The 143,182-nt window shown below is 45.8% G+C and overlaps 4 protein-coding genes across 5 annotated transcripts; 2 read left to right on the top strand and 2 right to left on the bottom strand.

Annotated features, from left to right (window-relative positions):
- Window positions 1–27,069: 27,069 nt before the first annotated feature.
- Dctn6 (dynactin subunit 6) lies at window positions 27,070–48,976 on the bottom strand. Of its 2 annotated transcripts, none has more exons than XM_076553525.1 (7): window positions 48,829–48,976; window positions 42,383–42,447; window positions 33,474–33,579; window positions 31,653–31,741; window positions 30,233–30,280; window positions 29,133–29,275; window positions 27,070–27,497 (listed from the first exon to the last, which is right to left on the bottom strand). In XM_076553525.1, exons 1-7 carry the CDS (start codon window positions 48,849–48,851, stop codon window positions 27,399–27,401), a joined length of 573 nt encoding a protein of 190 aa, XP_076409640.1. In that variant the 5' UTR covers window positions 48,852–48,976; the 3' UTR covers window positions 27,070–27,398. The 2 variants fall into 2 exon arrangements, with proteins under 2 accessions (XP_076409640.1, XP_076409639.1); XM_076553524.1 differs by having other exon boundaries at window positions 27,482–27,619; window positions 48,829–48,959.
- Window positions 48,977–52,330: 3,354 nt separating this feature from the next.
- Window positions 52,331–62,563, top strand: Mboat4 (membrane bound ghrelin O-acyltransferase MBOAT4). The gene is made up of 3 exons (XM_006973954.3): window positions 52,331–52,573; window positions 57,312–57,536; window positions 61,600–62,563. The coding sequence occupies exons 1-3, from the start codon at window positions 52,455–52,457 to the stop codon at window positions 62,561–62,563; spliced, it is 1,308 nt and encodes a 435-aa protein (XP_006974016.1). The 5' UTR covers window positions 52,331–52,454.
- Window positions 62,564–76,711: 14,148 nt separating this feature from the next.
- Window positions 76,712–97,457, bottom strand: Leprotl1 (leptin receptor overlapping transcript like 1). Its single transcript, XM_076553523.1, has 6 exons — window positions 97,425–97,457; window positions 92,843–92,980; window positions 91,000–91,390; window positions 81,257–81,332; window positions 78,116–78,302; window positions 76,712–77,027 (listed from the first exon to the last, which is right to left on the bottom strand). Exons 3-6 carry the CDS (start codon window positions 91,013–91,015, stop codon window positions 76,911–76,913), a joined length of 396 nt encoding a protein of 131 aa, XP_076409638.1. The 5' UTR covers window positions 91,016–91,390; window positions 92,843–92,980; window positions 97,425–97,457; the 3' UTR covers window positions 76,712–76,910.
- Window positions 96,880–114,849, top strand: Saraf (store-operated calcium entry associated regulatory factor). Its single transcript, XM_006973955.4, has 6 exons — window positions 96,880–97,187; window positions 105,507–105,685; window positions 108,783–109,191; window positions 111,426–111,546; window positions 112,159–112,310; window positions 114,116–114,849. Exons 1-6 carry the CDS (start codon window positions 97,082–97,084, stop codon window positions 114,139–114,141), a joined length of 993 nt encoding a protein of 330 aa, XP_006974017.1. The 5' UTR covers window positions 96,880–97,081; the 3' UTR covers window positions 114,142–114,849.
- The last annotated feature ends 28,333 nt before the right edge of the window (window positions 114,850–143,182 follow it).

Genomic DNA, 143,182 nt, shown 5'->3' with positions numbered 1-143,182 from the left:
AACATCCTGTCCCCTCCTCTGCAGGCACTGGGCAGATGTGTGGAGCACAGACATACACAGAGGCAGAACTCTCGTACATGCTGCTCACGTTTATGTCATCTTGATACATGCTAAAGTCATCTGAGAGGAGGGAACCCCAATTAAGAAAACGTCTCCATAAGACCGGGTTAAAGGAAAGCCTGCAAGGCATCTTCTTCATTAATGATGGATAGGGAAGGATCTAGTCCATTGTGGGGGGTGCCATCCCTGGGCTGGTGAACCTGGGTTCTATAAGAAAGCAGGCTGAGTGTAGTTTTTTTTTTTTCCCCAACCTTTTGCTCTTTGGGGAGCCTGCCACCCAGCTCCCAAATAATCACACAGAGACTTATTCTTTCTTATGAATGCCCAGCCTCAGCTTGGCTTATTTCTAGCCAATTTTTCTTAACTTAAATTATCTCGTTTACCTTTTGCCTCTGGGCTTTTACCTTTTTCTCTATATCTTTTCTTTTCTTCTTATTCCGTGTCTGGCTGGGTAGCTGGGTGGCTGGCCCCTGGCATCCTCCTCTCCTTGTCCTTTTTCTCGTTCATTCCTCTTCTCTTTTTCTTCTTCTATTTATCCTCTCTGCCTGCCAGCCCCGCCTATCCTTTCTCCTGCCTTGCTATTGGCCGTTCAGTTCTTTATTGGCTCAATCAGGTGTTTTAGACAGGCACAGTAACACAGCTTCACAGAGTTAGACAAATGCAACGTAAAAGAATGCAATACATCTTTGCATCATTAAACAAATGTTCCACAGCATAAACAAATGTAACATATCTTTTTTCAACTAATATTCCACAACATCTGAGCAAGCCATGAGGAGCAAGTCAGTAAGCAGCACCCCTCCGTGGCCTCTACATCAACTTCTGCCTCCAGGTTCCTTCCCTGTTTGAGTTCCTGTCCTGACTTCCCTCAGTGATAGACTATGGTATAGAAGTGTAAACTAAATAAATCCTTTCCTCCTCAACTTGATTTTTGGTCATGGTATTTCATCACAGCAATAGTAACCCTGACTAGGACAGTGGGGCCTGGTTGTTTATTTACTTTATTGATTGACTGACATAGAGACAGGGTTTCAATAGGTAGCTCAGGCTAGACTTAAACTATGTAGCCCAGTACTCAGAAGGCTGAGACAGGAAGATGGTAGGGCTATATAGCTCAAGTCTAGCCTGAGCTATTCAGAAGGGTTCATACCTGGAGACAGAGGGCTTGTGAAAGTCTTGTGGGATTTAACTGATGGTGAATGATGGCAGATGGGCTCCCCCCAATCCAGCCACTGGGGCTTCCTCTCTCTTTGCACACTGAATACCTGGCATTTTCTGTTTCTCTGGCTCTGGCACTTGGAGAAGGAAGCAGAAGGTGTTGTCAACTACCCATGATGTCAGGCTTCTAGGTATGGGAAGCAGTGATGCCCAGAGAGAAGAGGAAGGGGTGTGTATGAGGGAGAGCAGGATGAGGAAGCGTCAAGGTCAGAGCAACTGAACCTATATTCTCAGAGCCCAACACATTGCTAGGATGTGCACCTGCCCTCTTGTAGAGACTGTTATTAGGGAACATGAACATGGACTCCCTATCAGCATAGTTATACAGATGTCAAATATCTTATGAGCATTATAATGACATTGTGGTCACACCATATCCTTGTTCTTAGGAGCCCATGCTGAAGTATTTAGGGATAAAGTGTCTCTTGGTATCTCCAAGTTTCAAGTGGTTCAGTAAAAAGAGACACTGAAAGTGTAAAAGTCTAGGTTGGGGCAGAAGGTGAATAATGGCTACATCTAATCAGGGAGCTACTAGTGTTAATGGAATCATCCTTAAATTCTTCTTTGGGATTAAATGTTTTTAAAAATAAGTTAAGAGGGCTGGAGAGATGACTCAGAGGTTAAGAGCACTGGCTGCTCTTCCAGAGGTCCTGAGTTCAATTCCCAGTAACTACATGGTGGCTCACAACCATCTGTAATGAGATCTGATGCCCTCTTCTGGCATGCAAGCATAGATGCAGGCAGAACACTGAACACATAATAAGTAAATCTTTAAAAAATATGTTAAGAGAAGCAAGCTATTGATGTCTGAGAACATGGATGAATCGTATATAGATTTAAAAAGAAAAAAGACAATAAACAAATGCTGTACGATTTCATTTATTTGAATTCCTAGGACATGTTAAAGCCTGTAGTGGTGTGATATCAGGATAGCCATTGCTTCAGATGTGAATATGTGGATGGAATTGGGAGGTTACTGGGAAGGGCCACAAGGGCACTTTCTATAGTTCCGATGATGGATTTGGATTTCCTTGTTGTAAAGCTTGATTCAAAACTAGACCAATGCATGTGTGTTGGGGAGCTGCTGGAGAGATGGCTCAGTTGTTAAGGGCACTGGCTGCTTTTCCAGAGGACCCCGGTTCAATTCCCAGCACCCACATGGCAGTTCACAACTGTCTGTAACTCCAGTTCCAGAGGATCCAACACCCTCACACAGACATTCATGCAGGCAAAACACCAGTGCACATTAAATAAATAAATAAATGAATGAATAACTAATAAATAAACTAGACCAACGGACTTAAGATTTGTGCATATCGGGGGCTGAAGAGATGGCTCAGAGGTTAAGAGCACTGGTTGTTCTTCCAGAGGTCCCGAGTTCAATTCCCAGCAATCACATGGTAGCTCACAACCATCTGTAATGAGAACTGGTGCACTCATTTGGCCTGCAGGCATACAAGCAGGCAGAACACTGTATACTTAATAAATAAATAAATCTTAAAAAAAAGATTTGTGCATATCACAGCATATAGATCAGACATGGCTAAGGAGTGGAGGTTAGTGCTGAGCTGGGCGGGTCAAGTGTTTGTCAGAGTTTTCTGACCTCTTGGGTCAACTTTTCTAGATCCCCATGAAGCGAGGCTTTCTGAATGCTTCGCTTTCTGGATTTGGCACCAGGGTTTTGGAGGCTCCCAGTCCCTTAGTTTGTTGCCTAGCAGTCAGCCAAGGATCTGATGATAAAGCTCCAATCATGGCTTCACCCTGTCGAGAGATCGGCAGCCAGCTTCCAACATGGTCCCCAGGGATCCTCACCTCCTGCGCGCGCGCGCACGCATGCGTGCGTGCGTGTGTGCGTGTTCCTCTTTCCATACTTAGTATAACCTAACTGTGTGACCAATAGGATCCTGCAGACCAAGTTATGCCATTAAGTCAACCACCATGCTTGTTCTTGGATTGGTTGTTTTGGAGGAAGCCAGTCCCGTGGAGATGCCTTCCTGTGGAGATGCCTAACGTCCGACAGCCAGCATCAGCTGCCAGGCATGTGAGGAAGCCGTCTTGGGAGCAGACCCTCCAGACCCGGTAGCTGCGTCCCACGCAGCCTCCTGAGAGGGCTCAAGTCAGAATCATCTTGTTAACCCACTACCCGTGACTTCCCTACCCGGAGGAACTCGGATCCCTATGAATACTGCAGTGTCAGGCTGTTAAGTCTTGAGTTATACTATTAGATGCAGTTATACTATTAGATACAAGTCATGCAGAAAGTCACCGCTCCGATCTCCTGAAGACACTGAAGAGGTCACCCCGGAGGGGCGGTCTGCCTTTTTATGGTGAACCGCAGACACTTCTCTCCGCCCACAGCTTTACTTCGCATTTACTGAAGTCCAAGGAAAGTCTGAGAAATGGTTCCTCTTGCCATCCAGACTCTAGGGTTGTAATAAAAATCATTAAACTCCTTTAGGACTCTACTCTCTATACCATAAAGGGAGTCTATCCCATGATGCGCTCACCTTCAGAACCTTGTAAACAGCCCCTTAAAAACAGCGGTGCCTTGGACCTGAGAGGTCCCCAGGTCAGTACTAGAAGATCATTCCCTTTTCTTTTTTTCTCTCTCTCTTTTCCTCCCTCCCTCCCTCTCTGCCTCCCTCCTCCCTCCCTCCCTCCTTCCTTCCTCCCTTCCTTCCTCCCTTCCTTCCTTCCCTCCTTCCTTTCTTTTCCCCCCCTTCTAAGACAGGGTTTCACTATGCAGCTCTGGATGTCCTGGAACTCGCTCTATAGACCAGGCTGGCCTCGAACTCACAGAGATCCACCTGCCTCTGCCTCCCGAATGCTGGAATTAAAGGCATGTGCCACTACACTTGGCTCTTTTTCCTTTTCCTTCCTTCCTTCCTTCCTTCCTTCCTTCCTTCCTTCCTTCCTTCCTTCCTTCCTTCCTTCTTTTTCTTTCTTTCTTTCTTTCTTTCTTTTTTTTTTTTTGGTTTTTCGAGTCAGGGTTTCTCTGTGTAGCTTTGCGCCTTTCCTGAAACTCACTCTGTAGCCCAGGCTGGCCTCGAACTCACAGAGATCCACCTGCCTCTGCCTCCCGAGTGCTGGGATTAAAGGTGTGCGCCACCACCGCCAGGCTGAGACAGGGTCTTACTATGGAGCCCTGGCTCCTCCATGTAGACCAGGGTGACCTCAGACTCACAGAGCTCCTCCCTCCTGCCTCTGCTTCCTGAGTACAGGGATTAAGTATGTGCAACACCATGCCCTTCGACAGCTTTTTGTCTAACATCTTGTTCTCCTCATCAGCCTCACTCCTCAGTCCTGAGGGGAATCTCTCCACCCAGGTAGGTTATGTATGTAAGGAGGACCCTCCTTCAAAGGAGATTTTATAGCAATGTGTTTATCATAAAAGAAATACACGCTCACTTCATAAAAATTGAAAAAAAATATACAGCAGTAATTGTTAAAGTTGGGTATTTGTGCGCTTCCAGAGAAAATTAATTACAAATGATTTACAAGTGCATAAAGTGATGAAGTAATTCATCCTGTCACAGCCAAAGTTTGGAAATCAGTGTCTTCTCAACCCAGAGATTTTGTGTGTTAAAGGCATGTCCTGGCGAGTGACAAGTCAGAATTTCTAGAAATAGCATGGACATGGATGAAAGGGAAGGAAGTGATCACTGTGGCCCTCTGTCCAACCAGAAGAAAAGGCCTTCAGGAGGAGGGAGGGCCGAGCAGGACTGACATCCAACACCTGTAGCTGGACCGGCTCTTTGCATAGCACTTCGCCCACACGGTCTCCGTGATTCCCCTGTCACTGACCCTGGCCAGCAGAACTTCATCTTTTTCCTTTTTCCCCTTTTCCTTTTCCCGGAGCTCGGCTTGAACAGGAGTCATCTGAGGCCATGGCCCATTGCATTTAATTTCCCAGGGCTGTTGTAATAAAACATCCCAAGCTGGGTGGCTTAAAACAACAGACACTTCCTAGCTCACAGTTCTGGAGTCTGGATGTGGAAAAATGAACGTGTTGGCAGGTCGGCTCCTTTGTAGGGTTCAGAGGGGGACTCTGTTCCCTGTTCTTTCCTGGCACAGATAGGCTAGCAATCCCTGTTGTCCTGTGGCCTATAGATTTATTGTTCCAGTCTCTGCCTCTACCTTCACTCTGGATTCTGTGCATGTCTCTGTGCCTTTACATGGTGAGAGTCAACTTTCTGTTACTGTAAACAAAATAGAAATAAAACCAAAAAACAGTTGCTGTGGAACAATCTTTGTACACTGTAAATATGTGGTACTCTCATTGGTTAATAAAGAGCTGACTGGCCTATAGCTGAGTAGGAAGAGATTGGGTGGAAGAGCCAGACTAGGAGGATGGTGGGAAGAAGGGCAGAGTCTGAGGAGATGAATGTGCCTTACTGAGATAAGGTACCAAGCCACATGGTAGAACATAAATAAAAATATGAATTAAGTTGTAAGAGCTAATTAGTAACAAGCCTAAGCTATCAGCTGGACATTTATAATTAATATTTAGTCTCTGTGTGGTTATTTGGGAACAGCTGGTAGGGCAGAGCCAACTGGCTGTCCCAACAAAAAACTCAGCTTACAAACAATTCATGATAAACAACTAATTAATGGGAGAAGGTTATTTTGGGTCTTGTTCTAAAAGATTCCATCCTTGGTTAATTGGTCCCTGTTGCTTTTATGTTTGTGCTGAGCACATGATTTGGGTACATAGTATGGCAAAACAATTTGTCTTATGGCTAGGACCCAAAACAGTAAGGGACAAAGTCCCACTGTTCCCTTCAAAATCATGACCCCAGTGACTAGAAAACCCCCTAGAAAGTCCCACCTTGTAAAAGCTTCCCAACAGAACCAAGCCAAGGACTAAACCTTTAAGGCACATGGGCCTTTGGGGGACATTGTAGAATAGCACATGAACTATCACAGTGATATCAGTCACTGGATTTAGGGTCCACCATAATGTAGTCTGATTTCATCTTGCCAAATGACATCCACAGAGACCCTGTTTTGGAAGACCATAGTCCAAGTACTGTACACAAGAATGAGGCTCCTGGGGGATATGTCTGTAGAAGACACAGCTCAACCTACAGCAATGTTGTGGGATGTTCTGTATGTTAAATGTGTTGCTCTGATTGGTTGATAAATAAAACACTGATTGGCCAGTGGCCAGGCAGGCAGTATAGGCGGGACAAGGAGAGAGGAGAATTCTGGGAAGTGGAAGGCTGAGTCAGAGAGATGCTGCCAGCTGCCGCCATGACAAGCAACATGTAAAAGATACCAGTAAGCCATGAGCCATGTGGCAACTTATAGACTAATAAACATGGGTTAATTTAAGACAGAAGAAGTAGATAGCAAGAAGCCTGCTGCGGCCATACAGTTTATAAGTAATATAGGTCTCTGTGTGTTTACTCTGTGTGTTTACTCGGTTGAGTCTGAGCAGCTGTGGGATTGGCAGGTGAGACAGATTTGTCCTGACCGAGGGCCAGGCAGGACTGGAAAACTCTAGCTACACAGCAACATTCAGACATTCCTGGTTTTAGCCAGAGATGCCAGTGTCTAGATTAGGTCAACTGGGTGATACATGTCTCTATCATGAGGAACAAAGGCAAGGGAGGAAAATCTTTTAAACTCAAACTCTCCTGGATTCCATTTGATGAAACAAGTTTTGTGGTGACCCCAGAGATCACGGCTGAAGATTCTGCCGTCTTTCCTGATGCCTGGAGGAGACAGGAGTGTCTCTTTGCAGAAGGAAGCATTCTAAAATGTAGATGATTAGATCAAGACTCTCAGTAATGTAGGCGCGGCTCACAGTTTATTTTGGCAAGAAAAACGGTGCAATAAACAATACTCAACTCATAAAACGGCCTTCAGGAAGAATTTTTAAGAGCGCCAGAAAGGGCATATGTGGTAACATTAGGCAAACAAACAAACAAACAAACAAACAAACAAACAGCCAGAGCTTCAATAGTCCCTGAAAACGAGGCCTGTGACGTGGGGGACGGGAGCAGAGAAGCTGTCGCCTCTGGTTCTGCCTCCTTCTAGATTGCCTACATCCTCCACCCCCTGCCCTGCCCCACTGATAATGTCATGCTTTTAAGAAATAAACCTTAAAATCTGATTTACGGAAAAGCTGCAATGATCTAGAGAGCTCTCCAATCCAATATTCCCTTTGCACGAGTGTTAAATTCTGTGTTCACCACAACTAATGAACCAGGGCCGGTCCATTAGCATTGACGTATGTGCACACTCTCATGGTGGGATTGGAAATATTTACCGGTTGAACTTATATATACACACACACACACACACACACACACACACATCGCTGGGGATGGAGTTCAGGGCCTCATGAACACCAGGCAAACACATCCCAAACCCTTTTTGTTTCTTTGAGACTGGGTCTTAGCGTGTAGCCCAGGCTGGCCTTGGATTTGCGGTCCCGTGTCTGTTTCCTGAGTGCTGGGGTTGCAGGCGTGTGCACACTGCCCTGATTCTTATGAGGACTTTTCAAAACTTCATCCGACTTTCGCCAGTCTTGGGTTTGGCTTTCAGCATTGCACAGCTTGCTTAGTGAGCATGCGCCCTTCTTAGTGAGCAAGCCTGCTAAGGCGTTTTCATGGATTTTCCTGGGTTTTGATGATTTTGATGGTGTGTGTGTGTGTGTGTGTGTGTGTGTGTGTGTGTGTGTGTGTGTGTTGTTGTTGTTGTTGTTGTTGTTGTTGTTGTTTTTCAGGACAGGGTTTCTCTGTGTAGCCCTGGCTGTCCTGGAACTCTCTCTGTAGATCAGGCTGGACTCAGAACTCAGAGATCTTCCTGCTTCCATCCCCCTGAGTTCTGGGATCAAAAAGGCGTGCACCACCACTGCCCCACTGGCTTTGATTAAGGCTGCTTAGATGTTTTGTAGAGTAAGCTTCAATTTAAGTTTGTCTAATTTTTTTTCATAAAGATTGGAACTTTAAATTTTGGGGTGAAATTTACCCTAGGAAAGTTTTTCATCTCATATCAAAGGTTGTATTACTCTGTTTTTTTTATTACTCTTGTAATGAACAAAACACAATGAAATAAATTCTTAAATAAGTACTACACCATCAAACAGTGTTTGTCTCTAGAAAATTAGGAGTGTTTTCTGATAACTTTACCTATAGAGTTCTATGCAAAACAAAATATTTTAAAGCTAGAAAAAGTTTTTAAAAGTGATGAATACGGATGGGGTTGGGGATTTAGCTCAGTGGTAGAGCACTTGCCTAGCAAGCGCAAGGCCCTGGGTTCGGTCCTCAGCTCTAAAATAAAAATAAAAATAAAAGTGAATGAGTTTTAAGAGGAAGCACATTTTTATTTTCTGAAAAGAGAGTCATTACTGGAAAATAGGGGTTCAAGAGATCCATGGTGGGACACCAGAGAGCCCCTGCTTTACCGGTGAGTGGGCCCCGTATCAGCGGACAGACCAGCACACTGGTGTCTCTAGGACACAACGGTCGGGATGGAAAACTTCGCCATCCTGCCTACACTCAGGATCATCATCATCATCATCATCGTCGTGATCGTCATCTTACTGTGAACACCACAAGAAAGGCTGCACCTGGGCGCACCTGGGCAGAGCTGCGAGGACAGGGGAGAGGAAGAGAAGGCATCTCAGCCTCCATCTGGTCTGGCGCAGAAGGGGAAGTGTCAGATTGATGGGGAACACTCCAGGGCCTGCACTCCAGAATCTGGCAGTCAAGATTACGAATGGCAGGGTACTAAGTAACAGCAACAAAAGAGCGCAGGCCCCGGGCTGGGGAGACAGCTCTAATGAGAACGCGGAGATGCATTCCAGGCGGAAAGGGTAACTCAAAAATGTAAGCAAGCCTGGAGCCGAGATTAGCTAACGCCAAATAAGTCATGCGAGGCTCCGAGCGTGCGGGCAGCTGCTAGGAGCCCAGGGCATCTTGGCATTCTCAATCTGGCACCTCAAAGCTTTGTGTAAATACTGACTTTTTTAGGGAAGACACGGAAGGTCTCTTTTTTTCCCCCCACTGGAGGCGGGGATTAAGGAGAGTTTATTGATTTTTTTTTTTAAGCAGGCTATTTATAATCAGGTCTTATTTTAGATCTAATAAGTCTCCAATGTCAGTCTCTGGGTAAAATGTTTCTAGTTGCTTTGGAAGATGTTACATTGAAACTAAGTTCGTAGGCTCCATAAAAATTCAAGGCACTGGTCTAAGAGGGTATTCCAAAGCAAGGGCAGTCTTGGCCAGTGTGTGTCTGTCAGCGCCTCATGTTTTTTGTTGTTCATAAAACAGAGTAAGACAACTTTCAGTGAAAGCAGACTTTTAGTTACCACTGGCTGACTTCTACTCATCCTTCTAGATTGAAGGGTTCAGTGACGTCTTCTCTAAGTCTCTGAAATGTCACATCGCTCCCACTACACCGCCTCCTAGTTCCTTCAGTCATTGTGGCCACTGGATCACCAGGTGATGGTCCTCCCTGGTCAATGAGTCTCCTGGTCATGTTTTCCTATTTCACATTCTTTCTCTGTCACTGTAGCCCCGCCATTTGGAGACCAGCAAGCAGCTTGAGACAAGCCTCCCAAACATCTGGATAGCCAAAGGAGTGAGTGCGGGAGGCCATGAGACCGGAGTGTACACGTGGAACCAGACAGTAGGCACCAGACCAGGGAGCTATGGAATGCAGAAGACTGGCTGGTCCCTATTCCAGATCACCTTTAGTCTGTTTATCTCTGGAAAGGTCTGCGCTCCCCAGAGTGCTCAAAGGGACCATGTGTCTCCCTGGAGACAAAGAGGAACATCGGGGGAAGGGAGGATGGATTGAGGTGGTCCCACAGGAGGAAGAACAGTTAGTTCTGCAAGGAAGGAACCAAAGCAATCCCAGGCACTCTCAAAGACTTCGGAGAGTGCTGTGATCGGGCCACCTGCCAGCTTTGTGTCCTTTGGGAATGGTCTGATCTCTTTGAGCCTTAATCTCATTTGTGAGACTCCAGTGCTCGGCCTCATCTTATTTCAGTTGGCAAGTAGAAATTGTATGTGTCTGTGAACAAAGTGCTATGTTGATTTACATACTTCGTGAAATAATGACGATTAGCACACAAATGAATGAGTTTTTTTTTTTTTAAATTTTCCAGAGCTGAGGACCGAACCCAGGGCCTTGTGCTTGCTAGGCAAGCACTCTACCACTGAACTAAATCCCCAACCCCCCCTTTTTTTAAATGTGTGTGAACACACTTTAATCTACTCTTAGCAATTTTCAAAGTGTAGCTGACAGTTCTTATTAGTGGGTTCCGAATCTATAGATTTGGCCAGCAGTGGATCAAAAATATTTGGGAAATAAATTGTGTCTGTACTTAACTAAGCCAGACACTTCTGTTATTTCCCCCATACAATATAGTAGGACAGTGACTTACAGATTTCCACATTACGTTAGTTATTTGTTATGAGGGACATATGGTAACTGAAGGTGTGCAGGAATATATGAGTAGGTTATATGCAGTTTTTACACAAGGGTCTTGAGCATCTTGGTTTGTAGTCCTGGATGTTCTTTCCTACTTCTAGACCTGTGTGACTTATTAGCTCTGTGACAACATGTATACCACTACCTTGTTGTCGTCTATTTCATGAGCATAAAAATGAACTCCTTTCCTGTTTCTCAGGCTTGGTCAGAGGAACCAGTGTGTCAGTCTTTACAACATGGTTTAGAGATGATGACGTGCCGTGTAAGCGCATATATAGAAATATCTGCAGCCTGACTGCATATATCCTACCATATATTATGTAGCGGCACCATTCAGCATTGCTTAAGGCTGCCAGCTGAGAATTCAGTCCATTTGGATTCGGCAGGGTATGGGGTGTGCACCTGTGCTCCTGACGTCCTCCGTCAAGTTGAGTCGCTGACGTCACCTCCTGCTTCCTCACCTCCTCCAACAATGTGCAGGTGGCTGGACCAGTGCTCAGGCAGGAAGTAATTAACTCTCCTTCCTCAGGGGTTTAGGAAGCCTTGGCCCCCTAACTGGCCCCTGTAATCCCTCCCCATCTTGATCCCAGCTACCAGTTGTAGAGGGTGGAACTAGGAATTCTAGAGCTTGGAGGGAAGCCCAGAACTTCATCATTACACATAAAATGTCTGTGGTTTTTAAATCAACATAACATTATTTTTAAGTTATTATTTTAATTTGGTATGTTTCTAATAGACCCATAGCAATTGCCTATTTTATGGGGGTACACTGGGACTTTTAAATACACAGATACAATGCACACCTACAGCGCGCACTTTTTAATGTTGGAACGGTCCAAATTCTCTGTAGGAGCCACTTTGAAATATTCAGTTAGCTGTTGACCACAGTCTCCAGTAACCCTTGCATCTAGCTGTGTACCTGGTTCAAGTGGTTCTTGCTGCTGCTCATCTTGCTTTCCCTGGTCCTCCCTCCCAAGGAGCTGGATCCTAGACACATCATCTAAGAGCCAGAGGCACACTCTGCCGACCGCGTGTTGCCTGGATTTCCTGTGCTGGTTGGCCGATCAGGTGGGAACTTACTGCCATGTAGAACTTGGACAGCTTTAAGAGCCGACCCTCCTCCTTGCTAGTGAGCGGGCACCTTCCATCTCTTGCTCACACTGGAGCCCAGATGCCTCCTCCTACCTGTCCTGTTTCGTCAGAGTAGCGCCTCTGGCCTATGTCCCGGGGTGGGGTTTGTTTTCTACTCTGTTAGCTGATTGGTTTGATGGAGGTATTTTGTTTTGTTTTCGTAATGCTTGGGATCAAACCCAGGGCCACGAACTTGCTAGGCAGACACTGTAGCACGGACATAGACCCCTGAGTCCCAGTCTACTGCCAACTCCCCACCCCCACCCCCGGACAGGGTTTCTCTGTGTAGCACTCCCGGCACTAGGGAGGCAGAGGCAGGTGGATCTCTGAGTTGAGGTCAGCTTGGTCTACAGAGCGATTTCTGGGACAGTCAGGAATACACAGACAGATCCTGTCTTGAAAAACAAACAAACAAATCTCTACTTACATGTTGAGATTTCTTCCATAACACCTCTTTGAATCCTCAAACCCATCAATATATATATATATATATATATATATATATATATATATATATATATATATATATATATATATATATATTTTGGTTTTTCGAGACAGGGTTTCTCTGTGTAGCTTTGCGCCTTTCCTGGAACTCACTTGGTAGCCCAGGCTGGCCTCGAACTCACAGAGATCCGCCTGCCTCTGCCTCCCGAGTGCTGGGATTAAAGGCGTGCGCCACCACCGCCCGGCTCCATCAATATTTTAATAGCATTCTGCTCTAAGCAAGAATCTTTGCCATCATCTCAAGTCACTGAACAGAACAGTAGCAATAATTACATTAATAAATAGCAATTGCCTAGGCTACATCGTATGCATCCATCTCTCTGCTTCCAGGCATCCTGTGCTGTGGCCTCTCTCGTCCCCGGTGGTTTACTCTGTCCAGCCAACTGGCCCACTCCAAAAGCACACTCAGGCAGCCAGAGGACTTTGGTCATAACCAGCCATGGCAGTGTTGATAGCATTGGTTAATTTTCTTTTTTAACGGAAATAAGTAAACCCTTTCCTCCTCCTTCCCACCCCTGCCTCACCCGGTCATACAGAAAGAATTGCCCCTACAAGCTGACCTTAAGTTTCCAGACATCGTTTCAGTAGATGACCATTGCATTAAATTCTGGTTTATGTAGTGTCTGATGGGGCCATAAAGTGTAATAAAACTGTTGAGCAAATGCTTGTGCCGTTTACACTTTTTTTGTTTTGTGTTTTGAGAAGAAAACCAACAGCCGCGCGGCTCACCCACTTGCTCAATGAGGCACTCTAGGGGGCGCAGTTGGAAGCGGGCTGAGCAAAATAGTCCCCTAGTGCTCCCGGTGGGGTCAAGCCCACCCGCCAGACAGTAGGTGTGCAGGGAGAGCCCTGCCTGGGGCGGGAGGGACCGGCAGCTGTGTCTCCACTGAGTTTTAAAAGGTAAGTGGTGTTGGGCAGGCAGAGTCAAGGGTTTCCAGACTGAGGAGAGGAATAAAAATGGTGGGGATTTGGGAGCGGGGGAGAGGTGCCGGGAAAAGGGCAGTTAGGTGTGCAGGCAGTCTTGCAGGGCCTGGGGAGGGTGTGCTGGGAAAACGGCGGTTAGGTGTGCAGGAAGTCTTGCATTGGGGAAGAGTGAGCCAAGAGGCAGCTAGTGAAGGAGAGCAGGCTGCCCATAATGCCTCGGGGCACCACGCATCAGAATGTGCTTTGCCAACACGTAGCTGGATGTGGTCAGGTGTGTTTAGGCAATGCTACGTTTGTTGTTTTCGAGAAAGGGTTTCTCTGTGTAGCCCTGGCTGTCCTGGATCTCACTCTGTAGACCAGGCTAGCCTCCAACTCGGAGATCCACCTGCCTCTGCCTCCAGTGCTGGGATTAAAGGCGTGTAACACCACACAGCGTTTTGTATCACAAGGGAGGTGGGGGGGGGGTGATTATGTAGATGGCAGGAAATAGAGTGGTTATTTTAGCTGCTTGGTTGTATGGAGAGGGATTGGTTGACTAGTAAAGCACATTTCTAGGTGTTTCGGTGGGGGTATTTCCAGAGAAGTGTGGTTAAGGGGGAGACCTGCCCGGTTCAGGATGGCAACAGCTGACGGGCTGGGGCAAAGATAAGAAGGGGGAGCCCACAGTCACAGGCGTGCTGGCTCTCGGCTTCTCGGCCAGTGTGAGCTGAGCAGCTTTTGCCGTATGTCCCAGCTGCCAGGATATTCCAGTTCATCTCAGGCCCTAAGCAAGGAGTCCAACTCCCCATGGACTGAAGCCAAAACAACACTAAAAGGAGTGATTACCACAGAGGATAATGATGAGGAGAAAGGGGGCATCTTCAAAAGAGATTGTAGATGCAGGGGTGAGCCGGGGAGGGTAGCAGAGGAGAGGAGGGAGTGTGAAAGGAAGATTGGGACTCACACTCTAGACACCCCCCCCCCCCCAAGTCGGGCGTGTCTAGGACATGCAGACCCAACAACAAGCTGTGTGGTACCCTTGTGGGACATCCAGGTCGACTGCTGGGGAGACCGGGAGACTGCCCGAATGTCAGGAGATGGCCAGGGAGGAGATCCGGACTATAAATAATTAGCATGGTGGAGCGTCTGGAGCCCGAGGCAGAGGTAAACATCCCCCAGGACAGCAAGTCAAGGAACACAAGCACTTGGGGAGCCGCTGAGGAGGGGCGGTGGCATCTGAGGTAGGAAGTGAAGACCCTGAGTTGAGCAGAAGCTGAGGAAGGCTGCTGTGTGGTGATTGGTCAGGCTGAGGAAGGCTGCTGTGTGATTGGTCAGGCTGAGGAAGGCTGCTGTGTGATTGGTCAGGCTGAGGAAAACTGCAAGAAAAGCAGGTAAAGCAGTGACTTGAGATCAAAGGGGCAGGTAGGGCAAGAGGGGGTGTGTTAACGTGTTGAGGGGTACTGGGGTGTGTCACACACGGTGTGGTTACATCTGGGGCCATTCTACCTCCGTGTACCAACGTTAAAACATCCAGACTCCATCTGGCTGACTGTAGGTTCATGATTCAAGGCTCTAAGGAGGCCACAGTCTTGACCTCCAGGCTCCTAGGTCTGCAGGTAAATCAAGCAGGATGCTCTAATCCTCTCTCCTCATCCCCGGGATCAGAATTTCTGGACCGATGAGCCAACACCTCTCTTTGCTGCTTTGGGCTGAGGAAAATTTCTGTGTGCAGGTTTTTCTGAGCACCGCTTTGATCTCACACTACAGACATTCCGGGGGATGGGGGTTGGTGGTGGAAGAAATCTTATGAAGAATCTGTTGCTCCTTTGCTGAAAGATTGGGTGCAGGGTTGGTTGATGAAGGTCATGACCTTAGGAGCAAAGCCTGCACGCCCCCCCCATCTTGAGATCAGAAGAATCCAGAATGCTGTCAGCCAGTTATGATCTTGCCGCCCTCTTAGTTGAGCACTTCTAAAAACTACCACGTGCCTGCTGAATATTTGGCTTTATTAAAGAAATAAGCAGTCATGTGGAACAGGGTTAAAATCAAAGGAAAGCCCGCATCGAGCCTACACATGTAACCCTCGTCACTTACTTCTAGTTGCTTGACGTGAGGCAACTTCAAAAATCATCCATGTCCGGAGTACAGAGAACAGCTTTGCCCTGTGGTTGTGACGGCAGCGGCCTAGAAAGTGTGATCAGGCTTGCTCAAAGCACTGGTAACTTCTCAACCTCTGATCCCTTTTTCCAACGCTGCAGTTCAGAAACACCCCTCAAAACCCATCTTGGAGGAGACAAGCTGAAGACATACATGTTCTACCATCTCCACACTTGGGCACCTAGTGGATACATTCTCTTTCGCCATACTTGTTTTCATAATTGCCATACCATGAAGCAGGCAAATCGGACCAGGTCTGGTAGCAGGATTACCAAGGGTTCATTGACCTACAGCGACATTTCTTGCAGAACCATGTCTATTACAGTTCCATCTCACATGAGCACGAACAACCTGTACCACATCTATCCATTTTTATGACTCACTGGTGTTTTTATCTAAATTGTGTATGTGTGCGTGGCCATATTGGTTGATATACAGTGTGTCCCTGGAGGCATCGTCTCTCACTTGCACCCAGAGCTTGATGGTCTGGCTAGCTGGCTTCCTCCTGAGCACTGGATTTACAGGTGAACCACACTGCCCCTAGCGTTCCCATGGGTGCTGGAGAATCTGAACTCTGGTTCTGATGCTTGCCTAGCAAGCACTATATCCATCTCTGCTTTGGATGTCGGAATGTAGGACTGAGGAAGGGGGCTGGAGGATTTAACCTTGATGGCACGGATGTACAAAGAAGTCATTTTCTCACATTTTCTGTTTTTCACAATCACCTCATAACTGTACATCTATTAGTATTAGTTCATTTTTTTTTCTGGTTAAATACACATTCCAGTAGGCATGGGGGAGATTTTAGAGCTGAAAATGAGTTAAGTCAGAAATAAATCTAAGACAGATGCGCTCACTGGGTGGATTAGGACCAAATGCTCATAGGCCCACCCGCTCAGCTGCCTGCCTCCTTCCTTGTTCCACCGTGTGTGTGTGTGTGTGTGTGTGTGTGTGTGTGTGTGTGTGTGTGTCTGTGTGGGGTGTGTGTGTGTGTGTGTGTGTGTGTGTGTGTGGTGTGTGTGTGGTGTGTGTGTGTGGTATGTGTGATGTGTGTGGGGGGTATGTGTGTGTGGTACTGAGGACTGAACTGAACCCAGGGCTGCCTACATGCTAGGTAAGCAGTGTTACCCCGAGCAATAGTCCCAGCCCACTTTTTACTTTTTGTTTGGAGACAGAGTCCAACTAAGTAGCCCAGGCTAAACTTGAGCACATTTACTCTGTAGCCCAGGCCCACCCTGAACACTGCTCTCCTTCCTCAGCCTCCTGAGTACCTGGTATTACAAGACGCCACTAGCTTGTCTGGGAAAACGCTGATTTTTTTTTTCCCAAGAAAAAAGTAAGGAGGCATTTGAGAGTCAACTCTTTTCTCTTTTTTGGGGGGGGGGAATGGAGTGGGGTGGGGTGGGTTTGAGACAGGTTTTCTCTGTGTAACCCTGGTTGTCCTGGAACTAGTAGCTCTGTAGACCAGGCTGGCCTTGAACTCACAGAGATCCATCTGCCTCTGTCTCCCGGGTGCTGGGATTAAAGGCGTGCACTGCCACCACCACCTGGCGTCTTTTTTCCTTTTTAAGTTGATGTGCTCAGGAATTTTGTCACAGCGATTGGACACCGACAAACACAGTGTCATTCCCAGGGAAGTTCTGAAATAAAGCTGCTTTTCTGACCTTCTCAGAAGTCAGCCTTGGAAAGTAGCACCCAAATGTCCTAAACAGTCCTGTTTCTCTCTCTCTCTCTCTCTCTCTCTCTCTCTCTCTCTCTCTCTCTCTCTCTCTCTCTCTCTCTCTCATCTATCTATCTAGCTATCTATGATTTTTCAAGTAAGGGTTTCTCTGGGTAGCCCTTAGCTGTCCTAGAACTCACTTCCTAGACCAGGCTGGCCTCGAACTCACAGAGATCTGTCTGTCTCTGCCTCCCAAGTGCTGGGACTAAAGGCGTGGGCCACCACTGCCCAACTAACAATTAGTGTTTTAATTTGAGTCTTACTGTATCTTCTAACATGCCTGTTGTTCTCATTCTATCTCCCATTTAGATTATGCACTTTTCCTTTTAAATTAATTAATTGGTTTCTTTCTCTGGCTGATATTCTGGTCTGAGTATTTTATTATATGTATTTATTTGTGTGTGTGTGTGTGTGTGTGTGTGTGTGTGTGTGTGTGTGTGTGCTCATGCAGAGGCAGGTGGATCTCTGTGAGTTCAAGGCCAGCCTGGTCCCCATATCGAGTTCCAGGACAGCCAGGGCTACAAAATAGAGAGACCCTGTCTCAAAACAAAACAAAACAAAACAAAAATAACAACAACAACAACAAACAAACAAGATGTATATGTGTGTTTGTCTGTAGGCATTTGCACCCTCAGAAGCTGGAGGTGTGACTCCTTGGGAACGGAGTTTCCCCCAGCTGTGAGCTGTCTTATCTGAACAGGATTCAGGTCCTGGGCAAGTACCTGTTCTTAGCCAGTAAACCATGTCTCCAGCCTCCCGAATTAGAATGTTTGCTTGGCAGTTTCTGTCTTCATTTCCTTAAGAGTTTGTATTTACCTGTTAAGACCTGGGCAGACCGAGTGCTAGGACATGGTAACTGTGGAGTCAGTCTCCTCCCCCGCCCCCGGCCCCCTACTCCTACCCCCCCCCCCACGCCGAGTTTTGCTCTTCAAGGGTTGTTGCCACCTACTTGTTTGTGACCATGCCTAGCTATTCTTCTTATTCTTATTCTTATTCTTATTCTTATTCTTATTCTTATTCTTATTCTTATTCTTATTCCTAGTTGCACACTGTCAACGAAAGTCCTGTTCTGTTGTCCATGTGGCCAGCTATTGTCCTGACAAATACTCCTTTCATGTTTGGCTTCAAAGTGGAAAAAAAACCAATCTATATTTTGTGGCTTTAAATCTTCCTATGGACGTCACCAGAGAAAGCCAGTGAGGCCAAAGAGGCTGAGCCCGTTTTGCTGCAGTCAATCAAACAAATGCACAGCTCAAACCTCGTGTGGATGAGATACGTCTTCCCTGCTCGGGTTCCAGCCACCTGCTTCAAGACTGTGGCCCACTGTTCCCACAGGGGCAGCTGTCTCTTACTTTACAGATCAGCAGCCTCCCCTTCACAAAGCCCCTCCTCCCCTTCACAAAGCTCCTCCCCTTCACAAAGCCCCTCCCTCCCCTTCACAAAGCCCCTCCTCCCCTTCACAAAGCCCCTCCTCCCCTTCACAAAGCCCCTCCCTCCCCTTCACAAAGCCCCTCCCTCCCCTCCACAAAGCCCCTCCTCCCCTTCACAAAGCCCCTCCCTCCCCTTCACAAAGCCCCTCCCTCCCCTTCACAAAGCCCCTCCCTCCCCTTCACAAAGCCCCTCCCTCCCCTTCACAAAGTCCCTTCCTCCCCTTCACAAAGCCCCTCCCTTCCTTCACAAAGCCCCTCCCCCTTCACAAAGCCCCTCCCTCCCCCTTCATAAAGCCCCTCCCTCCCCTTCACAAAGCCCCTCCTCCCCTTCACAAAGCTCCTCCTCCCCTTCACAAAGCCCCTCCTCCCCTCCACAAAACCCCTCCTCCCCTCCACAAAACCCCTCCCCCTTCACAAAGCCCCTCCCTCCCCTTCACAAAGCCCCTCCCTCCCCTCCACAAAGCCCCTCCTCCCCTTCACAAAGCCCCTCCCTCCCCTTCACAAAGCCCCTCCTCCCCTTCACAAAGCCCCTCCCTCCCCTTCACAAAGCCCCTCCCTCCCCTTCACAAAGTCCCTTCCTCCCCTTCACAAAGCCCCTCCCTTCCTTCACAAAGCCCCTCCCCCTTCACAAAGCCCCTCCCTCCCCCTTCATAAAGCCCCTCCCTCCCCTTCACAAAGCCCCTCCTCCCCTTCACAAAGCTCCTCCTCCCCTTCACAAAGCCCCTCCTCCCCTTCACAAAACCCCTCCTCCCCTCCACAAAACCCCTCCCCCTTCACAAAGCCCCTCCCTCCCCTTCATAAGGCCCCACCTACCCTTCACAAAGCCCCTCCCTCCCCTTCACAAAGCCCCTCCCTCCCCTTCACAAAGCCCCTCCCTCCCCTTCACAAAGCTCCTCCCCTTCACAAAGCCCCTCCTCCCCTTCACAAAGCCCCTCCTCCCCTTCACAAAGCAGCCCCTGGTTGTGCTGTGTGCCTCTAGACTCCAGCATCCTGCGGTTTATTCTGGTCCTTTTTCTTTTTTATCCGTTTCGCGGTTGTTTCTCTGGAGGGACCCAGCCTTAGGGCTCCCACCCTTCAGCTGTGCACGCAGCCATCTCCTTTAATCCATCTGAGCTCATTTGTATACAGGGCACGTTGAGTAGACTGCCACGGCTTTTGCTGCCTCTTTGACGGTGACCAGAGGAGGAAACGTTACTTTTCAGAATTCCTCGAGACTGATATAGGTGATGAACTTGAGCTCATAACTGAGTTTAAAGCTGGGACACGAATGCCTGATGACACCTTACCAAGACGGTGCGGATGTGAATCGGCTGCTTTCAGAAGGCAAATCCATCTTTCATACCTAGTCTAGGCCTGAGTCATAGCGTTTCCTAAACCTTTTCTTTTCTCTCTACTTGGCCTTGTGGAGAGAAGATAAATCCAATAAAGACTGCCAAATCTCAAAGCCTCCACCATTTCCTGTTAAACAAAATCTGCTTTCCTCACATATACACGTCTGGTCTATCCTCAGCTCACCACCTCCACAGCAGCTGAAAGGTGTAGGGCAGGGTGCCTTATTAGAGCAGCAAAGCCAGACGGAAAACAGTAAGTTTTGTTATTTTGTAACAGTTAGGACCCAAAACTTTTAAGTAAAGGCGGCCCCTCTCATTCCCGTTTAAACAATGAGAAAATGTGTTATCTATTTTACATACTTGGGCTTTCCGGAGGCCTGAAAGCATCTGTATGTTTTCTATTTTCCCACCATCAACTCACGATGTAGCCCAGGCTGGCCTCAATCTTGGGATCTTCCTGTCTGAGCCTCCGCGTGATGGGGTTACAGACGGACAAGTCTGTAACTAGCAGACTTAACTCCATAACCAGCAGAAGATATTCTTCTGAAGGTACACACGGGCACCAAAGGTCATGGCCAGGCCCGGGCAGTTCACAGCTGCGCTCCCCCATGCTGGCCCAGCTCATGGCACTCAGCTCTGGAAGCCTCACTTCCCTTGGTAGTCAGAATCTGAATTTGGTCAGTCATCTTTTAAAATGGGGATTTATAAAATTATAATATCCCTCATCAACATTTTATTTTTAATGCAAAATCAAAATGTAAGTTACGTCCATTCAGCTCCCGCATCGTTTCATTTCACGTCATGCGTAGCCTTTTCTTTGACTGCAGGCTGCCAGCTGGGACTGTGCAAGTCTGTGTTAGGACAGCATTATCAAGCCCAGGTTTTACCAGCATGAGGACTTAAGACACTTGTGAAGGGTGAGGAAAATCCTTGTAGAATTTGATTTTTTTCCTTCTGCCCAAACCTTCAGGATTGTTTTGTCCACACATAATTCTGCAGTTTTGGTTTGTTGTTTTTTTAGTTAAGTCTATATCAACTCCTAAACATTCAATTTATTTTCATAAAGATTACAACTCTTTTCACACACAGGAGTTGTTTGCCTTGGGTGATAGCGAAATTACATAATCGAAGTACAACTTGTATAAACATGGTTGGGAACAAATATAATTAGCTTTTGGCATGCTCAGGATCCAGGGTTGGATACGATCAGCCCACCACCGACCAGGCAACCCTCTAGTTGTGAAAATACAAAGGGCCTTGAGAGCAAAGGCAGTTCAAAGGTGTAAGCCACACAGGGCGTGAAGAAAAGCCGAGGTGACTTCACAAATGGAAAAATCTAAGCGCAGCCTAGTGGTGCACACCTGCAATCCTTGCACGCCAGAAGTCGGAGGCAGGAGAATTGCAACTTTCAAGCCATTCACAGGGAAATCCTGTCTTGAAACAAATCAAAAGAAAATAAGTAGCAACCAAGAAACAAACAAAAGCAAAAAGGGGAAATCTAACTTCAGGACCTCAGCACCATTCAAACCACACGAAGTTAAGGCATGTCAAAGGCTTCCGAAGGGATGCTAACCATGAGGATCTGGTCAAACCATTTTTGGTCAGGTCTCTGGTGGCACTGATAACACTCCCCCTCGGAGAGTGTGGCTGGTACCTCCTACAGGATGTGTTCAGCAACAGGAGACTGATCTCTGCTAACTCTCTGAAATATTTAAATATATTATCACTTTAGAGGAGCCAGAAAGGAATCTGCTCTTGGTTTATGTTCCATAAAGTCTGAAGTGTCATTGCTACAGGTGACAAAAGTCTCCACAAGGACTCGCCAGCATTTATGGGCATCAGGAAGAGGCTGCACTCCACTGCTGGAATCTCTCAGGATAAAGCAGATGATGCTCTGCGGTAGGGGCCACAACGTTTTCAGAGGGAACTCCAAGCCCTTCAGTTCCTCAATGCTTGGACTGCAGTCTAAGAAAGAGCCCTCAAAATGAGAAGAGGTGGTGTCCGAGGGTGGGCTGAGAAATGAGGAGGGTTTCCCACGGCCCAAATCATCGTAAATGAAATTATATTACTGTGATCAGCAAAACCCAAGGACTAAAAAGCAAAACACCAGCTCCAAGTCCCAGCAGTTATATGATGCTGGCCTCGCTTAGAGTTTTGGGCAGACTGGCAGGGAGCCTCAAGAATGAGGTTCCTGTTTGGTTAATTCTTATCAAATTCAGTAAAAAGACCAAATAGCCTTTTGTTTTTTAAAATCTCCCTGTTTTTATTTTCCTGCAGATGAACTTTATAGACTGAAAAAGTTAAATTCAACCCCCTTTTCTCCCTAGCATCCAGGGAGCTCACTAAATTACAGAATCTGGATTTTAGAAGTCTTAATATGACTTCCAAAGGCAAGAACACAGAGGATGATTCAGATCGCCAGCTGTGGGGCCCAAATGTCACTTACTAGCTAAGGGACCTTGGGCAGTTACCTAACCTCTTTATGCCTCTGTTTCCACATCTGTAAAATACAGGTGCTATTATCTGATTGGAAGAATTGAAGGAGTCATTTTGTCATAAATGAACTGCCATGTGTACAGTAAACTCCATGCAAACAAAGTCGTTTGTTTGTTTTGTTTTTCAAGATACGGTTTCTCTGGCTATCCTGGAACCCAGGCTGGCTACCTCTGCCTCCCCAGTGCTGGAATTAAAGGTGTGTGTGTGCCACCATGCCCAGCAAAGATTATTTTTATTATTTTTAATTATGTGTGTAGTGTAGGCAGGGAGTGAGCCCAGGAGTGCAGGGGCCATTGCAAGCTAGAGGCACCAGATCCTCCTTGAGTTAAAGTTAGAGGTGGTTGGGAGCTTCCTGACATGGGTCCTGGGAACCGAATTCTGGTCCTCTCTAAGGGCACTTCACTTTCTTACCTGATGAACCATTTCTCTGGCTCCTCCATGCAAGTGTAATAAACACGCAATTTTTTAAAGTCAGAGTCGACTAAATGTGTTTATTAGTGTTAGGAATCATTTAGTACTTTCAGCGTTCTCCCACCGAATATTATCCTTCAAGGCTTTGTTAATAATAATTTGTATTAAGCCTAGACAAGTTAAACTGATGCCTAATGAGATTTATGATATATTTAGGGGCATTTCTAAACGGCGAGGCAAAAATATTTGGTCTTTGTCTTGGTTCCTGCTGTTGAGTTCCACAAACTTCTGGAACTTACCATCTCACGGACGCTGAGACCAGGAGCTGAGAATGATGCTTCAGCTCCACCCCACAAACTCCAAGGAGAGCAGGGGAGCCGGAGAGTGGAATGCCACCTCTCGGGTGACATTCACTGAGCTTCCGGTTGACAACACACTGCCACGCAGGGAGAATGATGGCCCAAGGAAATGAAGCCCCATGCATCCCACTCCACCTCTTACCTCGCTCACCTCTTCCACTCTGCTATCCCAAGTTGCATCCTCTACAGTGGGTCTGGAACAGTGAGGCTAACTCTTGTTCTAGTTGCTATGATGAAACGCCGTGACCAAGTAAGTGACTTGGGGAGGAAAGGATTTACTTGGCTTACACTTCCAAATTGATTAACGGGGCAGGAACCTGGAGGTAGGTGCGACGTGGAGGTCATGGAGGGGTGCTGCTTACTGGCTTGCTTAGCCTTCCTTATAGAACCCAGGACCACCAACCAGCACAGGGATGGCATCACCCGACAACGAGTGGGTCCTCCCTCATCGATCACTAATTTAAAAAATGCCTTACAACAGGATCTTATGGAGGCATTTTCTCAATTGAAGTTCCTTCCTTTCAGACAACTCTAGCTTATGCTAAGTTGACATAAAACTAGCCAGTATACCTTTCCTGGGTCCCATGAGTCATTTTTAGATAACTGTTAAACCCAGAGGGGTGGTCGTAGGAACTCCATATTTTTACTTCATTGGGCAACAGTTTTGTCCATTTGCAGCTAACAAACAAGATAGAGATAGTCTTCAGTCTGTAGGGTCTGGGCCAATTCCAGACGGTGTCAGAAGTAAATTGAATCAAGACACATAGTTGGTAGTGGGCGAACACTCTGCATGCTTTCTGTTAGAAAATACCCTCTGATAGGGCTTCAGGATGGTTAAGACATGAGTGTCATGAGTCATGACATTTAATAAGCAGCTGCTTTCCAAACTCATCTTCCCTACAGCATGGAGACCTTCAGAGAGATTCTGGATCAGTTTTAAAGGCAGCCAGTCACTGTGTCATGAGGACACTCGAGTGGTCTTATGTGGTAATGAACTGAGGCTTCCTATTGACGACCATGACCATGGCATCCTGTAGCAGTTCCCAGTTCATCGTCTGATGATCGTAGCTGTGGCTCCTGACAGAAACCAAACCCAGCCTAGACACCCAGATTCTCACTCCTCGGAAACATGGGTGCAGTAACAACACCCATGTTGTTTGAAGCTACTGTTTGGGGCGATTTACCACACAGCACAGGCAACTGGTACAGTGTACATATGATATGCAATGTAAGTATTTTCCAGACTTGACACTTCAACTGGAGAACTCCATCCCTGACTCAAGAGCTAGTACCAACCTCATCAGGATGCAGGTAAAGAAAGTTTCTTTCTTTCCCTGTCTGGTTGCTCCCACAGCCAGGACGTGTTGGTCGGCTTATTCTACCATGGAGCTTACTGTCTAGTACTAAAGTGTGGTGACTCAGGGTCAGTGGGTTCACACCACAGGAAGGCTGGTAGGCTAGCTACAGAGGGAGAGAGCAGCAGAGTGTCTGAACTTTGGTTCCTCATCTTACAGGGTCAGATACTACTTCACCAGAATATTCAGAGACTCGGAAACTCAAAGGCCCAAGTGGGACTCCACAGAAACTGAATTCACACAAGAAAATGTAGAAGCCAGAGAGCTCCTCAGAAGATCTAATGTGTGGACTGGATTCTGCTCCTGGCCAGAGCTCCTTTCCCTGAAATGAAGTTCACAGTTGCGCCTGAAACTAGAAGGTGGTCCAGTTAAGCCTGCAATTAATGCTTTAAAAAAATAAAGTGGCTTCTCTCAAGCCACAGCTGGTCCTGTTGAAATGAGAGAACTCCAGTTGCAGAATGGCTTAGAGCTCCTGGATTCGAGACCTCCCTTCATGGATAGCACTATATTCATAGTAACTTTCAGGTTCTCTAAAATCCATTTTTGGTAGATTGTTTCTGTTCACATTTTCTCATAACTCACAAATGAGTTACTATTCCTTCATAACCTACAGAAGGCTTCAGAAATACCCAGGGTCTTCTCAGCACATTTCCCCCGGGAGCCTGATGGAGCCCAGGGCCTTATGCATGCTAGGCAGTGTTACACCCCAGTCTTTGCTACGCGTGAATCATTAAGCTGAACTCCCTGGCTCCTATTGTCAAGTCCTTAGGCCGCGTCTGTTGCTAACTACGCTCCGAGCAGCCATTCTGCGGCACAGCAGAAATTGCCCAAGAGCCTTTTAGAGCCAGTGTAGGGTTTCCCAGGTAGTACTTTTCACAAGCAGCGGGGTTGGAAACCTGCACTTCACGCCTTAAGCGAGGACCCTACCTCCAAGCTACAGCTTCAGCTCTGGTTTCACTCTCTGAGCCGAGGCCTCGCTAAGGTGGCCAGGTTGGTGAGAACTCCTAAGATCTGTCCTGGCAGACCTTGAACTTTCCATCGTCCCACTCAGCCGCCGGAACAGCTGAGGTTTCAGGCTGCGCCACCAGCCCCGGCTCAGCTCTGTAATTTCTGATGGTCTACTGAATTTCCACGACCAACAGAATTCTGACTTCACCGTCGGGCGTTGAAGTGGGAATGGCAGTTACCAAACACGGAATCAGCGCCATGTTTTCTTGTCCCCACGGCCCCGTTCAGCCTGCTCCAGCTGAGTGCTCCAGCCCGAGTCATGGGTATTCTTACCCAAATCAAATCTCACCAGTATCAGAAATGCAAACACTCAGTTCTAGGTTCTATTCACGTGAAAATGAAGTATCAAAATCTTAGTATTTTATCATCTTAGTATTAATCTTCTTGCTTGTTTGTTTTTTGTTTTTATGAGACAGGGTTTCTCTGTGTAGCTCTGGCTGGCCTCGAACTCATAGAGATCCACTTGCCTCTACCTCCTGAATGCTGGGATTAAAGGTGTGCGCCACCACCACTGCCCGGCATTAATCTTGTAACTTAGTATCCTGGCATTAATGTCATTCACAAGCTGAAAAGTTATGTTCTATTAATTTTATGTATAACTGTATTGGGTTATTAAGATATGAGAGGCTGTAGGTGTGACTCAGGGGTAGAATGTGTGCTGAACACGTATGAGGTCTTTGGTTCAATCCACAGTCCTTAAGTTTTCACCCTCCACATAATTAGATAAGCAAGCTCATGCATACTTACTAGTCTGTGATTAGTACCATTGTCAAAATAACTTAAGCATGTCAAAATATTTTAGTCCTTATCTGTCTACATTTATTTCCTGTGTCTGTGTGTGCACATCTGTGGAGGTCAGAGTGGACAGCTTGTGGGAGTCAGTTCTCTCCTCCTGGGTGAGCTCTGGGGATGGAACTCAGGTCACCAGACTTGGGGCCCAGTGCCTGTAGCTTCTACACACTGAGCCTCTCTCCAGCCCCCAGCCTTAGTTTTACTATCCTCAGAAACTCAGGAACACACTAAGCTAAGTGGTCATGGGCGTGCCCTTTTAATCAGAGACGAATCCTTCCAAATGTTCTTAAGGCTTCCCTTCCTGACTACTTACCAAGAGAAGAAACATACAGATCTAGAGTTGTTTAAAGCACTCAGGTGCTGTTGGAGTCTCACCTGCATCTTCAGTTGTGAGCCTACCCCATGGGAACCATCTCCCAGCCCTCTTGGGTATTACAATTTGATTAGATTTATTCACCTTTTATGTGTGTATTTTGCCTACATGTATGTATGTGCTCCACTTGTATGCCTGGTGTTTTCAGAGATTAGAAGAGGGTATTAGATCCCCTGGAATTGGAGCTACAGATGGTTGTGAGCCACCATGTGGGTGCTGGGAATCAAACCCGGCTCCTCTGGAAGAGCAGCCAGTGCTCTAACCACTGAGCCATTCTGAAGGCCCTCCTACTGTGTATAAGTACACAGGAGGTAAAGGGAAGACTCTTAGCTTGGATGTTTCATAAATATTAATAATAAAAATTGAGACAGTTATTTGGGTAGATTAATGCAAGCAGCCAAACTTTTATTTAGTTATGGTTATTTACATTAGCATATAAACACATAACATGACATGTCATCATGGATGGTCTTTACATAATACATGCATGGCTAATATTTTGTATCACAAAGGAAAGACTGAGTCTATAAATTAGCACAAGGACAGGAAACAATACACTCCACATAAGTTATAAAGGTAGGTAGTTACAGTGGGACCCACCTCTCTCCATAACTCAAGTTTCAAACAGAAAGTCAAGGTGACGTTAAACTCCCGGCCCTTTCAAAAGCCAGCAGAGACGGATCACTACTTCGCCAACTGCTTAATTCTTAACCGGAGTCGAGGCCCCCTTTGTTGTCTTCTTTAGGTGGTGGTAATTGGGCAAGATTTTCATCAAGAAATCCAGCTGCAGTGTCTGGGGCTGAAGAGACAGATGGAAGATGGCAGAAAGCAAGGTCAACACTAGAGGTGGAACTGTTTTGAGTTCATGGAGTTCAACATGATTTCACTGATGTACTTTTCTGCCTGTTTGCTGTCTTAAATCTGCAATGGTAATGTCATAAAGCCAAACAATTTCACATATGAAAACATACAGGGACACTCTTTTGCATTTCTGTTTATAGATTTTTATCTGGCTTCTAAACATTAAGAGTGCTTTTCATACGCCCTGTGATGTCCTAGGCTGAGCTTTACTTCCGTGGGCCAGCACTGGCCATCTCCTGACTGTCAACGCACTTGAGGGACTTGTGAAAAGCAGGGATTCCTCCCTAGACACTGTGTCACAGCGTCCGAGGAACCTGTCTTAATAAGGACCACCGTGTGACCGTCTTGCTTCGGTTGGTGACGTCTGGGAGATGGTTGTACACCTCTGACATTAGACTTCTGACGCTCTTGCTCAAGTTCTTCTGATCGCCTTCCTCCAATTCTGCCTTTATTTTTCTTCCTTTACTCACTTTTGTTATTACACAAAAAGATAATCTAAAAACTTAAATTTCCCCTTTTGCCTGTGGAACACCAGCTCATAATAATAACAATAACGCCAAGACTACAAGAGAAGAGTAAGTGAGGAGGCCGCCTGGTCAGTGGCCTGCGGCTGGCTTAGCCTGGTCAGTGGCCTGCGGCTGGCTTAGCACGCAGGAACCCCTGGGTTTATTCTCAGCACCACACAAAGCAGGCACAGTGTTGGTGCACGCCAGTAACCCAGCCTTAGGGAGCTGGAGTCAGAAGGACAGACGTTCAGGGTCATCCATGGCTGTTAAGTTCCAGACTGGCAGGGGCTATATTAAACTCTGAGAATGGAAAAGTAGAATAATCTAGAAAGAACTGGTTTTAACTTATGATTAAAAATATGGTTAAGAAAGGTCAAGTATCAAATGTCTTGAAAATATTTTCTTTGGGGGGAGGAAAAGGAAGCTCCAGAAATCTATATTGAGCATGCCAAGACATGAGCTTTAAAACTGCAGTCTAAGGGACGGCCAAAGGCCTGGGCCTTTCATCTCCCAGTCTAGCATTAGCCTCGATTTGGGTTAGTAGGAGGGGATGATTTCTTGTAAGCCTGGGAAATAGCTAAACATACTTCCTTTATTCATAAGCTGTGTTTATAATCCAGCCACTGTACTTTCATAAACTAAGTTAGAAGCCCAGTGTGATGTTTGTGGGGTCATTTCCTCATCTTGAAGATTTGTATTTTGGAAGTAAATCAGAATTAATATTTTGGTGTGAGGGTCAATGGTACATCAGAATAACAATTCCAGATCCTCTTTTCTCATACAAACACATACACACATACTCACCCCCCCTCCCCCCGAGATTTTATATATTTGATTTTAATCTAAGGAATCATGAATGAACTGCAAATAAATTCAGATTTGGGGAATGTTTCTCTAATGTTTTGCTCATTTGCCTTTGGGATGGAACCCATCAAGGCCTTGCATGCTAATCACACCACTGAGTCACACCCCCGCCCCTAATTATCTGCTGCCCATTGAGACAATCATATGGACTCAGGAGAGTCAGTGGCCCTAGACGAACTCCTCTTAGAGAGAGGTTCTTGTACCTGCGGCCGCTCCGTCTGCACCCTTCGCAGGCAGTCCGCACTGTAGATCACTGAGTTCTCAGGAATGACTTCAAAAGTGTTTAGGTTGCAGCAAGCCCCGATGATGCAACCGCTGGTCAAGATGACGTTTCTGCCTACATATGCTGCGGTGAGGACAGAGTCACAGCTTAAGACATCGAGTGAGGATTGACATTTCTCACTGTTTCCACTTTCCCTTATGATCTTAGGCATAAAAAGGCAAACAGGCCTTAAGAAGAAACTGAAAGGCAATGCCTAGGTCCAGTGACGGCACAGACATCACAGAAGCAGGCAGTGTGTGAGTGCGGGGGGGATTTATTAGAGTCCCTGCCAGCAGGCCGTGTGGTACTGTAGGTCAGCGTAAGATCTCGGAGCAGGGAGTCCACCTCCTTCTCAGCTCCCTTTAAGGATCGATAGGAAATGAACATACACTGCCGAGCACATTGACTCTCAGAAACAGAGAGAGGCCAACAACGACAGTGACAGTTGGTAACGAAAACTAAAACTATTAAGCAAATTCATGGAAAGTACACTTTGTTATTTCAGACAAGCAGCATTCTCTTTCACGTCAGTCAGGGTCAAGACAAAGCAGTGCTCTCTATGAACCGCAGGACAAGCTGTGGGACCTGGTTCCCAGCAGGGTGGGGACCTCACACAATCCCCTGCCTGGCTCTAATTTTGATAAGCAGATGACATTTGTCTCTGATTGGCTAGGGTAAAGCAGTCCTGAAATTAAAGAAAGTAATTCCTAGAGAAGTGGCCATTTGTCTCTTTCATTCTATAAGAATGCTCATCCAACCGAGCACCGCCAACACAGCCGGAGAAGTCCGTCTCCAGTCTTCAGTGGAGCTTTAATCCAGCCCTACTTAACTGTACACAGCGGGCCTTTCACTTAATGTAGTTAGTTAGCCACCCTATCAGATGACCACATAACCAGGTTAGGTTCTTTTGAGGCAAAGAATGAATCTGGCAATGACTCTGGTCCAATCCACGCATGCCGCCTTGCTTGAACTTCGGTCGTTTCCCAGACATAACAGAGAAAGGAGGCAATTCCTTTGACAATCAAACTGGCCACAGCTTACCTTTTGACTCAATGACATTATTATCTCCTATTTTCATGGCTTGGGACTCTGAAAGCCTGAATTAAGGAAATGCTTTTTCCCACGGATGCAGAATGTCCTCACAGTGTACTGGGAACAGAGCTGTGAGAAGGGCCGCACAGACTCAGCCTTGCTGGAATTCTTTGTTAGAGCCAATCTATAGTAAAGCTTTAATTCTCAGACACAGATATCTCCAGGTATAAACATATGACCCATTAGCCTTTAAGCATTTTATTGCATTGACTTATGTACTACATATATGTGTACATTTGTGCCTGAGCATCCATGTGTGCCAGGTGTATGTGTTTAGATCAGGGGACAAACTGAAGGAGTCAGTTCTCTCCCTGAGCCATATGGGATGGGGACTGAGCTCGGGTGGTCCAGCCTGGAGTTCTCTCCCTGAGCCATATGGGACGGGGACTGAGCTCGGGTGGTCCAGCCTGGAGCTCTCTCCCTGAGCCGTGTGGGATGGGGGACTGAGCTCGGGCGGTCCAGCCTGGAGTTCTCTCCCTGAGCCGTGTGGGACGGGGGACTGAGCTCGGGTGGTCCAGCCTGGAGTTCTCTCCCTGAGCCGTGTGGGACAGGGGACCGAGCTCGGGTGGTCCGGCCTGGTGGCAAGTGCTTTTCCTGGCTGAGCCACTGTGCCCGCTCTTATATCGGACAGGAGCTGGACTTAGCTTCTCAGTGTCTGATGCCCCCCACCACGGTTACCTGTCATCAAGCAGGCCTCGTAAATGACTTTCAAAGTGCTAAGATGTATGCTCGTGTGTGCATAAGTGTGCGAGCGTGCATGTCAGGGTCAGTATTTACCTTACTGAGGGACTTCGTTTCCTGTGGTAATAGGGATCAAACACACGCCAGCTATGTGCTCTGCACACAGCCCAATCCCAGAAAGATACATCTATCTCTTTCACTGTCTCCCTCCCTCGCCCCTTTCCTAGAAAATATTTTTGTTTTTCATTTTTTAATGATTTTTCTTTTATGTGAACTGGTGTTTTGCCTGCATGTGTATCTGTGTGAGGGTGTCAGATCCCCTGGAACTGGAGTTATAAACAGTTGTGAACTACCATGGGGGTGCTGGGAATTGAACCCGGGTCCTCTGAAAGAACAGCCAATGCTCTTAAGCACTGAGCCATCCCTCTAACCCCCGGAAGAGACTTCTTTTTTTTGGAGCTGAGGATCAAACCCAGGGCCTTGCGCTTCCTAGGCAAGCGCTCTACTACTGAGCTAAATCCCCAACCCTTAGAAAAGATTTCTTAACATACTACAAATGGGTCTATTGAAAGTCTTGATGGCCCAGTCTATAGATACTTTAACTATATGTGCCAGATGAGATGTATCAGTTTCTACATGGGGAGGGATCATCTGGGGATGACTTGTAGCAGATTAATGCATAGGATACGACAGCCAACTTCAAACACGTTGTTGGTGCCAATGATCATAGGCTTGGGTTCCGGCTCTTCAGTGTCTGGGATGATATTATCCGGGTGACTGTAAAGAGGACAGACAAGTCAGCAAAGGCCAGTGACAGTCAACAGCTGCCACCCACTGCAGAATGTGGATCAACTGTCTCAATTTGACCTGCATCAAGGTTAAAACCCACAGCTACCTTGCTCCTGAGCCAGGTGAATTTCTTCTTCTCTGTGCTGGGGAAGGGAAGGCTAGGTTCTGAGATGAACAGAACTACAGAAATGTAAGAAGTCACAGATAGAAAAGCAACCTCAGAAGAGGGGCCAACCTCAGCACTTGGAAGGCAGAGGGACGTGGATCTCTGTGAGTTCCAGGACAGCCAGGGCTTTGGGGAAACCCTGTGCTCCTTACCCCCAAATAAAGAGGGTATCCGATCCCCTGGAGCTGGAGTCCCTGCTGGATGTGAGCTGCCCCATGTGACTGATGAGAATCGAACTCAGGTATTCCTCAAGAACAGCAAGGGGTCTTAACTACTGAGCCTTTCTTTCTTTCTTTCTTTCTTTTTTTCTTTCTTTCTTTCTTTCTCTCTCTCTCTCTCTCTCTCTCTCTCTCTCTCTCTCTCTCTCTCTCTCTCTCTCTCTCTCCTTCTTCTTCTTCTTCTTTCTTTTTTTTTTTGGTTTTTCGAGACAGGGTTTCTCTGTGTAGCTTTGCATCTTTCCTGGAACTCGCTTTGGAGACCAGGCTGGCCTCGAACTCACAGAGATCCACCTGCCTCTGCCTCCCGAGGGCTGGGATTAAAGGCGTGCACCACCACCGCCCGGCCCCTTATTTCTTAAATTCTTTGCTAACTATACTTTTCGCCTGCTAAAGCAGAATCAAAATCACGTCTAACTTGAAAATTTCCCACTCATCATCACCATTTAAAACTGTAAACAGATAGCCACATGAAACAATTATTTTGTGAGATGGGGTATTTAGTGAAATGTGTGGAAAATAAACCTCTGCTCTAAGAGGATGGCTTTATCCCTGACAGCTGACCTCTGCAGAAGAGGCTGCTGGGAATGGACTCACACCCAAGCTGCCAAATAGAGAGCATTAATACTGAAAAAGAAAAAAAGAAAAATAGAGCGAGAGAAAAGGCTTCCCGCCATAAGAAACTCCCACATGACCTGTGTTAAGTGTCAGACAAATCACCCTTTTATCAGAGCTAAACATTCTCCCACACACATTCCATACATTGTTGCTACAAATTAGGTAAAAGCGTGAATTTCTTGCCAAAATTTTATCTAGAAAAATTTATACACACTTTTGAAAATATACTGGGTCTTGCAGCCCAGTTCACAGAGATTACACATTGTCTGACATCATATTTTTATCTTTGAAGTTTATGAATCGCTACAAGGATCCCACACTTTGTGAATGTGATTCTGGGTGTGCCATGTGGAACAGGGGAAAACAGTTCAATTCACGCGTGGCCATCAAAAGAAATCCAACCAAAACCGTCTTCAGCATGGTAGCCACAACACAAGGGCACTGGATGGTAGCCGAGATACCATTCCAGGTGATGACTGATGAAAACGTGTCACACCGGACACTACCAGACCCGGGGCTGGGGCTCTGGCTTTCTCACCTTGGGCAGTCTTTTAGTGGTCTGGGTTTTTTTTGTTTTTTCCTGGGCTCCTCATGTGCTTATGCTGGAGAGAGTCTTAACCCCTTCTGTAGCTCTGAAGGAGCGTGCTCTCTCGAGCTAAGCTGGAGAAGGCTCCTGCCCAGCTGACACTGGAAAGTTTCCAAGCACCTGAGTCTTACTCACGCGTTGATGATGAGGGCCTGCTCTTCTATCAGGTTTCCCTCTCCGATGATTATCGGCCCGGCCTCCGCAATGATCCGTGCTTTGGGGTGGATCACCGTCCGAGGGCCTGTGAACGAGAGCAGGTGAGAAGAAGTTATTGGTGTGGTTACGCTTCCAGCAGGAGGGTGAGAGGCGATGGAGGTGGGTGAGGCTGCAGGGAGGAACATTTTCTAAGTCTGTGCCAGGCACCATGCTAGGTACCTTACCAGCACTATCTCTGGCTGTTATCAGCAGCGGTTAGTGCCAAATCCAGAGCCAAAGCAAGTGGAAGGGCACACGCAGCTGACCAGACAGTTCAGCCTCCAGCTCCAGCCTCCTGTGACCTCATCGGGACATGCGGGGGACGGGTGGGGGAGCAGTCCTGCGGGACTGTGGGAAGGGTTAGATGCAGTGACACTGAAGACAGTGGGTGGCACATGGGCAGTGATAAAGCTAATCCCCATCTTCTCTTTCAGACAGGCTGGGCACTCTGCTTACAACACAGACCGGCCATCTTGTACCATGTGATCAAGATTCTGTCCGTGGCCAGGCGGCGGCGGCGGCGGCGGCGGCGGCGGCGGCGGCGGCGGCGCACACCTTTAATCTCAGCAACTCGGGAGGCAGGGGGATCTCTGAGTTTGAGGCCAGCCTGGTCTACAGAGCTAGTTCCAGGACAGCCAGGGCAACACAGAGAAGCCCTGTCTCAACAACAACAACAACAACAACAACAGCAACAATTCTGTCCCCAGGGGACAGCAGTCTGGGAACACAGGGTCCACATCAGCCTTGCTCTGTTGTTATCTGAGCGCAAGCATGCTCACTGGATGCAGGCAAGACATGCCATGGACAGTTCAAGTACTGAAGAGGACGGAGGCAAGGGGAGCTAAAGATGAATGCCAGGCCCCTCAGACTGAGGTTGGGAGACCTGAGACACCTCCAGTCTCAATCTGGACACAGGGAGAGAGGGCACCCTTGGAGAGCACTGACCTGCCTTCAGGCCTAGTATTTTGGTGATAAAGAAACCACTGATAAGAAACCTATCTCCCTTCAGCCTCACACCCACCTGCTCTTATCTCAGCATCTAAGCGACTTTCCTTTCCTGTTTCCTGTTTTGTCTCTTAAGACAGGCTCCACTCTGTCCCTGGCTGGCCTGGCTTCTCCTGAGTGCTGGACTATTCAAGGCTATCTCAATTTTAAACAGCGACAAGAAGTACCTCACTCAGAAAGGAAGGTGGACAGAAGGATCAAGGGGGCAGAGGTGACACGTCCCAGGATTCTGTGGTATAAACTGTTATTTTTTTTTTAGAGTCACTGTTAGCTTATAAAAGGCAAGACATAATGCTGTATGTTACAGGGCAACAAAACATTAACATATGATGGGGGCCAGGGGTGCGGCTCAGCTGGTGAGCACGGAGGTAGTGTGTACCCGGCTCTGGGTGGGTCCCCAGCACCAAGTCCCTTACACACACACACACACACACACACACACACACACACACACACACACACACACGGGTGAGGGGGTGGGAGACAGACAAAGACAGAGAGAGCATACAATCTAATATAAAACAGCACAATCGCCTTGATAATTCCCTGACACCTTTGCTCTTCAGGCTAGAAGATGGGGTTGCTGAGATCCTTGGGAAGAGTCTCAAAAGTGGACCACGTGTGTCTTTTCCTTCGTGTGTGTGTGTGTGTGTGTGTGTGTGTGTGTGTGTGTGTGTGTATCTATACATGTTCATAGGTACACACCTATACAAATAGATGTGCTTATTTATGAAATAAATGCAGACTCATTACTAAAAAACGAAAGTAAAGCAAGCACGAAATGAGGTGGTCTGTTTGTGAGTCCCACTCCTGTCTACAGTGCAGGGGGCAGGTCCTGCAGACTCAACACTGTGCTATACCTGAGACCTGCAAATACCAGAGCATACAAAATCACTAAACGTGGGGGAAAGCATTCAACTGCTTCTTTTTAATGGCTACAAAACACCTCACATTTCATTACGCTACCATTGACTCATTCTTCATAATGGTCACTTAGACATTTACAGGCCCAGGTGCTCAACAATGCTATCACAAACACTGGATTCTACAAATCCTACATCTTGCAGTGGTACAAGCCAATGGAGAGTTGTAGCTTACACAGTACAGATTTCTATTTTGCTTCCAAATATTCAAAATATAGGGCCACAGTCTATTTTAGGGTCTTGGTAACTGGAGCCCCAGCCAGGACCCACCCTTGTCTAGAAAGTCTAGACTCTGGGCTCTATCACTCACAGGCTACGTGCATGCCTGCGCTCTCTCAAGGGCCCATTTTCACATCTATAAAAGGACGAGATCCTTAACAGCCTACCTCACTGGATGGAAATGTGGGCTACAAGAAACAGTGTTTGAAAGGGTTCGCAGGACCTGACCTCCAGTTCTTCAGGTGAGATTCCGGGGCTGACAGGATGGTCCAACAAGTAAAGACTCCCTGCCAAGCCAGGGACCCGATTTCTATCCCACATGCTGGCCCGACTCCTGGGGCTGTCCTCTGGCTCCACACACTTGCATGCATAGAACAAACAGTAAACATTAAAAATGAGAAGTCCACTGTTTGCCACCAAGAGCTAAAAACTTCTGAAAAAGAAGCAAATGGTGAATTTAGGCCTAAGGACAGAGTAGGGCCTGCTTTTCTCCTTTACTCAGGGATCATGGGAAGGGCTGTTAACTACTGGAGAGACTTCCGGTTGGTACAGGGTTGACTGAGTAGGACAGAGCTAGTCAGGGCTCCAGGCTTCCTGCTGACCCTCAAGCTGCAGCTTGGAGAAGCAGAACAACATGGTGAGAGAAGCCACCGAGGATGGGTTATGAAGACCAGGGGCCGACTGGGCCTTGTCTTTCTTTTTTTTTTAACATTCCTCTAATGTAGACCTCTAGAGATAAAAGACATTGTTTTTTTTCGAAAATACTGACGTAGGACTGAGACAGCTCAGTCAGGATGCCTGCAGCTACCTGCTGAGTTCTATAATACAAAAGGTGGGTGCCTGAGCTGGACACCTGAGCTCGTCCTTGGCCTTGACATGCACATGAACCCTGGCATCCAAACACACCCTCCCCTACACTAAATACAGCTTGGAATGGGGGCCCCCTGTAATCCCAACACTCCTGTGGGAGGGAGCAAGAAGAGCTGAAGTTCAAGGTCATCCCAGACTTCACAACCAGTCGGAGGCCAGCCAGGGGACAGCCTCAAAAAACCAAACCAAACAAGCAAAATGAAATACAGTTATTATACAACAAAATCAAATCAGAATGAGTATTTTTTTTTTTTTTTTTTGAGGCAGAGTCTCACTATGTAGCTCTGGCTGGCCTGAAACACTGTATGAAGACCAAGCTGACCTTGAACTCGGAGATCCGCCTGCCTCTGTTTCCAGAGTGCTGAGATTAAGGGGGGTGCACCACCACTGCCCAGCATCTGAGCAGTTTAAGCTGGTGTTTTATTATGGCCATTATTATTTGTTAATCATTAGTTACTAATAGGTAACTGGAAAACACCTTGTTACAAATCTCAGGGACTTTCCCATGGAGCTAAGGCACACGGCGGCTTAGATGAGGCCTTTGGGTTGGACACTACTGCCACCTGCTGGCCTCACGGCCTAACTGCAGGCTGTGTCTGGGCCGGAATAACCCGAGGTGAACCAGTCTGCTTTGAATCCAGAGATGAAAGCAATTTGTCGGGGGCAGCAACAACTGAGCAGTCCGAGAGGGCGCTCGCACGGAGCACAGGTGACAGCTAAGAGCGTGGCTTGGAGACCGGGAAGGAGGCGCGGCTGTGGGCCGGTTCACGCTGGAGGCTGCAGAGCAGAGGGGCTGGCAGTCCTGGCAGCCTTAGGGACAGCATGCTGGCTGGCAGGCAATCTCCTCTGGGTTTTCCTGTGGATCAGGAAAACTTCTACCTAGAACGGGTCTGATTTACAGCCATGTTTAAGGGTCTTGAAGTTAATATGCTTCAAAAAAAAAAAAAAAAATCCATCACGGTTCGGAGTCCCTTTTCCCATTTAACTCTGGCGGGGACCTTCTTGGCCCTCCTCCTGGCAGGGCAGTCTGTGAGTTTCCCTACTGAGTGTGCTGAAAGCCTCTTTGGCTTATCTCCTTGTTTGGACAAATGTGTCTGGAGTTGGAGCTGCCTGAACTGGCAGATGAATTCTTTTTCTAAATGGCTGGCTGGGCTTCCGGAGCATGGCCAGGAAGACATTCCTGCACCGGGTCTCCTTTTCCCTCATTTGGTAAAGGGTGCTCGCCACCTCTGCCACAGACAGCAATCTCTGGGTACGTTTTCATCTGTCAATAAATAATTTTAAAGTAAACCCCAGCTCTTTCTTTTGAAAATTACCTCCCGTGACCACTGCTCTGCTCGAGAAGACTCCAGCAGGAGGGCTCTGGGGCTGAGTGCGCTCGGCTGGGGAGCATGGTTAAGCGGGACAGTTTCCCACTGTGTCCAGTCTGCTCCTCTAAAGCTCACAGCAGGGGTCCGCCGCCCTCACAAGCACAGGGACAGGACTCCACTGGGGCCCTCCTCACATGCCAGTCAGCTCTCAAAGGAGGATTCACAGAAAATGATGTTAGCTGTGAAAAAGAGCAGGATTCTCAGTTCTGAGCGCCCTCCAAGGCGGGGGTGGGGGGTGAGGAGGTGGGGGTGCTTCCCCAGGGCTGTAAGCCAGAGCACTCCGGACAGGGCTAGACCGCGGAGATCCACCCCCTGAACACCCCTCCCTGTCATTTCCAGACAATGTGCTGTAGACAACCTGACACACACACACACACACACACACACACACACACACACACACACACACACACCTGCTTCACACTTCCAATCAGTTTCACTGAGAGAGCAAACAACTGAATTTCTAGAAAACTGCAGATCTGTTTAAGGGGCCAAAAACTTGAAACATGGCAAAAACAACCAACCAACCAAAAACCAAAACAAAACAAAACAACAAAAACCCAAGAACCAAACAACCAAAAAAAAAAAAAAACCCAAAACCCCTGCCCTCTCCAAACTAGCAAAGGTGTAAAAAGATGGACGGCGCGCACGTGGAGCACCCGACGGTGGACCAACAGAGCCCCACTGCTGTTTACCGCCCCCAAGCTCTCTGGTGAGCACTGTGTCCAGAGCCCAAACCGCCACCTCACAGCACAAAGGAAAGGACACACAGCAAGGGCAGCAGAAACCGAGCAAAACAGAACAAAAAGCTTGAAAAGGAAACCCAGGACCTGGCGGGGAGCTGGAACCAGGCAACTCTGCTCCGGTTAAACTTCACAATTGTGTCTCTCAGGAGGGTTTGAATCGGGGGTGTTATCTCAAAAAAGTGAACAGCTGCCACAGCTAATGTAACAGTGACAGAAACGGTATCTAAGCACGAACTCTGGAAACCCCCTACTTATACATAACTAAAGAAACAGAAGCTTGAGTACCGGGTGGGGGAAGATAGGAACTATCCTAACAAATGTGAGGTAAACTGTGGGAGACACAATAAATACCATGTACTACATCACTCTTCGCATCTTTTCCTTGCTTTAAAAACAGAACTGCTTGCTGGGCGGTGTTGGCGCACGCCTTTAATCCCAGCACTCAGGAGGCAGAGCCAGGTGGATCTCTCTGAGTTCGAGGCCAGCCTGGACTACAGAGTGAGTTCCAGGAAAGCCAAGGCTGCACAGAGAAACCCTGCCTCAAAAAACAAAAAAAAAACCAAAACAAACAATAACAAAAAACCAAAACCAAACAACCAACCAAACAAAAACAACCGGAATTGTTTCTAAAATAAATGTAAGCATATTCAGTGCATGCTTAGACCATGTCTGATGACAAGCACCACTATATGTGTGTAGTTAATATACACACATGCATAACATACATAAAATAATTCACTGTTGATAAACATCAAATCATTCTAGCTTTTTTTCCTTAAAGAGTTTTTATCACTTCTGAGGGAGTAGGTATGAACATGATCAAAATACAATGTATAACATTCTCAAAAGATTAATAAAGCTATTTTTTAACCACTTCTTAAGGTCAGGTGTGGTAGTACATACTTTTAATCCTAGGAATTAAGAGGTGGAGGCTGATGGATCCTTGTGGGCTCAGGCCAGCCTGGTAAAGCAAGACTGTCTCAAAACTTATCTCAAAATATCAAAACTTACTAAAAATCTATAGGACAGACCATCTTACATGTTTAACATTCTAACTGTATACTATCAACAAGTAATCAAATGTCAGACTGAAAGGACATTTCAACCCTGTCTTTGGGGGCTGGAGAGAAGGCTCAGCACACACACACACACACACACACACACACACACACACACTGCTCACAACTCCAAATGTGTATCTCCAGTTCCAGGGGGTCTCAGCTAGCACTGTGCACATAGAGTACACATGCACACACACAGACAAAAAACACACATACATATAAAATCATAAACATTGTCTTTGCTTACATAACCCCAACATCTGGGGAGGTGGGAAGATGAGGGGGGTTTGTAGAAAGTGGGAGACACGAACAGTGAAAACCAGAAGAGCAAGAGAAGGCGGTGCTAGATGCAGACACTGGCGCCCAACCCTGGGCAGGACCACTGCTGGCTTTGAGTATGGGAAGTCCCGTCAGCTGCCGGTAGTTCCAGAAGTCTGTGGAATCTTTAAGTTTATAGCCCAGCTCCACTTTTTTTTTTTTTTAAAGATTATTTATGTATTATGCATAGTGTTCTGTCTGCATGTATGCCTGCAGGCCAGAAGAGGGCACCAGATCTTGTTACAGATGGTTGTGAGCCACCTTGTGGTTGCTGGGAATTGAACTCAGTACCTGTGGAAGAGCAGCCAATGCTCTTAACCACTGAGCCACCTCACCAGCCCCCCCTCCCCTCAGCTCCACTTCTATCCTCTGCCTCCTGGGTGGGGATAAAGCAAGGCAGTGGCTCTCACCCTCAGGCCTTCTCAGCTGTGACAGGCTGCGATGGACTGAATCCCTTCTTAAACTATGAGTCTGTCACCTCCATCCTTTCCTCTTCTTGTTCTGGACGTTTCTTCTGTGTGTTCGTCCTCTGGGTAGATCTATCCTATCTATTTATGTATTATATAGTACTATCATCAGCTGATTATTTAAAATGAGAAGGAATAAGAAATGCAAGGGAAGTGTTCCACAGTTGACTGCACACATGACTTCAGTCTGACTTTTCTTCTAAGTACAGAACACCCTGCTGAGTCATGATGAGAGCCACAGACACTGGAGCCGGCGGGGAGTGAAAACACGGATGAGCATCTCAGTGCGTCCCGGCTCATACTTTCTCCTCATAGGAAGTTTGCACTGGAGACAGAAAGTTAAGAGAACTGGGAAGGAACAGAGTGATCTTCCAAGTTCTGTCAGCTTAGAATCAGTCAACAGGTCACGTTTTAAACGAAGTCCCACAACAGTGGCATGGTCTTCACTGGAGTCATAAGACAGGACACATAAACTGTCTGGGGGCTTCAACTTATCAGAAGGGAAAATGACATTTCTGCCCATTAAAGAAACTATTGTCAGGCCTGGTGAGGCATGTCTTTAATCCCATCCTCAGAAGCAGAGGCAGGTGGATCTCTGTTGAGTTCGAGGCCAGCCAGGACTACACAGTGAGACCCTGTCTCAAGACCCCAAACCAAACCAAACCAAACCAAACCAAACCAAACCAAACCAAACCAAAGCAAGGAACTGTCGTTGTGTGGGAACAGAAATGCCACTGTGACAGTGTGGGTGGCACACACTGTGGCTAAGGAGGAGCGTGGCAAGGGCTCAGTGTCTGGGAAACAGATTGTACAAAAAGAACTGGGTTGTAGACGCGGCACTGGGGACTCCACCATGCATGTAAGTTACCTGCCACGTGCTGGGCCGGCTTGATCTGGGCGACTCCTGGCAAGGCTGTACCGTGAGGGTTAACCGAACGAACAGCAAACTCTCTGAGCGTTCCCCCCACATTCCTGTTCTGCATGTGACGGAACCACTAACTGCCATCCGGTTCACTCTCCTCTTTTTGCAGTAGGACCCTGACCTCATTAGGGGACAGTGCAGCGTATGCTGCATCCAGGTCCTAGCCTCGAGACACGAGAGAATGGTTGTATGGAACTTACAGGACGACCCTTTAAATGAACAGAACTCAACTGGAACACAGGGATCCTTGTTCATAGCCTCCCTCCTTGGTGCCTAAAGTCAGAACTTCCGGCTGAACAATCAATGACCTCCAACCTCCTGTATGCGTCCATGAGCCTCTGCATGTTTGAGCCACCCCGTAAGCCATGCGCTGAACCTGACCTGGCTATATACAGTTCCACAGACGGGCAAGACTCAGGAGGGCAGAGCGGCTGAGTAACACGTCCACAGTGACCCACAGGAATGGCAGGTGACCCTGGGCCTGTGGACTCCAGGGTCCACGCCGGTAGGAGAACAAGGTCCACAGAGGCAAGTTGTTCAGCTCACTGCGATGGCTCTGGGGCCGGCAGTGCTTGGCACATCCAAGGCGAACTACAGCTCTCTCTCAAATCAAGCGGTGTCTGAGCCACACTCACCCACTCGTGTTACACACAGAAATTCAAACATGGCCTCCATCACACTTAAACACTTAGCAGGAAAAAAACAACTTTAAAAACAGACAGGGGAGAGAGGACTTAGAGGTGAAGCACTAAAATCCATGGCACAGACTACATCAGGTCTTGAGAAGCAACACTAATCATTTTCTTACTATGGTCACCTCAGGTCTTGAGAGACAACACTAATCATTTTCTTACCTATGGTCACATCAGGTCTTGAAAAGCAACACTGGTCATTTTCTTACCTATGGTCACATCAGGTCTTGAAAAGCAACACTGGTCATTTTCTTACCTATGGTCACATCGCCTCTGATCTCACTCTCCACACACACCACGGCTCCAGGGGCGATCTTCACACTGCAGGAGACAAAGGGACACTCACGCCGGGCAAGGTTCACATTAGCGCAGGTTGGCGAGACAGCTCCACTGACAGAGCACTGCCCTGTGCAAGCCTGACCACCCGAGTTCGAGTCTGGGAACCCAAGTTAAGGACACGAAAATTTAAAATGGATTGTTACGGAAGGTGTGTTGGGGCCAGCAGGATGGCTCAGTGGGGTACGGAGCTGATTAAGGAACTTACTGCCCAGCCTGATGACCTGAGTTCAATCCCTGGGTCCCACGTGGTGGATGGAGAGAGCCAACTCCCCGTATGTTGTCCCCTGACCTCCACATGCACACTATTGCATGTGTATAGCCCCATACATGTAAACACTCACTGTAAGGATTCAGTCCTTAATTACATCATCAGCCTTCCATAGTGTTGTAGAAATGAACACCTTGACCACAGGAATTTGTGGAAGAAAAAATTTATTTTGGCTAAGAGTCCATCATGGGGTGGGGGGTGGAGGGGAGAGATGGCTCAGTGGTTAAGAGCACTGATTACTCTTCCAGAACACCCACATGGCAGCTCACAAGTGTCTGTAGCTCCAGTCCCAGGGGCTCTGGCATCTTCACAGATATACATGCAGGCAAAACACCAATGCACATAAAATAAAAATAAATAAACCTGCTAGGTGGTGGTGGTGCACGCTTTTAATCCCAGCACTTGGGAGGCAGAGGCAGGTGGATCTCTGTGGTTTTGAGGCCAGCCTGGGCTACAGAGCGAGTTCCAGGACAACCAGGTCTACATGGAGAAACCCTGTCTCAAAATTAACAAACCAGGCCGGGCGGTGGTGGCGCACGCCTTTAATCCCAGCACTCGGGAGGCAGAGCCAGGCGGATCTCTGTGAGTTCAAGGCCAGCCTGGTCTACCAAGTGAGTTCCAGGAGAGGCGCAAAGCTACACGAGAGAAACCCTGTCTTGAAAAACCAAAAAAAAAAAAAAAAAAAAAAAAAAAAATTAACAAACCAAAAGAGAGTCCATCACGGTGGGGAGTCAGGCATCAGAGGCAGCAAAACAGGAAGCCGAGACATCACACCTGAACCAAGTGTGCACGCTTGGTTCACCACAGACAAGGGACAGACAGACAGACTGAGTACATGCAAGCAACTGGAAATGTCAAGAGCCTTTGAACTCTCAAAGCCCTCCAGTTGTTGTGGAATATTAGTTTAAGATCTGTTACATTCGTTTATGCTGTGGAACATTTGTTTAATGATGCAAAGATGTGCTGCGTTCTTTCATGTTGCATTTGTTGAACTCTGTGAAGCTGTGTTACTGTGTCTGTCTAAAACACCAGATTGATCAAATAGTGAGCTGAACGGCCAATAGCAAGGCAGGGAAAGAACAGGATTTGGGATGACCTCCGGACTACCTGGTTAAGGAAAACAGCAGAGCCGCTCAATTTGGCGGCATGTAACATGCTGTTCTTTTTGTAAATGGGGTGGTAGTGGTGTGCATTCTATTTCATAGGCAGCAAAGCGACAGGTCAGAAAGGCAAATTAGCAAATACTTCTCTTTAATCTCTAACAGCAAATATATGTTTTAAAGCTACCTACCAAATAATAAAAATTATAGTACAAGCTGTTTAAAGACTAAGTTTTCGTCTTAAAGACAATTTCCACGTAACCGACTGGTGCTTTTGGATACTCAGTCACGTATAAAATGACTGGCTCTGGCTTACAGGGCTGACCACTACCAGACAGGAGCCGGGAGACCACACCTCTTCGCCTTATTCCCAGTGGTGGAGGAAATCATTTAGTTCCATAAGCCACTGGCCCTAGAAACTCTCTCTTAAGCCTGGAGTTTCATGCTCTAAGCAGAGTGTGAGGACCCTGGTAAGTCAAACAGCGGAAGCTTTGCAGGTGGACCCAACAGAGCTGGCTCTGCAGACGCCCAGAAGTGGTGCTCCCATTTCAGCACAAGCCAGAGGGGAACTCCAAATCGCACCCGTCTGCTTACATCAATTCACCTTTTTTTGTGAAGTTTTATTATTCATATGTATATTTATGTAGATAACACAAAAGATTAATGCTATTTTCTATTTGTGTTTCAAGCCTTTTTTTTTTTTAAATAACAGACTGTAAGAAAAAGAACACTGTGCATTTTTTTTTTTTTTTTTTGATACAGCTCTATGATGTCTCTGGGATGGCAGACAGGAATGGACACTGGCTGCCTGCATGGAGACATATTGTTAATGACCCTGACAGGAGATACAGGCATCGGCTTCATTCGAACAGTTATACAAATGCAGCTGAGGGGTGTGTGTGTATATGTGTGTGTGTGAGATAGTCAAAAGCAACTGGAAGGATTCAGATGGAACTTATGAAAAGGGCCTAAAGATGTCTCTCTGGTCATCAGACCAGCATAGGACTCCTCTTTAACATGTGTCTCCATTATTTATGCTCCAGGATTGACCAAATATTCTCAAATAATGCAAAAACAGTACTGAAAATATTTATTTTTTAAAATTGCATCAACTTCCCTACTGATACAAGAAACTGAAAAAAGACACAAATTTTCTAACACAAATTTCAGTGAACATATTCTTAAAAATTATGATTAAAATGGCCGAGCAGCAGTGGTGCACACCTTTAATCCCAGCACTCAGGAGGCAGAGGCAGGTGGATCTCTGTGAGTTCGAGGCCAGCCTGGGCTACAGAGCAAGATATAGGACAGGCACCGAAACTACACGGAGAAACCCTGCCTCAAAAACAAACAAACAAACAAAAACCACAATTATGATAAAATGTATCAGCTGGGCATGGTGGTGGACATCTATAATCCCAGCTGAGGAAGGACAACTGCCACAAATTTGAAGGCAATTTGAGCGACACAGTGAGACTCTAAAACAATGGCTGGACATTATGATCCCAGCACTGGGAGGCAGAGGCATTGAGATTACTGTGATTTCAAGGCTAGCCTGATCTACATCGTGTGCCTGGCCAGGCCAGCTAGGGCTCCACAGTGAGATTTTGTCTCATAAACAAAAGAAACGAACAGACCTCTTTAAAACCAACAGTAACTTCAGATAAACTCAGAAAACCCTACCAGCAATCCTTCAGGGTTACAAGTCTGATCGAGAGTTTCTCGGCTCAAATCATCAAAACATAGAACTTTCCTACCGGGTTGGAGAAGAGAAGCCGCATGTTCTACCTGTTCAATCTTGCTTTTCTGCGGCTGTGATAAAGACCATGACCGAATGCATCCTGGGAAGGAAAGGGTTTATTTGGCTTACACTTCCTGGTCACAATCCATCCAGGGAAGTCAGGGCTGGGACTCAGGCAGTAGTGTGAAGCAGAAACCAGGAGGGAGGCTGCTAACGGATCACTTTCTAGTACTTTCTTAAACAGCACAGGCCTGCCTGACCACAGATGGTACTGCCCCCAGTGGGCCGGGGCCTCCCATATCAATCAAGACCCTCTCTCACAGACAAGAACAATTCTGATCCGGGCAACCCTTCAGTTGGGGTTCCCTCTTCCCAGGTGAGGAAAACTAATCGGGACATTAACTCTAGAATTTTTATAGATGAAAATGCATACCAGAAATTTCTTGAAGCCAAGTTCACTTCTGGGGCATCACTGTTTTGTCAATCTGTATTCTCAGCCGTTAGCTGAAGGCTGCCCAGAAACACCTTGCCTCTCTAGACCTTTGTCCTGTGATAACTGAACGACTCTCTGTGGACAGCCTATCATTATCTATTTATTATTTGGTTTGGGTTTTTTGTTGTTGGCAGTGTTTTTGTTTGTTTGGTTTTTGTTGTTGTTGTTGTTTTTTGTTTTGTTTTTGAGACGGTCTCAATGTAGCCCTGGCTGAATGGACACTCACTATGTAGACCAGGCTGGCCTCCATCTCAGATCTGTAAATTCAGCTGCCTTTGCCTCCTGGGTGCTGGGATTAAAGGTGTGCGCCACCACACTCAGCTCTCACCACTTTTGAGTGTCCTATATTAGATGCGTTTCGTTTAAAGTGGCTTTGGTGTTAAAATACAGCATTGCTTAAAGCTCTGGTCAAATAAGCTAGTTTATAACATGGCGTGGAATGATCTTTTTGTACACTGTGCAGATTTGTCACTTGGATTGGTTTAAAAAAAAAAAGTTGAATGGCTAGTAGCTAGGCAGGATTTTCGGGGCAGAGAGGACTCTGGGAAGAAGAAAGCAGAGACAAGAGGAGACCAGAACAAGCAACATGGGCATTACAAAGTAAAGGTAATAAAGACACGAGACAGAAAGCAAATTAATAGAAATGGGCTAGTTTATGTTATAAAAGCTAGTTAGAAACAAGCCTAAGCAATCGGCTGAGCCTTAATAAGTCTCCATGTTGTGATCTGGGAGCTGGCTGGCGGGACATTACAATAACCACCACCTCTCTCATCCCCCAGGGTTTCACTATGTAGCCCTGGTTGGCCTGGAACTTGCTATGTGGACCAGGCTGGCTTCAAATTCAGAGATCCTGCCCCTGCCTACCTCCCAAGAGCTGGTACTGAAGTTATTTGATACCATGCCTAGCTTCCATAAACTCTCTCGATTCCTGTCACAACTTGACGCCTTCAAGGAAGTAAATAACGCTTACTCTCACACAGTAAGCATTATGAGCAGCTAAGGGTAGAAGAGATTCCAAGATCCTAAACCTTGTCTTAGTTTGGGTTTTTATTTCTGTGAAGAGACACCATAACCATGGCCACTCTTATAAAGAAAACATTTCATTGAGGGGGCTCCCTTACAATTTTAGAGTTTCAGTCAGTTATCGTCATGGTGGGGAGCATGGCGGCATGCAGGCAGAGGTGTTGCTAGAGTTGAGACTGCTACATCTTTCAGGCAACAGGAAACCAACTGATACACTCAGCAGTATCCTGAGTATATGAAACCTCAAAGCCCGCCCCCACAGTGACACATTTCCTCTAACAAGGCCATATCCACTTCAGCAAAGCCTCACCTTCTAATAGGGCCACTGTCTATAAAATTATGAGATTATGGGGGCCAACTCCATTCAAACTACCACAGCCCTACTTCATATCCTAAAGAGAAACTCCAAGTATTGTTTATGTCAATCAACACATTTCTCAGGGAGGCAGAACATAATTATTAATAAATTTATTCTGAGATCAACTGGTTATAATAGGAAACATGTTTACTAACATCTCCCCATGGATCCACTGCACCTTCTAAGGGTGGTGGTGGGGGGACACACAGTGGGAAGCAGGCAGCTAGGAGAAGGGGATTCAGACCTAGCACATGACAAGCCAGGCTCTCGCCCTCTGAAGGCTGTGTGTATGTATACCGTTGTGCAAGTGATGCTTATAGCAGATCGGTTTCTCTTCAGCTTATGAAAAAGGTGACAGATTGCCTGCACAAACCGAAGAAAAAGTTAAATTCTAGTGTATGGCACTGGATACAACAAGGGTTTTGTTAAGTCGGCAGAAGAGTTGGAGAGAGGGCTCAGACTTTCGTTAAGAGCAACTAACTGCTGCTCTTCCAGACGATCAGAGTTGGGATCTCAGCATCCACGACAGACAGCTCACAACCTCCTGTAACCCCAGCGCCAGGGAGATTCCCACACCCTCTTCTGGTCTTAGGGACGCATGCACTCACATGCACATACCTGCACACATACACATAACTTAAAAAAGGAAGGAAATAAGGAAGGGAGGGAGGGAGGGAGGAATAAATCTCTCCTAGTTTGGCTCAAGATATTAATGGCAGCACAAAGGAGGCAGAGACAAATGAATCCCTGTGAGTTCAAGGCCAGCCTGGTTTACACAGAGTTCCAAAAAAAGCTAGGGCTACATACTGCGAACCTGTCTCAGGAAAGAGAGCGAGTGGGGAGGCTTTAAAAAAAAACTACAAAAATGTCTGACACAGAGGGTGCTCAACACTGCTGCTGTTGCAAACGGTTCTGTATGCTTTTATGCCAGCCCTGCAGACTCTTCCCACCGACGGTCCTCATCGGTGAAGACGGTGACAGAAGCGGCCGCAGCTCCCGGTCCCCCCCCCGCCCCCCCGGGCTCTCAACCACCCGGGAGAGGGTGACTTCTTCCCGGCCTTCCTCTTCCGGACGAGAGGCAGGGCCGATGGGGCAGCCCGGGCTGGGCGGCCTGTGGCTCGCACAGAGCCCCCGGGAGCCCCGTCGGCCGGGAGCCCCGTCGGAGAGTCTGCACAGGGGGTACTGCGGCTGGGGGTGCCGGGGGATGTCAAGGCCCAACCCTCCCCGTCCCACCGCGGAAGACGCCCGCCGGGCGTGGCCTTCCGGAACCATACACCTCCTAAACGCCGTCCCACGTCCCGTCCCCCCCGACTGCGACCCGAAGCAGGTCCCGCCCCTTCGGGGGAGTGAGAGCAGGCTTCGGCCGAGCAGCACACGCACCTCTTTTGCGTTTTCTCCGCCATCGCCAGGCCCGGGGCTCGGGAAGAGGCGAGATCGACCCTGCTGGCCTGGCTGGAGCGATGATCTCGACATCCAATTGCGGAGCCTGGCTCGGCCGGGAGGGGCGGGGCCTGAGAGAGGAGAGCCGCAGGCTCGCGCTTGCGCTCCGCGGATAGTTTGCGTCTTCCCGCCCCGCCCCCGCCCCGCCCCGGCCCGCCCCCGCCCCGCCCCCTTGCTTTGCCGCACTGCAGATCCTGCGGGCCCGGTGTCCCCAGATCGTTCCTCCGCTTGGCGGTGTTTACTCCACCACGTCCGATCTAACCCCCGCTGCCCAGTCCTTTCTTGTTAGCTCGCTCTACCTTTAGCCTCTAGAATCACGTGCCCAAGCCCTAGTCACGGCTTCTCTTGCCGAAATCTGTTTTGAACATCAAATCCAGTTTTTAAATCTCGCATTCCATGTATGTATGTATGTATGTATGTATGTATGTATGTATGTATGTACTTGGCTCCTTTTTTTTTTGTTGTTGTTGTTTTTTTGAGACACGGTCATCTCCTGCTCTTTCTCACACTTTGAAGAAAACAAGCTGACTCTCCACCTCTAACTACTGCGCTTCCCCACACTTCTGGCATCTTCTAATCCAGTGGTTCTCAACCCTCCTAATGCTGCGACCTTTTAAGGCAGTTCCTCATGTCGTGGTGACCCCACGCCCCAGCCCAACCATAAAATTATTTTCGTTGCTACTTCCTAACTGTGATTTTGCTACTGTTATGAACTGTATTGTAAATATCTGTGTTTTCCGATGGTCTTAGGCAACGACCCCTGTCATTCCACCTCCCAAAGGGGTCGTAACCCAGAGGTTGAGAAACACTGTTCTAATCCTCGATGTCATAGCCAGGATTCATTCTGAGAAACAGAACCGGCCGGGGATATGAATCATGAGGATTTTGCAAGGAATTACGGACCTGTGGTGCAAGGTCAAAACCTGTAGATCAAGCTGTGACTTTTCATTTGGAAGTCCAAGTTGCTGTCCACGGTGGGATCATCTCCCCTTACCCCCAGCAACTACAGGGTGGCTCAGAACCATCTGTAATGGGATTTGATACCCTCTTGGTCATGCAGGCACACATACAAACAGAGCACTCATATACATAAATAAATATTTTCTAAAAAAAAAAAAAAAGTAAAAGGAGGGGTTGGGGATTTAGCTCAGTGGTAGAGTGCTTGCCTAAAGGCCCTGGGTTCAGTCCTCAGCTTGAGGGGGGAAAAAAGGTAAAAGGAGAAGAAGATAAGGCTGAGAAAGAAGACATAGGAAGAAGAGGGGGTTTATGAGATATGGCTTAAGAGTAAAGAATGTGTAATAGGCCCTGGAGAATGGCTAAGACTGATTGCTGCTCTTCCAGAGGTAGTAAGTTCCCTTCCCAGCACCCACGATAGGTGGCTCACAGATGCCTGTACTCCAGCTCCAGGGGATGATGTGCAGTCCTCTGGCCTCCATGGGTACCCTCCTCCCACAGACGTGGCAAACACGTCATGCACACGCACGTGCACACACACATAAAAATAAATCATTTTTTTTTCTTTTAAGAATGTGTTGTAGTAAATTCGACGGAGAGACATAAGCAAAGGTCCTAAGACCTAACGGAACAAAATACAAACAAGAGCAGAAACATCACGGCCACATACGCAACAATGGAAGTCAAATGATAGAAAATGAGAGATAAAAAGACTACTTGTGTAGTGAGTGGCTGGCATAGCTGTGCTGAGGTAAAGGTGAAGTTCTCAGATCTCTCTGGCTCTAGCACATTTTATGTGCCATCGTGTGGGGACTAAATAATAGAAATGTATTGTTCATACTTCCAGAGGCTGGGAAGTTTGAAATCGGGGCATTGTAGTTTCTATGATGAGGGCCAGTTCTCACAGATAGTGCCTGTCTGCATCCTTATGGGGTGGAAATAAGTTCTGTCAAGCCCTTCAGTAAGACCCCTAATCCTATACAAGAGGGCAGAGAATTCCTCATCCAGTCCCAGAGCCTCATCTCTTAATGCCATCACCTTGAGGATTAGGCTTTAAGGAGGAGACACAGACATTCAGAACACAGCATCATGTAACAAAACAGCACCACCCTTCTATTCTGATTATTTTTTAGGCTGAGTTTATTTCTTTTACTGTTGTGGCTGCTTGAAAGAAAATAGCTCCCCAAAGGGAGTGGCACTAGGAGGCGTGGCCTTGTCTTGTTGGAGGAAGTGTGTCACTGTGGAGGCAGGCTTTGAGGTCTCGTCTATGTTCAAGTTACCCCCAGTGAGATAGTCTGCTTCCTGTTGCCTGCAAGATGTAGGACTCTCAGCTCCTTCTCCAGCATCGTGTCTGCCTGCATGCCACCATGTCCCACCATGACGATAATGAACTAAACCTCTGAACTGTAAACCAGCCCCAATTAAATGTGTTTTCTTTATAAGAGTTGCCGTGGTCATGGTGTCTCTTCACAGCAATAGAAACCCTAACTAAGACAGCTGTCTCCACTGGAGCTGAGATCCGTGAGAATAAGACCCTGAATGCTTTCCAATCTTTCTTCAGTACCAGAGTGTCTGTTGCATGGCTGATAACTCCCTCCCCAAATGTGTTGAGCTGGGTGGTGACAGCCTGGCAATGTCCTGGGCTAAGCAGACAGGTCTCCACTAGCTGAGAGATGGCTTCTCACTCTTGTTTGGCTTTGAGGATGTCTCCTCAGCATTACCCATCCCTCAAAGACTCTTTATTTCCTCTCCACACTTTTTTTGTCCTCCAAACCTTAACTTCAATAAATGTTTAATGAATACAAAATAGGTTTGTATCCCTATTCTGTGTGCTGGAAATATTGTAATAAATGAAACCGGGTCCTGCCCCTTGCTGAACTCCCGATTTGCTTATGAAGGGCAGAAAATAAACTAATCAAGAAATATGTACATGAGGCTAGAGAGGTGGCTCAGTGGTTAAAGGCACTCACTGGCTGCTCTTCCAGAGTTCCTGAGTTCAATTCCCAGCAACCACATGGCAGCTCACAACCATCTATAATGAGATATGGTACCCTATTCTGGAGTATGGGCATGCATGCAGATAGAGCATTCATATACATAAATAAATAAATCTTTAAATAAAATAGGTACATGATGTGTGTGTGTGGGGGGGGTATGGTAGAAAGGGCACTGTAAGAGAGGTAGTGGAGAAGAGGAATCTTGTTTTTTGTCTTGTGGATCTGCCTTCCTTTTGTCCTTAGTCCAGGGCTGTTTGTTCACAACAATAGATTTTTTTTCTTTTCATTGACTCAGTGAAGAAAATATATGACAGTGTGACAGATGGAAAGGCAAATAATATGCCATGTTGCCTGCAAGATATACCCTCTGAGAGCGATTTTTCAGTAAACACTGTGAGGCGAGAGAACCCCACAGCGTGAACTGGTTTCCATAGCTCGGCCCCTGTATCAGGAAGCCACTCTTTACACGGCTTATCTCCAGAGCTTCCACTTCATTCTGCTCCCGCAGGCTTTTCTACACCACGTAAAAAGGCCAGGGTGAGCCTGGCTGTGACTTCCCTTGCAGGAGGACACCAGCGAAGAACTCCAGGAAGGACAGTGTGTTCCGGGTCCGTCATGGATTGGCTCCGGCTCTTCTTCCTCCATCCCGTATCGCTTTATCAGGGGGCCGCTTTCCCCTTTGCACTGCTGTTTAATTATCTCTGTGGCATGGATTCCTTTTCCACCCGGGCCAGGTAGGCTGGATGGCTAATGCTGCTTTTCCATCTGGAAGTACAGTAATAGGGTGGAAAGAAAGCACAGTGCTCTGTACATGAGGAGGCCACACATCAACTACTCTCAATGCGTACTTTCTGTATGTGATGCGCTCAGAACCCCTGTCACCAATTATTGGCTGCTTGATAACGATTGTCTATAGATTAGCAGTGGCTCTCAACCTTTCTAATGCTGAGCCCCTTTAATACAATTCTGCATGTTTTGGTGACTCCCAACTCTAAAGTTATTCAGTTGCTATTTCATAACCATAATTTTGCTACTGTTATAAATCATAATGAAGATATCTGATATGCAGGATATCTGATATTTGACCACCAAGGGGGTTGCGATCCAGGGGTTGAGAACCTCTGGATTAGAGTAAGACTGATCAGAAATTAACTTCATGCTTGCCTTGACTCAAAAATGGGTAGATATTGAGATGATACTGGTAGTCCAAAAATGTATACCTCTGTGCTGACCACAGATCCTGGATAGTCTTTAGAAGTCTTAGTTTTATAGGATTTTTCTTACCACAAATTTAAACTGTATGGAAAATATTGTTTGTGTGTTACATCTATAAAAAAGTTTTAAAATTTGCCTTTGGATGTTTTTTTTGTTTCTTTGTTTTTGAGAAATAAGTCAAAACAACTCTTGGTAGATTTATACCTCAGTTTGGTCTAAAATTGGTGTCACTAAAGATCTGATTATATATTTTCTTTATGAAGCTCAGTACTTTAGAAGCACGTTCTGTTTTGAAGAGGGTTTAGTGGAAGATCCTTCCGAAAAGTCAACACTCTATTGCCTAAAGCAACAGACCTCCTAATTTTTCTTATTTAGGAAACTAAGATTTTTATTTAGTGGAGCTGTGCATGTGTGTGGCGTTCGGGGTGGAATCCAGGGCTTTGCACATGCTGAAAATGCACTCTACTGCTAAGCACCCCCTCTTAGAGCTAGTGGATCCTCTTAAGTCAAATCTAGCTATTTTTAATACTAGCAATTACTGGGGTTGACTAAATTAGGTGGTGTGTTAGCCTGTGTTCACAGCTGGTGGATGGCCCTTGCTCTTGTTTCTGGAAGATGACTATGGAGAACAGACTTTCTTTGTTTTTGCCTTTTGGTTTTTGTTTTGTGAGACAGGGCTTCCCTGTGCAGCCCTGGTTGTCCTGGAACTCACTCTATAGACCAGGCTGGCCTCAGACTCAGATATCTGCCGTCCTCCGTCTTCTGAGTGCTGAGATTAAAAGTGTGCACCACCACTACCCAGCTTCAGAGGAGGGGGGCAGTGATAAAGAAGCTTTCTGTATACGGAGACTCACAGGGCAGTAAAGAGAGGTGAACATGAAAATAAAGGTTAACCCCCACGCAGCTACTCTAGGGCTGAGATTGCTCTCTTGACCTGTTGAGGGTTTTTTGTTTATTTTTTAAATTTATTTTATGTGTGTGTGTCTGCGTGTGTATATGTGCACCGTGTGTGTGTGTGTGTGTGTGTGTGTGTGTGTGTATGTGTGTGTGTGTGTGTGCAAGAGCTGATGAAAGTCACGAGAGAGCGTCAGATCCCCTGGAACTGGCGTTGCAGAGGGTTGTGACCCACCCCATATGGGTGCCTGGAATCAAACCCAGGTCCTCTACAGGAGCATAAGCGTGCTTACCCACTTCTCCAGAACTATTTCTCCAGTCCCAAGACTACTGTTGAGTCCTAATTCTCTCGATGAGTCTTTGTGTATGTGAATAAGCTTCCCGAGGCACCCTGTCCTTACCTAAAAAATGCAAAAAAAAAAAAAAAAGCCTGTCTCCTGTCCCTTGCAGCCATGGTCACTTCAGTGTTGGGAATGATGGAACCCAGAGCCTTGCACATGCTATCAAGGGCTCTACCAGAGTCACATCCCTAACCCTCACATTTGTTTACTCATTTGTTTCTGAGATAGGGTCTCACTGTATACCTCAGGCTGGCCTTGAACTCATGGCTGTGTGGTCTCAGCCTCCTCAGTACTGCTCATTACGAGCAGAAGGCCTAGAAACGAAATCAAAAGCACTCAATAAATTATACAACTTACACTGTAGACGCGGGTAGCTTATTTGATGCTTATATGTTCACATGGGAGTCATCCTCATTCAAACTACCACACAGAGCAAGTGAAGGCTTAGGTCATAGTGTTAATTGGGGTGATGTGGGGTGAGTCACCCCAAGCATAAGCTAAAAAAAAAAAAAAAGAAAGCCTAGGAATGGTCTGGTTTATGTAATAGTTTCTCACAGAGTCATCTGCTGGTACCCCAGGAAAGGAACTGTGGTTCACAGGTGTCAGGCCCTGGATCCCCCAGGAAAGGAACTGTGGTTCATAGGTGTCAGGCACTGAACCCACACCCCGTGATGACAGTGTCTCTGGGTGCTGAGTGGTAGAGAAGTACATGCAAGCTTTGTTCACCCACCTCGATGTGCCTGGGCTAGCCCACATTACAGGTGTTCCAACACCTTTCTCCAGCTTTATTAATGAAATAGAAACCTTTCATATAATGCAGAAAGAAAAACCAAGTCCATATAAGATGGACTCTCCCAGACTTTATACATCTTCCTCCTGGAGTAAGGGCTGGGACACATACTGGGGCTAGAAGAATCAAGTCCATGGTAATGTGGATTCTCCCAGACTTTACACATCTTCCTCCTGGAGGCCCCTGAGCAAGGGCTGGGGCACACCCTGTTGCTTTGATGTGGGCACCTTATGTTGCTGAGAAAGACAATGGTGTTTTGTTTCCTGGCTATCGGAAGACTGCTCACCATCACGGAAGACATGCTGACCATGTCACTATTCAGTGGCAATGAACTTTTACACTAGGAAGGCAGTGATACCAAGAAGGAAAACTGGGGAACGGTGGCCAATCAGAAAAGCCATACCAGATGGTATCTTCTTTTTCTTTCAGTCTTTTTGAAGCAAGGCCTCACTATATACCCTAAGGCTAGTCTGGAACTTGCTATAAAGCCCAGGCTGGCCCTAGACTTGGTAATCCTCCTGCCTCAGTCTCTTGAGTGCTGGGATGCCAGGCATGGGACACCATGCCCAGCAAGTCATCTTTAATTTGAGTCAGATCTCCTTTTGGCAGTAGCAAGATAACTGACGTAATTTATGGTTCCTTGGATTATGCAATGAGAAAGGAAGCCATGAACGGCATGAGCTGATGAAGAAAGACTGCCGGGCAGTGGTGAAAGGCAGGTGGGAAGAGAATGAAGAAAGGGAGAATAGGCTGGTTCTCTGCTGGAGAGAAGAAATGAAGATTCTGCCCTGAATGTAGAGTTTTCATTAACTATTAAAACTTAAACAACAACAACAACCAAGCAAACTATGAGCTCCTGAGAACTAAAATCAGTAGTGAGGATGAAGGGCTGACATAAAGATTTGCTGCTTATGTGTTCAAATACTTGTCTGAGAGAGACATTGTGTCTCCTGATGGAGACTGTCGGAGTCCAGCTCCAACCTGCTCCCACCTTTCGAAGGGTTCTTAGGTGGAGGAGAGAGGAATGAGGAAATAGAGATAGAAAGAGACAATAAGAAAGACAGAGACACAGGATAGCTTCCGGAGGGCCCTGGGTCAACACCCAGCCATCCAGAGCTTTATTCAAAAGGGCTTTTTTATAATAATACATCAAGGGGAGAGGCAAAAGACCTCCCCTTGCAAGATCAAAGCACACTGTACAGCCAAGTGTAGACCCTTCCAAACACCTGGTAACCATGCCTGTGGCCAAATCACCCTAATTATGCAGCCCTGCTGGGTAAAGCGAGCTCAGATTCTCTGACCTTGAGTAAGGTCTCACTAGGAAGCCTCTGTGGGCCACCACAGTCTCCTCTCTCCAGCTCTCTGAAATGTGCTGGGTGATGTACACCCTGTGAGGAGGAAAGGGTCTTGGCTTTGGGGGGGGGAACTTGCTAGTTTTTCCACACCCCACACTTGTTCACACTGCTTCTCAGTTAGATCTCGAGAAGTCCCATTGTCAAACTGTCTTAATCACCGTTCTATTGCTGGGAAGAGACACCATGACCAAGGCAAGTCTTATTAAAGAAAGCATTGAATTGGGGGCTTGATTACAGTTTCAGGGAGTTAGTCCATGATCACCATGGCAGGAAACATGGTGGCATGCAGGCAGGCATGGGGTTGAGATCTTAGATCCTGATCCACAGGCAGAGATAGGGGGAGAGGGAAGAAGGGAGGGAAGGATAGAGGGAGGGAGGGAGGGAGGGAGGGGGAGGGAGAAGGAAAGAGAGAGAGAGAGAGAGAGAGAGAGAGAGAGAGAGAGAGAGAGAGAGAGAGACTGACTGGCATGGGCTTTTGAAACCTCAAAACACACCTCCCCCAATAAGTCCCTACCTACTCCAACAAAGCCACGCCTCCTAACCCTTCCCAAACAGTTCCACTAACTGTGAACCAAGCATTCAAACATGTGAGCCCATGGGGCCCATTCTCATTCAAATTACCACAGGCTCTTAGCAGTTATAGCCACTTGTATGATAGGCATGCAAGAGTCACCAGGGTCACCAAGAGAGGAGGCAGGATTTGTCTCTGGAGGCAGGAGTTCACACGGGACCTGGGCTCTCTTTCCTTCAGAATGGAAGAGTCACGGTGGCAACCACGCAGCTCCTTTACATGTTGTGTCAGATCCCTTGGATGATGATGATGGAATCCACTGCCACACTGTCCTAAGTGCCACCTTGGTTGTCTCTTCTCTTTCAGGTACCTCTTTCTCCTGGCTGGCGGAGGTGTCCTGGCGGTGGCTGCCATGGGGCCCTACGCTCTGCTCATCTTCATCCCTGCTCTCTGCACGGTGGCTCTGGTCTCCTCCTGCGGTCCACAGGAAGTCCACAGGCTGACCTTCTTCTTTCAGATGGGCTGGCAGACTCTGTGCCACCTGGGTCTTCACTACACCGAATACTACCTACAAGAGCCTCCACCTGTGCGGTAAAGGCCCCCCCCCCTCCCGTCGGTTTGCTCGTACCGAGCTATTTTAGCGTCTCCCAGGGCTCAACCTCTTTTCCTAGAAAAGGAACCCAGGGCTGGCAATAGCTTTCTTGAAAGGCTGTGTGTGCGGTGTCGGAGATCATCAGTGCAAAATGCAGTTCTGTAACCACGCAGAGTCGCTCCGCGCCGCTGTCCATGCACTCGGTGTCTGGCACTTGCTGTAGCTGTCATCATGCCTGGCAGTGATGACAGTTTGCTCATCTCAGCCTTGGCAGTTTGGGCACAGCCAAATCACAGAGGGCCTGGCTGCCGCTGCCTGCTATCTTTCTTTGGGCTCCCACCCCTTCCATCTCCAAGAAGGCTAGCCACCCAATCTAGAGAGCCACAGAGAACAAAAACCAAGAGCTACTTACAGACTAGAGATGTGCGTCTTGAGCCAGGGGGATTGGCAGGACTGGGAGCCAATCCAGCATCTCTGTCTGTGGTCCTGACACCGAGTGTTCCTGGCACCCCATGGCTGTCAGCTGGCAGAGGTCTGTGTCACTCAGGGCATCCAGGCTATGACAACACCCGGCAGGGTCACCGCCTGATTCGAACCCATTAGCTCACGGAGTTCGCCACTCCCACTACATCTACAGTCCTTTAAAAATGATGGCAAGCCAGACTTGGGCCTGTAACCCCAGCACAAGGAGGGAGAGGCAGGAGGATCAGGAGTTCAAGGTGATCCTCCGTTACATAGCAAGACCAGCCTGGGATGCACAAGACCCCGTCTCAAAAACAACAAACAAATAAACAAGACAATGTTCACCAAGACTTTTCAGACTTGCGGGCTTAAAGAGATGGCTGGGCGGGCGGGCGGGCTGGCGGGCAAGAGGGCTTGCTGTGCAAAATGAGGACCGGAGTTCAAACCTCAAGAACTGGTGGAAAGAGCTAGGTGTGGTTGGGTGTGCACTTGAAACCCCAGCTCTGTGCGTATATTGGGAGAGGCGTGGTGACAGGAGGGTCACTGGAGCTCGATGACAGCCAGCCTCACTCCAGGTTCAGTGGGAGACCCTGTATACCAAGGGAGTAAGGTAGACAGGGATAGAGCAGGACATCCATCCCTTATTCTCCCTTGGCCTCCACGTGTGCATACAACACATACACAGACACACACACACAGACACACATAGATGTAGACACCACACACACACACACAAGATATACATAGATACACACAGATACACACACATAGATATAGACACACATAGATATAGACACCACACACACACACACACACACACACACACAAGATATACATAGATACACACAGACACACACACATAGATACACGCATAGATATACACAGACATACATACTTTACACACACAAGATAGACACAGATAGACACAGAAACATACACACATAGATACACAGATACACACAGACATACACACTTTACACACACACAAGATAGACACAGATACACACAGACACACACACAGACATACACACAGACAGACACACACAGATAGATACACACAGATACAAATACACAGACACACATAGATATAGACACCCCCCCCACAGAGATATACACAGACACAGACATACACGTATACACACATATAAGACACACACACACAGACATACAGATACACACAAACAGACACACAGACACATACACACACACACACACACACACACACACACACAGGTGGGTTAAGTTGGGGGATGGACTGACTTAAGGCTTGCTTCTCTGGGAAGGATTAGATGGCAAGTGGGTGGATGACTGTACAGAATATGATGAATCGGGATTGTACTAGGAAGCCAGGGCCCGGCAGAGGCCGGGAGGGCAAGTTGAACAGGCTCTGAGCGGATGGGAGGAAGGCTGGGGCAGACGCAAATGACGACAGCATGTGCTAGCTAGCCAGAGCTGCTGGAGCCAAGCCCATTGACTGGGTGATACACACAGCAGAACTATAGCCCTCCACAGCTCGGGGGGCCGGAAGTGCAAGGATGGTGTGCAGGCACAGGGTCTGCATCTGAGCCTTCTCACCTTGGCTCATAGATGGCCGCCTTCTCCTGGGTTGTCAATGGTCATCGTGAGCGTGTGTCCCCATGTCCGATCACACACGTGTGACTGTGTGTGTCCGAATCCTTTAGTCACGTTGGATGAGTGTGATGAGTCTGCCCGTGTGATATCACTTTAACCTCTCCTTTAAAGACTGTCTCTAAGTACGCTCACACCGAGTCACCAGGGGTGGAACTTCGGGATGTGAATTTGGGGACACAGCCTGTAATAGTAGAAGAGGAGTTGGCATTTGGAGGGTACCCTGTGGTTGGTTGTTTTGCTCTTTTGGCTCTTTGTTCTTTGGGGAGGGCGCCCTTGGAGTCCTCCCCTTCTCTGGCTCCTTCTTCCTCTCCTCCCAGAATTCTCCTTCTATAGATCCTCTCTGCCTGCCAGCCCCGCCTATCTCTCTCTCCTGCCTCGCTATTGGCCGTTCAGTTCTTTATTAGACCATCAGGTGTTTTAGACAGGCACAGTAACACAGCTTCACAGAGTTAAACCAATGCAACATAAGTAAAAGTAACACACCTTCAAATCAATTTCTCCCACAGGACCCTGATCTCAGGGGTAGTCAGGCAGGAGGCTCTGATGTCCTCAAGTCAGGTGCCCAGATGGACACAGTCACGCCTGGGGACAGCTCTTGACTATGCAGTGTGTCACTGGCTATCCTCAGCAATCTCATCAGCAGGATCTCTGATGGTGTCCTGGTGAAAGTTCAGAGGCAGCTGCTCGTGAGCCACCGATCACCCTGATGCATTTTCCAGTGCACATCCCCTGTCACCAGAATATTACAGCCAGGACATGGCTTAGAATTAAAAACTTCAACTTCCTGTAATCTTTTCACTACGAATTCTTGCTTCTTTTGTATCAGATGTCTTCCATGTCTCCAGTCTTAAATTTCTTTTTATTGATTTTCTTTTTTTATATATGGAATGTTCTAGAACTTACTATATAGTACAGACAAGCCTCCAGTTTACTATCCTCCTGCCTCAGACGCTTGAGTGTGGAAATTATAGGTGTGAATCACCATACTGGCTCTGACCCTAATATTTACAAGTCATTCTTTTTTTTAGGATTATTTTATTAATTTATAATTTATTTATTGCACATGACACAGCACTCCTGTGGGGATTAGAAGGCAATTTTTTTTTCTTTTTCTTTTTTTGGAGACATGATTTTTCTGTAGCCTTGGCTATTCTAGAACTCCCTCTGTAGAACAGGCTGGCCTCGAACTCACAGAAATCCGTATGCCTCTATCACCTGAGTGCTGGGATTAAAGGCGTGTGTCACTACTACCCGGCTCAGAAGGCAACTTTTGGGAGCCAATTTTCTTCTTTTTTTAGTCCTGGGGATTGAACTCAGGATATCAACCTCAAGTGCCTTAATCCACTGAGCCATCTTCCAGCCCTTTTAAAGCCATTCCAAAATAGTATAACCAGGAGGTGGAGAGATGGTTCAATGGTTAAGAGCACTGGCTGCTCTTGCAGAAGACCCAGGTTCAATTCCCAGCAGCCACATGATAGCTCACAACCTTCCAAAACTCCAGTTCCAGGGGAGCTGATGTTCCCTTCTGGAATCCTCAGGTATGTATGTAAGTATTACCCAAACTTACATGCAGGCAACACACCCATACATATAAAAATAAAAATTTTAAATATGTGTATAAATTAGCCAGCCAGATACGGTGGCACAATGCTTTTAATCCAGCATTCAGAAGGCAGTCAGGAGTAGCCCCGTGAGATCTAGTTCAGCCAGGGCTACAAGTGAAACCCTGTCTCAAAACAATTATCATCAATGTTTTCCCACAGTATTCCTCATCATTCTTTTTTTCATTTCTATCCAATGATTAGGGTTTTTGCCCTGGAATAATGTGTGGTTCTGAAATATAACCTGAAATAACAAAGAGTTCTTTGTGGAATATGGTTTGCTATGAGATCTGTGGGCAGGTCGGGACAGCAACGAGAGAATAAATCCGGCATGGCTTCACATATGTATTTATTTAATCTCTTTCAGATTCTACATTGCTCTTTCTTCTCTCATGCTCTTGACCCAGAGGGTCACGTCGCTCTCACTGGACATTCGTGAGGGGAAAGTGGAGGCAGCGTCTGGCAGCATCAGGAACAGAAGTTCTTTGTCTGAGTGCCTGAGCGAGACTCTACCCTATTTCAGCTACTTGCTCTTTTTCCCTGCCCTCCTGGGAGGCCCCCTGTGTTCTTTTCAGAGATTTCAGGCTTGTGTTGAAAGACCAAGCTCTTCGTATCCCAGTATCTCATTCTGGGCTCTGACCTGGAGGGGCGTGCAGATTGCGGGTCTGGAATGCCTCAGGGTGGTGCTGAGGAGGGCGGTGAGCGCCGGAGCCGGGCTGGAAGAGTGTCAGCAGCTGGAGTGCATCTACGTCATGTGGTCCACAGCTGGGCTCTTCAAACTCACCTACTACACCCACTGGATCCTGGACGACTCTCTCCTCCATGCGGCGGGCTTTGGGTCTGAGGCTGGCCAGAGGTCTGGGGAGGAGGGGTACATCCCCGACGTGGACATGTGGACCCTGGAAACGACCCACAGGATCTCCCTGTTCGCGAGGCAGTGGAACCGGAGCACGGCCCGGTGGCTCCGGCGGCTGGTCTTCCAGAACAGCCGGCGCTGGCCGGTGCTGCAGACTTTTGCTTTCTCCGCCTGGTGGCACGGGCTCCACCCGGGGCAGGTGTTTGGCTTCCTGTGCTGGTCTGTCATGGTGGAAGCCGATTACCTGATTCACGCTTTTGCCAATGTCTCCATCAGCTCCTGGCCCCTGCGGCTGCTCTATAGAGCCCTCACCTGGGCCCAGACCCAGCTCATCATTGCCTATGTCATGCTGGCGGTGGAGGGCCGGAGCCTTTCCTCTCTAGGCCGGCTGTGTTGTTCTTACAACAGTATCTTCCCCGGGGTGTACTGTGTTTTGCTTTTTCTATTAGCAAAGAGAAAACAGAAATGTAACTGAAATCCCCTCCCCCCCCTCCCGGTCTTTCATCTCATCCAGCCATGAAACCGAGCTTAGGAAATGCCAGAGGATGCGTTGATGATTAAAGTATTTCAGCTTTTTTTTTCACGGCGGGCGGTGGTGGCGCACGCCTTTAATCCCAGCACTCGGGAGGCAGAGCCAGGCAGATCTCTGTGAGTTCGAGGCCAGCCTGGTCTCCAATGCAAGATCCAGGAAAGGTGCACAGCTACACAGAGAAACCCTGTTTTGGAAAAACCAAAATAATAATAATAATGATAATAATTAATAATAAAAATTAAAATAAAAAAAGTTTTTAAGTATTGGTTGGATAAACCTGATGCCTGGCCACAGAGATGTGCTGGCCTACTGTGGTAGTTTGAATAAGAATGGCTTCCACAGGTTCCTATTTAAATGTTTAGGGAGTGGCACTATTTGAAAGGATTTGGGGGTGTGGTCTTGTTGGAGGAAGTGTATCACTGGGGGGTGGGCTTTGAGGGTTCAAAAGCCCAGGCTGGCTTAAGCTCTGCTGCCTGCCTGTGGATCAGGATGTAGAATTCTCAGCTCCTTCTCCATCACCATGCATGCCATCATGCTCCCTGTCGTGGTGATAATGGACTGAACCTCTGAACTATAAGCCAGCCCCAATAAAATGTTTTCCTTTAGAAGAGGTGTCGTGGTCATGGTGTCTCTTCACAGCGATAGAGCAGTGACTAAAACACCTACATTTAACAAGCTATTCTGTTGCTGCTGGGTTAAAAGCAGAGAAGCACATGGACTTACTTTTCTAGATGTGGAAGAGACATTTAAGTGAAGATATGCTGGGTGGTGGTGGTGCACGCCTTTAATCCCAGCACTTGGGAGGCAGAGGCAGGAGGATCTCTGTGAGTTCGAGGTCAGCCTGGTCTACAAAAGGAGTTCCAGGACAGCCAGGACTACATAGAGAAACCCTGTCTGGTGTGTGTGTGTGTGTGTGTGTGTGTGTGTGTGTGTGTGTGTGCGTGACAAATCAAAACCAAAACAAACAAAACACATAAGTGGTATTTGGAGGGCATATTGAGTGTTTGCCCAGCATGTGTGAGGTCCTAGGTTCAATCCTCACCACCACATTAAAAAAACAAAAACAACCCCCACCAACACACACAACCCCCCTCCTCCCAAAAAAAAACCTAGATAAAGCCTCCAAGTACTGTGAACCACATGAAGATGTTATACACATGGAGATTTAAATGTCCAGGGTCCAGTGGGCCCTGTAGACTCCGGAATGTGGATTATAGTAATCTGGCATGAACTGACTTTTCATTGCTATATAATGAAATGTTAGAGACATGATAACTTAGGAAGAAAAGGAGGTTTATTTAGATGTCAGGTTTAGAGGCTCAAAGTCTAAAACTGGTTGGTCCTATTGGTTCAGCTTCTGTTGAGGCCCTCATCGTGGATTGTGGTATTGTATTCCCCCAAATATTATGCATGCTAATAAACTTATCTGGGGTCAGAGACAGAGCAGCCACAATATTAAACATAAAGGATAGGCAGTGGTAGCACATGCCTTTAATCCTAGTATTCCAGAGGCAGAAATCCATGTGTTCAAGGATACAGCCAAGCATGGTAACTCACGCCTTTAATCCCAGGGAGTGGTGGTAGAAAGCAGAAAGGTATATAAGGCGTGAGGACCAGAAACTAGAAGCATTTGGCTGGTTAAGCATTTGGCTGGTTAGGCATTTGGCTGGTTAGGCATTTGGCTGGTTAAGCTTTCAGGCTTTGGAGCAGCAGTTCAGTTGAGAGCCATTGGGATGAGGATACAGAAGCTTCCAGTCTGAGGAAACACGACCAGCTGAGAAGTTGGCCAGGTGAGGTTAGCTGTGGCTTGTTCTGTCTCTCTGATCTACCAGCATTGACCCCAATAACTGGCCTTGGGTTTGATTTTATTAATAAGAACTTTTAGGATTCATGCTACAGTGGATGCCATCACCTCACAGCAGAAGCCAGAGTAGAGACAACGGCTCCCATCTCAAACATTAAACCAGAGAGCTCTCAGGACCAGGATTAGCTTTTCCTAACAATCCTCTTGGGAAACATACTAAGGAGTCCCCTGAGAATTACCTTCAGCTCTTTGGGGGACATGACCATCTCTTAAAGGTTTTGCTGTCTGTCAACACTGCCACCCTGGGGACCAGGCCTCTAATACATGTACCTCTAGGAAACACTCAACCCTAGTAATCCAGGCAAGGTGGCATATGACTGGAATCCCAGTATTCAGGAATCTTCTGCAAGGAAACCCCAAGTCTGAGGTGGGAGGGCTCCACATAGTGAGGCCCTACCTCAACCAAACAAATACTCAAATCAGCCAGCAAACAAAGAGACTATCAGACACAAAGTGAAAACGACAATACTCAACCGTGTCATCATATTATTCTGTCCCATGAACTCATCCGTAGCCATAGGCTTGACACATTTAGTCTATGCGGCCATTCAAATTATGAAAATATCTCTTACATCCTAAGAGACTGGAAAGTTTGCTGGACCTCACGGCTGAGTTAATAACACACCTTGAGGTCACTGAAGACTTAAATTGGCTATCCTACTGTTTACTCAGACTGCTGGCTTCACCTGCCTTTAAGAGGACAATGTAGCAACTGACCTTATTTGCCTTGGACTTCCCATGTAACCAGCTTTTACAACCTAAGCTAAACAGTAGTTGTAATCTTTAATTATAGACCTTTCCATGCCCTTGATCCAGATAATGCTTGTGTATTATTTGCTGAAAGCAGCTGTCTTAGTTAGGGTTTCTATTGCTGTGAAAGACACCATGACCACAGCAACTCACATAAAGGGAACATTTAATTGGGGCTGGCTTACAGGTTCAGAGGTTTAGTCCATTATCACCATGGTGGAAAACATGGAGGCATGCAGGCAGACATGGTGCTGGAGAAGGAGCTGAGAGTCCTACACCTAGATCTTCAGGCAGCAGGAAGAGAGAGTGACACTGGGCCTAGCTTGAGCTTCTGAAATCTCAGAATCCATCCCCAGTGTCATGTATCCTTCAACAAGGCCACACCTACTCCAACACAGCCACACCTCCTAAGAGTGTCACTCCCTATGGGCCTATGGGAACATTTTATTCAAACCACCATAGCAGCAAATACAGAAGTTGAAAGAATAAAATCAACCATAAAGGTTAAAAGCATCCATTTATTTTTATTTTTATTTTTATTTTTATTTTTTGTTTTTTGAGACAGGGTTTCTCTGTGTAGCTTTGCACCTTTCCTGGAACTCGCTTTGGAGACCAGGCTGGCCTCGAACTCACAGAGATCCGCCTGCCTCTGCCTCCCGAGTGCTGGGATTAAAGGCGTGCGCCACCACCGCCCGGCAAAAGCATCCATTTATTGGTTGACAATAATGTTTGATATCTGGGTCAGTTGGGTCACTTGGGGCCAGTGACTTAATCCCTTGTAAAACTCTGCTAAAGATGTCTGCAAATTGTCCCATTTGTTCCCCATGTGTGAAGCTCTTCGTCAGGGACAGGCACACAGACAAAACAGACAGACACACAGGGCAGGCACAGACACAGACTCACGGAGCAGACAGACAGAGGACAAAAGACAGAGCATGAAGCTGGTTATCCAAATCTGGCCTGAGAAGGGGCAGTGCTTTTCTTTCTTTCTCCAACGAGACACCAATGCATTATTGGTAACATGCAGCCAATCACTAATGTGTTTAACCCATGCAGGACTAAACTTGGAAATTTGGATTTTTAAAAAAATAGAAATAGTGATTGGTACACAGACATTTTTGTTTGAATGTTTCTCTTAGCATGTACTAGAATGAATTATCACTGGTAAACTGGATGTGATGATGACTTATTCTTAGGAGACTAAGCGAAAAACCAACCCGTGTTGATTAGTGTGCCAGCTCAAGTCCAAGCAGAGTCATCTGGAAGAAGGACCCTCAACTGAGGAGCTGTCTCCATCAGACTGGATGGAGTGTGGGCATGTCTGTGGGGCATTTTCTTGACTGAAGATTGATGTGGGAGGGCAAGTGGTCCTGGGCTGTAGGAACAAGCAGTCTGGCGAAGCCATGGACACTAAGTCCGTACGCAGCACTCTTCCATGGGCTCTGCTGCAGCTCCTGCCTCCATGTTCCTGCCTTGAGTGCTGACCTCAGCTTCCCTCAGTGATGGGCTTAAGGTAAGGTGAAATAAACCCTTTTCTCCCCAAGTTGGTTTTGGGAAGTCTTTTTTTTTTTTTTTTTTTTTTTATCACACCACAGAAATCAAACTAGATCACCACCTAACATTTGGTAACTACTTACATAGTTGTCGAAACCAAAACTGACTAAACGTAACAAAGGAAGAGGTGGGCTGCAGGAGGCAAACACAGTCTCTGGAGAACTGTAAGGCAGCTGTCCTTCCTTTCCCTGGCTCCTTAATAAACCAATCTTTATGTTTCACACCCACCCACACAGGGTATCAGAACCTCCAACTCATCCAGGAAGCAACACTACATCTGTGGGCATCTGGACCATACACAATTACTCTTTTCCTTTAAAAAACAAAACATGTATTTGTGTGTGTGTGTGTGTGTGTGTGTGTGTTGTGGAATATTATTTGAAGGGGTGTTCCTTTTATGTTGCATTTGTTTAACTCTGTGAAGCTGTGTTACTGTGCCTGTTTAAAACACCTCATGGTCTAATAAAGAACTGATCAATAGCAAGGCAGGAGAAAGGACAGGCGTGTCTGGCAGGCAGAGAGAATATATAGGAGGAGAAATCTAGTACGAGGAGAGATCTAGGAGCCAGAGAAGGAGGAGGACGTCAGGGGCCAGCCACCCAGCTACACAGCAAGCCACGGAGTAAGAGTAAGATTTATGGAAGAGAACAGGAAAAGCCCAGAGGCAAAAGGTAGACCGGCTAAGCTAAGAAAAGCTGGCAAGCAACAAGCCAAGCTAAAGCCAGGCATTCATAAGTAATAATAAGCCTCCGTGTGTGTGAATTTGTTTGGGAGCTGGGTGGTGGGTCCCCCAAAAGAGCCAAAACAACTACAGGCGTATGTGTGAGCATTGGGTATCTTCCTCAATTGCTCTCTACCATATTTTTTTTGAGACATGGTCCTTAGTAAACCTTGAATTCAGGGATTCAGCTAGATTGGCTGGCCAGCAAGATCAGGGACCCACCTGCCTCTACCTTCTCAGTGCTCCTATGCCTTGATTTTATGTGGGAGCCGGGGATTAAACTCAGGTCCCAATGCTCGTATAGCAAGCATCTGACCTACCGAGTTATCTCTCCAGTCTGACTTGTCTTTAAGTCCGTGTTAAGTCAGCTCACTGTTTCTTTACACTCTGTGACTGTTTTGAGAAATCATCTCACTATGCAGCCTGGTCTAGACTCAAACCACGATCCTCCTGCTTCTATCTTCTGAGATCACATCACCATGTCCAGTTTACCAGTGATAACTCACTCTAGTACATAATAAAAGAAACACACACTTGTTCAAATAAAAATGTCTCTGGACCAACTAAAAAAATCTGCTTACCTGGGATGACTTCCACCACAAAGGCATGGTACAGGGGCTGGCTGTAGTTCAGGGGTAGAGCACATGGTTAATACATGCAAGGCCCTGGATTCAGTCTCCAACACACACACACACACACACACACACACACACACACAGAGGTTGGGGGTGGAGAGAGGGCGCGTGAGTTAGTTATAGGTCATCTAATTCACGTGAGGCAAGGAGACAAATCTTAGCACTGAGAGCATCCCCATCCACCAATGAGGGCCCTGATGAGCAGAGGTGGCATGGATCTGTATGTAGTCTTACCCACAGCAGTTTTTTTATACTTCCCATACTTTCTCTCAGTAGTCAACAGTCCAGAAGAGTCAAGTGGACATAGGATTTCCCTGAGTCAGAGGTGGTCAAGAGCAAACGACTGATGGCCAGGGAAGGTTAAAGGATCTACGAACATGTCATTATAATGACCATCCTTCGGCTAACTCAGAGAAGCAGTGTGGGGTAGGGGACATGTTATGTGGCAAGAAATTTAATCATCATTGCAGCATTATTTACAGAAAAAAAAAGTTGGGGAAAGTTGCCAATTCATAGCATTAAACAATAACACTAAATTATGATTGATCATCACAGAGATATTAAAAATGAATACTTTGCATGGGGGTGCTTCCAGGGAGCCAGCTATTTGGGTGTATTCAGCCTATGAAATATTCTTCAAGATGTCATTAAGGCTTGTGATTCTCCTCTTCTCTCTTTTCATATGTATATTTCCATATATATATATTTCCTGAGTACTTCAACAATTAGAGAAATGTTTCTGAGGAAATATTAAAAATTTCCAAAGAAGTTGGTCAATAGAAGTTAAAATGCTCTGGCAGGTCAGCAAGTGGCTCAGTGGGTAAGAAGAGCTTGCCTTGCAAAGCCTGGTGACCTGAGCTCAATCCATGGAACCCACATAAAGGTAAGAAATAATGACCACCGTGAAAGTCTCCTCTGCCCCTCCACGTGAATGCTGTGGAATGTGGACACTATTCATGCTTATTACACTATTAGATTTATTATCACATTATTGTGTAATTATAGTAAATAATTTTTTTTGTTTGTTTTTTGAGACAGAGTTTCTCTGTGTAGCTTTGCGCCTTTCCTGGAACTCACTCAGTAGCCCAGGTTGACCTCGAACTCACAGAGATCCCAAGTGCTGGGATTAAAGGCATGCGTCTCCACCACCTGGCAGTAAATAAATTTTTAAAATGCAATTTGGCAAACAAACAAAAATTGCAAAGAAGAAGAAGAGAGGGAGGAGGAGGGGAAGGAGGAGAAGGCAGGGGCGGGGTGGGGGGTAAGGGGTTTGATTCCAGAACTCAGTTAAAATTAGAAAGAACTGACTCCCCAAAGTGGTACTTTGGCCTGTACATACATGCTGTGGTACACACATGCCACCCCCATCTTTTATGTTCACACACACACATAATAATAATAAATGAAAATTTAAAAGTTTAAAAGGTTAAAGTGTCAAGGTCAAGAATGTTACTCTGTGTGGTGAAGGTCTGCAGCGGGCTGATCATGGCATCTGTAGGTATTGATGGAATTTGGACATATACTTTAGTTACAGTTTTTTCAAACCCGCACCCCCCACTACTTCTTCACGGCTACTTGCCTTAACTGTGTGCTGTAGCTTGAGTTTTCCTGCCTGGCCCACAGTCAGGACAAATCTCCATCACCACAAATCTCTGTCACCCGCCAGTCCCACAGCCGCTCAGGTCCAACCAAGTAAACACAGAGACTTATATTGCTTACAAACTGTATGGCCATGGCAGGCTTCTTGCTAACTGTTCTTATATCTTAAACTAACCCATTTCTATAAATCTGTACCTTGCCACGTGGCTCATGGCTTACCAGCATCTTCACATGCTGCTTGTCATGGCGGGTGCTGGCAGTATCTCCCTCTGCCTTCCTGTTCTCCCAATTCTCCTCTCTGTTAGTCCCACCTATGCTTCCTGCCTGGCCACTAGCCAATCAGTGTTTTATTTATTGACCAATCAGAGCAACACATTTGGCATACAGACCATCCAACAGCAGTGTGCAATGGGACAGGTGATAGTCAGCCTTGATTCATCTCCGTCATTTACACAACTTATCAGCAAGTCTGGTTCCACAGGCTGTACCCAGTCACCCCTCCCATTTCCACAGAATCTGTGATGCAGAAGCCAGGAGCCAGGCTCTTCCTGTACAGTGCCTCCGCTGCCTGCTGAGCCCCAGGTAGCTGAGGAGCAGACAGCTGACCTCTACCCCAGGACACCCGCAGCTCTGCAGTCCTGCGGGCAGCGGCCTGGGACTGAACACCCTGCCATCACCAGTTTCTCAAATCCTCCCTTTGGGGGGTCTCCATATTTCTCTTTACATAGACAGGGGCTGGCATCCTTTGATCTGTTTTGGGGTGTCTTATCTCACTAGATTTTAGGTAAATTGAAGACTGTGTGCTCCCATTTATTTATTCGCTCACTTAAGGTTTCTTGAGGGTCTGTGTAGCTCAGGCTGTCCTCAAACTTGCAATCTTCCTTCTAGGGCCTTCCCAGCCCTAGAACTACAGACATTATGTAATGCTTAAAATTAAAACAAAAAACAAAAAAACCCAAAAAACTACTTTGAAATTACTGTGCTGAGCAACACACTTGAAAAGAATTATTCTTCTATTTATACTGGTGACAAGTGCCAGTTCTAACAGATTGTATAGCTCAATATCATATCCCTCTCCTGATGGGAGACCAATGTCCTCAGTTTTCACTGCTATACTGGTAACCCGGTCTCAAAGATGCTTTGCATGTATGCCTGTTATGTGTACATGTGTGTGAGTATGTGTGTTTGTGTGTGGGTGTTCAGGCACATAGAGGCCACAGGTATGTCAGGTTTCTTCCTTGATCGCCCTATACCTCATTTTTTTTTTTTTTTTTTTTAGACAAGCGTCTCTCAATGAACCTGGAAGTCAGTTTTGACTAGGCTGGCTGGCCAGTGAGTGCCAGGGATTAGCCTCTAAGTACCAGGACTACAGGCACTCACTCATGGACTCACCTGGCTTTTTATGTGGAGGCTGGGAGTCCTCCCAGGTCCATGCACACATAGCAAGCACTCTACTGACTGAGCCTCTCAGGGTTGCTTCTCGTAGACGATTCAGACCATGCCAAAGCCAGTCTACCTGACTTAATCCCAGGAAGCCGCTTTAACTGTGACCGGTTTTAAAAGTGGCCTCCAATCTTTGAAGTAAGCCTAGCTTTCAGGAAAACAACTGTTCCATTTTGGGGAGCAGCTCACAAATCTGCTTATTTTTAATGCCACAGCTACATTTACATGACATTATGCAATGGCCATCTGCCAAGAGAAACACGCTTTGGTATTAAATGCCAAGCACATTTGTATAATAACTCAATTATTAAATAGCAACGTTATTAACAGTTGCACGGTGAGCTGGAGAGACGGCTCTGTGGTTAAGAGCACTTAGTGCAAGCCTGGCATGGTGGTGCATGCTGCTAATTCCAGCACTTGTGAGGCAGATTCTACATAGAGAGTTCTAGAACAGCCAGGGCTACACAGAGAGACCCAGTCTCAAAAAGAAACAAAGGAGCAAACAGAGAAGCATACTCACTGCCCTTGAAGAGGACCCAGGTTCCCAGTACCCACATTGGGGGTTCACAACCATCTCTAACTCTTGAAGAGGACCCAGGTTCCCAGTACCCACACAGGGGATTCACAACAATCTCTAACTCCAGTTTCAGGGGATCTGGCTGTTGTAGAGTATTACTTTAAGATGTGTTTCATTTGTTTACACTGTCGAACATTTGTTTAATGATGCAAAGATGTACTGCACTCTTTTATTATGTTGCATTTGTTAACTTTGTGAAGCTGTGTTACTGTGCCTGTCTAAAATGTGATTAGTCTAATCAAGAGCTGAACAGCCAATAGCAAGGCAGGAGGAAGGATAGGTGGGACTGGCAGGCAGAGAGAATACATAGAAAGAGGAAAAGAAAGAAAGAGAGATCAAGGAGCAAGAGAAGAAGGATGCAAGGGGCTGGCCACACAGCCAGACAGAGTAAGAGAAAGTAAGATTGCAGAAGTTACGAGGATAAAAGCCCAGAGGCAAAAGGTAGATGGGATAATTTAAAAAAAAGCTGGCTAGAAACAAGCCAAGCTAAGGCCGGGCATGCATAAGCAATAATAAGCCTCCAGTGTGTGATGTATTTGGGAGCTGGGTGACAGGCCCCCAAAAGAGTGAAAAAACAACATCCAGCACCCTCTTCTGGCCCCCACAGGCACGGCATACATGTGGTACACAGACATACATGCAGGCAAAACAGTCACACACAAAAAGTAAAAATAAATTTTAAAACAACAAAATGCATGGAAGCACACAGGCTTATTCTTTCCTATTTTGCGTCCCATTTGACGGTTTCTACTGCTCTAAAGTAAACAAAACTCTTCCCTCACAGTGTTAACTATGGGACTGACATGAAAAGCAACCTCTCACCGATTAGTACTGCAACTGAACACAAACAAAAAAACAGTTTTCACTGAAAAAGAAATGCTTTATGGTCCCGACCTCTCATTCATGGAAACCAGTTTTGGATTTTTTTTTTTAGCATATTATTTCTTTCTTTTCTTTTCTTTCTTTCTTTCTTTTTTCTTTTCTTTTTTTTCTTTCTTTCTTTTTTTTTTTTTTTTTTTTTTTGGTTTTTCAAGACAGGGTTTCTCTGTGTAGCTTTGCGCCTTTCCTGGAATTCGCTTTGGAGACCAGGCTGGCCTCGAACTCACAGAGATCCTCCTGCCTCTGCCTCCCGAGTGCTGGGATTAAAGGCTTGCGCCACCACCGCCCGGCTCGGTTTTGGATTTTATTCCACCCCATCTCCACACAAAATAAATGTAATTGAAAAAAAAAAAACCCACCAAATCTTCAGCCCTAAAACACTTGGTAATTACAAACAAATGGTGAAGGGATACTTCACGAGTCAGAAGTTAAGGGCTGTGAGGCTTCAGTCACAGAACGGCTCCTTCCTTAAAGTGTGGAGGCTTTAATTACAGGCTGCGGCTGGGGTGCCACAGCTTGCTCTGATTGCTCAGCATCTTAGACTATCTGGACAGTGAAGAACTACATCAGCAGGAAGAGCACCGCTCACAGAGCAATTCACGTGTGCAGGAGGCGAGAGATGCCCAGTCCACGGTGGAGCGGAGTGATGTGAACCAGTGTCACGTGACTGATTCAGATCATTTGATCAGCCCATTTCCCCCAACAGTGTTCCACGCTTCCTAACCTACACACGAGCAAATTAGAAACCGACTAAATGGAGGAGCGCTAGGGTCAATTTTAAGGCAACAGAAACCTCCTCAAATATAATTTATAGCCATTTAAAAACAGAAAAAGTTAAAAAAAAATTTTATTATTGGTATATGTGGGGTATACTTGTAACAGTGAACATCTGGAGATCAGAGGACAACTTGAGGGAGTCGGTTCTCTCCCTTAAAAAAAATTTGTTTTTAAAGATTTATGTGCATGAGTGTTTTGCCTGCACTTATGTATGTACAATGCTTGCACGCTGGTTCCCACAGAAGTAAGAAGAGGGTGTCAGAGCCCCCTGGAACTGTTATGATGGATGGTATGAATGGTTATGAGCCGTCAAGTGGGTGCTGGGAACTGAACCCAGTCCTCTGCAAGAGCAACAAGCCCTCTTAATTCTGAGCCGTCTCCCAGACCCCAGTTCATTCCTGCCGTGTTGGCTCTGGGGACTGGACTCAGGACCCCAGTTCATTCCTGCCGTGTTGGCTCTGGGGACTGGACTCAGGTTGTCAGCCTTTACTCACTGCGCCACCTTGCTGGTTTGTAATTAAAAAAAATAAATAATTTGTGTGTGTGTGTGTGTGTGTGTGTGTGTGTGTGTGTGTGTGTGTGTGAACACGGGTGGGTCAATGTGTGTCATGGCGAGTGTATGGAAGTCAGAGGGCCCCTGGCAGGAGCTGGTTCCCTCCTTGCCCCATGTGGGTCCCTGGGATTAAACTCAGGTTATTAGTGGCTTGACTCACTGAACCTCCCCTGTAGCTCTTGGTTACCAATGAAAAAGCAAAATATTACAAAAAAGCGCAAGTATATATGATCTCCTTAATACTTCTGTTGAATGGCTAAAATAAAGCCAGAGCTAGCTACCTTTTCAATAGGATTTACTTAATTTACCTTGGTGGGGTACGTGGGGAGCCACATCCCCAGCCCACGTAGTTCTAACAGGAGTTCCCACAACACGAGCGAGCATGTATGGGAGAAACAAGGATTTGAATATCCCACCGTTCGTAGCCATCACAAAGAGTTCTGGGGTCTAAAGCCCAGACCAGTCAATAGTAACCTGCACTCTCTCAGCGGAGGCTCTGCTCTTAGCTGAAATGTCTGAGTCTCGCTGTACTCACTGTAAACCAGGCACAGTTCCAGCCCATTTATCACCACTCAAGATCACAGAGCCTCATGGCAGCATGGTTACTATGGTTTCACTTTCTGCAGCAGGCTTGATCTGCTAGCCTGCTTGCTTCCTAGCCCATGACCATTTTTTGATTTTTTTTTAAGACAGGGTCCCATGTAGACCCGTGTAGCCTCAGCCTTTTGATTCTCTTGCCTCAGTTTCTCACCTGCCGAGGCTACGGGCGTGTGTTTCCATGTCTAGCTTTGTGTCACGTTATTAAATGGTTAGTGCACTTCAGAGACTGAACTTTTATTATGAAAACATCCACAAGCTAAAATGGATATTTAAAATCTTTATTGTCTCATCATCAAAAGTTTTCTTTCTCTCCACAGCAGAATGGCAATGTTGTGTTGGTGCATATTTATGAAAAACTCTTTTAAGTAACTAGCCTAGAAACCAGAGATGGGACTGTGAAGCCAGTGTCCTGGTCAGACACACAATGCTGCTGATGAAATTAGTACCCAGAAAGAATGCAACTGCTAGAAAAGGAGTCTATGGCCACGCACACAGCATTGTATTTGTGAAGGAACAGAAAAATGGGGAAGGACCTGAGAAGGAGCCTCCCACTCCATCCTGATCACTGGCACAGTTCTGACCGTGTGTACACACACACACACCTCCATCAGCATTACTCAGTGAGCCACATTTGGTCTAACCCACAAATGGCACAGCCACACTGCTTCCCATCTCACAGCCAGCGGTAATCCAACATGGGTTAGGTCAAACAAAACAAAATCAAAACTGCAGCTTTGGGCATCTATAAGTAAAAAGCTGAACAAATTTCGTATGTGGTCCCATTTTCCTTTTTGAGAAATAAAACCCCAGAAAACAACAAAAGACAGTTGTCATGGTTACTCATTTTCAGCTAAAGGCAGAACACTTCTCTTTATATAAGCAGGCTGAAGAAACATACAAATGTCCTCACAAAATACTGTCGGATCAATGCGAACATTTTCATAACCAGCTCTTGAGTTACGTACTGAGAATCGAGGATGCGAAGGACCGCTACGGTTTGGTCATGCCTGGCCACTTTGGGAAGTTTTTGGTCGGGTTTGAGTTTGAAGCTGTGACACAGCTGGATTTGGCTACTCTGTATTAATTCACACAATAAATACCTTTACAACAGCACATCTATGGTGATGAAACGAGACCTCAACTAAGAGGTATCAGGAAGCCTGTCTTTAGTGTTTTTGAAATACACACCCTCTAACCTCTGTCCATCCCTGGGTTATCTGCAAGACTAACAAGTCACTTGTGAATCGAGTCCAAGGCCTTGAGGGGGAGGGGGCACTCTGAATGTATGGCGTAGCAATCGTTTTCCTAGTAGTCAAACATTTCTAGATGCTATTAAACTATATTTGAAAAGATCTCTGACAATATATACAATGTACAAAATAAGTTAAGAGGAGGAAGCGGGGGAGTTTTTGAGTCTCTACAATGCAAACACACGACTGTCCCATGCATGTCCATGTCACCCTCCGAACCACAAGAGGCTGACAGAAGCTCAGACTTTGTCACTTATAAACAGAAGCGGCATTCACATGGCCGAATCTCAGCTTTGCTGCGTCCCACACAGCAACTCACTTGCTTTGACTGCAATACACACAGATATAAACTGCACCCCCAGACTCGTTTTATACTTGTACCTCAAAGTTTAACATAAATTCTAACGACTGAGGAGACAAGCACTCTTTTGTAGCCATTCCATAAAATAATTTTCAATTCACAAAACACCTGTCTACTCATAAAACCAGCAACCCTTATGGAGGGCATGGGCAATATTACTCGGCCCCCCCTGAGGTATAAATGCGGCTATCTGTGCACTGAGTAAATAGTGGATAAGGTATGTCAACGCTCTGGATGGTTGCGTTCACCTGGGAGTGATGGCATCCTGACTGAATGGAAACTAACTTATATATATATATATTTATTTATAATGGAGATTAACTGATTTTTAGAGAAAATATGTAGTTTAGCCCATAATACAGCCAGAAGTTCTGAATTCCTAAACCAATGCAAATGGTTATTACATCTTAAAAAGGTTTGACATTGCATACTGATTTAAAAACAACGGAATGGGGAAAACACGTAGGTATTTTAGATTCAGCAGGACACCATGGAAAGCAGTCTAGAGAAGTGGGAAACCAGTGAAGCTTTTCCAAAAGAGAAAATCCTTTTAATCCTTAGCAAGTCCCCGTGGAAACAGTAGGCGTACAAGAGTGAGAAGGGAGCACGTGGGACACCCCCGGGGGGCTCGCTACACAACTCAGCGTCCCGGTCCCCATCTCCCGGGCTTGGGCTTGGACGGCCAGCAGGCGACAGAAGTCCATGTGACAACAGTCCGTAGCTCTTCTCACCACTGCTGCCAGCTGAAGTCGTCGTTGCTCCCGAAGACCAGGAAGAAGCCCAGAATGGTGGCGAAGATGACTGTATTTCCCGTGAGGACGAGTGCGCAGGCTCCCCACTTGATCTGCGGAAGGAAGGGAGCAACAGTCAGCCGGTGCGCAAGGCGGGGGCTGCGGGGGCCACGGGGAGCCACGGGCAGCCATGCAACGCTCTGTGCGCTGGCCAATCACCATCTAGCTTGTAATGGCCATCGAGGTACAGCGCTCAACACTCTCCTACAGTGTTTTCATTTGCACTGATTGATTGAAAAGTTGAGAGTAAGGGGGTGATCATTATTGCGGAACAAGCTTAGCTTTGATCATGACCATCAGAGCTTCATCTGGCTCTGTCTGCAGTTCTGAGGGTCCACCCCAGGGCCCTGTGCATTTAGGGTGCACCCTGCCCCTGAGGTGGGTCCCTAGGACCACACAGGATTCTACAGCTACTGCTTAAAAGGAAGCTGATTTTTCTTAGTGAGTCTAAGAATCTTGCTAGGGGCAGAGACGGAACCCTAAGCGCCGGGGATGAAAACATACCGTGCTTTCTCTGGAAGGGGCAGAGTGCGGAACTGCCGCCGTCACACCTGAAGTGTGGCTCTGCTCTTTCTCCTTGTTCACACTTTCCCAGATGCAGAGAACGACTGACTCACACTTCCATGCTTTAGGTCAGTGGTTCTCAACCTGGGGGACAGGACGCCCTGGAAGTTGTCCAACAACCCTTTCAAGTGGGTGGCATATCAGACATTTACATTACGGTTCATAACAGCAGCAAAACTACAGTTAGGAAGGGGCAACGAAATAATGTTGTGGTTGGGGGGGTCACTACAGCATGAGGAACTGTATTAAGGGGTGGCAGCATTAGAAGGTTGAGGACCACTGCAAAAAGGGCAGGCGCACGGTGCTCAGCCCTGGTGAGTGGGTTAAGGTGCCATTTCTCCTGCAGACCCAAGCCTCGCCCTCCAACAGTTTCACCCCGAGAGCTGAGGTTTAAACCTGTCCTCTCCATCCTAATGCCTCACGTCTTTTTATTTATTTATTTATTTATTTATTTATTTATTTATTTATTTATTTATTTTATTTTATTTTATTTTATTTTTTTACGTGACGGAGCTTGGAAGAAAAAACAATGGACAACGGTCTGATAGAGAAACGTTCGCAGGTTAGGGCAGCTCACCAGATTTGCTCTGGCGAATACAACGGGCAGCCCAAAGGCCGAGACGACGACGCCCGTCGTGAGGAATATGGCGAGCTCCTTGCAGGCGCTGCTCATGGCGTCCGTGTCGTCCACCAGCCTTCTGGCTACGCAGTACGGGATGGGCGAGAGGACGTAAAAGAAGAGGACGAAGAGGGGCCAGTATTCGCTGGAAAAGAAAGAGGGGTCAATGCAGGTCTGGTCGGCCCCGACCCTTCCCAACACACCAACTACACTCTTGTTTAAAGACCAAAGGACGGCGACAGGGTGTCAACCAGGCTGCAGCGCAAACACAGCCACCAGCTCATGTGGGAATTTCAGTCAGTTTACCCCTGTATTCCATTATGGCGCACTATGGAAAAGGTCTGCTGACAAAATGCTTTATGAAAGAATAGCCAAAATGTAAAAAAACAAAAACAAAACCCCAAAAACCCACTTTAGCTTAATAAGGAGGCATACTGAAAATAAGAATATTGACACAGAAACTTTTAAAATTAAAGGTCCATGCTATGGATGACATCCTACCTCATCATAATGTTAAAAAACACCCACGCTTCCTTTAATTGAAACCAAAATACAGGGCACTAACTGAAAACAGTACTGTACAACATGGTTTTTAGTTCGCTGTTAACCAGGGTGTGCTGATTTCATTCCATGGCTTTGGGAACTGTGGTGGTGGGGGGGTAGGGTGGGGAGCTGTGTGAAGGGGACAGACAAACTCCTTCCACCTCTTTGTCATGATTTAACAGTATATTAAAAAAATTACAAGAAACAAATGGCCTTTAAAATTGACAAGCTTAAGCACACACACAGTGGAGATCTGCTGGAGCTATCTGTTATAGTTTCTTCTTTTGAAAAAGATTTATTTTTATGTATTTTGCATGAATATGGGCATTCAATACCCAAGAGGCCAGAAGAGGGTGTCATATGCCCTGGAACTGGAGTTACAGAGGAATGGGAGGCACCATGTGGGTGTTGGGAACCGAACCCGGGTCCTCTGAAAGAGCAGCCAGTGCTCTTAAGCTCTGAGCCGTCTCTCCAGCCCGTTATCTTTTTCTTAATCTTTCCCTAAGCATTTTAAGAGAGCAAAGTTTTTTTAAGAGGAATATGTGCTTAAGAAAAAAAATTCACTGGGCAGTGGTGGGGCACGCCTTTAATCCCAGCACTCGGGAGGCAGAGGCAGGTGGATCTCTGTGAGTTTGAGGCCAGCCTGGGTTACCAAGTGAGTTCAAAGAAAGGTGCAAAGCTACACAGAGAAAACTTGTCTCGAAAAACCAAAAGAAGAACAAAAAAAATTCAAACAATACAGATATACAAAAAATTAAGACCAGAAGCTTTTCCAACCCCTGCTTTTTTTTATTTTATTTTTGTTCCTTTTTTAAAAATCTTTCTAAGGAGCTTCTTGTGGACCCTCTACAATCCATACAAATTTAACCAAGGTAAAACTATATAACAGCATTTACAGATTTACAGCCCTTCCTCATTCCTTAAGGTAAATTAATACTGTCATTCAAGGATCCACGATCATTTGTTTTTGGGTATGTGTATGTTTGTATGGGCGCATTAGTGGGTGTGCATGGGTGCTGGTCTGAAGGTCAGGGGACAACCTTGGTATGTGTATGTTTGTATGGGTGCATTAGTGTGTGTGCATGGGTGTGCATGGTCTGGTCTGAAGGTCAGGGAACAACCTTGGGCGCTGTTCCTCCTCAGCACTGTCCACTTCTATTTGAGACAGGGTCTCTCACCGGCCTGGGGCCTGCCAATCAGGCCAGGCTGTCCCCCCTCCCTAGCACTGGGATTACAAACACGGAACGCGATGCTCTGCTTTGGCACATGGGTTTGGAAATCAGTCCTCACACTTATACAACGAGCACTTTGCTTTTTTACATGTTACTCTCTCCAGCCTCTGCATTTTAAGTGTGTGTGTGTGTGTGTGTGTGTGTGTGTGTGTGTGTGTGTGTGTATGTGGGTGCTCATGTGCCACAGTGTGTGGATGTCAGAGAACAATCGTGGGTGTGAATTCTTACCTACCACATGGTCTGAGACAGGGTCTCTGTTCGCTGTTGTGTATACCAGGCTATCTTGGCTTGCAAAGCTTACAGGGTCCGTCTCATCCAGGAACACTGGGGTTACAGACACATGCTACACTCAGCTGTTACATGGGTTCTGGGGATTTGAACTCAGGTCCTCACAAAATGCCCATAATTTAGCTTGGGATGGGCATTAGTGATGTCACCAGTTTTCCATTTCTGCTATTACAGGCATGGCAGCTGTGAACAGCAATATTCTTAGCCAATTACACGTACCTTTGCAAGTGTTTGCAAGTGGATTTGTATGAGGATTTCTAAGAAGGGGAGGGCCAGTTCCATGAACTACAAGATATAGGCAAACTAGTTCAACTAGTTCCAAGAAACAGCAACTACTCGCTTCCTAACCCCTGGCCGAGACTTAGTCCCTGCGGGTACCTAGCAGCGCCTGTCCGCCCGCACCCTTTATCTTCAACGGTAGAGACCACGTAGCATTGAGTGGGATTTAGGATGATTTCATGTGCTTGTCAGCGACACAATCCTCTCTCCGTGTCTGTGGTCCACTTCTACTCATTTGTATTTTTAAAACTAAGTTAATTAAATATTAATTTTAAAAGTTTTCTCAACTGGACATGGTGATGAATACCTGGAATTCTGGAACTTGGGAGACTGGGGCAGGCAGACTGTGAGTGAGGTCAGCCTGGGCTACGCAGTGAGACAATGTCTCAACAGAAAGAAGTTCTTTCTATTTCAGGGAAAGGAATCACCGACACCGTGTCTTGAGTCAGCTGTGTTCAGAAGCCGCCTATGTTATTTTCTGTAATAAGATGTTTTAGATTGTGTTTGAGCATTATTGATGGGCAGTAGGGCTGACCTGCTGTCACCAGGCCATTACAGAAGCAGGTCATGGCCAAAAATGTCTCTGCCTTGGCATTCTAGTATCTTCACAGTGATGATTTTCAGAAGAGGATTGGATTTGGTAAATGAACATTTCCCGGCATTACTTGTATAATAGAAAACAAGCATGCTAAAACTTTAAAAGCAGGAGAATTTTACCCTTACACACTCAAAGAGGAAAAACAAAACCATTACGTACTTGTATATTGGAAGGGCACATCCAAGCATCAAAAACATCAGCCCGATTGCTCCTCCAAACGACAAGCTAATTAGAGCTGTAAAAGATACAAAAGCCCAGAGAGCGTGATCAGTTAGAGTGTGGTTCACCCCACGCCAGTCTGAGCACCACATGGACCCCAGAAGCGAAACACACTCTGCCTCCCCTCTAGATTTGGGCTGCTAAAAGTGAACCATGCCACACTGGGAGGAGTGGCTCATGCCTGGTAATCTCGGAGGCAGGAGGATTATAAAGGTCAGCGTGAGCTACATCTTGATCTCAAAAAAAAAAAAAAAAAAGAAAAGAAAAGAAAAGAAAAGAAACAAAATGTGAACTGTCTTCAAAACTGCCATTACACCGTTTCAGAACAAGCTTCTCTGGCATCCTCAAAACAGAACAAAAGTGTTAGAGGTTGAGCACCCTCCTTAACCCTTTGAAAGGCTCTGAAATAGGAACGTCAGCCAGGCCCGGTGACATGGGACTTTCATCCCATCTCTAGGGAGGGAGAGGGAGGTGGAACTCTGGTCTACATAATGAGTTCTGGGACAGCCAGGGATACATAGTGAAACCCTGTCTCAAACAAGCCCCGCCCCCATTGTATATATTCAAATATTACCAAATCTGGGGAAATCCAAGAGCTGAAACACATTTGGTTCTAAAAACTCCCAATAAGGAACACTTAACCCGAATATCAGTTTAGACCTACTGCTAACACACACCATATACTCCAATGACCAGTTCCATTTCTCAGGACCACTGAGGCACGCGGAATTAACGTGCCCCCTCCCAAACATTTTATTTAATCCACACGAGTGAAGCACTTGCCACACAAGACTGATGCCACACAAGACCCATGACCCAAGGTCAATTCCTGGACTCCACCGAGAAGTTGAAGGATAAAAAATCAACTCGATAAAGTTGTCCTCTGACCTCCACAGGCACCGCACACAATAAGGAAGGAGGGAGGGGAGCCGGGCATAAGAGCCTCACCAAAACAGAAACCCAAAGGGAAGGGGGGGGGCAAAAAGGGGGGGGGGAGGGAGGGAGGGAGGAAGGGAGGGAGGGAGGGAAGAGTCTCACCTGAACAGAAATAAAAAAGCACAGAACTGAGAGATAAGTTGTCCAAGGGTATGTGTGGTTAATTTATGATGATGTGGTTTTTCTTTTTCATTATTTTTAGACAGGGGCTCACTGTATAGCCCTGACTGGCCTGGACTTTGCTATGTATGTAGACCAGGCTGTCCTCAAACACACAGGTATCCACCTGCCTCTGCCTCTTAAGTGTTGTTATTGTTATTTTTTTTTTAAGGAAGTGAAAGAGTTACTGTATAGACTTCACAGTAACAACTTGTCTACAGTTAATTACTGTAATCAATTTTGTTAGTCTTTTTAAAATACCTGACTTTAAGTTTTTTTAAACAATGTATTTATTTTTATTTTATGTGTTTTGCCTGCATGTGCATCTGTAAGGGCATTGAATCCCCTGGAACTGGAGTTACAGGCAGTTGTGAGCTGCCGTGTAGATGCTGGCAGTTGAAACTGGGTCCCCCGGAAGAGTAATCAGTGCTCCCAACCGCTGAGCCATCTCTCCAGCCCCGATTTTGTTTGTCTTTAAACATGGTACAGAAGCACAGTTATTTTGTTCGCGATTTCCCAAATCCGAGGAAATCTGTAGGGTAACAGTCCAGCCCGACGTGGACGTGGTACCACTGTCTTAGCACAGAAGGAGGTGGAGGCGTCCTATAGTCAGATGCACTTCTGAAGCTCCCCACACATGGCTGGTGTATTTTAAAGTGAGCAATGACTTTATCATATATAATCAACGACCTAGATTTCAACCAAGAGAAAAACAACCTATTTAACTTGTACATTGCCTGCGTTTCTGCATCCCCAGTGGCTAAGAAAATGAGGTGGTAAGATTACATTTCTTATCTGGATTTATTTATTTCACGTGTGTCCTTGTGCAGGTCAGAGGGCGTCTTGCAGGGGCTGTTCTTTTTTTTCCACCACATGGGTTCTGGGGACTGAACTTGGCCATCAGGTTTAGAGGCAAGCACTCTTTCTTACATGTTAAGCCATCTTACAGGCCCAGAAAGTAACTTTTTAAAAACTGGTACAGCCGGGGCTGGAGAGATGGCTCAGAGGTTAAGAGCACTGACTGCTCTTCCAGAAGCCCTGAGTTCAATTCCCAGCAACTCACAACCATCTGTAATAAGATTGGTTCCCCAAAAAACCACAAAAACTGGTATGGTCTAACCTTAACAGAAAAGTTAAAATCCAAAAGCTAAGTGAAAATCTAAAATTTCCCAAGTAGAAAAACTACAGCATACAAATAAAAATTAGTGGTGAGGGGTCAGACACCACTTAATACTACGGACAAGATGGCCGTTGACATTGTCTTGGCCAACTGGGAGTTGGCTGGGATGCTGAATACAACATGAGTCAGGTTGCCATGACACAGTGTACTCAGTTATTAACGTCATTATATTTTACATTTCCAGTGACCGTGGGGGAAAGGCAAAGATGTGTTCGTGTTGTTTTAAACAGAGACAGCCTTTCAGGTTTACAGGGAATGCAGTGACTACAGGAGAACCCTGAGTTCCCCTTTTGGCCCTCATGGACCTGTCTACAGTCCCTGCCTGGATCACACAGGCAGTCACGTCCTCTTGGCTTCTTAGACCACTCTTTTCTATTCTGGATACCGGCGGCTACTTCACCTACAAGGCCTCTGTGCATGTTTAGCGTCCTACCTCAGAGTTTTCTTTCACTCAGGAAATCGTGACAGAGTCAAGCATACATCGGGATCTCCCTGGCTCCCGTAAACCCCCGGAGTCCGTGTTCCCGACCTGCTCTGTCTCTCTTCTCATTTATTACTGCTTTTCCTTCACATCTCAGCTCAAGCATCTCAGAGCCGCACCAACTCTGCTACTGTATTTATGACTTATTCGTTTACGGAGGGGCTAGGGACCAGCTCCGTGGTACAGTGCTTGCCCGGTGTACACGAGGCTCTGGATTCAACCACCAAGGCTCTGCTGCATGAATAAGCAACACTCATTTACTCATACAACAAACACACGAAGCACTCAATGGTGCCACATGTCCCTGCTTCTGAAGACATAGCAACGAGGCGGGAGGAAAAATGCTTTCACTTTCATGGTGCGTGCATTCTAGTGGGAGAATTAAGCAGGCTTTTAAATCATCCCATTTTACTTACTGGGTGCTTGCTATCTGTGTGCACATGCTGATGAGCCACCTGGCCAGCCTGTAAAATAACGAATGACCGAGTGTGGTGGTGCACTCTGGTAATCCCTGCCTTGGGAGGTGGAAGCAGGGGGGACTGGATGTTTAAGGCCAGCTTCGATTATATACTGAGTTGGAGTTTAGGGCCAGCCTGGGCTTCTTGAAACCCTACCTCAAAAATGAATAAATCAATAAGCAAGCAAACAATGAGTCTGCATCGATTTTATGGCTGCCAAGTCTGCCTTCTCGCCTCCTCATTTTCACTTTCTTAACTGTTTTGTCCTCTGAACAGGATTATGTGTCCACGGGCATTATTTATGGTCTCTTGCAAGAACGGGAGCCCTCTAAGGATGAATTTCTGTTCTATTTATCTCTGTATCCTCAGGGTTTTGTGTAGAAGCCGGCATACAGTGGGTGCTCGGTGAACACCTAAGAAGGGATTAAGGAGAAAGTGAGAGACGACCGTTCTGTTTGCTCAGTAAACGTGAATTCTGGAAGCAGCGAAAGATTTAGAAAACAAATGGCCAGAGATGAGTAGAAGCAGGCAGGGGAAGGGTGGGGACGCAGGTGGCCTGAGAAGGCGTGTCTGACGAGCCAGCGACAGAGCAGAGTCAAGGGAAGACGTCAGATGTGCAGGTGTGTGCCGGGGCTTCAGCTGCATGTGGGTCCCTGCCCGGTCACCACAGCTGCCATTCCCAATCGGGTCCTGTCATCTTCCCTTCCCAAGAGTTCCTCTTCTGTTCCTGTCATCTTCCCTTCCCAAGTGTTGCTCTTCTGTTCCTGACACCACGGCCCAGCTTTAGCACTCAGTAACAACTGTGGAATGAACGTAGCCGGTGGAGCACAGAACAGGGGAGGGAGGAGGCCAACATCACGGAGTCCGGGCCTCTGCTGGCCACAAGCTGGGTACCTCAATAACTTGTCTAACTTGGTTGTTCTTTCTAGAAATGAGGACTGTATAGAAAAAGCAAGCGAGTCTCTAAAACACTGGAGAGACTATTAAAAAAGACATTCTGGCCGGGCGATGGCGGCACATGCCTTTAATCCCAGCACTTGGGAGGCAGAGCCAGGTGGATCTCTGTGAGTTCGAGGCCAGCTTGGACTACCAAGTGAGTTCCAGGAAAGGTGCAAAGCTACACAGGGAAACCCTGTCTCGAAAAACCAAAAAAAGTAAAAATAAAATAAATAAATAAATAAAAAAGACATTCTGAAGAAAAACGACCTCTACTCTTGGAAATGCAGCCAGCAAACAGCGAAGTTCACCACTGTAAATACTATGTAGAGGCCGGGCGGTGGTGGCGCACGCGTTTAATCCAGCACTTGGGAGGCAGAGGCAGGTGGATCTCTGTGAGTTCAAGGCCAGCCTGGACTACCAAGTGAGTTCCAGGGAAGGCACAAAGCTACACAGAGAAAACCCTGTCTCGAAAAACCAAAAAAAAAAATTAAAAAAAAAAAAATACTATGTAGAGGACAGAGAATGTATCCAGAAATCATTTGGGGTAACCTGTTCTACTGGAGGAAGCAAACATCAGAGTTCAAGTTGATCGATGGACCACACAGCAAGCTTCAGGCTAGCCTGGGCTACATGAGACACCAACTAACCAACTTGTCGACAAACTACCACCATGACCACCATCAAAAACCCCCACTGTTTGAGACACCAAATAAAACAAAACCTAAAGCTAGGTATGGTGATCCACACTTAGCACTCGTCAGGGTGAGGCAAGAGGACTGAGGTGGAGGACAGCCCGTGCTACATAATTAGTCCCAGGCCTGGGCAGCCTACACATCAAGGTGATCTAAGGAAAGGGAAAGAAAAAGGATCACCCGTGCTTAGTTCTGTTTTTTTTTTTTTTTTCTCCCCCCGAGACACGGTTTCTCCATGTAGTTTTGTGCCTTTCCTGGATCTTGCTCTGTAGACCAGGCTGGCTTCAAACTCACAAAGATCTGCCTGGCTCTGCCTCCCGAGTGCTGGGACTAAAGGCGTGGGCCACTACAGCCTGGCTAGTTCTATTTCTTAAAGAGTTGGTGTGCTTAGAACCAAAGTTAGAGCCTAGAAATGTTTCCTTTCTCACAGAAATTACTGTTACTTGTGTCTTAGGATGTGAAACTTTCTAAGTCTGATGTTTTGTTTCCCACATTGAAACAAGTTAGCAGTAGATCAAAGACTTGCATGCAGTCAACAACTGCCCCCCTATAGGAGACAGAGGAAACATTGTAAGTCAGACAGGAAAAAAGTCTGTCTTTCAAAAGTGTGATTACAGTCATCTGAGCAAGAGGAAGCCCCAGGGCCTTAATGTGTCTGAGGTTAGCTCTACTCTGTCACAAAGAATTCACATCTAGATTCTTCTTAAAAAAATTATTTTTCAGCTGGGTGGTAGTGATGCAGGCCTTTAATTCCAGCACTTGGAAGCAGAGGCAGGTGGATCTCTGGGAGTTCAAGGCCAACCTGGTTTATACAGCTAGTTTCAGGACAGCCAGGACTACACAGAGAAACCGTCTTGAAAAACTGTGGGAGGCCATCTCCCACCTTTTAAAGGGTTCCTATGAGGAGGAGAGAGAAATAAGAAATTTGTAGATAGAAAGATAGCAGAGAGGAGACAGAAACACAGGATAGCTTCGGGAGGACCCGGATCAAAATCCACCGGCCCCTTCAGTCTCTTCAAAAGGGCTTTCTTTAACAATGCTAAGGGGCAGGGCAAAAGACCTCCCCCTTGCTAGATCAAAGCATAGCACAGCCAAGTGCAGACTCTTCCAAACACCTGGTAACCACCCTGGTGGGCCAATCATTCTGCTATGCAGCTCTGCTGGGTAAAGAAAGCTCAGATCTCACTAGGAAACCTGTGTGAGTCTCCACAAAAAACCAAACCAAACCAAACAAACAAAAGTTTAAGTATACAAGTGTTTTGCCTGTATGTATACACGCACGCACGCACGCACGCACGCACGCACGCACGCATGCACGCACGCACACCATGTGTATGCCTGTGTGGGAAGAGACCAGAAGAAAGTGCTGGATCTCCTGGAGCTGGAGTTACAGTTCCTAGCAGCCATGCCCCCAAACCTGGATCCTCTGCAAGTGTAGCAAGTGCTCTTAACTGCTGAGCTCCAGCCTCCAACAGTTATTATAAAAGAAGATAATATTCTTTGAATACATTCTTTAAAAATATTTTTTTCTGTTCATTGGTATTTTACCTGCATGTATGTCTGTGTGAGGATGTCAGAGCTGGAGTTACAGACAGGTGTGAACTGCCATGTGGGTGCTGGGAATTGAACACGAGTCCTCTGGAAGAGCAGCCAGTGCTCTTAACTGCTGAGCCATCTTTCCATCCCTTTGAATACATTCTTAACTGTTCCTGTGAAGAGCAGAGGCTGAGCTAATGTGGGGAGGAAACAGTGGAGATGCCTTTTCCTGAAGAGCAGAGCTGGGGATATTGGTGTGGGGATTCCAGATGTGTGTTCTTTGTCACAGAGCACAGCTGCACAGCTGTGTGTCTTCCAAACCCAGCAGGAGAGGTGCTTACCACCAAGAGACTCCACTGTGCAAAATTTTACCCCTTAAAAAAATAAAAACAGAGCTGGGCGGTAGTGGCGCACACCTTTAGTCCCAGCACTTGGGAGGCAGAGCCAGGCGGATCTCTGTGAGTTTGAGGCCAACCTGGGCTTGCAGAGTGAGTTCCAGGAAAGGCGCAAAGCTACACAGGGAAACCCTGTCTCAAAAACCCAATAAACAAACAAACAAACAAACAAGCAAAAACAAAAACATTAAAAAAAAAACCCAAAAAATAAAAACAGAGCTGGGCACAGTGGTACACACCTTTAATCCCAGCACTCTGGAGGCAGAGGCAGGTGGACCTGTGAGTTGAGGCCAGAATGGTCTACAGAGAGTTCCAGGACAGCCAGGGCTACATAGAAAAATCCTGTCTTGGAAAAAACAAACACACAAACAACCCCCCCACCCCAAACAACCTAAATAAAGCTGAGTTTAATGAAGAGAAAAGAAAAGAGCCAACAAGAAGCTTATTCGTGTGGTAGCAGGTGTCCACAATCCTAGGAAAAAGGCTGAGGGTTCCAGGTCAGTCTGGACTACATAATTTCTCAAGAAAGCAAATACACAAAACTTTAAAGACTTTATTATTTTTTTTAAAAAGAAGGGACCAAAAGATAAGTTTCCAGCACTGAAACACATTTAAAACACAAGCTCCTACTACTGATACTATATGAATACTGTAAGAAAATTATTTCAAAATTTTTGAATTAAAGTAAATAATTCAAAATACTTATTTTAGTATGGGTGTGTTTGTATTTGTGCCAGTGAGGTGCCTACTGAGCTGGAGTTACCAGGCTTTTGTGAGCCACTGGGTGGGGGTGCTCGGTTCTGAACTTAGCTCTTCTGTTAGAGCAATAAGCACTCTTAACCACTGAGCCATCTCTCCAGCCCATAAAATTACCGATGCATTTACTTATACAGGATCCAATTCCTTTTCAACACTCACAGATGAAAAAGCAAGTCCCGTGGAACCGTTTGGGGAACCAAGATACTCTAGGGTCATATTTCTATGCATTCAACACTCAACATTTAAAAGATGTTCAAATGCAACTGTAGGGGACCAGCCCCCACATTTATTTACCCCAGGGACTCTTGAGGAATGAGGGATAAGAGACTTAGTTAGAAATAAAGAAGGGAGAGGAAGGAAGAGAAACGCAGGATCCTTATCCACCAGCCCGGAACTTTATTCCAAAGGTCTATTTATAACAATGCCAAGGGGTGGAGCAAAAGACTGCCCCTTGCTAGTTACAGTCAAGTGGAGACCTTACAAACACCTGGTACCCAGGCCCATGGTCCAATCAACCTCTTATGCAGTCCTGCTGGGTACAGCCACTAGGAAACCTAAGTGAGCTCCAACGTACAACTGCATGTGACATCTCATCTCTTAAGTCATTACAGATAAGGGCTGATAAGAGGAAACAAACTGCTCAAAAGTGCTCCCCAAACCAGTAATGTTTCTTCAGTCTTATGACACTGGCAACCAGGTGGCTTATTTTATATAAATGGTGTCTCCAGTGACACACCAGTAAGGTAAGAACTCATACAGTAATTGAGTGATGCAACATCTGAAAGATGAAACAGGAGTGCGGTTTCTACTCCCAAAGCCTCCGGGCCAGGGATGGAACAGCCCAATTACCTAGCAAAAATTCTCCCGAGACAAGAGGACTTGGTTCTGTGATTCCAAAGACAGAGGTGAAAGGGTCGGTCAAGTTCCCCAGGCTGGGAGTTAGCAGAAAATACAATTTATCACAATGTAACAGGCAACCGGCTTAAGAAATACGCGATGGTCTCTACAGCTACACTCCTTGATATACGGGCAATACAAAGGCCAAGAGGAAGAAAAATCTTGATGGACAATCATAACTTTAAAACCCATCAAAATCTTTAAAAAGTAAGTAAAATTCCGTCGGACTCACTGTCACCAGATTAACATTATCCACATTTGGAGAATCACAAAGCTATTTTCTTGCTAAAAGAGTCCCTCAGTAATGACACTGAAGAATTGGGAAGAGGGACACGGGCAACATCCTAAAAACGGCAGCATTTTACAATAACTTCCGTTCACATTAGGATTCGAAAGAGTCTATTGCAGTTCAAAAAGAGATCTGAAAGTATCCTAGTTGCTCAGATGACGAGGCTCTCTGTATGGGAAACGAAACGTTTTTTCAGAATAAAGAAGATACGAGAAAAAGTGTGACCCTGGGAAAAAGCTCAACCAAAGTCGCCCCTTCCAGCGAGGTGGGAGGCATCCCTAGCCAAATGTTTACTTCCTGCCCGGCGACACTCTTCTACAAGGCAGGTCAAGAAATCAAAGCGATCTGCTGATAAGTAAACAGAAAACTTTCCTTCTAACCCCTGGGGCAAGACTACCGGGCAACATTCCCTCTCTCCAAAGAATGCAACGAACAAGTGAACTTTCATCAAGGTGTTAAGTTACCTTATCTTTAAACACATACAAAACTACAGAAGTGTCAACGTGCAAATTAACTGTGGGGAAAGGAAGCCAGGAGCACGCACTTTGGGCTAGCATCCGGGCTCTAGCTGCACGGTACAAACACCGATTTATCAAGATGCATCCGATGTAGAGGCAAGGAAGGGAAAGATGGTGCACCGGGATCCCGGGAGTGGATGCAGACAGGAGCCCAGGCTTCGGAGGGGACCGCGCTCTTGCCTCGGGTGGCAAACTACACCGATGTGCCGGGCCGGGCATCCCTCCCGATCGCAGCCCTCCATGGCTCCGGGTGCAAACTCGCGCACAGCGCTCGGGGTGGCCGGGCTGCCCGGCTCTGCTCTGGTCCAGGAGCGGAGCGCGCCGGCTGGAGGAGCCGAGGCTGGGTCGTCCCCACGCCGCCCTCGCCCTAACCCCCGCGCCCGGCCGCCCGGCCGCCCGCCCGCCACCCCGGGGGGCCCCCCGCGGCCCGCGCCCCAGGCCCACCTTTGATGCCCGCCATGGCGGTGACGTCGCTCCTGGCTCCACGACCCGGGCGGTGGCCGGGAGACCCGAGACGCGCGACGGCGGCCAGACAACACCCGGAAGTGCACGACGCAGCACTTCCGCCGGCGGCTTCGCGCTCGCGCGGGGGCGTGGGGGGCGCGCGGGGGCGCCGGTTCGGGGACCGGCTGCGACGTGCCGGGAGGGCCGGTCGGTGGTTCCCATCGGGCCCGGCAGACAGCGCCCGCCCCGAGTCCCCGCGGTCCCGTGAAGACGCCGGGCGATGTCACTTCACGTTCTGCACGGCTCTTGCACGGCGAGCCCGTTTCTCCCCACCACCAGCCAGTCTGTGACTCGGGAAATGGGTGGTCTCTGCCTCTCTCTCCTTGGGTTCCTACATAGATGGGGGCTCTGATGAGAACCATCCCCCCTCACCCCCGATTTGGGCGCAACGGGCCGAGTCATGGAATGGAGTTGGGGGTGGGGGGGCGCGCGATCGTTGACAGATGCATCCTCTTGGAAGTCTGTGGAGATCGCTCTCTTCTTGGTGACAAAAGGGATGGGGAGCGGGGGCGCCCCCGCAGAGATCCAATATATCTTTCTATGTTCCCCACATATATGCCGGGGAACCGGGTAGGCATTGGGATGAGCAAAGCCAGGTGTGGTTTCTGCACTCGGGTTGTTTGCAGACTGAAAGGGGAGAATACTCAAAATAAATAAAAGTGCAACGAAGATAATCGCTAGTAAGAAGAATCTCCACTCCAAAATGTACCACTGTGGCAGAAAAGGTTACTTAAGCTGAAAAAAAAAAAAAAGACACAGGGAAGAATTGGCTGCTCACTTTTTCTGTACGAAAGCAGAGCATACGTTTCTCCTTGTAAAGGTAACAGGAACTTCCCCGTGTTACATAAAAAAGATATTTGCAACACAAATTTTCCCATTTGTAAATATTTTCATTTCTGAGGAAGAGACAGCTGTCTCTATAAGCAGCACCAATTGGAGTCTGCAGAAATGTTACAAAAATAGCCTTTATTAGTTGGTTCCCCCTGCAAGCCCACACTTCTCTCATTTAGTCATTTCTCCTTTGTTAAAATGCGGTCTAGGCTCCCAGACCCAGCCAATTGGGTTTTCCCTTCTTTGGAGCCCTGCTAGGCCTGGTGAAATACACTTTTCCCTTTAAATCTGCCTTAAGGCGGCTTACTATGCAGTTTTCAGCTGTTGAAGCTAATTAAGAAGGCAGAGGAAACCTTTATCCTAGGAATATCCAGGAAATAGGAAAGGATAGTCCCTTGGCTTGATCTGACATTTCTCTTAATAGAAGCACAAGATTGGTTGGTTTGTGTGTGGAATGGGTGGGGTGTGCACTTTGCCTACAAATGGTACAGGGAGCTTGGGAAATTGGGGAGAGGAGGAGCCATTGGGTTGATCAGAGTTGTGGTAGTGCCTATCTAGGAACTCCTGGAATTTGTACCTGCACAGACTGAAAGGCAGTCACCCTATAAATTTCACTGGGGAGAATTGAAACCGGGAGGCAGGAGCACCTGGGCATATTAAAATCATATCAGGGAAACCAGGTCCAGGAGTTTATGGGACAGAAAAGATTGTGGAAAGAGTATAACTCTGGCCCGACCCCTGTTAAGTGTTGGATACTTAACACTGCGATGACCTGGCTCTATCGAAGCCTATCATAGCATAACTGTGGTGTATGTCAAGGTCCAAGGACTTCCTGACGCTGTCCCCACTGCTGACCCAGCCTACTCCACTGTCTGCCTGTCTGCCTATTCATCTGTCGGGCTCTGGACCTGATCCTCCATTTCCTGTTCTCGACCCAGCCGGGCTTGTTCACCTTGCAGATGATTTCTGCGGCTTCTTTCTCGACCCCGACTTCCACCAGCACTGGTCTGTCCCATGTCTTAGCAATACAAACGCGGTCTGCTCCGGAACCTCTTGAGCTCTGCTTCAGTCTCTTTAACATGTCTTCATTCTGTAATCCATGCATATGTAGAGAGACATTGTAAGTGTATGACTGTATGCTGTATGAGTTAATGTTAGTCATTAAGATTGGAATAAAGAACTTGAATCCACCTAGCCCAAGGTATCAAAGTAGGCAGATTTTATGGCAAATTACTGCCATTGAAATAGGACCCAGGTTCAATGCCCAGAACACACATGGGAGACTCACAACTGTCTGTAACTCCAGTTCCAGGGAATCTGACATACATGCAGGCAAAACACCAGTGCACACAAAACAACAAATTAATCATTTTTTTTTTAAAAAGAGATCACTAAACTTTGTGAATGTATTATTAATTCAATAAATTCTGACTTTCCCACATTTTGGAAAGACCCGAAAGTGCTCATTTATGTTTCTGGCATTGTGCACTCCGGACATAAACTTGGGGAGAAGTCCCTGATCCCATTTCCAATGTCACTACCACACCTGCTCTCCTTTTCTTCTGTGGCGTTGCGTCTTCGAAAGCAGGGATGGTTGTGTGCACGTCGCTGGTCAGTGGTAATGACTGCGGTTGGAAAGTGAGGGAGGTTCACATTGAAGGCTTGGAGCTTGGCTCCGAGGAAATGCATTTTAAAAAGTACTCTGTGAGGTAGCTCCCGGAAGCTCCTGCGCTTAAATTGTATTCCCTAATTTATTTCGAATAGAAATGGACGGAGTATTAGATGTCTTTAATGACATCACAGGGAGAGTCAGACTGCTTATGTGGTCAGAGGGTTCCATCTGCTTTTGCTCCCACAGTCACAGAATTAAAGGACATTGCCCTCCTTTCGTTTCCCAGGAAATTCAGTCTTTGTAGCAAAAATGCAAACAAAACAAAACACAACACACTCCAATAACCACTTAAAGGTCTATTTGGGTCTCCTGATAATGTCTGAGAAACAAAAACCAAACAACCAAACAAAAAAACCGACAAATCACCACTCATCACTCAAATGACTAATTTGGTTTCCTGATATTGCCTAGAGACCAGAAACTTGAGACCTTAAAACTGGTGTTTTCAAATAGTGAACTCCTAGATACCACGAGGTAATTTGGTTCTCAACAATCCATTAATGTTGGTTTATTTATTCTCCCCACCCATGTCCCCTCCTCCATATAGTTTTTCTTCATTTTATTATGAAGCACATTCCAGATATACTTCATCAAGTGTGTGTGTGTCTGTGTGTGTGTGTCAGTGTGTGTGTGTGTGTCAGAGGAACGGTTGATTTACAACTGGTGAGTGAGACTTTTCTATCACTATGTGAGACTTGAGACTGGCACCCAAAGTGTAGGGTAGCTGTATCTCCTTAGTCCTGAACTGATGAGTTCTGACTCCACCCCCCAGCAGACCTATCAGAACTGAAATGACATTTAGGACAGCAGAGTGGTGTCCAGTTGAGAGCTGTTTGCTGTGTAGACAGATTCTTCCATAACACATTAGGTCCCAGAGATGTTCTACACAGTGCCAGTGGAGAGGAGGAAAGTACCCCCCCCCCAGCTCCCCCTGGCTTCTAAGAGGATCCCATCTAACAATTCTCTTTATTATGGCAATACCCAGCACATCAGCTGCTTTCTTCTTCAGGGCACCCATTATTTATTTGGCTCCTTTCCCATTAGAATATAAATTAGGACACCCTTTCATGTTTTAAAATCGCAGGCTAGAACTAGAGAGGGTACATAATGGGGGCTCAAATAGCAGAAGTTTTCCCATAAAGGCAATTAGGTGATTCTACACTGCAAAAGCCCAATTTCCTCTTGCTTCAATTTTCCAGCAATAGTGGCCGTTATTGACCATTTTCTCTTCCAACTACCGTATTGCTACTTCCCTTTTTTGTTTTCTTCCTTTACACTGTGTGTGTGTGTGTGTGTGTGTGTGTGTGTGTGTGTGTGTGTGTGTGTTTGTGTGTAGAGGTCAGAGGACAGCTTTATGTGAGTTTCTCCTTTCACTTTGAAATGGTGTCCTGGCTTTCTTTTTTTTATGGCTGTGATTATAATATTCTGACCAAAAGCAACTTGAGGAGGACAAAGTTTATTTCTATCTCATAGCTCCCAGTTCCTCACTGAGGGAAGCCAGAGCAGGAACCAGAAGGCAAGAACTGAAGCAGAGGCCATGGAGGAACACTGCTGACTGGCGCCATCTCCAATGGCTTGTTCAGTCTGCTTTCTTAGACAACTCAGGACCTCTCTCAGTGAACTGGCCCTCCCACATCAAGAAAATGTTCCTACAGATTTGCCTCCAGGCCAATCGGATGGGGTTCCCTCTTCCCAGATGACTCTAGCTTGTGCTGACAACAACAAAAAACCAACCATATAGGTGTCAGGGATCAAACTCCAGACTTGGTGGCGAGGTCCTCTATCCGTTGAACCACTTCCCTGTTCTGCTTCCTGTCTTTCTTTACCAGAGATTATTTTTGAGATTATTTCTAGGATCGTCCACTCAAGATAGAAACAGCAGTATTCTCATAGCTTGGGCCTTCCTGCCTTCTTTGCCTTGTCTAAATTTTACGACGACCTGTCTCTTTCTCTATTAGTAACATAACCAGACTTACATTGGCTTTGAACTCTTGGTGTGGCTATCTTTTGTCCACGTGGTCTTCCAGCTTGGATACTTAACACTCAGCTCAGATTCAACCAATTAAGGCAGAGATGAAGGGGGTGGGCACCCATCCGCAGGGTGAGCACTCACCAGGGTCGTTCCAGCACAGCGGAGGGCCGGCCACTAGCTGGAAGGAGAGCAGGCGCAACAGCGGGCGGCGCGCGGCTCTATTATCTTTGGGGTGTTTTAAGGTTGCTGGGTTCCACTCAAAGCTTCCCATTTTGTTCTAATTCCCAGAAACTTACTTTGCCTCACTGTCCTTGCCTGCCTGCCTCTCTCATGCCTCTTATTTAGAATTTACAAATTCTTCACGGCATCCACCTGGTCCGTACTGATAAATGTGTAAAATGCTCAACCTAAAAAGGCTAAGCGGATGATTGATGGCTCCTCAAAACATAGCCAGAGTGAGGTGGGGGGGTGGGGTGCTAATCCGCCGCGCCCAAGGTTAGGTTAGACCCCTGCTTTTTTTTTTTTTAAGGTGAGTTCTTTTCTTACTATTCACGCCTCAAGCTTCCAAGTCATTTCCAGAATTTGTCTCTGGTGCGTATTATCTTGTTATATTTTTGATAACAAATTTACTACTACTTATTATTTTTAGTTTGTCTTTGTGCTACATCATCCTAAGTTTCCCGAATACAAGGACCTTGTTATTTCCCATGGCTAAAACAGTGGCTGTTTTATGTTATTTATGTATTTATGTTATTTATGTATTTGTTGAATGAACGCATCCAAGAATCCTCAGACTCGCAGGATTTCAAGTGCTGAGAAACGTTTCACTCGGGTGGCGCGGCGTGCAAAGGTTCCGAGCTCGGAAACCACAATGCCATTCCGTTGGTACCTTTCACCAGATTCCTACAGGACAGGGTACTAGAACACTAGTCCTAAGCAGGACGTCCTTTGTGTATACGTAGTATACTAAACTGCTTCCTTGATTTCCCTTCCAGAAAGTTTTTAGCCTCTTTTTTTGTTGTTGTTGGTTTTCGAGACAGGGTTTCTCTGTGTAGTTTTGGTGCCTGTCCTGGATTTCGCCCTGTAGACCAGGCTGGCCTCGAACTCACAGAGATCCACCTGGCTCTGCCTCCCGAGTGCTGGGATTAAAGGCGTGCGCCACCACCGCCCGGCAGTTCTTAGCCTCTTAAACCGGGGTAGCGTCGCACTAACCGAACCTTCCGGAACTTTCCCCGCACTCACACGACCAGACACAACGCGCCTGACCCGGTCTGAGCCTAGACTCCGCCCACGCGACAGCACCCCCGTCTGGCCCCGCCCTCCAAAGAGGCGGGGCCCCGGGGGTTGGGGCAGGACGCGGCCAATCACGGACGCCAACGTGCCGCAGCGGCAGTGACGTCAGGGTGGCGCAGGTCGCAGAACGGTCGCGCCGCGCCGCCGTCCGTCGGTTTCTCTCTCGGTCGCGGGTTCCCCGGGGTCGCCGCGCAGCGGCGGGAGCACTTCCGCAGCGGACCTCGGGCCGCCGAGCGCCGTCTTCACCCAGCGCCATGGCCGTGGTCGCTGTCGGCCGCCCGGGAGTCGCGCGCCGCCCGCTGTTGCACCTGCTGTCCTTCCTGCTAGTGGCCGGCCCCGCGCTGTGCTGGAACGACCCTGGTGAGTGCTCGCCCCGCGGAGTGGTGCCCACCCCCTTCATCGCTGCCCTGCTGACTGGTTTCCTCCGGTCTGTCCTCTCCTGGCTCCTTGGCTTTTCTGTACCCTTCCTGGCTTCTTTGATTTTTTTTCCCCCCCCGGAGTGGGCGAGGCGCACGATTCTGTTTTTGAAAGTTCCTTTCTCCAGGTCCTGGACTCTAGGCCTCATCCGCGAGTCCTGATGACAAGTTAGACCCTCACCTGCGCATCTTGTCTTGTTATCATGACTGTTTGATGTCATCGTCTCCCACCGTTGCCATGGATGCCTGTTGCTATGGCTCGTAGTTACCATGCCACCAGCAGTCTCTGAGTCATGCTTAGGAGCCAGGTCCGCAAATTGGGGAATTCTGGATTGTATTGATTGGTTTTTGAAAACAGAAATCCCGCTGTTTATTCTAGTTAGTGCCGCGAACTGCCTTGTTTACCTTCTTATTTATCTTTGTCTTCATTACTTTTCACTGCACGTGGGAATTTAAAATACTATTTCTTAACTTTTAGGTGACGATATATGAGAATTGATTATCAGGGAGGTGGCGCTATATATGTTGTTAAAATGCAGAAATAAACTATGCGTCAGTTAAAATGACATTTTTGGTTCGGAGAGGAAAGCTGTCAGGCGTGAAAAATAGCAATGACAGAGCATGCTTGAGTTTTGAATTTAAGCAACAGGTTTATGTTTGTAAGTTACTCTGTTGTGTGTACTGGAGCGAGGCAGTGCAGTTGGTCCCCACTTTACACGGAGTAACCTTTAATTTGAAAAGGGTGCTTTGTTGTCAGGAGTTAAGAAGCCGCGGTGGTTATGCAATACCTGTACGCAGCCGGGTGGTGGTGGCCCACGCCTTTAATCCCAGCACTCGGCGAGGCAGAGCCAGGCGGATCTCTGTGAGTTCAAGGCCAGCCTGGGCTACAGAGTGAGTTTCAGGAAAGGCGCAAAGCTACACAGAGAAACCCTGTCTCGAAAAACAAAACAAAACAACAACAAAAAACAAACAAACAAACAAAAAAAACAAAACCCCTGTACGCTTTGCATAAGTAATCCTTGAAGGTTGTGTAAAAAATGAGAGACCTGATTAGAATTCGTTTAAAACATGGGGAAGTTGAGATGTAGACTCAGGGGAATTAGAAGAAAAAAACAAAACAAAAAAAAAAACCACATTTAAATTCATGGTGAACCACTTCCTGGTGGTTCATTGTCTACTTTTGCTGTAAAAATTATTGTTCTGGAACAGAAATCACCAAACTATTTTGCAGTTTTTTTTTTTTTTTTTTTTGGTTTTTCGAGACAGGGTTTCTCTGTGTAGCTTTGCGCCTTTCCTGGAACTCACTTGGTAGCCCAGGCTGGCCTTGAACTCACAGAGATCCGCCTGGCTCTGCCTCTCGAGTGCTGGGATTAAAGGCGTGCGCCACCACCGCCCGTCCTATTTTGCAGCATTAACTCGATTGGTGTCAACCTCATTTTAAGATTTTTAGGAACTGTCTTATGAAGATAGCTGATTGGAATGTCAACTATTAAGACTCAGCTAAGCAACTTCCTAATTTATCCTTTGTTTACTTTGTCTTTAGGTAATATAGAACACTCAGGAATATGTCTGGGGGGAAACACCATTCTAAGATTAGTTAAAATTTTTCAATTTTTTTTCTTGGTATTTCCTCCAAGCTAGTACTTTGAATGCTGAAAGTATAGCTCTGAAGAAGTGTCTTGTCCCCAAGGAACTTGCATCTGTTGAGGTGGAGTAGACAGTAAACATGCAATAGCTCGTCATGTGGTGAAGTGAGCTATGGACAATGGTAAACCGAGGCGGGTGGACTCTGCAGGCAGAAGTGGGGACTGAAGTATACATCGGTCTCGGAAGACGCCATCATTTTTAGAAACCTGAAGGCAGGGAGGCCTAAATGATAGGATTCAAATTTTTGAGAAAGTTCATGTGGGCTATCCTTGGAAAACAGGCTGAAAAAAATGGGTGGGAAGGAAGCATCAGCAGCCTAGTGAAAAGGTGTCAATAGTGGGTTCCAAGAGCAGTGACCCCTTTAGGTCAAGGGAGAGCCAGTGGAGTTGGATTGTCCCAACTGTTTTGAAGTTGGGTATTCTGATGGGGTGTCCGTGGGGGAGATAAGGATGGTGGTGGTGGCACACCCCTTTAATCCCAGCACCAGGAGGCAGAGGCAGACAGATCTCTGAGATTGAGGCCAGCCAGGTCTCCAGAGCATGTTCTAGGATAGGCAGGGCTGTTACACAGAGAAACCTTGTCTAAAGAAAAAAAAAAAAAAGAAGATAAGGATGGTACAAGAGTTCTGGCTTGAGTGACTGAAGTGTTAATCAGTTTCCTGAGATGCTGGGAAGTGTGGGGAGAATTGAGTTCAGGGGCCTGGTTTCATTTATCGCAAGTCTGATACCTGAGAAAAGCTTTTGAATGATTTGCCTGGAGTTCAGGGGATTCTGTGTGAGCTTTGCCTGATGTAACAAGTGGGAGTGGGTATAAGTTAGCATTTTGTTCTTAGACCTGAAGACTCTCTAGAGGATGGTGCTCTGGGGGTTATGGTAATTATACTCTTGTGTGTGTAGTTCTTAAAATATTCTTGGTCCTGTTTCTCATACTCATCACCTACTATGCACCTAATATTCAAATATCCTGCCTGGCAATTTTAAAAAATAATATCTAAGGTTTATGATAAATTTAAAGATTACTATCTCAGTTTTACAGGTGATGAAACTTATGAACAGACAAATTTATTGTCTCAGCCAAGGTCATATTAAGTTGGTAATGTCATTTCAGTGTTCTTTGCATTATTTAAGCCTCCTATGGTAAATTCAAGCTATTCCTCTTAGTTAGCTTATTCATAGCTAAAAATCATGGAACATTTTCATTAGTTTAGTTTTTTTTTTGTATGAGGTAGTAATTTGTATTTCTTATAGCAAACTTTAATATAGATCTTGAAAGTTTTAGGTTTTTTTTTTTTTTTTTTTTTTTTGGGACACTATTTTGTATGTATGTAGTTCAGGCTAGCCTTAAACTTAAGGTGCTCCTGCCTGGGCTTCCAAAGTGTTTAAATTTTAGATCTTTATCCCGTATTGAATTTTGTGTGTGGCTGCAGGTGGATTTTCTTCTAGCTGCATCATAGTTATGTTGCTTCCATTTATTAAAGATGATTTTTTCCCTTATTTTTGTTGTTAGCTTAAGTATTGTGTTCATGGTCAGCTGAGCTTGTTAACACTATGTAATGAAAATGCATGAAGAATAATGTGGCAGTTTTTGATTAGGTTTAAGTCAAACATTCATTAATAAGGACTCTTCAGATGTGAACTCTAGAAATTTGCTGAAGCTGTCTCATCAAAACTGCTTCTGAATAGCACCTTTGGGATTGGATTAAACTCAGTGATTTATTTTTATTTATTTTTGTTTTTGGTTTTTTTGAGAAAGGGTCTCTATAGTGTGTTTTTTTTTTTTTTCTTTTAATTTTTTGAGACAAGGGCTTATGTAGTCCAGGCTGGCCTCAAACCCTTCTTAGCCAAGGATAACCATTAGAGTGGTACTAAATCCTTTTGGGGGTTCATAAGAGAGAGAGAGAGCATCTGTTTATTCTGCTTTCTGCCTTGCTGGTTAATCACTGCATTGAAGCGGCCTTATCTTTCTTAAGTTACTTTCTCCTCACTGGATAGGAGAACAATTTGTGTAATGATCTTGGCACTGTTCCAGAGTTTTACCACTAATCACTCCTTGTCTGAATCTGTCTCCTAAGGGTTAGAAAATGAAAGTGAAAACTTTTTCCAATTCTTTCCATTTTAATTATTAGCTAGTATTATAACGAATGAAGTGGAGCTTTCCCTTAACAGCTGAGGCTGTTTATGATTAAATTCCTGCTGGGAAATCAGGCTGCATGTTAAATTTTAATCTTTAATAACTATTTTTAAAGTAGGAAGTAATTGGTTGCCACTTTAGCAATGAGCAAATTTTTGATATTCACTGAGTATCATGATTTCTCATTTCTGTAATTTTCATGATTTGATCCACTATTTGTTTTTAAAATATAGTATAATTTATATTGTAAATGAGAAAAAGTAATAGTATTTCAAAATTTGAAAAAAGGTAACAATTGATACTGAATGCATTGCTTTTATTTTCTCTATGTTTTGAGAGTTTTGGGATATAGATAAAGAGGATGAGCCAAGTTTTGCAACTGAAAATATTTATTAAAACGTAGGCAGGATGTGTTGGTGCACGCCTTTAATCCTAGCACTCGGGAGGCAGAGGCAGTAGATTTCTGTGAGGTCTACAAAGTGAGTTCCAGGACAGCCAGGTCTGTTACACAGAGAAACTCTGCCCTGGTAGTACCAGTTTGTAAACCAGCCAGATGGCTGAGTGGGTGAAGGTGCTTGCTGCCAAGCCTTGATGACCTGAGTTCTGATCCCTGGGACCCACATGGTGAACAGTGCCCACAAACTGTCCTCTGACCTCCACGTGTTACTGGTGTGCACTCAGATGTATATACACCAATAACCAATAAAAATTTAAAAATCCCTATTTTTTTTTTTTTTTTTTTTTTAAAGGTCTCATGTTGCTTAGGCTGGCCTTGAACTCAGTGTGTAGCCGACCTTGGCCTTGAACTGGTTCTCCTGTTTCTGCCTCCTAAATGTTGGGGATAAAATTTTGTTAATACTTTAATAAACTGGATAAAAAAGGTGAGGGAAATGTGCAGTTATAGAACTGTGTGTCAGTCAGGTCAGGTCCCTGCAGGAGGAATTCCCAGGCTGGTTCATTCATCAGTGAGGACACAGAACAACCACCGTGTAGATTTACTCATTGTCTTGTTAGCTAGCTTTGCATCTCTCTGCCTGGAATCAGAAGAAAATTCTGGAGCCTCTCCCTTCCTTTCTTCATCTTACTGAAGCTGAATTTTGAGTAAACACAATCTTGAACGCAGCTGTCGGCCAGAAGAAATCTCTGATCAGAGAAAATCTCCATGACTATTAACACCTACCGTTAGTAAGACTGAAGTCATCTTACATCTGCTCCCGTTTGAGCAGCTCTCAGTGAATCACTTATCTTGCTGGTCAGTCTTTTGCTTCGCTTATCAGTTTTGCTGTTGTTTGGGACAGGATCTGGGTAGTTAGCCCAGCTTGGCCTCCAGCCTCCTAAGTGCAGAGGTAGAGACGAACTGTGTGGCGGGATCTTTCTTGGCTGTGCATACTCCATTTCCCAGCCCCATTTATTCACTCACTCCTCCACCCCACATCCCCACTGAATTAAAGTGCCTCATAGTCGACCCACAATTCTGAGTACTGGATTCAATTTCTAATTGTGTGCTAATTATGGTGCAATTTCTATTTATATTTAACTGTTTATATACTTAAACCAGATGTTTGTACATGCACGTGCTGGTGCCTGTGGATGCCAAAGAGGGCGTTAGATGCCCTGGAGAAGCTTTAGCCAGTTAACCTCTCATGGCTGTAAACATTGAACCTGCTCTTGAGGCATTTTAGTGTATAAGGCCAATTTTAAATTTGTTTGGATGTCTGTCTGATAGGTAAAGTGTAAGTGGAGATCTGTATCTGCCAACATAAATGGCTGACCATGATTATGATTAAGAAATGAAGAGGCCTAGTGAGATAGCCCAGTGTGTAAAGGTACTTGCCACACAAGCCTGATGAGTTTGATCTCCTGAACGCAGAGAACTGGCTCCCGGAAGTCACCCTCTGATTCCTCACATGCGCAATGGCATGGGCACCTGTAAACCCTTACACACACTAAGGAAAAAGTTTAAAGAATGGTACTTACTGTATGTCTCAGTTTTTATTAGGTAAACTAATAAGTATCTAAACAGCGTATTTTTGTTACAATCTGGTTGGGTAATTTTTAGGCTAGTAATTGTGGTTATCACAAAAATGGGGAGCTGGAGAAAATAGGATTGGCTTTTAAAAAGAAAAGATGAGCTGGGTGGTGGTGCAGCAGATCACACCTTTAATCCTAGCACTCGGGAGGCAGAGGCAGGTGGATCTCTGTGAGTTGGAGGCCAGATTGGTCTACAGAGCGAGTTACATGACAGCCAGGGTTACACAGAGAAACCTTGTCTCAAAAAAAGAAAAGAAAAAAGAAAAGAAAAAGAAAAGGAAAAGGTTAACACTAGGATGGAACTGTGGGCAGCATAGCCCTTATTCTGTAATAGATTAAAGAAATTAGCTGGTGGGCTGGTTTGGCCAAGACAGCGGAAGTCCCTGCTGGTGAGAAATTCTTGCCCTCATTTTCCTATGGGCTGGTGCTTTAGAGAGGCAGTGTTTGGGGTCTCCTGGCAGAGCCCCCTTCCCAAACTTCCCATCCTGCTTTCTGACAAGTATTATGAGGCTTGAGACTGCTCCCTTTTCTGACCAAGTGCCTGCAATGTCCCAACTCCCTTTTGAGGTAAAGCAGAGGCCAGCCATGGCCTATGGGAGGGGCCGGTGCCCTGCCTCACTGTTATTCTTATGGAGTATACAGAGTACTTCCTCCAGAGTCGGTGTTTTTCCTTCTGCCCTGAGATACTCATCTGAGTTCTGTATTTGGTTACTTATACCTGTGCATGTTTTCTCAGTAAGTGTGCTTACGTCAACAAGAATGTGTGTAGACATTAGTATGTAGTGACTTTCACCTTTTTTCAACACTGTCATTTCCATTTTGTGTAAAAAGTTTTTGCCATTTGTCTGGTTTGACACACGAGTTCTAGTTTCCTTGTTTTACACATGCTACATAGTTCTCTCTCTTTCTCTCTCCTCTCTCTCCCTCTCTCCTCTCCCCTCCACCCCCAGTTTTATGAGACAGGGTTTCTCCGTGTAGTTTTGGTGCCTGTCCTGGATCTCGCTCTATAGCCCAGGCTGTCCTCGAACTCACAGAGATCCGCCTGGGTCTGGCTCCTGAGTGCTGGGATTAAAGGCGTGGGGAGCTCTGCTGCTTCTTGGTATTACTCCAAAGACCCCAAACCAGCCCACCACATGGCTGCCTGCGCACCATAGGTGGATAGATGGCCGCGCACCGTAGGTAGATGCCTGTGCACCATAGGTAGATGGCTGCACACCGTAGGTAGGTAGATGGCTGTGTACCAGTGTCACTACGGTTCACAATAACTGAGTTATGGAACTGACCTGGGTGTTGAGCAACAGATGAATGGGTAAGGAAAAAGGCTTATATACACAGTACAACTTGTTGGAGCCATAAAGTTATGTCATTTGCAGGAAAGTAGATATAACTGGAGATACCAGACTGATTGCATGGATTTTCACTCATTTGAGGGTCCTAGACATTATAGAAACAGAGCACGTGTGTACTGATCACTGAAAGTGGAAGTCTAACTGTCTGGGGAATAAAGGGCACCAATGGGATGGGGGAGAGGATGGAAGGGGGCTTGGGGATGGGGGAATAGGCTCAAAGTACATTATTTATGTGCTTGAAAATGTTATGTAATCCTGTATAATAATAGTAAATAATAATAATAATAATAATAATAATAATAATAATTATGGCTGTCAAGATGGCTGAGTGCATAAAGACAGCCATGATGTTTTGAGTTACATACCCAGAGCCCATGTAGTGGAAGGAGAGTGTGGACTCCCTAGAGTTGTGTTCTGACCTCCACACACATGCCAAGGCATGTGCACATTGTTGCCCTGTGACATGCCAACTGCCCACACAGTAAATGAATGTAAAAAGTAAAACTAAAGAATAAAGAGGTTGTATTCTAATTATATAATGGAAAAAACTAGGTTAGAATCTATCCTTTCTTTTAATGGGTAGACATTTAAGTCACTGAATGTTCTTTAGGGACATTTTTGTGTATTTTTGCCATTTTTAATCAACTGAATATTTTTTTTTAAAGATTTATTTATTATGTATACAGTATTCTGTCTGCATGTATGAGTGCAGGCCAGAAGAGGACACCAGATCTCATTACAGATGATTGTGAGCCACCATGTGGTTGCTGGGAATTGAACTCAGGAACTCTGGAAGAACAGTCAGTGCTCTCAACCTCTGAGCCATCTCTCCAGCCCCTTAACTGAATATTCTTATATAGTAGTTTGATATTAAACTTTTCTGAGTTAGCAAAAATTATGTAGGACTCATGATGAAGCAACACCTAGCTAGCTTTAAGTGATGAGAGGTTTAAATGGTCTTCTGAGTTTTGTATGAAAGGCCTGGATGCTGTTAGGATGGCCTTGTGTCCTGTCTCAGTCCCCTCAGAAGCCAAGAAAGACACTTGACTTTGAACTGCCCTTCCTGCTTTAGTGTGAGGGCCTCACTTTGATGTGTCTTATTTCAGACAGGATACTGTTGCGGGACGTGAAAGCTCTCACCCTCCACTATGACCGCTACACCACCTCCCGGAGGCTGGACCCTATTCCTCAGCTCAAGTGTGTTGGAGGCACAGCCGGCTGTGATGCCTATACCCCCAAAGTGATCCAGTGCCAGAACAAAGGCTGGGACGGCTATGACGTGCAGGTAACGGCTCCTACCGCAGCAGCGTTCCAGTGGAGTTGTGTGACACTATTGCTGGGGAGACGTGAATAGACAGAGACCTTAATGACAGACCGAAGCAAGGGTACCACTAACATTTATTGGGGGTGTGGGTGACAGGTGACTTACGGGAGCAGAAATGACTCAAGGACAGCTGCATCATCATCATCAGAAGCCACCCCAGCATGGCTGGAGCTCACCACACAACCTGCGGGCAGCTGGGCAGCTGGGAGAGTGTCTCTTGGACGTCTCCACTGCTTGTGTACACCTTCACAAGAGAGGCCGACCTGTTTACTTTCAGAGCTTACCGAGCGTCCCTGCAGGATGGAGTGTGTCACCTCCAGTTAGAACGGCAGCCTATGTCTTAATGAGCATCCCTCCAAGCTGGAGGTTTTATCTCGGTGGTAATTGACACACAGCAAATTTTAATCCATTAAACTGTTTATTGAGACATCAGTGTTTTGGAGAAACTAATATTCTCTCTTGATAAAACTTTTATGCATGGCCTGTGTACTTCAGAGTTTTGTTGTATTGTTTTTGAGACAGGTCCTCACTGTATGTAGGCCTGGTGGCCTGGATCTGGCTCTGTAGACCATGGTGGCCTCAAACTCCCAAGTGCTGGGGTTAAAGGCGTGTGCCACCATGCCTGATCTGAGCTCATGTTTGCTGGAGGTACTGGCTTCACAGCCCCTCTCCCATTATTACTTAATTAGATTTCCTGGCTAATGCAGACGTCTCACATCTATTCTATAGTACTTTGACATGTGGGTGCTAATGTGTAGAGAGCCATTTAAGCATATATTAAATGTGTCATATACCACATGACTAGGATAGCAAGAAGTCATCAAGTAGGAGAGAGAAAATAAATACTTGAATTGTGTGCATGCCAACGAAGTGGTGTGAAGCTGTGTCTGGTGGGGGCACTGATGAAGACTCAGGAGGTACAAGTGCTGGATTAGGAAGGCATTATGAAGTGGGGCCTCTCACGTGTTGGCTCATGTTTATTGGCAGTGATTTAAATTGAAATGCAGTACTCAGAATCTGCTCTAGTATGTACTGTTATAGGTTCAGCTTGTTCTGTTTACTTAAACGAGCAAATTCAGACATATTTTCCAATAAAATTAATATATAATATAGTAATAATAACAACAAAAAGAAAAATTACATATTATGTAGATAAAAAACATTTGGGCTTCAAAGAACTCATCAGGAAAGATGCCGCAAAGCTGTGTGTGGTGGTGCACGCCTTTAATCCCAGCATTGAGGAGGCAAAGGCAGGTGAATCTTTGAGTTCAAGGCCAGCCTGGTCTACATAGTGAGTTCCAGGACAGCCAGAGCTACCCTGCCTCAACTCCCCCAAAACAAAACAAAATAATAAAAATTAAAAGAAAAAAAAAAAAGAAAAAAGAGGCCCCAATCATTCCACTTCTAGGAATATATCCAAGAGAACTAAAGACATATTTCTTCCCCAAAACTATACAAATATTTGCAGGAATATTCAAATAGCTTAACCAAAAAAGCCCAAATGTCTTTGCTAATGAATAATACAATGTAGTCTATTCATAAAGTGCAGTGGTTTTTAGCCATTAAAAGTAACAAAGTGCGGATTGATGTTGTAACATGGATGAACCTTGAAAATGATACAGATTGATGTTGTAACATGAATGAACCTTGAAAATGATACAGTCACAGAGACCTACATGGCTGTGATTCTCCTCACAGGAAATGTCTCAGTAGGGTAGGCAAAGCAGTTCAGTTAGGTAGGGTGGCATGCTGGGAAAGGGATGTGGGTGGCTCTCATGGGTTGAGGTTTCCTTGGGAGTGACCATTAGATTTTAAAGCTGGTAATAGTAATGATTGTATGACTACATGAACTTCTAAAAATATTGAAGTGTGAGAATTTTCTGTGACTCATACCCCAGCAAGGCTGTTTTATAAACAGTAAAACAGTGTAGCTGAACTCGAAAGAGAAACATGATTAGAACAAAACCTAGCAGAAAGGCAGTAGACCCTGTCCTAGCCTGCGTCTCTAAACATTGTGAGGGAAGCATCTTATCTCTTCTGCAAACATGAAAGAATTGAAACTTACCTTGCTTGGTTACTTAGTTTTGGTGGAGCTGGAGCTCAGACCCCAGATGCTGTCCTGCTCTAGTCTGTTTATTTTGAGGGGAGATCTTCCAGTGTTCCCTGGCTGCTCTGGAACTTGGTCTGCCGCCTAAGCTAGCCTTGGACTTCAGACTCCTATTTCAGTACTCCACATTTCTAGCATAAATGTGGGCCATCATGTCTGGCTGAGAATACCTGCTTTCTCTGTCTCTCATCTCTGTCTCGCTCCAGTAAAATTTAAGCTAATATGGATTCTTTTTGTGTTTTCTAAGTACATCTTAAAAAGCTAAAGATTATGTAGGATTAGATCTTGTAAAGTCAGTCCATGGCTTTTACAAAATGTGTATGGGAAATTTTGTTTTGCAAAAGGTGATCTGCTGTATACAGCTGTTCGATCTTCTTATATATCGGATGCTGATTTAAAAATGTATTTTACTGGATTTACATCATTTCCCCCTCTTTCCTCTCATACTCCCTTGAGTTCATGGCCTCTTTATTATTATGTATATGGTAATATATGTAATTAATAGGGTAAATACAATGTGCTGAGTACTCACTTTTGCAAGCATGTGTATTTTTAGAGCTGACCACTAGGTATAGGATAACCAATTAGGGGACTCTTCCTTGGTGTTATTTCTTTGATTTTACCGTCTAGAGGATCTAGCTGTAGAGGAAGTACCTTCGTCAACGGTGGCGAGCAGGTCATAGTTTGGCAGTTTGTCTCAGGTTTATAAACACAAATACCTAACCTGTACGGGAAGAATATGTAGTGTACAATCTGGGGATAAGGAAAGGCAACAAAGCCAATGCTCCTCCAGCTTAAGGAGGCTGCGAGCAGAACCACCGTCTCCTCCGTGCGTAGTCTTGAATTTTGTGGATAATTTTTTGGCGTCATTTTGCAGTTTTGTGAGAGCTATGATACATATCGAAGGACAAGAATCTTGGTTCTTAGAGCCTGTTTCTCTGTCTTTCACAGTGGGAATGTAAGACCGACTTGGATATTGCATACAAGTTTGGAAAAACTGTGGTGAGCTGTGAAGGCTACGAGTCCTCCGAAGACCAGTATGTCCTCAGGGGTTCCTGCGGCTTGGAGTACCACTTGGATTACACAGAGCTGGGCCTGAAGAGGCTGAAGGAGTCTGCAAAGCACCAGGGCTTCTCTGATTATTACCACAATCTGTACTCCTCCGATTCCTGTGGCGTTAGCGGGCTGGTTACCATTGGAGTGCTCCTTGCTCTGGCCTTTGTGGTTTATAAACTGTTCCTCAGTGATGGCCAGGCCTCTCCTCCACCCTACTCCGAGTACCCTCCATATTCCCAGCGCTATCCGAGGTTTACCAATGCTGCAGGAGCACCTCCGCCAGGCTTTAAGTCTGAGTTCACAGGTATGTTGCCCTGCTCAAGGGCAGTGAGTGGGTTGCATGTGAGCAGGTGAGTCTTGTGTCTGTCTCTAAAGAAGAGACTAATTGCATCTGGAAACAAAACATTTGTCTGTTTACTGGATTGAAAAAGAAATCTCTTCCTTTTTCAAAAAAGGTTAAAAAAATGTATGTGTCTTCGTACATGTGTGGGTGCTTGTGGAGGCCAGAAGTGGGTGTCAGATTCCCTGGGGCTGGAGGTACAGGTGATTCCATTTAGCTGTCTGATATATGTGCTAGAAACCAAACTTGAGTCCTCTGGAAGAGCAGCAAGTGCTCTTAGTCATCAAACTATCTTTCCAACCCTTCTTTTTTTCTAAAGAAAAATGAAGAAATATGTATTATTGTGCATGTGCATTTTATTTGTGTGTGGGGTGAATGTGCCATGGTGTGGATGTGGAGGTCAGAGGATAACCATAGATGGTCCTCCCCTTCCACCCTTACCTGGTTTTATGTGGGGTTGAACTCAAAATGGTCACCATTGTACAGCACCTTTCCCAGCTCAGCCAGTGATCACTGGCTGCTGCTCTGCTTCCAACAGTGCATTGTGCTCACTGTTAAAGACACCTGGTAAATTGTAGATCATCATTTTAGCTGGAGAACACAGTCAGATTTGTTAATAAGCATTATTTTGACTTCTACATCATACTATACACAAAAATGAACTCATTAAGTATCATAGAACTTAACATAAGAAGTAAAACAACTTACTAGAATGAAATAGGAGAATATAGGTAAGTTTTCCTATGTGTGTGTGTGTTTGAGACAGAGTCTCACTGTGTAGCCCTGCTGTCTTGAACCAGCTCTATAGACCACACTGGGCTCGAACTCACAGAGATCTTCCCACCTCTGCCTCCCAAGTGCTGGGCTTAGAGGCCTGCGCCACCACATCTGCCCAGATAAAGATTAATAGCACAGAAAGTACTAGCTGTAAAAGGAAAGATGGTAAACTAGAGTTTACTTAAGTTGAGAATGTCTGTTTATCAGAAATGAAAGGGGCAGGTCACAGATTGGGCTAAGGAATTTGTCAAGCATGAGCTGGAGGGATGGCCTGTTAACAGCGAGGCTCACAACCAAAAAGACAAGAATTGTAAAACATACCGCAGACTGTGACTTGTGTCTCGACTTTAAAGACATCCATAAACCTGAGAAAAGGCACATCATTCAAACTGGGCAGAGGGATTCGGTTAGATGTCAGTGGGTAAAGAGTTTGCCCCCGAGCTTGGTGACCTGAGTTTGATCTTCAGGACCAGGGGTGGAAGGAGAGAACCGGCGCTTGTAAGTGGTCATCTGACCTCTGTGCATGCATGCTGTGGTGCTGTGTACACCCCCAAATAAATGTCTAATAATCGAACATTGAGCAGAGGATTCAAAGAGCCATTCTATAAGGATATCCACAGCTGGAGAGATGGCTCAGTGGTTAAGAGCACTTACTGCTCTTTCAGAAGACCTGGGTTCAATTCCCAGTACTCACGTAGCAGCTCACAACTGTTTAAAAAAAAAATCTAGTCTCAAGAGTATCCCATGCCTTCTTCTGTCTTCCTTGGGCACTAGGGATGCATGGTCATGGAATGGACAGAATTAAAGTATCAGAAGTCTGAGTACTGTTTATCTCAGCTAACATCCAGTGGGTATCTGTTGGGTGTTGTCACGAACTGTCTGAGGTGCTCAATTGGTTTATTGCTGTGGGTGGTGGTTACATGGAGGGACAAAGAGTATGCTTATTGTTCCATAGGCCGCGTATATAAGATTCGCATGCTTTCCTAGGTGCATACCATGTTTACAGTTTCCCCAAGGGGAAGATGATGTTTGTGGTTTGGCATCATAATTGATAAATGTCAGGCTGCCTTTTCCATTAGAGACTTAGGTAAAGTTCTCACCTGGAGTTCTCATAGCATAGAAAGGAAGACTCTGAAAGTGGTCTTCCTTCTAGTTCTTATCTTCTAGAAACTGATCTTGAGCAGGGGAGATAATCCTGTAGAAAGACTATCCTTGCAAGTACTAACAATCTCTCTCAATCTCTCTTCCTGTGGGAAATGTGTACCTGAGTTGTGAGCCAATATTTTATAAATATCCCTTTTGAATTCAGCTTATTCACGAGTTGAGGGCTGAACATTATTAGTAGTACTGTACAGATGAAATAATGAAATGTCATGTGTCTATGAAGGCACTTCATCTAATAGAGTGTGTTTTATTTTAAGGACCACAGAATCCTGGCTTTGGGAGTGCTTTCACAGGACAAGGCTGTGACAGTTCAGGGCCGGGGTTCTGGACTGGCGTGGGTGCCGGAGGACTGTTAGGGTATTTGTTCGGGAGTAACAGGTAAGCTTTGCCCTCATCATTTGCCCTTAGCTCCGCCAGGTGCCTTTGCTTTGCTTACGAAGCGTTGCATGCTTTGCATTAGGTTTTGTAAGGGAAACCAGTGATGGAGATCTTGCCCTCTTCAGTGTGGTTTTTGCATAGAGGGGAAGGCGCGGGACTTTGGTTTGCTTTGGTCAGTGTTGTGCTTTATGCCTGTTACTTTCCTTCCCTGTCTTCCTTCCTGTGCTACCCTAAGAGACAGGAGGAGGGCTGTGGGCCTGACACTGAGCACATGTGGAGAAGGCAGAGGACACCACAGTTGGGGAAGGGGCAGGTGGCAGTCCGGCGGGGGGAGTGATAGAGGGAGGCTTGGAAAAGAGCTTGGGGCCAGTCTTGGAATGGCTTGAGTTTTATGGTACTCTGAACTCAGACTTTGGCTGGGAATTCAGAAAGAAGGGCTGCTTACTTCCTCACACTTTCTATTCCTACAGCAGTGTCTGTAACTGGCAGATGTAGACACCAAATTTGTGTCATGGTAAAAAAAAATATTCGATAAAGATAGCAGTTTTCTAGTGACTTAGGAACAGGGAAATAATGGTGGTGAGATGCTTAACTCATTTTTATGTCTCTAAGGGCGGCGACCCCCTCGTGGTACTACCCATCTCACCCTCCGTCATACTCTGGCGCCTGGAATAGTCATACCTACTCACCACTGGGTGGGGGTGCGGGGACTTATTCTGCACCCTCAAGCTCCAATGCAGACTGCAGAACCAGAACAGCATCAGGTAAGTGCAGAAGCTGCAGAATGTGCAGGGAAGTGTGAAAATGTGTGAGCAGTCGTGACTCCATTGGGTGTGTCCACCTAAGACCCCTGAGTGTGAGCAGTCAGGACTTTATTCGGTGTGTCCACCTAAGACCCCTGGGTGTGAGCAGTCAGGACTTTATTTGGTGTGCCCACCAAACGTGTTAACACAGTTAACTGAGACTGAAACCAAATTCAAATTCATTCTTTCCACTTAAATATTTCCTAAAAGTGACTTGGAAATTAAACCTTCTTGGATGTTAGTGTCTATAAACGTTTAACTCCAGAGTCTTTGAAGCTCTCAGCCAGACCCTTCAACGTTTGTAGAGTTCTGGCCTTTCAAATTCAAGAGAATTACAAAATATACTGAGTTAGACGTTTAAAAAAATGTCAGCAGTGGGCTGGAGATAGGCTCAGTTAAGAGCACTGACTGCCTTTCCAGAGGACCCTGGTTCAATTCCCAGCACTCGTATGGCAGTTCACAACTGTCTGTAACTCCTGTTCTGATGCCTTCACACAGACATACCTGCAGGCCAAACACCAATGTACATAAAATAAAAAAAAAAAAAAGTTTGGACGCTTCCCTTCCTTTAAAAAAAATGTCAGCAGTGTGATTATACTATTTAAAGAGTGAAGAGGACATTTTATAGAAAGGAAAGATACAATGTGAAAAACAACCAAACACCCACGAACTACTGTTAGAGGTGGTGGGCAATGAGGCATTTGCAGATTTCCCTGGACTGGTTGACTTTCTCCAGAAGGAAGACACAAAGCAAAGAATAATCGATGAAGTTGACAGAAACATATATAAATCGTGTAGAAATGTAAGAGTAGAATTCTTAGTGCTGGTTTGGATATAAATGACATAATCACTTTACCTACTAACCTTGAACCTAGACATCCCCAGGGCCCAGCAATTCCACTCTCAGTTGTAACCATTCCTCGTGTAGAGATGGTGGTGGTATTGCTTCCAGAACCCCAGGCATAACGAACCCCATGGATGCTCGAGTTCCCTATAAAGATGGCATAGTATTTGCATATCAGCAGTGCAGCATGCCCTCTGAACCGCCTGTGGTCCTCAGACAGTGCACACGTTATGTGTGTGGTTGCTACACTGTGATGTTTAGAGGACAACAAGGAAAATGCTATGTGTGGACTACAGGGGCATCCCTAAAAAGATATATTCAAACTTGAATTGGTTGAGTTCATGGACGTGGAAACCACAGACATGGAGGGGCAGCTGTATTTCAGCAACAGAGGTACATGCACTCCTTGAACTGACCGATAAGCTCAGCTATGTTCCAGACTATTGAGAGCCTGTTTGTTAGGGTGTATATGGGGTGATGGATGGGTGAGTGGTATCCAAGCGACACATTAAAAAGATTTAAAATTCATGACTCCTTCCTCCGTTTCTTCCGTTTACCCCTGAGTTTGAGTTGGGAGAGGTCAGCAGGACATGGCTTATGGTCCATTGCCCTCTCCGCATTTTTAGCTTAGACGTTGCATATTCATAGTTATTTGCACGTTGGCGTATTGCCTGCATGTTAGCTTACAATGGAGCTCTTCTTTGGTTTCCCGATAGCAAGTATGTGTGAGGTTCTGAGACTTGATGACCGGGAAGAGCTGCCTTGTCCCACAGCATCCTGTTCCACCTCGTGGTGCGTTGTAGCCTCCCCTCATAGCTCGCTTTCTTGTTTCCTAACAAGAAACATGTACAACTTGTGCAGTTTTATAAGCAGTTTTCCTACACTGTGAAAAGCTAATGTCGACTTTATTTTTCTCACCCAGGATATGGCGGCACCAGAAGGCGGTAAAATAGGAAGTTGGAGGCAAACATTGGATGCAGCGTTTCTGATTGTCGTTACCATCTCTTTAACACCTGGATAATGGGAATACCCAACAGTTGTGTGGTGTTTTGTCCTTGTATAGCTTTTCCTGTCCTGTTGTTTGTGGCCAAGAGTTGATATGTGACAGAGTGCTTACGTTGTGTGTGTTAGTGTAGTGTGCCGTTCAAAGTGACGGCTACGGTGGGATGCCGAAATTGTCCTGCTTGTTCCTAAAGCCTGTGATACCAGAGGGGGCATTAAGGATGTAGAATCCCCTCCCAGAAACTGAGCACAGCCAGCTTGAGCCGAGGCGCCTTCAGTTGATGAGTCCTCCCCTCAGAGAAACAGCAATCCTCTATTTGGTATTAAAACATTTGGCGTTTGCTGTTCTTCAGACACTTAAGCCCAGCACTGGGCCACTAATCACACTGATTTGTGGGTTCCAGTCACTTGACTGGCAGAGCCCAGACCCCTCCTGTGGTGGTGAGTGTGTCTGTTAAATGCTCTTGACCTTTCAACTGTGCTCACAGAGAGCTTGAAATCACTAGATTTTCAGTTTTCAGGTGATAACATTCAGATGCTTCAGAAACAGTTTTTCAGTAGGAAGAGCATGTCGTTCTCTGTATGGTCTTAAGCTGTCGGGTGTTGTTGTAACAGTCTGTTTCAGCTTTACGTTAAATGACAATAAATTAAAAACCAGGATGTATACTCATTCTTTGTACACAAGTAGGTGTGCTCGCGCCCCCCCCCCCCCCCCCGCTTTTTTTTTTTCTCCCTTTCATCCAGAGGGACGGACTTTGTGCAGAAGCTGTGTTTCCTTGAATAGGAATCTGATTCCTGCCATGGAATCTCTGGCCCATGGCTGCTTTGTCAGAAAACGGAGACAGGAACTGGCGAAGCAGAAGGTATTTACAGTTTGTCCAGAACTAGGGACCAAAGAGAACATTTCAGTCTCTCTCTGCTGTAGCAGCCCTGCTGTTTCTTGTGTGGTTTCCTTGTCTCACACCAGGCACCAGCTGCCTGGTAAACATTTTCCAAATCACTTTCGGTGCTGGAATGAAGGCACAGTGGCCAAGAGCTTGTACTGCTCTTCCGGATGACCTGAGTTTGGTTCCTAGCACCCAGGTCAGGCAGCTCACTATTGCCTGTACTCTAGTTCCAGGGAGAGTGGTTGTCTCTGGTCTCCAGGGGCACCTGCACTTACATGGTGCACATACTCATACACAGACACACCAATAGACATGATTTAAAAAATCTCAAATCATCAAAACAAGACAGAACGTAGGCTGAGAGTTATGGTGCACACCTTTAACGCAGTACTCAGGAAGCAGAGGCAGGCAGAGTTTGAAGCCAGCTAAGGTTCCACAGTGAGAAACCCTGTCTCTAACAAAGTGAAACAAAAACGTAGGGGGCTGGAGAGAGTTCAGTGGCTAAGAGTACTTGTTCTTCCGAAGGACCCAAGTTTGGTTCCCAGTACCTGTGTTGGGCAACTCAATTGCTCTTTCCAACTCCTGGAGATTTGACCCCCTGAAGGTGGTGCTGTCTGTTTCTCTGTCTCTCTGTCTCTCTCTCTCTCTCTCTCACACACACACAAATAGATCTAAAAAATTTTTTCAGAGTGGTATGAGAACAAATTGTTTCTTTTAATTAAATCTCCAAGTCTCCCGACCCACCAAAGATTACATTTTATTTACCATTGAAGACCACAGATTGGGCTGGATTCAGTTCCGATAAGTAGACAGAGAGACACACAGATTTTGTAAAGCTGGGGAAACTGAAACCCTGAGTTCTGATGCATCTTCCTTGCCCATGGAAACAGCCCCACCTCTGAGAAGAAAACCCCCCTCTGCCTGAAGGGCGTGTGATAGTCTCCAGAGATGTTCCCTGCAAGGCGCGGCTGAGTCTCCTCAGAAGCAGTTCCTCCCCACTCTGCTTTACACCTAGACCTGTGCCTAGACCCACGTTCCAGGAGGCACCAAAGGGTGAGGTGTGATGCATGAGAGGGTGTACTACACACAGGAGCCACCGTACTCGGGAGAACGGAATTTTAGGATTTAAGATTTAGGTCTTACCATGTAAGACCACCCGCCTCGGGAGAGGCCAGAGAACACACTCCCCAGCATATGTGACTGCTCCTAATAGGTTCCAGTAGAGGTAGAGGCTTCCTGTGGCCTTGTGCTGACTATAATATTCTTATTACTTTCTTTGGGTGATGATGCTGTTAGTAGGTGTATATTGCCAGTGGTAGAATAATACCACATGTGCATTATGGATAGTGTGGTACTGAAATGTATTTACTGTGGTTTTTTTGATCAGTATTTTAGACTACAGCCATGTAAAAAGTCTGCTGTAAAAATACTCACGTTGCAGCCTCATACATCTTGTGCTTACCTCCTGATTACTTTCGCTTGTGTTTGGTTTAATCTCATGTTGTTGGGTGCACCACCATGTGGAGCAGTTGCTTGATTAAGGAGCCTGCCATCCTGATAAGCATTTATCCTATTGAACTTTCTCCCAGTCTCCAGGACCAATGGCTGCTGACTAAGGGAAGTGTGCACCGAGGAAAGAAGCAGCCAGATGTTGAGAGGATTGCTGGATGCCCCCTCTGACCTGACAGGAATCCCTGACCATCATTGTAATGTGCTCGCCACAGAGCAGTGTAGACGAATTTCTAAACAGTCTTATTAACTACCTTATCTTACCACCTTGCCGAGGTCGCTTCCCCAGAGAGCTTCTTCCCATCTAACTTGTATTTTTATTGCCTTCCTGTTCTGCCTACTCATTGACTCTAAGCCCAGCCACATGACTGCCTGTCTATACAGACCTCCAGGTCTCTATGGTTGGTACTACGACTAAAGGCGCATGTCACCATGCTTGGCTGTGTCCTTGACCACACAGAGACACTGCCTGTCGTGTGATCGGATTAAAGTCGTGTGCCACCACTGCCTGACTTCTGTTTATGGCTACGTGACTTCACTATGTAACCTCTGATCTCCAGGCAAACTTTATTTATTAACATACAAATAAAATCACATTTCAGCACAATTAAAATATCACCACAGAGCAGGACCTATTGAAGTTAGATAACCAATGCAGTTTCAGCTCAGAGCCTTCTCAGTGATTATCCATCGCAGGACATCTATCCTGTGTTTTCCTGGTCTGTAATTCCTGGTTAGACATATGGAGAAACTGGAGGGATCACCACATAGGCTCCCTGAGGGGCTCTTAGGATGGGAGAAGCCAAGTAGAAGTCACTAGAGCCGTCTCTGCAAGGACTGCCTTCAGTATCTCAACAGGGCTGTTATGATGGACGCTGCAGTCTTGGGGCACATGAGCATGTAGGGACTGCAATTATAAGGAAGATGGCAATGTGCACGTTAGAAATGATGGGTGCTGGCGATAGGGCTGGAGTGATGAAGGGGATGAACACAGAAAATGTATAACTCAAAGCATGGTCTTTAGAGTCATAGTAAATGAAACTTGTTAAGTCAGCATGCAGTTATACTGGTGTAGAAGAGCTATGAGTGACTACTTCACTAGCTCTCCTATTTCTGTGACAGTACCTGACAAACTTGAAGAGGAAAGGTTTTCGCCTCATGGTATCAGAGGTCAGGGAGGGTGTGGAGAGCAGAAGAATTCACATCATGGTGGCCAAGAGGCAGAAAAACAGCAAGGCCAGGGCAAGAGAAAGCCCTCACGGATACATCTTCAGTGACCTTTCTCTAACTAGGTACCCACTCTTTATCTTTAACCATCTCCCAATAATGCCATCATATTTTGAATCCATCAGGGACTTAACCCAGACACCACCAAGGTATGTTTTACTAATGCATATAGTTTGCACTCCACTCAAGTTGGCAATGTGTGGGAGGAGTCTGCTCACACCTTTTGAAGGGTTCTTAGGAGGAGGAGAAAGGGATAAGAAAATATCAGAAAGAGACCCAGACAATGAGAAGAAAGAGACACAGCATAGCTTTGGGAGGGCCTGGATCAATACCCAACAGCCTCGTCCTTTATTGAAAATGGCTTTTTACAATATGCCAAGGGGAGAGGCAAAAGACCTCCCCCCTTGCAAGATCAAAGCACACCGTACAGCCAAGTGTAGACCCTTCCAAATACTTGGTAACTACACTCGTGGTCAAATCATCCCATTTTGCAGTCCTGCTGGGTAAAGCAAGCTCAGATTCTCTGACCATGAGTAATTTCTCACTAGATAGCTTCTGAGGGCTCCCACAGCAATTAACCATTAATTACAACTCATGTCATAAAATGGGGGAAATAGACACAAATGCACATGTAGAGAAAATCATGCAAAGATTAGAATTAATGTCACACACCAAGGTATGACACAGATCAACAAGCTACCAGGAGCTCAGAGAAAGGCCTGGAGCAGATCCTTCCTCGGCACCATCAAAAGGATTAGGGCCCTGCTTATGTCTTTATCTCAGACTTTCAGCCCCCCAAATGTAAGACCATAGATTCTTAAGTCGAAAGCAACACCCCATTTCTGCAGGGATTGCAGAGATGAGTGACACCATGAAAAGCCTGCAGGATGCAGGGTTGAGATTCAGCCCACATCCTCACTCAGTTCACCATTTGGCCTGTGCAGAAAGCAGATCTGTGAGAGTATTAGTTCTAAGTTTATTCAGGTGGTGACTCCAGTTGCAGACGTGGGTTTCATTACATCATTCCACAAACACATTAAGTACCTGACATGCAGCTCTCACACTGGTAAAGGCTTCCCCTCTATACCCCTTAGACTCCCAGAGGCAGCTTGCAGTTGGCAAGGTCAGCGGTACACCTTCACTTTCTTACCTCAGGAGGGTATTCGTTCTCCAGCCCTGTGACATGATGCACAGTCAGTCACACTGTCCACACCTTTCCTCTCTAGACTTCAAACCAGTTCACGATACTGATGCTATCCAGCTGGTTGCACCAGGTGAACAATACTTAGCATATACTCCAGGTGTATTGGTAGGCTCTTTGTATGCTCGAGGGTGAGAAATAAATCTGACAAAAATTCAGGGGCCTTTTACCTAGTGGGATTCCTAGGGATCCAGTGGTAAGGAGTATGTGGAACTATCCCTGCACCGGAGGATACATTGTGAGCAATCCTGTTCTCTAATGCCATCCCAACCTCCCTTCACTTCCAGAGATTAAGTTGTAACCCTAGGTCAGGAGCAAGTCTGCAGACATGAGTTAAAACAGCTGGGAGAGGAGAGCTGTGGTGCAAGGCTATGCGATGTGTTACAGCACTGAGTACTTCCTGGGGAGACAGGGCCACAACTCCTTTGCAGGCCACCCACTCTGAGAAGAAAAGGCACCATGCTTGGTAGGACTTTGAAGGCAACTTACTCCGTCCAGAGCGCTACCCTGGTGTACTTACGGACCCCAAAGCTGCTGGTTTTCATGGGCCTACAGTTAGAGAAGGCTCTGTAACAATTGCAGGCTATAGTGTCAGCCAGGGTGACACAGTTAGAAGGTCATCTTTAGTAACTGACATCTGTCACCTTTCCAGATAGTTCCTATCTCCTTCCTACTTTTCCTCATTTAAATTTGGTGCTTCTCATTCAATTTTTTTTTTTTTTTTAATGAGAGGAGATTTCTTTCTCTGTTTCGTGCAAGGCTGTGTCTCTGCTTCCTGAAATATCAAATAGGGTTGCAGCAAGAAATAGATGGCACAGTCAAAGCAGAGTAATTTTTTTCCAAGACAGTGCTTCTCTGTGTAGCCTTGGTTGTTGTGGAATTTTCTCTGTAGACCAGGCTGTCCTTGAACTGAGAGATCTGCTTTCCTCTGCCTCCAAATCCTGAGATTAAAGGCATGTACCTCCATACCCAGCTAAAAGCAGAATAGTTTTGAGGATTTAATTAAGGAACTATTTACTAAAAAGGTATAGGCAGGTGCAGAGAAACCACCAGGACCTCTGTAATAGAAGAGAGCAAATAATAGGTTGGTTAAACAGAGACCTGAAGGACTATTCAAAGAGAGGTAGTCGTCTTTGTTATGACTAGAAGCAGCTATAGCTCCTCAGGATAATTAGGATGAGTTACCCTGGCCAGTGCCACAAACTTTCTTGACCTGTTTGTTTAGTAAGTAGCATGAAAAACTCAAACTGGCTAGAGGACAACAGCTGGTGTCCAGTTCACAGTGACAGTGTTCCTTAGTAGAAACTTGGCTAGATCTTCCAAACCACTATGTAAGTCTCATCTCCTGCATCTTCTCAGATTGACTTGTTATAGGGAGACCACCAGAGATGATCACCCAGACACAGTTTAGAGCCAATTGAAAGTCTTTATTCCAGCTGGCTGGAACTACACTCAGGTATTTGGGGATCCAAGTGTAGCCTTTGAGCATTTAGACCAAGGGGCTTTTAAAAGCAAAAACAAAACAAAACAGCAACAAAATTGCATCCTGGTATTTCATTCTGCAACTGCGCGGGGGGGGGGGGGGGGGGGGGGGGGTTGTGCAAGCAAGCAGTCTAACAGAAGCTAAGATAAGCAGTTAGGTGAAGGGAGAGGTTTGAACAAGCACACAGTTTAACAGAAGCTAACATAAGTTAGTTGGGGCATCCTGACCTTAGATTTCTAGAATAGAGTTGGGCAATTTTCCATGGGATTCTCCATCAAGGAGATCAAACTCTAGTTAAACCTGAAATGGCCTCAGCAAGAATACAAGATGGGGGCTGGAGAGATGGCTCAGCCGTTAAGAGCACTGGCTGTTCTTCCAGAGGTCCTGAGTTCAATTCCCAGCAACCACATGGTGGCTCACAACTGTAGGGATACATGCAGGCAGAACACTGTATACATAATAAATAAATATTAAAAAAAAAAAGAATACAAGATGGAGGGACCTCTGCACGGTCATGCCCTGTCAGTTTCCACCAGTCCCTTCTTCCTTTTGAACACTAGGTCACCTCTCCAGGGTGAGAACGTAAATAAAACACCACATAACCCTTCATGTCATGGGCGGGATTTGGCTTGCTGAGTAGCTGCTAGGAGCTCAGATGGTGCAACTCAAAAGTTCAGGGAGTGCTGTGGCTGTTTCCGTGGGAGATCACAGGAAATTACTTTAATGCATGATCAGTGGCCAACAAGAACCAAATAAATGTTCCTCCTCTCAGGAATGACTACATAGTCTGTTTCCTGGCAACTCTTTGGAGACATCCAAGGTGCAGAGTTGACATGTGTAGACACATGTGCCTGTGACGCTACACTCGCAACCTGTGTCTGTCTCCTCGGGAAGCAACGGTCAGTGCTGTAACACATCACATGGCGTTGCGTCACACCTCTCCCTTCCTCAGCTGCTTTAACTCATCCTGTCTGCAGACTTTTTCCTGTCCCGGTGTCACAACTTTAATCCCCAGAGATGAAAGGAAGTTAGGATGGCATTAGAGAACGGGAATGTTCACCCCAATTAGGGGACTTGGAATAGCAACATTTCCTCTTATCTTTCTTGCTGCCTTAGCAGGCTCCCCACTGCCCCACCTCTTGGCTGAAGGGGATCAGCTTGCCTTCACCTAAAGACCAGGCGATGATCTCACCGGAAGTTGATGCCTTGTAAGGTAGCATTCTTTTTCAAGACTGCATCCTGCCATATCTCTTTGCCTCCAGCCAAGGAGATTCATGATCACAGCCCTTGTCCTAGGAGGAAATAAATCACACAACAAAGGAATCATAGCACCTACTAAGTATGTGTGAGCAGCTAGTTCATTTGGAAGTTGCTGGGTGAGATTTGGTGGAAAGAGGAGGTTTTCATGCATTTACCTATGATTTGTGATTCAGTGTTCTCTTCAGAATGTGAGGTACCTAGTATTAGAATAGTTTCTTAAAGTTGCATGTGATGATTTCTATAGTAAGTGAGATGCAGATGCCAGAATTTCTGTGGTAGAGTATGGACTAATTGATTCAAAGCCCAGGGTGGTAGGTGTAAGCAAGGGCACACTGAAACCACTCCATGGGTGTGTGAAAGAAAATGTTTGTTGTGAATATGGAAGAGTATAGCCAGAGGCTTCTGGGGGAGTCCAAAGCTGCCATGGTTACCCCTCAGGGACAGAGAGAGGAGCAGACTGGAGACTGCCAGGGCTTTCACTTGGTAGCAGAAAGATGCCAGGGCTTTCCCTTGGGAGCAGAAAGAAGAGGGAAGTGTGTGTGTGTGTGTGTGTGTGTGTGTGTGTGTAGTGGAGGGCAGTCAGCTGTAAACTGGAACAGCCGGGGAGCCAGCATGGTGAGGGCAGGTGGAGAGGAGGCTAGGTAGGGGCTTTGGTATGCATAATAAATTATTATGCACTGGAGGAGCCTGGAGGTTACTATGGGGCTTTGATATGTAACTGGGTGCCCCATTTGCCTGACTGAAGTAGGAAGAGATAAAGAAAATGACTCTTCTTGACAGACAGAAATCCATTCCACAGTTTCCTGAGGAATGCTGTGTGTGAGCTTTTATCTATCTGCTAGCAATCCTTCTAGAGTCCAGACTGAACTGAACCAGGAGATTGTTATCTTGAGACATCAACAACACTGCCTTTTGTGGGGGAGGGTGTTGGGGGTTCCCTTTTGGATCTAACGGTAAGAATGATAGAACTGATTTATGAGACTGAATAACCCAAGACCTGACTTCCCCAAGGGATGTGCTTACAAGAAGGTAGTTGGTATTTTTAAAAGCCAGCAGTGGTTGCCTTGTGGAGGCCAAGGTTAGTGGTAGGATGTGTGTTAATCCTACCTGGCAAGAATAAAACCACTACCACAATTTTGAGTCAAATTTGAAGCAAGTTTTAATTAACTACTGACCAGGATGATGAACTCAAGCCCGGTCCATTCTGGGGTTCCCAGAAAATGACCACAAGCTACAACTGTGGTTAGGTGTTTATAAAGGCAAACCCACAAGGCTATGTACTTCTCCCCTTTGTCCAATCAGGGGCAAGCATACATCCTGATGTACTTCTGCCTTCATACTTCCTGCGTACATGTGATCAAGTACATCTAGTGCAGTTGGGTCAACCAAACTTGTTTAGGAAAGTGGAAACATGTGGCTTTTTGTTGTTGTTGCTTGTTTGTTGTTTGTTTTTTGAGGCAGGGTTTCTCTGTGTAGCTTTGCACATTTCCTGGAATTCACTCTGTAGCCCAGGCTGGCCTCAAACTCTCAGAGATCCACCTGGTTCTGCTTCCTGAGTGCTGGGATTAAAGGCGTGCACGCCACCTCCGCCTGGCGGCTTGTTATCTTCTATGAACAACAGCCCCAGCACCGCAGGAAGTTGGCAAGGGGTTTACAGGTGAGAGGCATTTTTGTTTTAGGATCTCCTAGGCACAGTACTTAAAACTTAAAACATAACTTTGGCTCTCACAGGAAAGGAAGGCGGATGAACCTCTGTGAGCACATCAAAGCTGTGTTTTTTATGTTGTCGTGTTCACAACAATGCTCACAAAAGGGTGACATCAAGCAGGGGTTTTTGCAAGGTGGCATCTCTTTTTTTCAGCAGGTCCCATTCTCGCTCAGTTTACTCTTGAACAAAGTGAGTGGAGCAGTAGAAATGAATGTTATACATAGATACTGCAGCAGAGACGTTCTATGTATCAAAGCTGGTCAGGCCACATTGCCTGCTGGAGGCCCAGCTCCCAACAGTAGATATGAACACTGGTGTGGCCATGGTTCTCTTCTTTGGAGGAATCGGGCAGTCATCCAGTGGCATGCTCATTATGTTTGGGTCCTTTTTGTCATGGAAAGGGTAGAGTTTTGTTGTCATTGGGGTAGACATTTACTCTGGGTTTGTCTTTTCCACTAAGAGACTCCTTGCTCAAAAACCATGTGTGTCAGGTCCAAAGGAAACTCCAATTCCTCAAACTCCAAAAGGCAGTCCAAAGATTTAGAAATGAGCTCAACCTGGGTGATAATATTGGGTCGGGGTCTCGAAATAATGGGGGGCGGGGAACAGACCACTAAAGTCTATTAAACCAGAAGCAAACTTTATTCCAGAAAAACAAAACAAAAAACGAACAAACAAACAAACAAAAACGCTGTGGGGCACAAAAGCTTATCAGCTAGCTGAGACCACAGCCAATGTTGGAATTCTGAGGCTGTGGCAATGGAGGCAGGTACTGACCCCCTCTTATAGTACCAGACATGGGATGCATGCTAGGAGTCACATAGAAACAACTATTAAAAGTTAACTTTGGTCCAGGCAGTTGTTGGCTATAAGGGGCAAGGGGGTTAGAAGTTAACCCCTGGCTGTGGACAGAGGAGCTGGCTGTAAAGCAGAGAACCATTGTTAGCAGTTACCCTTTAGAGCTGATGATTGTCAGTTTTCATCTCTTAAGCTTGTAATTTTATATTTCTATGTTCCCGGACCCTTCAATAGGAGGATTTCTGGTGGTTAGATAAAAGCCAGCATTCCTCAGGAACTTGTAAAAATGGTTCCCATCTACCAAAAGGAGTGGAGTCATCTCCCTCACCTCTGGTAACAGGGACATATGGCCCCTTGTGGTGTCTATGAGCATATCAAAGCACATGCTGGCCTCCAGGTTCCTGTTACACAGTCCAATGTCCATCTAACTCCCCTCCTCCCCTACTCTGAATTCCCTGCAGCAGCTCAAGAACTACTCATTCTCTTTATAACCCTGCTATTCTCAATACGTCTCCACCCGTCCCTCTGTTTCTGCTTCTCTTGCTGTCTTTTCTCTATCCTCTGTCCCGGTGGTTCTAAACCTTCCTTTTGCTGTGGCCCTTTGCTGTAGGGTTGGAGTCGAGAGTGAAACACTCTAGGAGACAGCGATGTTGCAAGACAAAAGCTTTATGATGATGGCGCCAACTTGTTCTCCATAGGAGTAGGAATAAAGTGTCCCTGAGCTACAGCAGGGGAATTCTCATATAGGTCCTTCATGAATTTTGCAAGCTGGTAAAGCTAAATACAATTTTTTTTTTGCAGTTAGCCTTTAGCACAAACATATTGTTACAAGTTTTAATGTCCTTCTGGTTAGTCAGTTTTGGAAAGCCCTGTTTCTCAAGTGAAGTTGATCTAGTTTTTAGAAGGTCTTTGTGGTCTTTTGGTTTGGAAAACAGTCTGCATAATAGGGACATAAATCTCATTTTACCTAAGAAATACAAGTATAAATATCAAGATTCTGAAAACAGGTCTGGAAGCCAAACAATAAGAAGAATGGAGGCCCTGTTATTTTTTTTAGCAGACGAAGTAAATTATTTAACTCATCTTAAAATCAAGAGTGGAGGCAGAAATGGAGCAGTGAGCTTCTAACACCTTTAGTAGAGTTCCTCATGTTGTAGTTGAGAAGTTGAAATCCCTGGTTGTGGGTTTCTCTGCCAATGCAATAAACCAAATCAAGCTGAATTAAAAGTCCAGGTTTAATGAGTAAAGCATCCCCGGATGATCTTGGGGGAAGGAGAAATCACGTGGCAGGTCTATGGACTGGACCTTAAATACCTTGTAGGCGAGGTCTTGAGTAGCTCTAGGGGAGGAGCCACCACTTGGCACACTTTCTGAGGGTGGGGTCTGTAGAGAGAGACGTGGGACTGAAGCAAAGTTCCCAGCTAAACATCCCACCTTCTTGTATATGTGGGCACTGGTTCAAGTCTGTCTACTTCCTGCTGGCATGGAACACATGGGGAGGGGACCTGGGGAGTCAGTGGGCTCACGCTCAGTGGGAGGTGTGGGTGGAGAAGCATTCAGTTGACTGCTATCCTGGAGACCTCAGGCATCTGTTCCTTGAGGAAGCAGAGAAGGCAAGTTGCTAGGAAAAAAAAAAAGATTATTAACACTGCTGGCCCTGGGAGCTTTGCTTTGGCTCCACTTTCCTCTCTCCAGACCCCGCCCTCAGAAAGCATGCCAAGTGGAGGCTCCTCCCCTGAAGCTACTTAGTAGTGATCTCCAACCATAAAATTACTTTTGTTGCTGCTTCATAACTGTAATCTTGCTACTGTTATGAATTTTAATATGAATATCTGATATGCAGGATATCTGATCTGTGACCCTTGTGAAAGGATCATTCAACTCCCAAATGGGTTGTGACCCACAGGTTGAGAACCACTTCTCTCTCCCCTGCTGTTCCCCCCTCTCTCACAGATAGCCAGGTCCACTCTCCTGGTCCTATCCAGTCTGCTTCTTTCCCTCTCTCCTCTGGACTCTTCCAGATGCCTCTGGCTGTTCCCTCTCTCTCATATCTACAATGAAAACCTTCCCCTTAACCATACCACGGGGTGGTCACGTCATCAGTTTATATAATGTGGACTTATGGAATGCCTTATTGAGCCTCACAGTGCTGTTTCTCAGTATTTATACTCCTAGTTCATAAAATGCGTAGTTCATAACCATGGCGCATTGTTTCTAGCAGCCCCTGTTCTCCCTTAGATCCAGGAGCACTGGATCTTTGTGACTTTGCCTGTTCTATGATGTCGTCAGCTCATGCATCCTGCTCCCCTTCTCAGATACTGACAGGGACCTACCAGGGCATTGTCAGTGGGTTCCTTGCTGACAGATGACCACGGGAAGTGAGTTAACATCAGAGAGGATGATTGTCTGAAAGAAAATGGCCCCCAAAGGGAGTGGTACTCTTAGGAGGTGTGGCCTTGTTGGAGGAGGTGTGTCACTGTGGGGGTGGGCTTTGAGGTCTCTTTTCTCAAACTTTGCTCAGTGTGACACTCAGTCCACTTCCTGTTGCCTGTGGGTTAAGAACTTTTAGTTCCTTCTCAGGCACCATGTCTGCCTGCATGCTGCCTTGCTTCTTGCCATGATGATAATGGACCTCTCAACTGTAAGCCACCCAAATTAAATGTCTTCCTTTATAAGAGTTGCTGTGGTCATGGTGTCTCTTCACAGCAAAAGAAACCCTAACTAAGACAGAGGGTATTAATGTTGAAGGATTGTCTTTATTAGCCAACACATATCCTGCTCCCTACCCCCTCCTGGTTCCTGTTTGGGCATCAGAGAGCCTACTGCATCCTCTCTCTGTGAACATTCCCAAATCTAACACAAATCTTCCTCTTGTTCATTTACTAGAAAGTAGAATTTACTACTTTAATTTTTTACTCTAGGCATTTGAGAATAAATCCATCTTTTACCAAAGTTTAAAATCTAAAATTGTTTTTAAAATTTCGAGGCAGCATCTCTCTTTAAATAACCCAGGCTGACCTGGATGGTAGGGATATGCTGTCACACCTGGCTCGATCACTTTACTTATCTACTTTTTAGATCTCTCACATCTGGTCATCATTTTAGATCATTAGCTCTATCTTTAGTTTTTATCCTTGCATTATAATATTGAAAATTACTTATACTTAACAACTTGAATTTTATTTATACATTACATTATATTCTGTTTATCAGGGCTATCCAAAGGAAACTCCATTTCCTCAAATTCTTCTTCTTCTTTTTTTTTTAAGATTTATTTATTTATTTTGTATACAGCATATATGACTGCAGGCCAGAAGAGGGCACCAGATCTCATTACGGATGGTTGTGAGTCACCATGTGGTTGCTGGGAATTGAACTCAGGACCTCAGGAAGAGCAGTCAGTGCTCTTAACCTCTGAGCCATCTCTCCAGCCCCATTTCCCCAAATTCTGGTGGTTAGGTAAACGCCAGCATTCCTCAGGAACTTGTGAAGCTGATTCCCCTCTAACAGGAACCAGAGGAGAGAATACACTGGAGGGGGATTTGGGAGACATCAAATTTTTCTTTCTGTTTAAATCCTTCTAAATTATTTTATTCTACAAAAAAAAAAAAAAATGAAGGAACCATTTCCCTTATCACAGGCAGAAGGGACACATGGCTATCTGTGGTGCCTATTAGCATACTAAAGGGGATGCTGGCCTCCAGGCTCCCTCAGTATCACAATGATCTGCTATACATTTCAGAATCCATGCTGCCATCCTGGCTCCTCTGGGCTCTTCTCACCTCCTCCCTACTTTAAATTTCTCTAGTTTGTGGGCTTCCCTTCTCCCAGAGGCTCATGCTCCACACAACCCTGCAGTGTTGGCTCTGCTGCTTCTTTGGCCCGTATTCTCTTCGTCTTCATCTCTTGCTCTCCCCCTCTCCCTCCCTTTCTGCTCTGCTTCTGTATCTCTCATGGCCAGCTCTAGTCTATTACTTTCTCTCTCTGCTTTGGGCTCTTCCAGATGCCTCTGGCTGCACTCTCCCTCATATCTACAATAAAAACCCTCCCCTGAATCATACCATAGAGTTGTCATGTCATTAGTTTATACTCTGTGGAGCTACATTAAATAACCAAATTATTTGTGAACTTACATAGTTTAATGATTCTAAGTATAATATACATATTCCATAAGAGGTAAGAGCAATAATTTTTTTTTTTTTGTAGAACAATAAAATAATTTAGAAGGATTTAAACAGAAAGAAAAACTTGGTGTCTCCCAAATCCCTCCAGTGCATTCTCTCCTCTGATTCCTGTTAGGCCTCTCTATTTAGAAGTCGTAGGGTAAAAAGGCCAGCCAAAGAAACACACCAACCAGAGCCAGTGAAAGAAACACACTTTGGCCCTGGAACCCGAGCCAAAGAAACACACTCTGCCTCTGACCAACTAAGCGAACACAAAAACCAACCAATCCCTGAGCAGGAAAACCAACCAATCCCTGAACACGAAATCCAGCCAATCTCTGAGCTTGTCCAAGCTCAGGGATTGAAATACGACCAATTCCCACCCTGAAAATCTTCACCCTGGAAAAACGCAGCCCCTAAGGAGCCCCATATAAACCCTGTACCTGTTCAGTTTGCTGCTGCTTTTTTCCTGGCAGAGGCAGCCGCCCTCTTGGATTCTTCCCTCACAATAAATCCCTGAATGAGGTTTGGGTAAGACCTTTCACCAGGAGCCTGAGCAGATGGGAGCAGAACTGCAACACTTAGGCTGGGGAAACCTTTTCCTAACCTGGCTGAGTTGTTACACTCTGGGCGACCTGAGTAACACTGTAACAACTTCTCTAGGGAAACTCTCCCCTGCCTGAGCAGAGCTGTTACATTGGGGAAACCTTTCCCTGGACCAGGGCTTTAAACTGCTATGCTTACAGTGACTTGTGGTATTCCTTGGCTCCCGATTGCCAGAATCCCTTTCCATCTGAGCTGCATTGCTTACAAAAGCAAGAGGTTTCTTTGGTTATAACACATAATATCCAAACATTTTTCATAACAAGTGCATCTCTTATACAGCTACATATCATATAAACATAGCACAATTTAATCTGTTTATACTTTTATTGAGAGATATTGCCCACATTTCTAACACCACCCATCATTTTCAGCAATGTATTAACAAACATGGAAAGACTGATTTTGTACATGGGTTTATGTCACGGCCACTACAAACAATGGGGTCAGACTAGTGTATGGGTGAAATTATTAAGGCCACTCCACGTAGTTAAAAGGAAGATTTATTTAGTGGGTAACTTACAAATGAAGGGATAGGTAGGTGGTGGGTTCTGGAAAAGACGCAGCGCAGTCCGGCAGTGTTCTCTGGGGAACTCCGCTTCGTCTACCTCTAGCGTCCAGGTCCAGGAAACAAGAGAGCACAGCACGTCCCGATCTCGGGTCTTCAGGGCCCTCCCTTGGCCCCGCCTTGTAGGCATGATAGTTACCAAAGCCTCAGTGGGGGTTGGCACTTCCAGACCAAAGCTGGAATGGCTACCCACTACACTAGTGTAATTTACATCTTCCATATATGTGTGTGTTTGGGTTTGTAGAATATTTTTCTAGGGTGAGATTCATGCCTAAATGTGGACTCAGAATGTGGCTGTTAGAGGAACTGCCATCTGGACATGGTCTTCCATCTTTCTCCATGTGTGGATAAATTGAGTCACTGTGAAGTACAGCTTCTTTGTCTTGGGAAGATTGCCTTCATGGCTCTTTAAGGAATAAATATAGGGCAAGTAGGTAACCATTGCTCTTGGGGAAGCATACAACAGGGTTTTTAATAAGTGGCTTCAGGAATGCTACTGCTTATAGTACATAAAGATCAAAGGTTTCCTAAGAGGAAGGGAAGAATTCTCTTGGATACTTAAATGGCTATCAGAAGAGAATGCATCTGTATCTTTCATGAATCTCTTGGGTTCATGAATATTGCCTCTAGGATGTTAGAGATAACTCTGACAAGAGGAAGGGAAGGATCGTGTCTTACTATCCCTGTAATGAAACACCATGATCAAAAGCAACTTGAGGAAAAAAGGATTTATTTGGCTTACACTGCCATAGCACTGTTTATCATTGAAAGAAGTCAGGACAGGAACTCATGCAGGACAGAAACCTGGAAACAGGAGCTGATGCAGAGGCCATGAAGGGATGCTGCTTACTGGCTTGCTCCTCAGGGCTTGCGCAGCCTGCTTTCTTATAGAACCCAGGACCACGAGTCAAAGAATAACCCTACCCACAATGGGCTGGGCCATTCCATATCAATCACTAATTAAGAAAATGCCCTACAGTTAGATCTTATGGAGGCATTTTCTCAATGGAAGTTCCCTCCTTTCAGATCATTCTAGCTTGCGACAAGCTGACATAAAACTAGCCAGCACAGATGGATTTGGAATGGGGATCCTGGCCTGTTGCCAGACTCTAGGTGGTGAGGAAAAGCTGATCTGGTGTTGGTTGGTAGCTATATCTGGAGCTGAGCATGTTCTAAGAAATAGTCACGCATGGGTCCAAACCAGAAAGCCAGATCCCAGGGAAGCCTAAGAGGATGTACTGCTGTGGAGCTTAGACTGAAAAGCATGATGGGAATAATGTACCAGGAAAAGTGGGAAAGACCATGATTCCCAATGTGACTGGAATGATGAAAGTGGTCTGATGTCCAATGTGTCAGGTCCTTTGGCTCTCCAGGAGGCAGTTAAGAAATACACTGAAGGAATAGACCATCGGCTTATCTAAAATACTGATATTCAGGCTGTGATTGGGCAAAGAGAAATAACCATATTTGATACTTTGAGTTAGTTAAATAAATTACACTGCTTGTGTACAAAGTTTAGTGAGTCTCTGTATTAGAGTTCTCTAGAGTAGCACAACTTATAGAACAAATCTCTCTCTGTATATGTGTATGTGTATGTGTATATGTATATGTATATGTATATATATATGTATATAAAGGAGATTTGTTAGACTAACTTACAGGCTGTGGTCCAGCTAATCCAACAATGACTGTCTGAATGGCAGATCCAAGGACCCAGTAGTTGTTCAGTCCATGAGGCTGGATGTTTCAGCTGGTCTTAGCTATACACTGGAATTCTGAAGAAGTAGTCTCTAATGCCCGTGAAGAAAAAGACTTCTAGTAAGAGCGAGAGTAAGCAGGCAAAAAGAGAGAGCTTCCTTCTTCCATGTCCTTTACATAGGCTGTCAGCAGAAGGTGTGGCTCGGAATTAAAGGTAGATCTGGATTAAAGGTGGGTGTTCCTACCCCAAAGATTAGAAGTGGGTCTTCCAACTTCAAGGGATTTAGTTAAGAAAAATTTCCTCACAGAAGTGACCAGTCATTTGGGTTTTAGTTAATTGCATATGTAGTCAAGTTGAGAACCAGAGCGGCCCTCACACAGATCCACCCTGCTTTTGTCTCAGTCACTGTTCTGTTGTTGCAAAGAGACACTGTGACCAAGGCAACTCTTATTAAAGAAAACATTTAATTGAGGCATTGCTTACAGTTTCAGATATTAGTGCATTTTCTTTCTTTCTCTCTCTTTCTTTCTTCCTTCCTTCCTTCCTTCCTTCCTTCCTTCCTTCCTTCCTTCCTTCCTTCCTTCCTTTCTTTCTTTCTTTCTTTCTTTCTTTCTTTCTTTCTTTTTGGTTTTTTGAGACGGGGTTTCTCTCTGTAGCTTTGCGCCTTTCCTGGAACTTGCTTTGTAAACCAGGCTGGCTTCAAACTCACAGATCCACCTGCTTCTGCCTCCCAAGTGCTGGGATTAAAGGCATGCGCCACCACCGCCGGCCCGATTAGTTTATTTTCATCACACCAGGGAATATTGTAGCAGGCAGGCATGGTACTGGAGCAGTAGCCGAGAGCTACAACCTGATCTGTAGACTGAGAGAGACTGGCCCTATCAGGGACTTTTGAAACTTTAAAGTCTTCCACAGTGACACATTTTCTTCAATAAAGCCATGCCTCCTAATCCTTATAATCCTTTCACACAGTGCTGGTGTGACTGATGACTAAAAATTCAAATACATGAGCCTCTGGGGGCCATACTTATTCAAGCCACCGCAGCCTTTCTCAGTCCAAGCAAACACTTTATTATCTCTGTTATCTCGTAGTGATTTTATGAAGGTGATAAAGTTTTTTCAGGAATTAGGGATCGAACCCAGGTCCTCAGGCAAGCAAGTTCTCAGAGTGAGATAACTCTACCAGGAAGCTATGTCTCCAGCCCAATTTTTACTTAGTTGTTGTTGAGAAAGGATCTCAGTAAGTTACCCTGGCTGGCCTTGAACTTGCAATCCCCCTGCTTTAGGCCTCCAGAGTAACTGGGATTACAGGACTGTGCCAACAGGCTTGACAAGACTCTGTTTCATATGATCTACTGGCAGGAAGTTTCTCATCATCCTCCATTTGCAATTGACAAAATCCCACAGCAAAACAAAACAAAACAAAGGGTCAAGTTCAGGGATTCACAGTTGTATCTGCTAAACCTCATTGCCTGACTTGTAGTCTGTGTGTGTGCTTGTGTGTGTGAGTGTGCATGTATGTACATGTGAATGTGTGTGAGTATGTGTGCATGTGAGTCTATGTGTGTGAGTCTGTGTGTGTGTGTGTATGCATGTGTGTGCATGTGCCTTCAGGTGTGTATGATTGTGAGTGTGCATGTGTGTGTGAGTGTGCATGCATGTACTTGTGAATATGTGTGAGTGTGTGCAGGTGAGTCTGTGTGCATAAACTTAGGAAAGATTTATGTTATTGATATCACCGCTAAACTAATTTTTCTCTCTTTCTTTTGTTTTGATGTCGCTGAGAACTGAATCCAGAGCCATTTGCTTCAGTACTGAACCAGACCTCCAGACTTTACTGCTGTGAAAATTACTTTAACTGTGTAAAGGTGTTACATTTGTTTGTGTTGCATTTGTTTAACGATGTAAGGATGTGTGTTTAATTATGTGAAAATGTGTTACATTTGCTTATGCTGCAGAATCTTACTTTAACTGTGTAAAGGTGTGTTACATTTATTTAGGCTGCATTTGTTTAATCATGTAAAGATGTATTGCATTTCTTTCACCTTGTCTGCCTAAAGGCACCCGATTGGTTTAATAAAAAGCTGAACAGCCAATAGCTAGGCTGGAGAGGGATGGGCAAGGCTTGTGGGCAGAGAGAATAAGTAGGAGGAGAAACCTAGGCTCCAGAAGAATGAGAAGAATGAGAAAGAAGAGAACTAGGAGAAAGAAAGGGACATGCCCAGGGCCAGAAGCCAGGCAGCTGCCAGCCAGCCAGGCATGGAGACAGCAGGAAAGTAAGAGATACAGAAAGAAAGATTAAAAAGCCCTGAGGCAAAACACAGATGAAAAAAAATATAGAGCTAAAATAAGGCCGAGCATTTATGACTGATAAGAAGTCTCCACGTCATGATTTGGGAGCTGATTGGTGGCCCCAAAGAAAAAGCCTGGGTCACTTTACCACTAGTTTTTATAGCTGTAGTAATTGTTATACATTAATCAGTGGGGTTTCATGGATAACTGTATGGCAATGCCTAATTTTATCTCCCGTGATATAGAGTTGTTTAGGATATTCCCCATCAAAAGTTGTGCTGGCGTGCTGGGGCAATGGATCAGCTGTTAAGAGCACTTCCTGTTCTGGCAGAAGACCAGGGCTCAGTTCCCAGCACCTACATGGTGGCTCACAACTCCAGTTCCAGGGGATCCAATGCCATCATCTTCTGACCTCCATGGACAGCAGACATGCATCTGGTACACAGACATACATGCAGGAAAAACACTCATACACATAAAATGAAAATAATGAATCTTAAAAAAAAATAGCTGTGATAAAGCGCCTTGTGGCAAAGAACCCACATTTGAAAACTGTGTATTTCTTTGAGGCGTTGGCTGTCATTCTGGTTCCTAAGCTCATGTTTGCTTGTGGCACTAGAGGGCAGCAGTGATCCATTGCGCAAAGTGGGAGCCTGCCCTGCCGCAGGACAATGCAATCGCTTTAACTGCATTTATTCATTTATCTCTTAAACTTTTAGTACAGATCAGGTTCTGCTGTTGTAGACCTACTAGGTGGATTATTGTCTGCCTGTCTGTTATGAGAAATGAGTTATTCTCGAGTTACTTTTTATACAAAAGTTCTTTGATATGTTAATAGGTTCAACAGTGTGTGTGTGTGTGTGTGTGTGTGTGTGTGTGTGTGTGTGTTTAATCCCATCGCTGGGATTAAAGGTGGATGTAGGGGATCTGGACTCAGATCTTCATGCTGTGAGTAAGCATTTTACTGACTGAGCCCTCTCCCTGCTCCCTGGTTTCACACTTTCAGCCATACAGGACCTGATTATTTCCCAAGTATCAAAATATATCTGGATTTGGAGGCCTTCTCGACCTCCTGCTATGGCTGCTCACGTTTACGCCCTCATCAGTCACTTCAGTGAGGTGTCCTCTGACGAGCTGCATGAATTAGGGTAGGCCGTACTGTGCCGCAGCATAAACCTTCGCCACATTTCCCCAGCTGGGTCAACTACCTGCTCACTATGTGCTCCGCGCTAAATGGGACATCACTGTCAACCAGTCCTCCGGAGCTCATGGAGCATCAGGGAAGAGGGGCAGAAAGGGTGTGTGAGCAGGAGGATGGGGAGGAGTGGTGTGAAACGCTACTTTCGGGACATGGCGTGGCTATTGTACTCCTGAGCTCTGTACTCGCTGGAACTGTGGCTACCAGCACACGATCAAGTCAACATGGATCCATCAGCGTTCCGGCAGGCAGCACTCTAGGACTCAGCGGCTGTGAAGGGGGGCAGAGGACATGTTGGGAGTGCCTGGGGTGTGTGGGAGAGAGAGTTTGGGGTTCCTAGAGGAAGTGGGGGGGTGATATGGGAGTATCTGAGGGGAGTAAAAGGGAGGGGGTATAGATTCCCTAGAGGAGTGGGTGGGAGACTGGGGGGGCATATGATAGAGACGCATTGTTTACATGTATAAAATTGTCAAGGAATGAGTAAACATATTCTATTAAAATTCCATTTCTCACCCTATTGCACTTTTTCTCCTAACATCATACAATTCACATGATGAACATTATACAATTCACTCTGTTATCGATATTCCCACTTCATTGCACTGGCGTATACGGTGCCTAAGGGCAGAGCGTTTCACTGTTTGTTTTTGTCTGGACTGCTCTATAGCCACATGACTCAGAGGATTCTTGTCTCATGGTAGGCAGTTGGCACATACTCCTGAGTGAATGAATGGCCAGCTGATCACATCTCTTTTTCCTTTTATACAATAGTTGACTACATGCTCTGTTTAGGCAGACAAGAGGGATGACATCAATGGGAGACATTACTTCTACGGTCCTTCAAAACCACAGTATTTAGAAAAGTCTCTGTAAGTAGGATATCTTCCCTGAGATGAGGGACGCTTCTTTCAAACCCAGGCACTACCAAAGCATCACAATAAACAGATGGGTAATATTGCTTATTGTGTCGTCTTTAGAGTTATAAACACAACAGTAAATTACTTGTTTTAAATGTGTGATGTTACATCCCCTGAAGAGGCAGCAGACCCTAAATTTTGGGCCACCAGAATTGGTTTTGGATGCTGAGACTAATGTCATACATACACAATAGATATGAAGTGTGTTTTATGAACATATTGAGGTCTCTGGGGAGAAAAGGGTAAGTCTCTTTAGCAGGTCCAGAACCTGAGACCAGATAAGCCATGGACCTAGGGGAAACCAAATACTATGCTGTGCTAAGGAATGGAGCAATACAATGACTCCTGATGACATTCTGCTGTCCCCATAGATCAGGTCTCATTCAGCCATCACCAGAAAAGCTTCCTCCTGCAGGAGACAGGAGCAAATAGAGAGAGACCCTCAACTAGACAATGGGTGTAGAGTGTGAGAGACCTTGGAACACTCAGTACTGAGTGGGATATCTCCATCAAACCCTTCCCCCCAGGGCTCAGGGAGCTCTGTGGATGAGGAGATGGGAAGATTGTAAGAGCCAGGGGGATGGAGGACACTAGGAAACAGCGTCTTCCAGACACAACAGGACTGATGCCCATATGAATTCCCTGGGAGCGCGGCAGCATGCACAAGGCCCGCACAGGTCTAAGCCAGATGGGGTCCCAGCACATAGAGGGGAACCGGAGAGGAGCCCTCATCCTAACCCAGAAGCTACGTCCAATTGACAACCTCTTGCAAAGGAAAAGTTCGTTTTCTCCAGTAGAGTCTCACCGAGTACCCAGACCACACTTAGAGGAAGACCCTTGCCCAGCAGTAGATGGCCAACACCAAGGAACTCAATGGCGTCCTTGGAGATGTTCTGGAGATAACATTAACCTCATAATGCTTTGTGCGGGAGTTATTTGCCTTGCCGGTCTTATGCTTATGTATCATGGTGTCTGAGTTTGTGTTTTTATGAGTTCTGTGTATGTGGATTTGTGTGTGTTTCTCTGTGTGTATGTGGTTTTTGTGCTTTTTCTTTTCTTTTTTTTCCTGTTTGTTTTGTTTTATTCTGATTTTTTTTTTTTTTAAATTTGCCTGTTTGTTTTCTAAAAAGAGAGAAAGAAGACATGGAGTTGGATGGGTGGGGAGATTATGGGAGGAGATGAAGGAGAGGAAACTGATGAGAATATATTGTATAAAAATGTATTTTCAATTTAAAAAAAAGGAAAAAAGTACATCACGTATTTTAACGATATTCTCCTCTCCTGCCTTCACCTTTCTCCTCCCTGCCCCTTCCTCCTTCCTGTTAGATTCCTTCCCTCCCCACATCTCCAGAAGGATGAAACTTTCATAACAGAAGCACTGGTAGGTACTCAGTCTCTGGAGAAAAAACCTCCAGGTGTTGAATTTGTTCTCACGTGAAGTCCACACTAGCTGGGCATTTCTTCAGTGTGATAGACGTTTAAGTACTCATTTTTAACATTGCCCAACTCAGATAAGATTTTACCAGGAATCGGTGGAAAAGCTATGATTTCAGCATTTTGGACGGCCCGTGCCTCTGTAACGGAAGTATCCCATTTCGCAAGTGATCATTAAGGACAGGACCTCGGAGAACTTGCTAGCTAGTCATGGAGATCCTCATTAGTGAGCCAGCCAGTAAGGTGGCCTGCTGAGTGATTAGGAGGAAGGACAGGGAAAGGATTTGCATACTTCCAGATCTGATCCTGTTAATACCGGATAGCTGATTAATAACTACGGAGAAAAGAAAGGTCCTGCTGGATGGGCCCTCAGGGAGCAATACCTAATTAGAGGAAGCTTCCTCTGCCAAACGCAGCTGCCGCCGCCGGGGTTGACGCATAACCTTGTGACATTGCAGTTGGAATTTAGCCCAGTCCCTGCCCCTTTCTCCGGCGTGTGACGGTATGATTCATCGATGAGAACAGTGGTTCTCTGGAGGTGAGCCCTCCCTCGCCTGAGCCTCAGATCCCAAAGGACTCTCTGAATTCTCCCTCCTTTGGAGATTGTCAATTAGGCCATCTCTCCTACTTAGGTTTATGATTCAGGTGAATCAGAAAATTAGCGGCACTTAAACTGGCTATAGGAGACACTGGAGCTTGGACCTGTCAAGGCCTAATTATATCCTGCAACACTTCATATGAGCTTTGAACCCTGTCTCCTCCAGCTTCTTGACTGGGCAGAATTTCATTCCTGTGAATGTTCTGTCATTGACAGAGTGCCTACCCGTTGATTCAAAGGACAAAGAGAAGGAGATGTCTCCAAATTTGTCATAACTTTTGGATGGCAATAGGGTATGTCTGTCTTCCAAATTCTCCCTCAATGTAACTTTGGAAATAAAGGAAAGAGAATGGTAAGATCCAGATCAACACATTCATTTAGGGGTAGCCTCTAGGCTTGGCAAGGCCAATTGATCATGGGTCTAAGGCCTTAACTTCTGAACATTCATTTAGGTTTCATTGATCTGTAAATCTGTCTTCGTGTGTGTGTGTGTGTGTGTGTGTGTGTGTGTGTATTGTATATGTATATTAATATGTATGAGTGAGCACAGGGGCCAGAGGAGAGTATTGAATGACTGCTTCTAACACTCTGGTTCTCAACCTGTGGGTCACGACCCATTTGGTGTCTAACGACCCTTTCTCAGGGGTCACATATCAGGTATCCCACATATCAAATGTTTACATTACAGTTCATAACAGTAGAAAAATTACAGTTATGAAGTAGTGATGAGAATAATTTTATGGTTGGGGGGGGTCACCATAACATGAGAAACTGTGTTAAAGTAAAGGGTCATAGCATCAGGAAGGTTGAGAACCACTGACCTAACACTTGGTGATTTATTTCTTTGAGGCCGGTTCCCTCTGAACCTCCAGGTTGTGTGTTTTGACTAGACTGGCAACCAGCAAGTCCCAGGGACCCCCTATCTCTGTCCCCACCCCTCGAGCCGTGAAGCTGTGGGTACAGGGAGAATATGCCTGGCTTCGTGGTGCTGGGATTTGAACTCAGGTCCTGTGGTTGTACAGTGAGCATTCTTAAAAGCTGAGCTGTCTCTCCAGCCCAGTCAGTATTTGTCTGTATGCAACATGACACTGTTTTGATTGCTGCAGCTTTGCACTAAGTGTTGAAATTGGGAAGTGTGGGTTGTCCTACTTCTTTACTCTTTTAAAATCATTTTTGGCTGCTCTGGATACTTCACAACACATGAGAATCTTTCACTCAGTTTATCTGTTACAAAAGACACTTGGATTTTGATAGGGCTTGCATTGTATCTTCAGATAGATTTGGGGAATACCAATTAGGGTACCAGTTTATAACAGGATTTTTTTTTTTTTTTTTTTTTTACTCATTAGGCTTTCTTTAGAATTTTCAGCATGCTTTATCAGTTTTGATATACACATCTTTGGCCTTCTTTGCATACATTTATTCTTAGGTACATTACTGTTTTGGATGCTATTGTAAATGGAATTGTTTTTTTTGATTCCTTTTCAGAGTGTTCATTACTGGTATGTAGAAATTCAACATATATATTGGCTTTCTTAGAGTGTAGTGTTGTCTTAGTCTGTTCTATTGCTGTGAAGAGACACCATGACAAGGCAGCTCTTATAAAAGAAAGCATTTAATTGGGGCTGGCTTACAGTTTCAGAGGTTTAGTCCATTATCACAGTGGGTAGCATGGTAGCATGCAGGCAGAGGTAGCTGAGAGTTCTACATCTGGATCCTCAGGCAGCAATAAGAGAAAGTCACTGGACATGGCTTGAGCATCTGAAACTTCAAAGCCCACCCCCAGTGACACGCTTCCTCCAACAAGGCTACACCTACCCCAACAAGGCCATATTTCCTATTCTTTCTCAAGTACTGCTACTCCCTCATGACTAATCATTTAAATATGTGAGTGTATGGACCATTCTTATTCAAACCAACACAAGTGTCATAGTTTCGATTTAACACAAAGCCGTTAGTAGAATCATATAAAGAGCTAATATGTTCTGTCCTTTTCCTTGAATTTGAAAGTTTGAGGGTTGCTCTTAAGGGAGTTTGGAATGTTTGGTAATGTTCTACAGTGAAGTCACCAGTCCTGAGATCTTCTTTGTTGTAAAATTTCTGATTCAGTCTCTTTATGGGTTTATTCTTAGTTTTTGTTTCTCTATGAGTCATTTTTCTTAGTTTGTGTACTGTGAAGAATTTCACTTAGGTCATTGAATTTTATGACATCATTTGCAGCCTTCTTTTATAGTGATTTTATTTCTGTAAACTCAGTAGTAATATCCCACTTCTTCTGCGTCCTTTTACGTGGGCTACCACCAAAAGGTGTGGCCAGATTTAGGATAGGTCTTCCTGCCTCAAATGATCCAATGAAGCAGACCCCTCACAGGTATTCTTAGCTGCCTAGGTTTTAGCTGAATACTGGTGTAGTCAAGTTGGCAACTGAGATTAGCTGACACAAGTCTGTTAGATCTGGCTGCTTTATAGTGAGGGTCGAGTGTTCTCCTTCCGTATCCCTTTCTGGGTATTCTATCCGAAGCGGAACATGACCCTTGCGGCTACGGTTGACATTTTCCTGTAAGTTCTGGAAGCTTCGCCTCCAGTGTCTGGTCTCTGTCTTTGGACAAAAGCATGCTTCTAACTGTGGTATCACTTCAGTTGACTGACACTGCTGTCATATATTAGTGTCTTTTGTCTCTTCATCACCTAGCCAGAAAGCTTACAGCTCAGTGTTACCTCTCTGCTAACTCCCGTGGGGAGCCTGGCGATCAGTCAGGGGCCTTTTTTGAATATTAATCTGGTCAGGGTACTCTGGAAGCTGTTTAGTAGCTCAGAAGCACATGGGTGTTTTCCAAAGGCCTTATTTTTCAAACTTTCAATTCCACAGAGTCTTTCTTTCCCTCTTAAGTCTAGTAGTTTATCTATTATTGATTCCAGTTTCATTCTTTGCCCCCGGGAGCAGCAGCTAAACTATTTATCTTTGAATGTTTTAAACAAATGTCACCCTTCCATTTATCTCAGGTGACATGTTGCCTCAACCCTGGGAGAGTTGTGAATTACATGAAGTCAAGGCAAGCTCTTTGAACTGTAAGTGTTAGGTAGCTAGTTAGATGTCAACAGGATTGGAGGACCTTGGGGCTAGATAGACTCACCATTCACAACTAACTAATAACTAATAAGATAGGGCCTGGAGCAGCAGGGCTGTGATTTCTGAATGGGAGCTGGGTCTGAAAGAAACTGTGACAACCTAAGACTTCCTGGAAGTCATTTGTAGTTGTGTTTTTACTCTTTGCTATTTGGGGGCCCTCCACCCAGTTCCCAAATAAATACACGGAGACTTTTTCTTTCTTATGAATGCTAGGCTTTAGCTTGGCTTGTTTCTAGCCAGCTTTTATTAAATTATCCCATCTACCTTTTGTTTCTGGGCTTTTACCTTTTTCTATTCCTGTATACCTTTCTTTACTTCTTACTCCATTGCTGGCTGGCTGGGTGGCTGGCCCTTGATGTCTTCCTCTCTTCCTTTCTCCTTCTCTTTTTCTCCTTCTATGTATCCTTTCTGCCTGGCAGCCCCGCCTATCCTTTCTCCTGCCTAGCTATTGGCCATTCAGCTTTTTATTAGACCAATCAGGTATTTTAGGCAGGCACAGTAACACGGCTTCACAGAGTTAAATGCAACACAAAAGAATGCAACACATCTTTGTATTATTAAACAGATATCCTACAGCATAAAAGAATGTAACACATCTTTAACTGATATTCCTCAACAATCATTGGTTGGTAACTATCTGTCCTTGGCTCTAGGACCCCTAAACCTTGTGAGATGATTGCCTAGTAGGAGTTTCTTGATAAGGAACAAAGACATACCATTGCTCCCTCCTATAAGGTCTAACCCAGAGGTTCTCAGTCTTCCTAATGCTGTGGCCCTTTAATACAGTTCTTCATGTTGTGGTGACTTTACCATAACATTATTTTCATTGCTACTTTGTAACTGTAATTTTGCTACTGTTATGAATTGTGATGTAAATATCTGATATATGACCCCTGTGAAAGGGTAGTTTGAACCCTCCAAAATGGGTCGAGACCCATGGGTTGAGAACCACTGGTTAGACTCTAACCAAACAGGCCTGACAATCATTTGGGCAGAACAAAGGCCTGCAGCACAAGCTGCTTGTTCCAGAGACTTTAGAAATAGTGTAAAGTCTGCTAAAATTTAGATGATGTTTTAGGCAGTGTTCTATTGCTATGAAGAGATGCTATGATCACAGCATCTCTTACAAAAGAAAGCATTTCATTGAGTCTGGCTTACAGTTTCAGAGATTTAGTCCATTGTCACCATGGCGAGGAGCAGGGTGGCATGCAGGCAGACATGGTGCTGGAGAAGGAGCTGAGAGTTCTGCATCTGTATCCATAGGCAACAGGAAGAGAGAGCCACTGGGCCTGGCTTGAGCTTTGGGAACCTCAAAGCCCACCCCCAGTGACACACTTCCTCCAACAGGGCCGTAGCTCCTCTCACAAGGCCACAGGTCCTAATCCCTGTCAAGTAGTGCCACTCTCTGGTGACCAAGTGTTCAAGCTTATGAGCCTATGGGGGACATTCTCATTCATACCATCACAGATGGGACAGTGGTCCCTTTGTCATATCTACTTTCTGTCCTCTACTCTGCAACAAACTCTGCTAGTCTTCTATACTGCACTCTTTCATGTCTGAATTCAGGGTGTCAAGAGTGAGATCTCAATGACATTAATACTATTGTGTGTGTGTGTGTGTGTGTGTGTGTGTGTGTGAACACACAGAGGGGACTATTAAAGTCATATATATAATATAATATAATATAATATAATATAATATAATATAATATAATATAATATAATATACCAATTCCAATAAACTTTGCTACTCTGTTCATTACTCTTATGGATAGAAAGACTTAGGCTTTTTCATTCTGCTATTTTAAGCCATTTATGTTTATGTGGTTGTCTGTGTCTGTGAAACATGTGTAGATACCCATGAAGGCCAGAAGAGAGTGTTGGATCCTTTGGAGCTGGAGTTACAGGTGGCTGTGAACTACCTGATGTGGGTGCTGAGAACAGAACTCTGGTCCTCTGGAAGAACAACAAGGCTCTTTTTGTTTGTTTGTTTGTTTGTTTTTGAGACAAGGTTTCTCAGTGTAGCCCTGGCTGTCCTGGAACTCTGTAGACCAGGCTGGCCTCAAATTCAGAGATCTGCCTGCATCTGCCTCCCAATGCTAGGATTTAAGTCATGTGATACCACACCCAGCAACAGTAGCCTCTTAAAAACTGAGCTATCTCCCCAGCTCCCAATTCTAATTTTTTAAAACTGATGTCCTTTAGTATCTGAATTCCAGGGCAGGTTGTCTCTATCACAAAGCTAAATTAATATCAAATGTTTACTTGGGCTGTAAAATTAGAGTATATAGTTTTGGATGAGTTATTGGGGTT

The sequence above is a fragment of the Peromyscus maniculatus genome, chromosome 17 (genome assembly GCF_049852395.1).
Source record: "Peromyscus maniculatus bairdii isolate BWxNUB_F1_BW_parent chromosome 17, HU_Pman_BW_mat_3.1, whole genome shotgun sequence".
Lineage (NCBI taxonomy): Eukaryota > Metazoa > Chordata > Mammalia > Rodentia > Cricetidae > Peromyscus > Peromyscus maniculatus.
Note: the sequence above shows the minus strand (reverse complement) of the source record. Positions and strands in the feature narration are given on the sequence as shown.

Excerpts from the sequence above, each read along its gene's own strand:
- Leprotl1 (XM_076553523.1), bottom strand. Across the intron at positions 78,303-81,256 it reads TGTGCCCTTCCAATATACAA|CGAATACTGGCCCCTCTTCG; the intron begins GTACGTAATGGT and ends TTTCTTTTCCAG. Across the intron at positions 77,028-78,115 it reads TATTCGCCAGAGCAAATCTG|ATCAAGTGGGGAGCCTGCGC; the intron begins GTGAGCTGCCCT and ends TTCCTTCCGCAG.
- Mboat4 (XM_006973954.3), top strand. The coding sequence starts at position 52,455 with ATGGATTGGCTCCGGCTCTTCTTCCTCCATCCCGTATCGCTTTATCAG. Across the intron at positions 52,574-57,311 it reads TCCTTTTCCACCCGGGCCAG|GTACCTCTTTCTCCTGGCTG; the intron begins GTAGGCTGGATG and ends CTTCTCTTTCAG. Across the intron at positions 57,537-61,599 it reads CAAGAGCCTCCACCTGTGCG|ATTCTACATTGCTCTTTCTT; the intron begins GTAAAGGCCCCC and ends AATCTCTTTCAG.
- Dctn6 (XM_076553525.1), bottom strand. The coding sequence starts at position 48,851 with ATGGCGGAGAAAACGCAAAAGAG. Across the intron at positions 33,580-42,382 it reads CAGAGGCGATGTGACCATAG|GCCCTCGGACGGTGATCCAC; the intron begins GTAAGAAAATGA and ends TCTCGTTCACAG. Across the intron at positions 31,742-33,473 it reads CAGGCCCTCATCATCAACGC|TCACCCGGATAATATCATCC; the intron begins GTGAGTAAGACT and ends TCCTCTTTACAG.
- Saraf (XM_006973955.4), top strand. The coding sequence starts at position 97,082 with ATGGCCGTGGTCGCTGTCGGCCGCCCGGGAGTCGCGCGCCGCCCGCTG. Across the intron at positions 109,192-111,425 it reads CTTTAAGTCTGAGTTCACAG|GACCACAGAATCCTGGCTTT; the intron begins GTATGTTGCCCT and ends TTTTATTTTAAG. Across the intron at positions 112,311-114,115 it reads CAGAACCAGAACAGCATCAG|GATATGGCGGCACCAGAAGG; the intron begins GTAAGTGCAGAA and ends TTTCTCACCCAG.